The 102534-nt window shown below is 43.9% G+C and overlaps 3 protein-coding genes and 1 long non-coding RNA gene across 13 annotated transcripts in view; 3 read left to right on the forward strand and 1 right to left on the reverse strand.

The window, feature by feature from the left end:
- LOC309327770 overlaps nt 1–15457 on the forward strand; it is a 30720-nt gene extending 15263 nt beyond the window's left edge. The window contains exons 3-5 of the long non-coding RNA XR_014150644.1: nt 5843–6046; nt 7527–7601; nt 15185–15457. This is a non-coding gene — a long non-coding RNA (uncharacterized lncRNA). The remainder of the gene's footprint in view (nt 1–5842; nt 6047–7526; nt 7602–15184) is intronic.
- Nucleotides 15458–17182: 1725 nt separating this feature from the next.
- TRIP13 (thyroid hormone receptor interactor 13) lies at nt 17183–33973 on the reverse strand. 2 transcript variants are annotated; one of them, XM_081837232.1, is made up of 14 exons: nt 33876–33973; nt 32593–32695; nt 31699–31864; nt 30927–31056; nt 29796–29851; nt 25616–25706; nt 25142–25214; nt 24294–24357; nt 22366–22452; nt 21923–22029; nt 21243–21396; nt 19146–19258; nt 17887–17956; nt 17183–17580 (listed from the first exon to the last, which is right to left on the reverse strand). In XM_081837232.1, the coding sequence occupies exons 2-14, from the start codon at nt 32682–32684 to the stop codon at nt 17485–17487; spliced, it is 1299 nt and encodes a 432-aa protein (XP_081693358.1). In that variant the 5' UTR covers nt 32685–32695; nt 33876–33973; the 3' UTR covers nt 17183–17484. The 2 variants fall into 2 exon arrangements, with proteins under 2 accessions (XP_081693358.1, XP_081693357.1); XM_081837231.1 differs by having other exon boundaries at nt 32593–32699; nt 33876–33956.
- Nucleotides 33974–34221: 248 nt separating this feature from the next.
- Nucleotides 34222–56097, forward strand: BRD9 (bromodomain containing 9). Of its 3 annotated transcripts, none has more exons than XM_081835559.1 (17): nt 34222–34386; nt 35540–35760; nt 37051–37183; nt 37533–37593; nt 38142–38286; nt 39165–39275; nt 40507–40622; nt 43408–43540; nt 45869–45944; nt 46984–47079; nt 47722–47854; nt 48212–48323; nt 51021–51059; nt 51516–51587; nt 53924–54026; nt 54174–54341; nt 55258–56097. In XM_081835559.1, the coding sequence occupies exons 1-17, from the start codon at nt 34269–34271 to the stop codon at nt 55353–55355; spliced, it is 1935 nt and encodes a 644-aa protein (XP_081691685.1). In that variant the 5' UTR covers nt 34222–34268; the 3' UTR covers nt 55356–56097. The 3 variants fall into 3 exon arrangements, with proteins under 3 accessions (XP_081691685.1, XP_081691687.1, XP_081691686.1); XM_081835561.1 differs by having other exon boundaries at nt 40510–40622; XM_081835560.1 differs by having other exon boundaries at nt 37536–37593.
- A 1448-nt stretch (nt 56098–57545) lies between these two features.
- LOC309327760 (palmitoyltransferase ZDHHC11-like) lies at nt 57546–88597 on the forward strand. 7 transcript variants are annotated; one of them, XM_081837234.1, is made up of 11 exons: nt 63761–64932; nt 65505–65628; nt 67405–67514; nt 74288–74500; nt 77162–77340; nt 78581–78682; nt 82975–83099; nt 84186–84341; nt 84590–84711; nt 85531–85583; nt 87233–88597. In XM_081837234.1, exons 3-11 carry the CDS (start codon nt 67497–67499, stop codon nt 87246–87248), a joined length of 984 nt encoding a protein of 327 aa, XP_081693360.1. In that variant the 5' UTR covers nt 63761–64932; nt 65505–65628; nt 67405–67496; the 3' UTR covers nt 87249–88597. The 7 variants fall into 7 exon arrangements, with proteins under 7 accessions (XP_081693363.1, XP_081693365.1, XP_081693360.1 ...); XM_081837237.1 differs by lacking the exons at nt 63761–64932; nt 65505–65628 and adding an exon at nt 57546–57750; XM_081837239.1 differs by lacking the exons at nt 63761–64932; nt 65505–65628 and adding an exon at nt 63043–63133.
- The last annotated feature ends 13937 nt before the right edge of the window (nt 88598–102534 follow it).

Below are 102534 nucleotides of genomic sequence, written 5' to 3' on the forward strand. Positions count from 1 at the left end.
TGTCAACATTGTAGCAACAACAGCCCAGAGTTCCCGCCTAAAATAACTGACGTGGACCTGAGTGAAAACTATCGACAGACCTGAGTGAAAACTATATACAGTATCCCCCTGCTGGCCCAGGGTGAAACTTCACTACATAACACCCCTCCCCACCAAGATAAGGCGTTAGTTACAATCGTAATGGTTTCCTTATATACAGCACTATGCGTAATGGTTCAATTAGGCACAAAAGCATATCGGTTACATTTCCCATACTTAGACCAACAGTGATACCTGTCCAACAACATAGTCCTTTAAATAAGTTGGGCGCTTGGGAACTCTGCCAGACCGCCGGGGACTGGTAGCCAAGTCCGGAGGGCCACACAGTTCTTGCTGAGGCTGTGGTGCGACCCTAGGTGGCGTTGGAACCAACTCCCCTGGATCCGCTGCTGTGGGTGGAGCCTCCGCAAGTGGAGTGGTCTGAGTCTGTGGTAAGTCTGGCAGACCCTCTGAAGCGGCTTGGTTCGGCTCCACGCTGGCAGTTTGCGAGGGAGGTGTAGGTGGGGCCTCGCCATCTGTACGTGTCTCTTCTGGAGCCGCAAGCGCAGTTGGGGGCACCTCGGTAGTGTCCAAGTCCCCAACCCTGCGCCTAAGCTGGTCTATGTGCCGTCGCCACAAGCGTCCGTCTTCGAGTGCCACCTGGTACGAGCTAGGTCCAGTGACTCCCACTACTGTGGCTGGCACCCAAGGAATGTCCCCCACATAGTTCCGGGCAAAGACCTGGTTTCCTGGGACAAATGACCGTGGCGCGTTGGCACAGCCTGGGGGTTCAGCCACGGCAAAGTCCGGGTGTAGCCGGTCGAGCGGTGACCTGAGGCGGCGGCCCATAAGCAGTTCAGCAAGACTCCGCCCTGTGGCCGCATGAGGGGTGATGTGTTGCACGAACAAGTATTCGGCGACCCGCTCATGCCAGTCTCCCCAGTCCAGGCGTGCCAGTGCCTCTTTTGCCGAGCGCACCATTCTTTCCGCTTGCCCGTTGCTGGATGGATGAAAGGGTGCCGTTAGGGCATGGCGGATGCCCAGTCCCAAAAGATACCGCTCAAACGTGCCTGACGTGAACTGCGGTCCGTTGTCAGAGACAAGGACATCAGGACACCCATGCATTGCAAACAGGCCTCGCAGCACCCAGATGACAGCTTCGGTAGTGGTGGAGGGCATCAGGGCGACCTCCAGCCATTTGGAATAGGCATCCACCACTACCATAAAGGTCCGGCCGTGAAAGGGGCCAGCCAGATCGATGTGCACCCTCGACCAGGGTGTCTTTGGCGTCTCCCAGGTGTGTCCCTTAGCTGCCGGTGGTGCAGGCCTCGACTCTTGGCACGCTTGACAGGCGGACACCCAGGCAGTGATGGCATCGTCCATATTAGGCCACCAGACGTAACACCGAGCCAACGCCTTCATTTTGACAATTCCCGGGTGGCCAACGTGCAGAGCCTTCAGGACGCGCTGACGGAGTCCCTGGGGAATCACGACGCGGTCTCCCCACAGCAGACAGCCGCGATGAGCTGAGAGTTCATGTTGTCTGGTTGCGAAGGGCTGGAACTCTGATGCAAAAGGCCCTTGTGGCCACCCCCTCCACACCCAGTTGAGCACCCGGCTGATGGTGCGATCCTGGGCAGACGCGGAGGCCACAGTGGCAGCCGATACAGGCGCTGCCAGAAGATCCTCAATCAGAAGGAGCGATGAAGCTGGAGCCGGGTCTTCCACAAATGCTGGAAGAGGGCAACGGCTGAGGGCGTCGGCATGGCCCATCGATTTCCCCGGGCGATGGATGAGCTGGTAGTGGTAGGCAGCCAGGAAAACAGTCCATCGCAGCATGCGTGGCGAGAGGACCGGTGGAGTTGGACGATCACCGGCGAGGAGGCCCAGGAGTGGCTTGTGGTCAGTGATGAGGTCAAAAGTCCTGCCATAGAGATATTCATGGAACCTCTTCACTCCAGCCACAAGTGCCAGTGCCTCCTTGTCGAGCTGGCTGTAATTCCGTTCCGTCGGAGATAGCGTCCTGGAAAAGTAGGCGAGCGGTGCTTCTCTTCCGTCTGGAAAACGGTGACTAAGGACAGCACCGATGCCAAAAGGTGAGGCGTCGCAGGCAAGGACCAGCGGCCTGGATTCACTGTACTGTACCAGCACACTGTCTGATGAAAGGAGAGCCTTGACCGCGTTGAAGGCCGCCGTCTCCCGATGACCCCAGGCCCAAGGCGTCTTAGTGCTAAGGAGTCGGTGAAGAGGCTCAGCCACTGTGGCTTTGTGGGGCAGGAACATGTTATAAAAGTTCAGCAGCCCCAGGAACGCCTGCAACTCCGTCTTGTTCTTTGGGGTGGGGGCCTGCTGGATAGCGTGGATCTTGGATGTGGTCGGGTGAAGGCCGGAGGCATCGATAAGATAGCCCAGGAACTCTACCTGTGGAACCGCGATCTGGCACTTCTCCCTCTTTACCTTGAGCCCGGCCTCTTGGAACCTGGTCAGCACGGCACGGAGGCGCTCGAACAGCTGCTGGTGTGAGTCTGCAGACACCAAGACGTCATCAAAATATGGTACCACGCCCGGAAGCCCTTGCAGGAGACGCTCCATAAGGCTTTGGAAGATGCCAGGAGCCACACTCACCCCGAACTGCAATCGGCGGCAACGGAATGCCCCCCGGTGGGTGACGATCGTCTGGGCTTCAGCAGTGGCATCATCGACTGGCAGTTGTTGATAGGCTTGGGCAAGGTCCAGCTTAGCGAAGACCTTACCCTCACCCAGGGAATGCAGCAGGTGTTGGACAGCAGGAACCGGATAAGCGTGCTGCTGAAGTGCCTTGTTGATCGTGCACTTGTAGTCAGCGCAGATTCTCACCGACCCATCTGGCTTGACAGGTGTGACGATGGGGGTTTCCCACTTGGCGTGGTCAACCGGCTCCAAAACTCCTTGGGCGATCAGTTTGTCCAGTTGTTCGTCCACCTTAGCCTTGAGAGCAAAGGGAACCCGGCGTGGCTTTAGCTTGATGGGGGCGACTTGTGGATCAAGGCTAAAGGAGATGGGCGTACCTGTATATTGCCCCAAGGTGCCGTCAAAAACCTCGGCAAAGTCTTTGACCAGACCCTCAGTCTCTGCGTTAGAGATGCAGTTGATGCCGGTGACTTCCAGGCCGAGGGCATCAAACCAGTCTAGCCCTAGGAGGCTTGGCCGCTGACCTTCGACCACCACCAACCGGAGCAGGCCCGAAAAATCCTTGAAGGCGATCCGGAACCGGCCAACGCCTACCACGGGAATGTCGTTTCCCTGGTAGTCTCTCAGGTGTACGCGGTGAGAGTCGAGTTGCCTTTTGGACACTCTGGGTACCAGTCTTTTGATGGTGCTCCATGAGACGATGGACAGGGCAGACCCGGTGTCGATCTCCATGTCACATGGAGCTCCTTCAATGAGCACCGTGACGTTCAGCTTGCGTCACGTAGACGAGTCGGTTTGGCCAATCGTGGTTCCAGACGGGCAGCGGCAGTTGGTGAGAGCGAAACAACTTTCCTTGGCAGACTGGAGTGAAGACTTGGACTTGCGAGTCGATGAAGGGGGGGTGTCAGACGGAGCCGATCGGCAGACCTTAGCAATGTGGCCCCTTCTGGAACACTTCCTACAGATGGCGTCTCTGAATCGACACTTGGCACGGGAATGGTTGCCTCCGCAGCCGGCACATTCCGGTTGGCCCTTGGACTTCTGTTGGAACTTCCGGCGCTCCCGCTTTGTCTGGTGCACGTCATCGTCTTCACTGGAGGATGCCTCATCACTGCTGGCCTCTTCATGATGCACCGGAACTGGCTCCCTAGCAAGACGCGGGCTGCTGGACTTGCGGATCTCCTGGGCGGAGCGTTCAGCAGCTTCTGAGGCCACAGCCTCCTCAATGGCTTTCTGCAGCGTGAGGTCTGGCTTGGCAAGGAGACGCCGTTGCAGATGGATGTCCCAGACCCCGCAGACGATTCGATCCATCAGGGCATCGTCTAAGTCTCGGAACTCACAGTGCATTGCAGCCTGTCGCAGGGCGGTGGTGTAGTTGTTGATTGACTCCCCCTCTGCCTGGTTCCGGTGGTAGAACGCATGGCGGGCAGCAATCTTGGACGGCTTTGGTGCGTAGTGGTTGCGGAGCTTCTCTTGGATCGTGTCCCATGGTGTTGCCTGGACTGCTTCAGGCGCAACCAATGCTCGGGCCGTCTCAAACACCTCAGGCCCACAGAGGCTGAGGAATAGGCCCCGCTTCCGATCCTTTGATACTGCTGTCAGCTCGTTGGCTTGGAGGTAGCAGTCGAACCGAGCGAGGTAGGAGTCCCATGATTCAGAGGCTGGCGCAAACGGCGGTAGAGGCACAAGTGAAGCCATGATTCCGATGCCGGTGTGAAGGGCGATGGATGGAACACAGTGCTCTTAGCCAGAACAGTCAGCTCTGAATTGGTTCTGTCCAGTGATTTCGCTCAGTGATTTCGCTCTGTGATTCAGCTCAGTGATTCAGCTCAGTTCAGAGGCTGGCCGCATCTGGCTGTGCTCTGATGTCCATCGATCCCACCTTCGTCGCCAGTGTTAAGTTGTGGGTTGACATAGCAGACGACACAGCGATTTCTCCAAGTAGCACTTTATTTCGTAAGCTGGAATAGAACTGACTGCAAACAGCTCAGCCGGCCTGCTTTTATAGGCAGCCGGCTGTCAACATTGTAGCAACAACAGCCCAGAGTTCCCGCCTAAAATAACTGACGTGGACCTGAGTGAAAACTATCGACAGACCTGAGTGAAAACTATATACAGTATCCCCCTGCTGGCCCAGGGTGAAACTTCACTACATAACAAAGTTTGTGGGAGCCATGTGGCTAAGCTACAGCAACCAGTAGAGCTTCTTCAAACGCTGAGCTTCTCAGGTAGACTGAAAGGGAGCAAAGGTTTCATTACCTAGTCCCTCCCAAGGTGAGCTGATCCTCTGGTAACTTCTTCCACCTTCTGGGAGATGAAATTGGAGGATTCCCACAGGCATCTGGTTGACCACTGTGAGAACAGAAGCTAGATTGTATGGGCTTGATCCAGCAGGCTCTTCTTGTGTTTTTATGAAATAGCAGGGCAAGAACATAAGAACATAAGGAGCATAAGAACAGCCTGTTGGATCAGGCCAATGGCCCATCTGGTCCAGCATCCTGTTCTCACAGTGGCCAACTAGATGCCTGTGAGAAACCAGCGAGCAGAACATGAGCACAAAAACACTCTCACCTCCCATCGTTTCCCACAACTGGTTTTTACTGCCTCCAGCTGCAGGCATCGCTAGCCCTCTCCTCCTCTTTTAAAGCCTCTTTAATCCTCTTTTAAAGACATCCAAGTTGGTTACCATCATGGTGAAGAAGCACTTTTTAAAAATCTGTCTTGAATCTTCCAACATTCAGCTTCCTTGGCTGCCCATGAGTTCAAGTGTTGCAACAGAGTTCTTATATTCTAGACATGAATTTCTCCCCACCATGTTTCAGTTATGCCTCTTAAATCATGCTTGCCTTCTTGCATAAGTCAAGATATCATCTTCTTCCTGTTTATTTCCCATTCTCTGCACATTGGTGTAGAGACAGTGGGATTTACATCCTGACTTCTCCTTTATTGGTTTTTCCATGCATATTGTAATGTTAGGGTTGCCATATGACTTGCCTAAGATCCAGGACAAAGCGCCACCTTTCAAATGCTCTCCCCTGGACATAAATTCCGCCTTTGAAATCCTGGACAAATGGCAGCCATAGTAGTGCACTCTCATAGTTCTCCTGGCTTCACTCAGTGGCCCCTGTATATATGGTATCATTCTCTCTTCTAGGATTTAATGGGTCTCCCCCTGCAGGATTTAATTTAAAGTCCTCCCATCCAGGTGTGCAAAACACCTGCCAAGCATATTCCTCCTAGTCCTTGTGAGATGCATCCAATCTCTTGCTGGATGCCCTGCATCACAGCAGTGCAGAACTTGCTTCAAGACACATACCGGCATATTTTGGCGATGAGAAAACTTACCTGTTCAACTGAAGTAAGCAGAGGAAAAATTACTCCAGCTGATGTATTAATGATTTTGTCAGCTTTCCTGGAATATACTGAAGTTCCCAATATGCCAGGTTTGGCATGCTTCTGATCTGCATTTCTGTACATATATTTTTTATCATGTTATTTGAAAGGGAATGGTTATTGTGTTAAAGTATATGTTTGCCCTTTATAATATTTTATTACTGTGCAATATTGGGTGTTTGTTGTGAGATGAATTCTCCTCATGCAGGCATAGGTTTACTTGTTTTTGTAGCATCCACATGTGTTAAAAAAAACCTGTTGCCAACAGCCTGTTTGTGGCTTTTTAAAAAACCCTTTGCAATATTAAGCCCCATCTAGAAGCATCTTTATCAAATCCACACACCCAGACCCGAAAAGGCTAAATCCAGATTAAATTGGGGGGAGAGGGCGGAAGTAAGAGCTGGCATTTTGATGCCAACTTTGTTGTGTGGGCACCATGAGAAGCGTGCATGAGGAGCACACATCCCACAACAAATGGGTCTGGAAGCAGCCATTGTTATTTTGTATTTGAAAAATAAAAATAAAGTTTTAAAAATACACAACTGTTTCACAGAAGGAAAACGGATGCCTGGGTACCGGTAATTGCAGCAGTCTCTAACCTTTAATTTGAGCACTGACCACTTTGGGAAAGGCCACTCTCTGAAGCAACTAATTTAGAACCATTTAGAACCACCCTTTCCCTATCTATAAGCAAGAACTAGCTACTTACCATGCTGCCAGCTGAAAATTTCCCGACTGCTGGTTGCAAGAGATTTCTAAGAGCATTCAACCAAACACAGGTAGAATAGATAAACAAGAAATAAAGGGCAATATCCAATGTTAGATATACACAGATCCATTGACAGCAATGAACATGCTTCCATTAATCCCAATGGCTGTTGTTGTGTGTCATATCTGGAAAAAATGCTTTCCAAAAATAAACCTTTTGTTTAGGAAATGTCTGCAGGGTTCTTCAATTCCAAGAATATCATTACTAAAAATGCAAGTACAAATTAAAGAAGGAGGATTTGGTATTTAGAATTTGGAACTACATTACCAAGTTTATTTAATGTCACATGCTAAATATTTGAAACCAAAATCTGGGGCAAACTTTCTGACCTGGGCAATCAATATACATATATAGCTCCCCTCCTCTCCAGGGAAGAAAGGGTAGGTGAGGATCTACATAAGGAACAAAGGGGGGATAAAGATCTACACTGGGATCTGCTGCCCCTGTAGATTTTGCCACCAGAGGCAGTCCCTCACCTTTCCTCACGGGTGGGCTGGCCCTGTATGAATCGAACTTTTATTCAGCCGAGCTTATTCAACTGTTCACAGTGGAATGATTCCTAACTAAGGAGTGATTCTATGCCTGTAGCCACTGGCATGGGGGACTGTGGAAAACGGAGTGAATTGCTTTCATTTTTAAAATTAATGATTATTTTTTACTTCTTTTACTTTCACAGGTCAAATAGTGAGGAAATGTTTGCAGTTAGCGTCTTTCCTAAGTGAAAAATAAAACCAACAGCAAAATCACAGAGGTAATTAACAGGGTTTTAAAATGTTATAGAACAATTTTATCCATAATAATTTCGTTGTGTTAAAATTGATTTTATAACCCTATTTCATTTTATAGAATAACACATCTCCAGCTAATGTCCATATTTTATACCAAACTTAGGTTCCTCTGGCTGTAAGAAAACTCAAACAGCTGCATTAACTTCAAGCTCCCAAAAGTGAATTGTTTGTGCGTGTGAAAGCTTTGTTTAGTGAGTGTTAAATTTCAGAGGTATTAATGCATATCACACATAATTTGTGCATCTGCAAACAAAAACCCAGTAATAACTGGCAACGGGTTAAGGTTGCCAGCTGTCTTTTGGGGGCATGGCTGCTGCCGTGGTTCTCATGGGCACTAACCCAACATTTCAAAGTTTTGCATCCCTGAGAGAGCAGAGGGAGGCAGAACAAATGTTACCACTCCTACACAAAGCCCCTTGGAGTAATAAACATCATCCCTCTATTAAGTCGCTACCCCTCTTGCCAGGCTAGATTTCCTAACACTTTTTTTTTTCCCAAAAAGTGTTCTCATCATCAAAGAATTAACTCATATTCTTGTTCATCAGACCAATTAACTGGATACTTGCTGCTCACCGAAAAAACTTTTGGCATTTGAATTCCTAGATGTGGAATCAGAAATTGCTATCTCTACTCTCAAAGAATATGCTTGCAGCCACAACAGTAGCATTTTGGGGTGCCATTCTCATACCCTCCAACATATCTCTGATGGAAATGGGGGCATCCCATTCCACAATGATAATTTTACTATTTATACCCCACAGATCTGACTGGGTTGCCTCAGCCACTCTGGGCAGCTTCCAACATATAAAAAAACATAATAAAACACTGAACCTTTTTTTAAAAAAACCTTTCCTATACAGGATTGCCTTCAGATGGCTCAGGAATTGAATAACTCCATCCCCTCCAACATTTCTCCAATGAAAATAGGGACATCCTAAGGAAAAGTGGGACATTCCGGGATCAAATCAGAAACTATAGGGACACTTGCATTCCAAGAGTGTTCAGAAAGTGTTTCGTGCTCATCCTCTTAGTCGCCATAAGCAGGGCCCGGCTGGATCAGACTAAGGAACCTTCTTGCAAACCCTGACCAGACATTCAGAGGCATAATGCCCCAGGGTTCAAGGTCTGTTGGGCTGTTGTGGCTAATAGCTATTGAGAGATCTACTCTGTGAAGTTGTCTAATACATGAATGCATCTATGTTGGTGGGCAATTAGGACATCCTATAGCAGAGAATTTCCACAACCGCAGTTCAAAGAGGCTCCGTGGTGAATTTGCATTGACCCAGTTAGAGCTTCTTCATATTTTCAGTTCTGCAACGTTAGATGGAAATATTTACTTTTATAGTTTCCACTTCTTACAACTGAATCTTTTTTTTTTTAATGCAGTACAAATGTAAGAAGCAAACAGTACTCGCTTTGTACCCCTACCCAAAGAAGAAAAAAATCTGTTAACTGGAAAGAAGCATTTTAAAACTAGGGGTGTGAGCCAACCCCAAGAATTGGTTCAGACCCCTCTTCAGAATTTCAGAAAAGTGCAAGATTCAGTCTGAGTTCAGTTCAGGGTTCAAATCTACACCCTGTTTTGGAAAAATGAAGAGTGATTTCATTTCATTTCACCTCAGACAAGCCCACAATCTTTCAAAGTGACCCACATTGGGGGTTTTCATTCCAGGATTTGTCCAAATCTGTGACACACCCCTAATTAAAATGTTCAGCGTTGCTTTACTTATTCCCTTCATCCCCCTCTCAACCTCCAGAAAAAAAAATCGCATATACAAATCTAAACAAAAATGTAGTGAGGGGAGAAGAACTTTGCTGACTAGGAATGGAAGAATCATGACTACAATACACAGGGGAGAAGGTTTTCAGGAAGTCCAGGGTCAAAGGTCAGGAAAAGGCATTAAAAAAATTACAGATCCTGACATATCTTCAATGCAGAGAAAGAGCCAACTTAATTTTTTATTTTCCTGTTTCAAGCACTGAATATTTTTTTGGGACAAGAGAGTTGCCAAGTTGCAACCCAGAAAGAGTTTCTTCATGTTTAAATCCTCCTAGTGGAAAAGGGAAATTTTACATTAGACAATTCCTTTAAACACTGAGAGGCATTTGATACGCTTGACGGTTATTTAACAAAATGCATCTGTTTTTAATTTGCTATTTAACAGAATTAATCTGGAGGTCTGATCAGAGCTTGGGTTGTTTAGCCCTCCTTGAAATGCACATTCACACACAATTACTTATTGCCTTTATATATCACTTTTTCCTTGAAGGAGCTCAAGATGGCATGTACATGGTCCTCCCCCTCCTCATTTAATCCCCACAACAACCCTGTGAGGTAGGTCAGGCTGAGAACCAAATTCCTGAGTTTCAGGGGGTTGGACTAGATGACCCTCAGGGTCCCTTCCAACTCTTCAATTCCATGATTCAATGACTGGCCCAAGGTGACCCAGGGAGCTTCATGGCAGCTGAGTGGGGATTTGAACCCTGGTCTCCCAGGTCCTAATCCAGCACTTTTAACCACTACACCACAGCGGCTCTCAACACACAGAACATGGTCCCAAGCAAATCCTCCTATGGATCATGGCCCCAAAAGAGGGTTCCCACAGTAGCCTCTCTCTTGGGACAAATATCTATCTTGGCATGTAAGGTGTGCGTGGGTGAGAGGTGGGGTGGAGTCCTGGGCGAGGAGACTGCAAGGTGCTGAATGGGGAAGTGTGTCAGAAGAAGGGATTCATATTAGCATTGATGAATAACGTGCATGAATGGCTGTATTGTATTTCTGCTCACATTTGTTGTTTTACTTTGCTAAGCAACACTTAAAGAGATATTTCTTTATCTTAAGCAGTATAGAAATTGCCTAAATAACAAGAGGCAGGAAAGTAGCAGAGAGGGTCAGCTCAGTGGAACTGAATTTTAACACTGGAATAATTGTGCCACCCACAATGCTAACCCAAATCACCAATTTGAGCAGAGCAGAAGATGTCCGGATGACGTCAATTTCAGCTGTTCCCTTCGGTTTTTATGATTGTCCTGAGTTGATATAATCCAAAGCATTTCTCCCTCCCCTTATCCTGCAGAGGCTCAAACTTTGCATAGGCCGACATTAATCAATTATTTTGGCTCAAGCAGCTGGTGGAGTTCACTTTCCAAAATTTCACTGAATCCATAGTACTTGTTGAAGCAACAACCGACTGCAGCCTGCAGCCTGCTTCTTCACAGCCTGAAAAGGCAAAATGCTTCTCTTGTTATCATTCTGTCTATCCACTATAGTATTGAAAATGTGGGCGTATAAATCAACCTCAGCCAGCACAGACAATATTCAGGAACGGGGGCTGGGGGCTGGATCCCAACATCTGGAAGACAATGCACCTTCTGCATTGTGAGGGGGTTGGACTAGATGTCCCTCAGGGCCCTTTCCAAGTCTATGATTCTATGTTCTCCTAGGGTGCCACCCAGCAATATTGCTAGTGGGTTCAACATGAATTTCAAGGGGTATTGCCCTTGCTCTCACTCTCGGGCTTTTTCGGTGGGAATGCAGAGACTTCCGATGTTCTGCCTTGTCCCATCTTTTAAAGGAAATCCTTGCATTCTTAATGATTTGGGTGAACTTTGGTTTTTACTGCTTCTTGTGGCTTATCTTTCTGGGTTCTTCTTTTTCTAAGTAGTGATGTTTTAGTCTTGACTGTATCTTTATTGTGTTTTTATCCATCTTGCAGTTATAGCTTTTACTGATGCTTTTAGCTGCCTCCTATTAGAAAGCCAGGCTGGACACATTTTAATGAAATAAATATAGCTAGTTTTCAGCAAGTCAGCGGTATGAAGAAGGATAAGGTGTGTTTGTAAAAATGAGGCTTTGCATAACGAGGAGTGCTTTGCTTTTTAAAAGTGTGAAGCGGGTTTCTTGAACCCCTAATAATGAAACATTAAGTGCATCTTGGCCAGACAGACAGTGTTCAAAATGTCGAAGGAATGAGTGGTGCAGTGCAATAACTGAGTCACTTCACAGCAGACAGAAAAAAACAAAGCCTCAACATTCTCAGTTTCCAACAGACTTCACATTCTCTGGCAATTGTCTCTTATTCAGTGGGCAACTGCCACCTAGTGGCTACAAGCAGGAAAAAATATTTTTCCATAAGTGGAAAATAAGTGAGCAATGTGTTTGGGCTGCCAACGCTTCAGCCTCCCTTGCTGCATGGATGGAAAAAACAGGTTTAACTATTAATGTGCTGTGTACTCTTTGGTAGCAGAGGAATCTGGAAATTACCTAAGTATGTCTGAACATTTACAGCGGGCAGGGGACAGCTGCCTTGTACAACGGAAGGCTACAAATTGTGGCAATAAAAGGAGAATTCAAGAACTTTGGGTTTGTGTATATTAGGGTTATAACTTTTTGACTCTTTTTAAAAAAGATTTCCTGTATCATAAAGGGATGAACTTTTGCTTAGAAAAAGGGGACTAATACTTCTCAGTTGTGAAGAAAGGTCACTGCGAAATGAAAAGTTGGAATCACTGTATATGTAATGTTACTACTCATAAGTATTAGCACTTTTAAAAACTTTATGGGACTGTTTAGAACTTTTACAGCTGTCAGGAACTTCATAAAACTGTTTAGAATGTTCTAGAAGAATCCAAATATTGGTCTATAGAAAAAATGTGCAATCAAAGCGATGCGGGAACTTTATGGTGCTTGCAGCAGAAACAAAAGGCAAACTGCAACCTCAATTTATTCTAAGCAATAAGAAGTGATGGACAATGTAGAAAACATTATTCAAGTACTGCATTAGAAAATTTGCAATATCTATTTTTCTTATAATACATACTGTACTATGCATATTACATTATACAGTTACATATACAAAAATTGATTTATTGATTTTGGGGTGACTTTTTCGAAAGCTTTGGAAATGACAGTTCATTCCTTTGTTTTTAGGCAAAAGTTTGTCTAACTAAGCTACAGGAACATGTGGTTGAAAAGTTATAACCCTAGTGTATAGATCAAATTTCAGCACACACGAACTCAGTTACCACATTCTTCATAGACAAAATCAGCTCATTATTTAAAGTTTGTTGGATCTTTACCCAATAGTTGTCCTCTTAATCAGTGCTTTTTTCTAAAAAAATGTTTAGGGGTACTCTCATTCCATCTGAGACTCAGGAAACACCAGGATAGGAAATGTGGCCGCCATTGGGGGTAGCAACAGAACTGACGATTCACAGTGCTAGAGAAGAAACTAAACAAAAATTAAATTTTTAGTTTCTTGTCCCATTAGATTCACAAAATATTTAGGGGCATGCGTACCCCTGCGTCCTGTCCCCCCCAAAAAGCGCTGCTCTTAATGATATCATGACCATGGTTTTCAAAACTAGGTCACACACTCTTTTTGTGAGTTGTCTCTTGTGTCCCCCCCCCCTTGCTCTCTTGTATTTAAACTGTAATCATTTGGGTCCAGGTGGGCTGGTTGGGGTGGCACCTCAGATTACCCAAAAAACAACTGAGAGGTAAGGAGCCAAGCTGGCTGTTCTCAAGGGTACCACGCCAAATGACTGGAACATAGAATAACAGGCCAGGCTGCCCACCCTCCCCAATTTTGAAGGATAACTGTCAGGGGTTCAGGAGCAGAGACACAGGAGAAGGAGCAAATGGAGAGTGAGGAGGAGGAATCCGAGGGGGGTGTAGGCAGTGACAGTGGTCAGAGAGATTCCACGAGTCTCTCCAGCGAATCGGAAGATTCACAGAGAGGAGCGCCGATGGCCAGGGCAAGGGGGGTGCCAAGGGGGAAACCCCAGAAGGAAGGGGCCAGCGGGGACTCCCTGAGCAGCAGTTGGAAATCAGGACCAGCGTCCCCACCAGAGCGTAGTGGGGGGGAGGAATCCCAGGCATCGGGACCAGTCTTCTCACCACCAGAGGGAGGAGATGAGTCAGGATTGGCCACGCCTCCATCGGAGAGAGGGGAAACGGTCAAGAGGAAAGTCACCGGCTGGGCGCGCGCGCCAAGTTCAAATGTACAGGCGAGCGGCACAGCAGGTAGCCCAGATAGGGAGCCAGGTCCTAAAGCCCGCCGGAAGGAAGGGCAAGACTCAGGGGGGTCAGCGTCAGAAGAGTCCAGGAGGGAGGAAACCCCAGGGGGCAGAAGGACCCAGAGGAGGAAGGAACAGCGCAGGAGGTGGAGCCGGGCTAGGATCTTAAACTGGTGCGGAAGGGGTAGTGACTCAGAGGGGACTTCGCCGGTCTAGGGCCAAGACGTAGGGCTGCACGCTCTGGGGTTTGAAATGGAAACTAAACTTCAATAAAGACTCTTGTACATTACATCAACCGGGCGTTGGTCCTCTGTGAGCTGGGACCTAGAGGCAGCTCTGACAATAACTATCAAGAAGTTGTTGGAAAAGCAGCCATCTAGGAAAGGTTTGTTCTGGAGACATCTCTTTTTTAAAGGTTTTCCAGCGAGGCGGGGCTCTGAACTGCAGCACTCATGTTGCAGAGATGATAGTTAAGAGAAAGTGACTCATCTATAACAAATAGAGTTTATCACTTAGATTCCAATTTTGAAAGGGCAAGCTTTATATCACTGCAGGTCAGTGCTATTTTTCTAGAAATAGAGGTGCTGGAACTCACCACAAATACCTCCCTTGTTCTTATCATGGCAATGGAGCCCACCTGAGGTTTTTTCAGTTCCTGCTTTAAAAAAGCCCTGCTGCAGGTGAGGTTATGTTGCCCTCAGAAAACTCACAATCAGGAGCAAATGACTCAGATAACACTCGTCTCTTCAGCGCATTTGAAGTAAGTCCTTTGATAGACCTCCTTGAAGGAAACGTAATGTACTTTTGATTTGCTGGAATAAAAACGTATAGAGCTGACATCATGCCACAGACATTATCCACACACTTGTTGGCATCTGTCTGTCTCGAGAGACAATGGAGTGCACCTTCAGGGGTGAAGTCAAACTGCTGTGCTAATAGCACAGTACTGTCCTCCTTGGGGTGCAAGCCTGGCAGTGTGTGTGGAGGTCCCTGGGCTGCCCAGACATCAAGACCTCCCTCTCAGCCTCGCTAATGTGGTCCAAAGGAAAGCAGAGCAATACATTTGGCCCCAGCTTGGCTGTGGGAGTTGAGGGAAGGTGTACAAGGCGCCATCTCACCATCTTAGGGACTCTGCTGTTTTTGTGTCGGGTTTACTCCTGAGCCTTTTCTTCTCCCGAAGTTATCCCACAAGGCAAGGGAGGATGAGGGTGGTTTTCCTTTTCCTAGATGGGCTCCCGGTTGCAACATACCCTTCATAAACTTCCAGGATACATTGTCAAAGGCTTTCTCCGCATCCACTGCCATTAAAACAGCCGGCTTATCTATTCTTAAATCCAGGTATTCCAGCAGATTTATAATATTTCTTGTATTACTCTGAATATGTCTACTGGAGATGTAATATGACAATGTTTACGGATGTAATATAAGAATGTTAACAAATAAATAAAATGCAAATTCAAAAAAAATTAAATAGATGGGCTCCTTTCCCAGGTAGATGAACCTCACCTGCCCTTTATTCCCTCTACAGCACGTACAGAAACCGTCTTCTTTACCGTTGGACCCTGAATTAGTCTCTTCCACTCCATCCACTGGAGTTTGTCTTCGCATCCCGGGGAACTCACCTAACTCCACACACTATAGCGCATCTTATTCTACCTACTGGGTAGTTGTGATTGTTCCTGAATTACCTAAATGAGCACACTGCCTATTCTGATTCCTTAACACCACATAGTCACGACTCAGAAAGTGTGGATTGGGATAGAGGATCAGGCCTTGTGATGGAGTTTCTACTTGTGGAGCAATGTGACTATTACAAAGCTGTTGGGATGAGCTGTGCTTCTTCTGCCTCAATGCTAAGGAACTCATACAGGATTGGAAGCTGGGAGAAGGGACAAGCCCTAAGCCTAAGGCTAAAGGGTCTGTATCTGACAGGGTGGATGAAAGTCAGATTTAAATTGGATTTTTCTAAAAATAAATAAATTGGAATTTAATTTCTTTAAAAATGTAAATAGTAAGGTTTCCTGTAAACACCAACTAGATTGGCATTAATATTGTGTGAATACAAATACATGCTAGCCCTCCTGTTATTCTCTAAACCAAATCCCTGCCTGTACCAGATACACTGGGTTAAATATGTAAATGAAGAACCAACGTGATCATTTTTCCAATATGAACATTTACACTTGGCATTTCATTTTCACCTGATGAAACATAAAGTGCTCTGTGTCTGCCCAGTAATTATACTAGTGATCCTATGCACTTTTATATCAATCGTTGTTAAATTGTGGTAGACTGAATAGCACAGGGGAAGGGGGGGGGTGTTCCCTATATCCATTTCACAGGGCTTCTTTGTCTGCTCAGGGACAATTGTTGCTCAGCACCAGAGAGCGACTATTTGAGCCTAATATGGAAGCCTTAAGGGACGCGGGTGGCGCTGTGGGTTAAACCACAGAGCCTAGGGCTTGCCGATCAGAAGGTCGGTGGTTCGAATCCCCACGACGGGGTGAGCTCCCGTTGCTCGGTCCCTGCTACTGCCAAACTAGCAGTTTGAAAGCACGTCAAAGTGCAAGTAGATAAATAGGTACCGCTCCGGCGGGAAGGTAAACGGCGTTTCCGTGCGCTGCTCTGGTTCGCCAGAAGCGGCTTAGTCCTGCTGCCACATGACCCGGAAGCTGTATGCCGGCTCCCTTGGCCAGTAAAGCGAGATGAGCACCGCAACCCCAGAGTCAGTCACGACTGGACCTAATGGTCAGGGGTCCCCTTACCCTTTTTATGGAAGCCTTAGGGGTAGTGACATCCAATGACGCTTGGCCATTCGCACGTCACCCCCAGTTTCTCTTCTCCCCCCGCCTCCAGCCCCACCACACAGGCCCAGAATCTGCTCCAAGGTTCTTGTTTTTTTTGGGGGGGGGGCTGCAGCTGGGAGGAGAAGCCCCGTTGTGCAGGCAGATTCCCACTCATACTAAGCTGGATCAGTTGCCAATTATCATAGACTTTTACTAAGACTTAACGTGTTTTCGCTGAAATGTTGTGAGGTAGATTTGCTGGTGTCCCGTATTTCGCATGTGCTAATCAGGAAGCACAAAGCATGAAGAACATTCTCCTGTCCTGTAGACTACAGAAACAGGCCCAGCAACATCTGATTAATCCACTGATGGCAAATCTACCAAGTAAATCTGCCCAATTCTGTGCCAAGTTCCTACTAGACGATAAGATTCCCAGTGTGACTTTGGCTGTTGCCAAGTTTCTGTCTGAGGTGGTCAGGATCAGAGATCAATTTGTATTAGACAGAAGTCAGAAACATGCCTAGTCTTATGATCTGTCCTATTAGTCTCTGTGCTTTTAATGTACTTTACATGCACTGAATTTCATCTTGTGAGTCAAAAGAATTGACTGAAAGACTAAGCTGGATCTCACCCATAATCAGCACATCTGTTTCGGCAGTATTTTGTTTTTTTTAATTTTGTTGAAAATATTCTAGTTCAGAAAAATACCAGAAAATGATACAAATTACAGGTACACAAAGTGCAGAATTTCCAATACAGCTTTAAAAAATGTACATGAACAGTGACAAAAATAGTTATTTTTAGGAATTAATCAGGTTTACAGCTCAAATGAAATAAAGCTCTTCAATGTATATAAAGTTTCTATGCCTAAACTGCACTTGGAAACATATCATTGAAAAAACTATACATTTCCCTACTTCTTCTTATTCAGGTTTTTACAGGTTCCTTAATAAGTCCTAACAATCATGCAGAAAGACAATACAACAGAGTAACTAATGGAAGTGTTCTACTCAGTCAAGCACTGGAGGAGGAAGGAGAATTGTCAAATACAATCTGCAAGTTTTGCTCTTTCTTCAAATTGCTTGTCCACCACAAGTGACAAGGCTTGAAGGAAAGCTGTCGTTGTGACGTTAGGTGACTAGAATAAAAAAAAAAAGTAAAACCAGTGTCAAGGTAAGTGTATCCACCACATAAGAGAGGGAGGGACTGGCCCCATGGCATCAGCATTTTACAAGCAGAAGGTGAATTGCTAAATTCCATCAAAACTGGGGGAAAGCCCATGGGCAATAAATACATTAGAGCAAGTTCCAAAAGGCATATACAGAAGCCTGAAATGGGTCAACAAAGAGTAGGTGCTGTTGGCACCAAATACCTGGGTCAGAGGAAGCCAGCAAGCGACCACACCTCACCCCTGCAGTAACAAGAACAAGGAGCAGGGCCTTACCTGAATGTAAAGTGCATGTGCCAGAAAAGGAAGTTTCCTTAAAACACGGCCGCTAAGTCCTTCACTTTTCCTGTATTAATGCAGAAGCAGGAGAGGCATCAGGCTCACGTTCACATACACAAGCACATAAGGAAGTGCTAAGTGTGCTACAAATAGCAAAATTAGGATACGAGACTGGTAATTTCTACAACATCTCTTCTTGTTGGTAGTCAGCAGCTGTGGTGTTCAGAAGTGAGTCTCCCTTAGACCTAGTTCTCACAAAGAGCGGGTGAGGTAAGTAAGACTGTATTTGTTCAGACTGCAGGTGGGAACTCAGTTTTCCTACAGAAATTTCCCTGTATGCTGATATTTAGATGTTGGGAGTGGGGAGGAGTTCTAAGCCTTGTCCAGAACCAGGATGACTTCTTCCATGCTTTTTGTAGGTACATGCCTTGATATATTTGACATGAAAAGCTGGTTTACTTTTTAAAAAGAAAAAAGTCTTCCTTTTGTTATTCTTGCAATTTACTTTGTGACAAGGAAAGGCATTTTGCAGATAAAGCGCAGCAACTCTTGTTCACTACTGAATGTTTATTAATTATTTTAGAAAGTTATTCAAAGACCACAAAACAATTCTACATTCCCTGAGAAAGAGTGTGATGAAATATCAAGAAAAAGGACAGAACTAGCCTTAGATCACAGAAGCTACTAGACCAGGCTTCCTCAACCTCGGCCCTCCAGATGTTTTGAGACTACAATTCCCATCATCCCTGACCACTGGTCCTGCTAGCTAGGGATCATGGGAGTTGTAGGCCAAAAACATCTGGAGGGCCAAGGTTAAGGAAGCCTGTCCTAGACCATAAAATGCAGTGGCCCACATACCTATGTTGATCACGGATGGAAGAAGATGACCAGTTAATTTCCCTTTGGAAAGGCTTCCCCCTTCTGGGTCACCTGGACGCAATTCATACTTGCCATAAGCACTTGCATTTTCAGTGCTGCACTAAGTTATAATAGTTTTCCTCTAGCAAAAAGCTCATTAAAAATCAGGGAATTTTATTACCCTATTAGAAGCAACATTATTTGCTTAATTTACCCCCCACCAAAAGTACTAAATCTGCATAGATGCATCAAGAAACAGCAGAGGAGAATTTCTCACGGCCTGTATTCTGAAAACACAAGCATTTGATTTCATGGGAGAGTAAGTGAAGAACCACAACCTTCACTTTACATGTGAGGGTAAAATTAAAAGACAGATTAAATGAAACCAGGAATCCTACCTTGAAATTTCTCTCAATATGAGACTCAGTTTCGACACATCACTGTCTAAATAACCGATCACCTCCAGCTCACGGAGTGTCAGCAGCTGCTGTCGAGGATATATTATCTGGCACTTGGGAGGAAAAAGATCTTATCTGTAAGAATATGTATAAATCTCACAAGTGCATTACTACTCAAAACATAACAAAGGTTGGGGGGAACACACAGCATCACTCCCAACTGTCAAACTCCCTCCCAAGGGAGGTGAGACTGGCCTCACCTGGGTTCACCTTCAGGTGGGAAGTAAAAACAATGTCTATTCCACACAGCTCTTAATGATTTGCAGATTGTGGAGGTTATTCCACTCTTCAGAGTTTTGTTTACACACACACACACACACACACACACACACACACACACACAGTTCTTTTCTCAATCTGGTTTGTTTGAATGTTTTGTATACCACCCTTGGGGGCCCTGGTTACAACCCAAAAACAAATTATATTTTTTATTTTAAAAACTCCCCACATGCTGTCTACTAGTAGCTCACCAATATCTAGTGCAGGTAAGTAACATAATGAGCATTCAGAGGTAAATGACGGAACAACGCTAATCAAACATCTGTAAGCAGAAAAGCAACAACAGGAACAAACATACCCAAGGTATGCAAACACCAAGGTATGGAGAAACAGATTTTTTTAAACAAAACCCCAAAGGTTTTTAAAACCCTGAAAAGCGGGAGAAACGAACTGCTCATGCTTCCCTCCCTCTGCTGTGAAACAGATGCTCTGGGCTCCTGTGGGGTGGAGAGAAGAGAAGGAATGTGTTCCATTTCCTTTAAGGGTCAGGTTGCTCATTCAAAGGGAACAATGATTTCCCTATTCCAGGACTGAGAAAAAGGGAGAGAGTTGAGGTGCCCCATGGATTTTCCTCTTGGCTCTGCTGAGCTTCAGCAGCTGCCCAGTCCTTTTCTCCTCCTTTCCTCAGAAGGTGGCAGGTGACCACAAGATAGCCCTCCCTTTATAGCTGGATGGGAGGTGGAGAAAGCCTGGGCACCCAAGCGGACAGCTCAGCAAACCCCACCTTCTCTCACAGCCAGGGGGAAGAGGAGCCAGCCTGGCCACACTGTCACCTGCTAGAGGAGGCAGGCATCACCAACACCCCCCTCTGCACTGACTTGGGGCTGCCTCCTGCTTAAGCAAAGAGGGCTTTGAAGTCTCTGTTGGGATGCGTCCAGGGAGACGGGGGCATTTGGCAGGCCCCCAGCTGGCTCCAGCCACCGGCCAGCAGCCGGGCGAACTACGGTTCTCAGAACAGCATCTATCAGCGACTCGAGCCTCAAAAGCCTTCAGAGACTGAGAACGCTCTAATCACCAGAGTGAATAACTTTTCACAACGGAAGTGGCGGACAGAGGCATATGTAAGTATAAGTAAAGGTAAAGGGACCCCTGACCATTAGGTCCAGTTGTGGCCGACTCTGGGGTTGCGGCACTCATCTTGCTTTATTGGCTGAGGGAGCCGGCATACAGCTTCCGGGTCATGTGGCCAGCATGACTAAGCCGCTTCTGGCAAACCAGAGCAGCGCACAGAAATGCAATTTACCTTCCTGCCAGTGTGGTACCTATTTATCTACTTGCAATTCGAAGTGCTTTTGAACTGCTAGGTGGGCAGGAGCAGGGACCGAGCAACGGGAGCTCACCCCGTTGCGGGGATTCGAACTGCCGACCTTCTGATCGGTAAGTCCTATGCTCTGTGGTTTAACCCACAGCGCCACCCGTGTCCCATATGTAAGCATATTTACAGGCATTTATTCAGCATCAGGAACAAAGGAAAAACATGTCTGCTTCCCTTCGTGTCCAAGCAAACAACAGCATAGCAAAAGCAATATACAATGGAAGTTCCCAGCAGACTGTGCTGGAAGTAAACAGACGTGTGACATACAACAATCCACACATCTGTTCTAAAGGTGGACTGGAACTATATCCTAACAGTCTCACACATACACAGCGTTCTACTGTGAGGGCCCACGCTGTAAAATATTGTTGGGATTCTAGGATGCCAGTCGTGCCTCTAAGGATTTGATACAATGTGGATGATAAGAGCTTCTGAGAGTTTACCTTCATTAGTTCCTCCAAGCAAGAAAGATATATTTTGAACACTGCTTCAGCAGAAGGTGGGCCAATGTATTGCTTGATATCTGCTCTGTCCACAAAGGCCATATCAATTTTCTCCGTGATATTTGAAGTTGTCAAGATAACTACATTAGGATACCTTTAAGAAACACACAAAGATGTTGTAACACTCATTTCATAGGTTCAACACTTGAAAGTTTCCACTGTCAGTTACATTTGCATTGATAGCCTCCTGGGTACATGGCTGGTGACTGCACCTGAAGGATTTAATCTGCAATTTTTGCCATGCCACTCTGTGACTACAATAACTAAGAACGTACTTTGAATCTAAAAGGTGAAAGTTGAGATTTAGGGGATTCCAAAGGGCACTGGGACTGCACATCAGCGTTGTAGGGATACCTACTGCCTCAACAACTAAAGGGACCCACTCAGAACTGGACAAATGAATCTGGACGCTTTCCAATGAAACCTGGATGGGGCAATTATCCTGTAAGAATGGCAAATATCATCTGATCATATTTTATGCCAGATGGGAGGATATAAACATTGCCTTATTAGGACCTACTAATCAGATCTTGTAAAGTAGCTCCTTTGCTTTTGTGCCTTTCAGTTGTTCCTAGGCAATTTATTCCCTTCCAGAAAAAGTTATAAATGTAGCTTGTTACCTTTTGATCTGATCGATTTGTGTCAAGACTGCATTTACAACCCGGATGGCATCAGAAGGTTCTGTCCCTGCCCGAAAAGCACTACGTGCTGCTGTGAGACTTTCCACCTTAAACAAACAAACAAAAGTATCTCTCTCTCAGATTTTTAGGAACAGTAATCACAGTAGCACATGTATTTAATGTGTGTACAGCTACTCTGTCCTACATTCAGGAGCCATCCATGCAAAACAACTCAATCAGTCACATTTAGGACTTTCCTAAACTACAGCGACTCTCAAACACCATTATCATAAATGTAAAAAGGGACTAAAAATAAGTTACGTTAAAATATGATAATCTTCTTGCCAATCAAAATGGCCCCTTCTGTCATTTTATCTCCCACCATGACCCAGAAATGTAATGCAGCCAATGTTTTAACATTTAAAATGATGCTGTGGTCATACCTCATCGATCAGTACAAATACAAGGGCATCTTTGTCATCAATTAATTCTTGAATCTTCTGGAACATTTTGGTAACCAGTTTGCCACTCTGAGGGGGGGAAAAAAGGGTGTGTATAAAATAATGCATTCCTTTCTGCTCTCCCAGTCTTGCCATTTGGCACTTTCCCAATCACCTCTGGTGACCAAACATGGGCAACAGCTACACCGGCAGCAGAAACAGAACTGTTCTTGACCTGTGGGCTCGACCTCCCTTGGTGGGGATGATGGAGAACCTGAAAAGGGGTGTTAACATTCTAGCAGGGCGCAGGGCCATGTGGCAGGTGGGGCCTTCCTCCTCCAAGAAGCCTAGGCGGCAGAGGATACTCATGGAATTTGCAGGTGAGACTGTACACACAGTGTTCCCCATCTGGCTTAGAATGAACAAACATTTTTTTGCTAACAGGGAGCATCAAGCAGAGTTGCTGATTTGTTCCCATTGTAGTTCCTTCTCTGAGGTTTTAGGAAAAGGTAAGACAGGTGTCCTGCTTTGTTCCTCTTCTAGCACCACAATCCACTGTGTTCAGTTGGACTTATTCCCAGGTGAGCAAGTACAGAATTGCAGTCTTAGACAATATGCTAAATCAGGGATCAGCCATAAAACCTCTCTCTCACCAGATATTAGGTGGTGAAGGCTGTTAACTTTTTCTTCCGGGAAAAGAACATAGCACCAAAGGAAGCTGGAAGGCAAACACTCTTTCCCACTTCCTTTTTCAGCTCTATGTGCTTTTCAGGATTCAGAGTAGTTCTATTGGATCCAGGCTTTACGCAGATCCCTTGTATTTACGGAAATACCTTTGATTACAAGGCAGACAGTCCCCCTGACTAGCACTACTGAACTTGTAGAACCACAAAATGTTGCAAATTAGAACAACGAACTCATAATACATCTATTAACCACTGCAAGAACAATTATTGTCAGGACATGGAAATCGTTACAGTTGTTACTCATGGACCAGCAATTTGCCAAACAGTGTTACTGGAAAAAGTGTCGCAAAAATTAAAGAAGCAAGAGGTCAAAAGAAACGTGAGAATTTTTATGTAGCCCAATGTGTCTTTATTGATTACACAAATAATGAGGTATCTGGTAGAACAGAACCCAAGGCTTACAGCACAGTTGGCGTGCATGAAGTACACATTTTATTTTCTTCCTTCTTCTCTTCCTCACCCCCTTCCTAAAAATTCCTATAAATACTTATTGTTACTGATACAAAATACATTTTACTCATGGTCACCAATCTAAGCAATGCACAATCATTGCATATCTGTTATAACTAATAATTTTGCTTTATATACTTTGACACAACTTTGTCAATATATTTAGAAATGTGCTAGTTTTTAAAAAATGTTGTGTGTGCATGTTTTCTGTCTCTCAGAGAGGCCTGATCCAAGCGAGGGAAGGGGAAGAGCAGCGACTAGAGGGAGTAGTATCCATGGCACTTTCTCAGAAATCCAAATGTGGCCTAAACGGTTGTCAGTTGCTGCCATAGATCATGTACATGTTGCAGAGATATTCTGGTGGTGCAAGAAGCAGAAGGCTGGAGAAAGGACGGGGTTCCTGTGCTAAAAGGAGGGTTAGCCATTCACTCCACATTAAGCCTCTGCAATTTTTCTTACTGTGCGTTGTCGCATGAGGTAGCTCCCTTTTTGTACAATCTCCACAATCCACTTCATTTTGTCTAAAGGGCTGTACTGGAGAACATTATTTTCTCTGCATCAGGTTCATGGATACAGTATTTACTTTTACACCAAAAAGTAAAAAGAACCGTGTGCTAAAACACAGCATAAGAACCCTAGCTACTGGACAAATTCGACAGCATCTTTAAACCACTGCATAGGCAAGAAACATTCTCCAAATCACAAAACCGCTAAGAATGTTGCATAAATACTTACCTCAGAAAACCACTTGGAGAAGAGGCTATGGCTGTTTATCTCTATCAGCTGTCCATAGCGATATCTAAAATTTAAGTGAAAAATCACCTCAGTAAAAGCAGGAGAATCATTAATGCTGCTGGTGCTCATATAGCTCAAAGGGAAAAATCCAGGAGTGCAGTCATAACCCTGCAGAAAGTGAAATTAAGTCGAGGGCAAGAGCTGCAGCTTGATGCTCCACTTGCAAACGGTCCCTGGGTCAGTCCTCAGTGGCATCTGCAGGCAGAGCGGGGAGTCTGCAATGCTGGGGAGTCACTGTCAACAATGCTGAGTGAGGCGAACAAATGCTCTGACGGCATAGGACAACTTCTTATGTTTCCAACTTATCCATAAGGGCATTTCCCCAAGGATCCTGGTGAAATCTCAGTCCACACAGCATGATCCAGGCCGTTAACTTTCCCATTAAAGCTGCAAGCACCTAAGTATGTGCTAAGATCCCCACTGAAAACGTGCTCAACTTGGCATTATAAAAAGTGCTCAACCTATCATTATTTGTTAAATAATTTAGAATTTCAATAGCTAAGTTATTTCAATTACTTTGGGGCATAATATTTTATTTTCTCACTTTCTAATACAAAAGTATAGCATTGCTTTTAATTTCTTCCACCCAAGAGTTCATCTTGCCAGTGAGGAGGCACAAAACAGAAGGAAGATGTCCGAGGAACAATCTGCTGGAAAATTCTCTCCTGCAAGTCACAGGAAAATGGAAAGGAGCTGCATAGCACAGGAATAGTCTACTTTTGAAAAGCAGATCTCTTAGACTAGGTACTATTTTAATTTTTAAGATACCAAACAGTTATCTGAATTACCTATGAGAAAGTCTAATAGTCAGCTTCTGGGCCAGTGCTTTACATAGTGAAGTTTTACCAGTTCCTGGAGGACCTGCAATTAAAGTACGGAAAACTTAAGTATTGAACACATACCTAATTTTGTAAGTTGCTTTGAGTTACTTTCCCCCCCCCCCCCCCGCAAAAGCAGGGGCTAACAAGTTTAATCATCATCTCCAACTAAAGTGAGGTTTTGGCCTTTGCATGCTTCACATGTTTGATGAAACTGAAGCAATTTACTTCTGTCTAGTATTATAAGACTCATTTCGTACATTAAAATATACACTAACTTGTGGTTTGGTTCAACAACCACAAACCATGGTTAAAGTAAACCATGGCTATGTGTCACATACAAATGAGGCCAAGACATGTGAAGTACTTTCAACACTTTAAGGGTGCTATATAAAGGCTATAAGTACTTCAGTCCAGTATAAAACAGCAAAATTTAAACTTTACCATGCAGCAGAACAACTCTATTCCATGATATCAAGTTGCTGTTGACATTTCTGTCAGAGAACAGTAATGTTGTAGTCACATAATCTAATAGCTAATTGAGCAGAGAGAGAGAGAAAAGGGTGGGGGGAGAGAAATAAAATTCCACATTATAACTGAATTAGTCAGTTGTTTTTAAAAAATGAAGCACTCTCTTTTTCTCAATGATGGCAAAAAGGAGGTGTGAACAGTAACTACCACGTTGGAGCATCAGAACCCAGTATTGTATTTTTAGGCAAATAACACAAGACTTCCTGCTGACACAAGATGAGCAGGCAATAAAAACTAACACCTATAGCTGTGAAATTTGTCAGATATCCTGCTACCTCTGTAATTTCCAATATACTTACATAACGCTTGCACAAACATTCATTTCCACTATTTGTTTTGTTTTTTGTTTGCTGTTAATGTCTTGTGTCTTTTCTGGAAGACATTCCTAAAACAGTCTGTTGAAATATTAATGTAATATTGCATCCCTTTCGGAAAACAGAAGACTTTGTTCCTTGGAAGAGTCACAGGCAATTTCTCATTTACCATGATTAACTGTGTAAGGATCTTGAAAGACATTTTCCTGCACACCAGCAAACAAGTTGGACACTTTGAACCAATATACCTAATCAATTAACTTGTGCATAACAAAAATATTGTTCAATTGCTATGTTAATGCAGTGGGATCCATGCCCAGCTATTTAGGAGTCTAAACAGCGGGAAGGCTAGTAAGAAGAGAGAGATTCCATACTCAAGTCTCGTTTTCAAGCCAGTAAAAAGTTGCTAGCCTGCAAAATTTTCTACTAGTCAACTTATGGATAGCACAAAATTTAAAACAAAAGCATAACTTATTAAGTTGCTCAGCATCTCCAGTGCCACCTTGGACATCCTGCTTTTCACACTTCCCATCAATAGTGCAACTTTAAACTGTGATCCTATACCTGCATATATATAGAGAGCATTGCACTGTTAGCTACTCCAGTCCTCAAGATGAAAGATCAACATATGGAGACCAAGGGGCTATTTCCAAGTGGTACAGGAACACTGACTATTACAGCAGAGAAGGAGAGGGGACAGAACAGGACAGGTGAGGATCCTTTTGTAAACTCATTAAATGCAATCTACAGGTGTTTAAAACTAATGGGGACCCTAAAGGAAGCATAAATCCTCAACAAACAGCGAGAATGTTTAGGAATTATGCAAAACTACTTATATTTCTCATTTGCATAAACCTATGTGTACAGAAGCCATGCAAAATCCCAGAGCGATCTGTACATAAATAGCCCCACTACAAGCAGCTTGGAGAAATTTAAAATCCATAGAATCAGAAGGGAAAGAAACAAGGAGAGGAAATGCAACTAAATAACAAAACTGGTCCAGTAACAGAAGCAGTTTTTCCAGGAGCGGGGGGCCACTAGGGGGCGCATCGGAAGATGGCTGACAATAACATCTCTCCGACCCACACGAGGTAATTTGGGGGCTATGATGGGAGTAATTAGCCTCCCTAACCCCCCCAGGATGGGGGGGGACTGCCCTTGCCTGCTGTGCCCTTGCCTGATTCGCACCACTAGCTGCAAGAACTTAAAAAGAAACAATTTGGATGGAGCGAATGCACATATTTCAAAGAAGAAGGGGGAGTAAAGACTGCTGACAGAAGAGATCTCTGATAAAACAAGACAAGAATAAAACATGAGAAGATACGCCAAGACACGGTATGGCAAATGACTGGTGGGGGAGGGGGAAAAAACTTTCCTTTCTTTCCTTATATGATTAAACAAGAATGCCCTCCCCTCACGAGTCAGAAATGTCAGAAATGTCGTTTTAAGGACTTAAGCTGTGGATTTAAGGCTGTGTGGAGATAAACTTTTGAACCAAAGCATGTTTTAAGAAGAGTGTGGAATGTATAAGAGCTTTGGAATGACACAGTTAAAAATGCCGTCGCCATATTGGGAAGTTCTGTCGGAGGTCTTGAGTCTGGGAGGACAAAGAGAGAAATAGAGCTGTTTATATATTGTGGTTTAAACTCCTCAGAGGGGCTTAAGAGCGACAGTTTTGCAAGATTATGATGGAAAGAGCGATGTTATCTATGAAGGAGATGATATATGGAAACCATCTCGATTTGAGGATTGGAAGAACGGAAAATTCACACAGGATTATTATTATTATTGGTGTTTATCGGCTTAAGGAGACTATCAGAAGAGATCATAAAGAAAAAAAAGAAAATATATGAACAAGACGTGAAGTGGAAACAGCAAGATAAGATTGGATAGAATTATGAACTCTGTTTGGACTGATTTGGACATTAACGCAGCAGCAAGAAGATGATCAGAATCCCCCTTCGAATCTTGAAATATGGGTCCCCCCAACAAAATTTAAAATTCGGCTTTGTAATTTGGAATTTATGTGATGTGATTTAATTTGATGTGATTGGCTGGTTAATAATTTTTTTTTTTTAAAGCAGTTTTTCCAGGAGCAGCCCTTAAAGCTGTATTTTCCAATCACATTTTTTGTTTTTTAAATGGGTGGATTATCTGTCACATGCAGGTGTGATAAACTCATTTTCTATGGTGGTAGGGAAATTTCTGTCCTGGTTTGGACGAAATGACAAGCTGCAGTTAACCAAAAATGGCACTGAAAGCTGCAAAACTCCTTGTGGTCACTCCTTGCAGTCCAAACCAAACCAATCTAAACTGCTTCTGAACCACTCTGCCTTAATGGAGGCAGCCTCCATGACAGTGGGAGATTGTTGGCAAAGAGAAAAGAAGGATTATTGAGGGTAATAGTCCTTACAAATTCCCTCCAGGGAATAGGCTTCACTCGCAATTCATCTCGGTACCTGGCTCTCGCTCCGGCATTGGATGCCCAGTGCAAAAGCACTTTGCCTGCTGAAAACCCTCTGACACCTCCATTAAGAAGCAGAGGTTCTCCTATTAATTAGAGCTTAATTGAACTAAAGTACAGGGGCATGCTATAAGAGATGAGATCACAAACTGCACAAACCAACTGCAAGAACTTTAAGGTTTGAACTTGAGATAAGACCTCATTTGGTGCAAAAGGTGTGGGAGTGGAGCCTACGGTTTCTTTATTTAAAGTTTTATTCTCTACATTTATGATTAGGCAACGCTCCTCTGAATGTTAGTTCAGATTATATTTGTACAAGCAAGGATGGAAGAAATTGGATTATAAATATGTAATATAGCATCAAACGGAACTGTATGTGTAAGAAAAGGAAAAATGGAGGGAGCTGTATTTTGCAAAAGGTTTACGATGAAAACTTCAAGCTGACTCTTCCCCATCTTTTATTATTTATGGAGTGAACTGAGTAATGCTAAAAGGACTTGGAATTTAATTTAATTGGAAGTATAATTGCTCATATATCTTCAGTTGGAAGGAAGGATGAAAGGGGTCTGTGAACTGCAAAGGAACGGATAAGGTTCTTTACTGAGTCATCTATAGTTTGACAGACCGCTCTTCTTCGCAGGCTGAGAGGAAAAATGGTGAAAAACATTATCTACTGGGATAGAGTGACTTTTGCAGCTGTTAGAGTTGCAAAACAACGAAGCATGGGATGGAGCGATGGAGACATTTCTGGAACAACAATAGGATATCAGCACTGCCTAAGGCATGACGGATAACAGCAACAATCAGTGGAAAGAAAGATATAACATCTTACAAGGACACGAAGAAACACCACAGAAAGAATAATTGCCACACAGGAAGAACAAGGATATAGTTTGAGTTCCTAACTTGTAGTTTTATAAATCATTTAATGTGTCAACACAAATAGAAATTATGACTATTGCAGTTGTTGTCTAAGGGATTATTATTATGACCAGAATGTAACTGAAATTAATAAGATTTTGGAATGCAGAAATAAAGAAAATCATCAAATCTATCATGCAGGGGGACACTTTATCTAAATTATATAACTGGGTATTTGAACGATTGGTATCAATAATTGTATTATAAATTGGTACTGTTATAATGAGACTATTATTGGACTGTAATTGAAAACTAATAATTTTTTTATAAAAAACAAACTGCTTCTGAACTTGACACAAGCCTGAGTAAGAATGGACAACTCATCTAGTGCAGTGAAAGTTTACAATGAAGAACCGTTTATATCCCAGATAAAAACTTAATACTTTCAACTTACATCTGATTTTATCTCAGCATCATAAATAAGGCTCTCCCATAGACCATGGAATTCAACTGAAACATAGAACAATTATACATCATTTCCAATGTGTGGTTTTGCTAATCAAAATATCATTTTGAAACCCAACAACCCATTTGCTACTTAATGAATTACACCAACTTTGCTGGGAACTTAATAAAATAGTGCTGTATTCTTTGCACTGAACATAATGAACACATACATAGGATCACATAATATTTCTTATTCCAGTTAAGACAACATGATGCATTTCAACCTTGGTGTGGGACCTGTTCCCTTCCAAATGTTGCTGGACTCCAGCTCCCATCAGCCCCAGCCAGCATGACCAATGGGCAGTGATGACAGGAGTTGTGGTCCAGCAACATCCAGAGGGTCAAAGATTCCCCATCTGCAATCTAATCACGAGGTGATTTGGGTCAAGTCATGGAAAGAACTTTCTGAGCCCTCCACTTTGCTTATTGGGCTCTGGGAAGTTTGTGTGAGATCTAGGACTCCTCTCGCTCTTCATTTATTTTCATACATAGCTGCAATCGTAGAATCATAAAGTTGGAAGGGACCACTGGGTTAATCTAGTCCAGGGGTAGGCAACCTAAGGCCCATGGGCCACCAGCAGCCCAAGGGAGTCGTTTAACTGGACCACGAGCTGCCCCCGAACTGAGTCCCTGGCGCAGCATGGCACAGGGACTCATTTCCGCAGTGCTGGAAATTGTGTCTGCGCATGCGCAGATGCCAGAAATCGTGGGTGTGCATACTCACATGCGCCCGCAATCCGGCCCACGGAGGGATCTCCACTGGAGTGAACCAGCCCAGGCGAGGTAAACCTTGCCAACCCCTGATCTAGTCCAACCCCCATAATGCAGGAATCTTTTACCCAACATGGGGCTCAAACCCCCATTACAAGTAAGTGGCAGGACCAATGTACTCTAATTTAGTGTTCTATGCTGTTTTCAATGTCTTGCTTGCTCCCAACACAGTTTTGATCTAAATCTGTCCCTGCCCACATAAACAATCAAACCATCCTTCTACTTCCTCTTGACTAGTACATTCTAATCCTATGCTGTTCCAACCCCATCAGGACAATCTTAAAAACTATAAATAATTTTAAAATACCTGCTGGTAACACCCAGTGATTAGCTGCAACAATATTCTCATCCTCTGCCTCCAGATTTTCAGCACTGGGCCCTTCTTCACCGAGATGAAAAATGTGAATGGAAAGGCTGCACTTACTCAGATTTATTGCCTGTAATGAAGAGGAAAAACCACATGAGAACTCTCTGGCAAGCAACCTGGATACATCTTTTAAGATAACTTTTGTTAAAGCAAGGTAAAGTGTCCAGTTTCTCAAGTGGTGGTAAAAATTGTCTGAGGTGGTTTTCAAAGGAGTCTGGCCTAGTCTAACTAAACTTGCCATGAATTATAGCAAATAAGCCCTCATCTATACATGCAAGAGAATGAGGTTGGTAGCGTGAACTTCACCTCTTCAGACGTAGAAGAAAAATACAATTTTCAATGCTCCCTCTTGTGGGTAGGGGTATGTAGCGAACAATCTTCATATTTTAAAAAAAGTGGCACTTCTGGGAGAAATGCTGTTGTCCACTCATTCTCTGTCATGCCAGTTTTCTATCTGGCATTCTATTTTCACACAAGCATTCAAAACTGAAAACTTACACAATGCATGCATTCTCCAGTAGCAGTTGGAAAAGGGGAGCCAACAATACGGGGGAATTTGGATTGCAGAAAGCATTCATGGTCCAGACAAATGCACTTAACAGCAATTGTAATGGACGTTACTTCCACTTTCATGATCTTATTTAATAGTAACAAGCTGCAGCCTTCCGCCTCCCCCAATAAGTTTTGAATAAGGTAAGCCGTAAGGTAATACCTGTCTTTCCTTCAACTTTAGCTCTGTGTCCACAACTGCAATGGACTGCACATTATTTGTCAGGAAATAATCATCAAACTCAGTCCATTTGTAATCACCAAAGACAACAGGATGCCTTTCTAGTAGTTTTAAGACACCCAGTTTGATATCCTCTTTCTTTGCAGTGCTGGGTAAAAGAGAAAAACATCATAACTTCAGGCATAACCATTACAGCTAGAAAAGACCCGGTGCAAAGAAAAGACCCCACTCAGAGGCTGTGAAAAGTATGCCCAGCAGCGAACCCTCACACTCTTGATTATGGCATCCTACAAAGGGATTGAGCAAGCTGCTCTCAGCTGAAAGGCCTGCAGAAAGAGGAAAAAATAAAACAGAATCTACCTGCCTAAACCTCATGCACTAAGCTTCACTGTAACGGTACAGAGGAAAGGTCCCCTGCCATCAGCCAAATGGGCACAGGTGAAAATATGCTTTTTAGCCACAAGTATACAAAAGTAATAAAAGTTACCAATGTAACTGATTCTCCTCCTGAAAATATGATTTCCTTAATATTTAGAATGCGGGAGATAGCAAAGTTCTGTGGCAGATCATTTACATTGCATGAAGGTCCTGTGTGCAGTTTTTAGTATCTCTGAAAGTTTATCTTGAAGTGTTGGGGGATAGAGGGACCAATGATCTGTATAAGGCAACTCACAGAACTTGCAACAACTTCATAAAGAAATAAGGCTGTTTTTTCTAAACCTTTTATACAGTGTGGATGAGATCTACACATGGTTTTGAGCCCCACCATGTCTAGTCAGCTTCTGGGACTTATTGTTTGTCCCCCCTGTCCCCCCCGCGCTGCAGCACATGACATTCTGCTGCAAGTGAGGATGAAATGGAAATTTTTACACCAACCTGTTTGATTTTTGATGAACTTCTACATGTATCTGCAAGGATTCGCATCCATTGTGAAGATCCAGTTTTAAGTCACCTGCAGCTTTGTCCATTTCATAGAAACCTAACTGAAAAAAATAAATATACATTATACTATGTCTAAGATCTGGGAGATCCTCATTGTCAACTGTAAAAATATTGGTTTATTGTAGTGCTCATTTCCCCCTTCTACCCTAGTGTCAATTCTATCAAATTTATATCATTCACGTCAAAGCAACTGTGATAATAAATATGTAGAAAATGATGGTAGAATTGCAATGTTCAATCTGAGGAGTATGACTGAAAGGTAGAAAATAACTGATCACATAACAGAAATAGAAAAACTATATGGAGCTATCTCCCCCCTTCTGTTTCCTCTTGTAAGTGATTCATGAGATGTAATTTTTGCACGCAAAGGTACAACACCCCCCCCAAAAAATGTGATTGAGGAGTCGTCTAGAAGTAGCAAAGCAACCTGAATACCAATGGCATCGTTATGAAAAATTTAGGCTAGCCGAGTTCAGGCAATACACGTAATGTGACTTTCCCCACAATAATACAGATACTATCATCTATATTACCCAAATATCGCTTGTGTCAAGACAATAACGTTAAGCTTTCTGGGTTCATTTGTTAGACAAGTAATTTGAACTGCTTTGGGGGGGGGGAAATCCTCGCCTTCCTTGATGCTTTTTTTTATATATTCTGTGTTTTCATGTTGTGAGCCGCCCTGTGATCTTTCGGTGAAGGGAGGCATGCAAATTTAGTGATGACAGATAGATAGATAGATAAAACAAAGCTGCTGAATTAGATAAACTGACAGGAAAAATCAGATATCAAAAAGATCACAAGTTCACTCAGGACTGGAGAAAGTTTACGATTTATCTGGAAAATATTTGTGATGAACAGACAACGCTAGTTGGATTTAAAGAGGCTTTGTGAGGAGAAAGGGTATTGTAAGAGGGAAAAGAGCTGTAAAGATTTATAAACTGGCAATACAACTATAAAGGAAATGTGAACTAAATTTAAAATTATGAGGATTGCGGAGGGAGCGGGGGGAAGTCTAAAAGAATTTTGTATTATATTGGATATGAATGTGTTTATATAAATTTGTAAAGGAAAAATCTTTTTTACAAAATTAAAAAAAATAGATAAAACAAAGCAACCACCAGCTCCCGACAACAACGTTATATTATTATTATTATTATTATTATTATTACTGGGCACTTATTATTTATTTCCATTTATATGGTGGGGGGGCTCACCTCGACCGAGAGAGAGAGAGAGAGGCCGGGGCTTCTCTGGGCTTCTCTCGCCCCTTCCTTCCGCCTTCCAGCCTCCAAAGTCGAAATTCCCGCCCTTCTCCTCCCCGGCCGCGTCGCCTCCCAGTCCCGTCACTTCCGGCCCCGCCCCCTTCGCCCTGGGTCGAGAAGCGACGGCTTCCTAGGCGGGCGGGGAAAGCGCTTCCTCTTTCCTGGCCGGGGCCCTTCCGTCACTTCCGGCCCCGCCCCCTTCGCCCTGGGTCGAGAAGCGACGGCTTCCTAGGCGGGCGGGGAAAGTGCTTTCTCTTTCCTGGCCGGGGCCCTTCCGTCACTTCCGGCCACGCCCCCTTCCCCTCCGCCTCCTGCCTGGCCTCTCGCCCTCGAGGCGCGGCGATTATGGGGAAGAAGCACAAGAAGCACAAGGCGGAGAAGGCGGAGTGGAGGTCCGCGCCCGCCCCGGCCGTCGTCGCCGCCCCCGGAGGGGGAGGAAGCGGCGGCGGCGGCGCCTATGACGGTGGGTGGGAGGAGGGCGGAGGGCGGATTTCTTTATGTGTTTATTCATTGCCTTTCTCCCCCTCCCGCCCCAGTTCCTCAGTCCCCACAACACCCCTGTGAGGGAGGCCAGAAGCCGCCACGGAAGCTGCCCATTCCCTTCTCCCCCCCCCCCAATTATTTATGCATTTGTCGGGTTTTCAAATGGGGGAGGGGCTGTTGCTCTTGGTTTCTTGGCATCTTTATTTCATACATTAGGAGGAACTTCCTGACAGTCAGAGCTGTTCGACAGTGGAATTTGCTGCCCAGGAGTGTGGTGGAGTCTCCTTCTTTGGAGGTCTTGAAGCAGAGGCTTGACAACCATATGTCAGGAGTGCTCTGGTGGTGTTTCCTGCTTGGCAGGGGGTTGGACTCGATGGCCCTTGTGGTCTCTTCCAACTCTATGATTCTATGATTCTATATTTTGTTGTGTTTTATGTGGCAATCGCTCAACCTGGCTTTGCGTATTTTAATCTTCAATTTATTGTTTGTTATGCCGTAGTTACGTGTGTTTTTTTCTGAACTCCGTAAAGGCGGCGTACAAATAAATGACGGGGTGAGCTCCCGTTGCTCTGTCCCAGCTCCTGCCCATCTAGCAGTTCCAAAGCACGCTAGTGCAAGTAGATAAATAGGTACTGCTCCGGCGGGAAGGTAAACGGCGTTTCCGTGCGCTGCTCTGGTTCGCCAGAAGTCATGCAGGCCACATGACCCGGAAAAACTGTCTCCGGACAAACACTGGCTCTCTCAGCCTGTAAAGCGAGATGAGCGCACAACCCCAGAGTCGTCTGCAGCTGGACTTAACTGTCAGGGGTCCTTTACCTTTTACCTTTTTATGTATGTAACACAAAACCATATATGCTATAATAAATTAATAAACTTTATCTTGCTTTTAGCCACTTTGGCTAAAACAGTCACATACTGTTGTTTTTCTCTCGCACGCTTGTTGAAGGGGGGTAGGTGCCACCTTCTTCCTCACAGAGGATATCGGTGCACATTCTCTTCAGACCTGCTTTTAGCATCATAATCTGCTCTTAAGGCTTATGTGATCAGCATTCCTGCTGAACGTTTGGTGCACTAGTTTGATACTGTTTATTTATTTATTGCTTTTCACTTATTTGCTGTTGTCACCTTCTTAGATTATGTGGATAAGCCCTTGGAAAAGCCATTGAAGTTGGTTTTGAAAGTTGGTGGAAGTGAAGTGACAGAACTTTCAGGATCAGGCCACGATTCCAGTTATTATGATGATAGATCAGACCATGAGAGAGAGCGACATAAGGAGAAGAAAAAGAAGAAGAAGAAGAAATCTGACAAAGAGAAAGAAAAGCATCTTGATGATGAGGAGAGACGGAAAAGAAAGGTAATGAGTCATTGACTTATTTTCAGAGATACTGGTCAAAGCTTTAAAACATTACCTTGTGAAAACTCTATCAGTTTGAACAAATGCATTTTTTTTGTGTGACAACTCCAGAGCTTTTTAAGCTATTCCTTACAACTGTTGTGAAGCAATGGCAGAGGATGAGAATTTTTAAGAGTCCAGAATACAGAGTAAACTCCATTGTAACGCCTAATTACTTTTATAATTTAAATATTCCATCGCATCGCTGAGTTTTTATGCAAGCTCATCGAAATGCATTCACCTCATCTGTTTTGTTCAGAAGGTTTCAAAATCCCCTTCCAGAACAAATTCTGCTCTTGTAATAAGAAACCACCAGATATAATACAGCACACCCTTCGCAGAGATCACCTAGTGATACCCTTACATCTTAAAATATTAATATACAAAGAGTCTGTAATCTAATATTTGTTGAGGGATGATACTACTGAAATTACCAAGATTGTTTCAGGGTATTTAGACGAGATCTTTAAAGCTAGAGCTAAAGTTTCCTGATTTATTTAGTGGTGGCTATCTAGTCTTTTATATATTGTATGTGTTTGGATTAATGTATTTGGATGACTTTGGATGATTTTATTATTTTATTGTTTAAATTTATGCCAATAAAAGCCAATTGGATTATTGCAAGGTATGCTGTGAGACTGCTCTTTTAAGACAACTTGGCATATTCAAGTGGTCCAAATGCAGCAACCAGATTACTGCCTGGGGTTTCCTTTAGAATTCTTATAACCCCTGTTTCAAAACCATTGCATTGGTTACTAGGTTGTCTCTGGACCCAATTCAAGGTGCTCACATTAGCGTTTAAAGCCCTAAATGACTTAGTGCTACTACTTTATGTAGTTTGCTTGTTTCTTCAGCAGCTCTTCAAATTTTGAATAACCATTTTCCAACACACTCTTGAAAACCAACAACAAAACAAATAATAATTTTACTATTTATACCCCGCCCATCTGTCTGGGTTTTCCCCGGCCACTCTGGGCGGCTTGCAGTACATACAAAAACAGTAAGCTAAATAAAATAGCTAAATAAAAGCAGGATGACAAATGCAAATGACAATAACCCATGTACTTTTTTTAAAGATCCTGTTTTCCTAAGCATTTGGAATCTGTTTTCCCATTGCTAAGTATCCTGAATTTTTAATGTCACAAAAGACTACTTTCAGTGATGATTTTGCGTGAATATGTTATTCTTTCATTTGTACCTGAAGAAGTTATATTGACTGTCTTTTTTACATTTCTGTTTCTTTGGTATCAGGAAGAGAAGAAAAGAAAAAGGGAGAAAGAACAATGTGATACTGAGGGTGAAACAGATGACTTTGATCCTGGGAAGAAGGTAGAGGTTGAGCCGCCCTCTGATCGTCCAGTCCGAGCCTGTAGAACACAGCCAGGTGCGTTGTCAGTGACATCTGAAACTGATATAAAGATTTGTATAGCGTAGGAAAACACTTCTCGGATTCTTGCTTGCTCTCAGCCCCTTCTTTGGTTATGGATGCAGTTTATTCATGTGGATAGAAATTCATATGATTCTTGTGTTATCCTTAATATTCCTCTATCATTTTCAGAAAGGCCAACCACAGAATATAATGTGTGTTTTACTGTCTTGTGCCAAAAACCAGGATTAATAGTGGTTATATTATTTTGTAGCGATAGCATCTTTATCATTTTAGAGCTGTGATATGCAGGTGGCAGGAACTTTCAAAGGAGTGATCATTTGCTTTTCCTTACATTGAATTATAGCAGAAAGCGAGAGCACACCTATTCAGCAATTGTTGGAACATTTTCTTCGCCAGTTACAGAGGTAAGAATGATGCACAATGACCTGGAACGCAACCCCCACGCAAATGGGGAGTTGTATGTGTTTCAAAGCTTTCTGGAAAACCAACATCACTGCTTAATAATATCTAATTAGTTTAAGATTGGTACTCAATAATGTAAGATGTGTACATAGATGTGCTAAAGCGCTGGAGTGCTGCTAAAGCGCTGGAGTGTACGCCCCCTCACTTTTAGCACCAGCTCATGTTGGTATATACAGATGTTTCTATACAGCTTACCCTGGTGATTACTTGCTAATACAGAAAGTCCTGAAGTCACATGCATTTCAGATATCAAGCTGTATACAAATAGGCTGATTATTATTATTTTATTATGATTACGTTTCTATACTGCCCTTCATATTACATATTTTGCCAAATGCGGAAAAAACATAATGAAGCAAGACAGGTGGTGGCATTTGTTTTACATGGGTGCTTGGGGTGTGTATATACACACACTATATGTATACACATACATACATGATTTTATCCCCAAATATAACATTCCCTATATGTATGTGTTTCCCTTTTATAGGAAAGATCCTCACGGGTTTTTTGCTTTTCCAGTCACGGATGCCATTGCTCCTGGATATTCCATGATAATAAAGCATCCTATGGATTTTGGCACTATGAAAGAAAAAATTGCAGCAAATGAGTACAAGTCAGTAACAGAATTCAAGGTGAATTAATAGAGATTTGATAAAACTTTTCACAGTGTGAATTGCTAATTATTATATTTGGTCAATAGAGGTGGTAGATCGTGTAAATACCTTCAGAAATGGTTCTATCTAGCATTTCCCGTGAGTGGGCAGCAATCCTGTTATTCCAGTGTGAAAATCACATAATTTTTATGTGATACCCCCAGAGCAGGTTGTGCACAACAAAAGCAGGATTTACCAAGCACATGAAAGGCCATAAAACAATACTGGCTGTACTTGTTTTAGCAGATCACAGATTGTGTGACAGCTTGCCCTGTAATAGATTTGCAATTCTATGGTCTAGTCCTTGCAAGCAGCCAGTGAAGAGGGGAGCCTTTGTCTGTCTTACACTAAGTTACGTGTGGGCATTCATATGAACAAGCGCTATTCCATGTAAATGAATTTCTGGCCTATAGAAAATTCGTATGCATGCAACACGCTAGTTTTCTCTGTGGATGAATTCTACCTCCCCCTTGCAGCCTGAAGAGGAATATTCCTAATGCAGGCTTAAAATTTCATGTGAGAACCAGGTTTTAAAAGTCCTGAGAGAGAATATCAGTGAACCAGCCAGCTCCTTGTGTTAAACAGCAAAGCATTCTGCAAAGTTTGGCATAAATGTTAAAGCCCTGATCAGTTAAATCAGTTCAAAGTCCTAGAGCAGCAACATTGTGATCTAATCTTTTCTGGTTTCACTGTTCTCCCTAGGAAACCGAAAGGGACCAGGGCCCCTTACAAGTCACCTGAGAAATAGTTGGTTGATATTCACCAGCTGTACTGTTCATTTGAACATTCTGTTGAATTTGGCCTGGCATGGCTGTGACTGCACAACTGCAAAATATGGTAATGTTCATGTTTTTCAGGCAGATTTTAAGCTGATGTGTGACAACGCAATGACATACAACAGACCAGACACTGTGTACTACAAACTGGCCAAGAAGATCCTCCATACAGGCTTTAAGATGATGAGCAAAGTAAGACAGCTATGAAAGTGAACATGATGAGACCAAATGTGCACGTTAAACTAGTATAGTGGGTCAAAGTGAAGGATTATTTCATCTGTATAACGTGGCTGCTGTATTCTTATGCCCTGGGCTTAAAAAAAACCAAAAACAGTAAATCTGCACTTTTATACAAATAAAGCACTGTTAGGGGAAAATGCATAATATATTCTGCTTCTAGGTATGGAAAGAGAGAAGTTGCTGTGTAGGATATTGAAGCCCCACCCTGTCGCCACTAGATACCGCATGGGTTTCTAGGAATCTCCAGACATTGCCACACACTTTTGCATAAATGCTTACAACCACATTGCTCTTTTAAAAAAGAACGAAACGAAAAGCTGAAATTATGAGGAAGCTGAATTCTGTGCCCAGTACCACATTCTGCACTCCTACAGAAATATGACATTCCCATAGCATGTTATATAGAAGGACATTTCCATTTTAAATCGCTCACCTTTTAAGGTAGATAACCCTGGTAAGATTTGGATTCAGGTTGGAGACTTTGAACAGAAACTTCCAGCATGGAAGCAAATTTTTCCATTTTACCTTTTAAGTTCATTGGACTTGCTTAAGTTGTTTACAAGTGAGAAATACATAAATTCTGAAACTTCTTTTGGAAAGCCAAGCATGTTAAACATCAACGTGATGTATAGAAACATGCTTTCCTTTAAAACATTGTTGAAATGTTTTATGGTTATGAAATACAATTCATAAATCCTTAGTCCCCTTCTTAGCAGAAAACAGGCCCTCCCCTCACTCCTCACCTAAAATTTAAGAAAGAAGCACATTAAAAGGGAAATACTTAAGGTAGGAGATGGATTTATGTATACTTTACATTAAGGTGTACTAGTGCCATATTAAAAGCAGTCAAACAACTGATTTATCATATGAGCTACTGCTTCTAGCCTGTTCTGCAGGAAGATTGTGGTAAGTTCCACTTTTCAGGTAGGTGATGGTCTTTTTTTCCCTAGGTTGCAGATATTCTGGTGTCGTGCTGCCATGACTGAATCATGTTGCATCATCATTGAAGGTGTAGCTCTTAGGCACAAAGCCATGGCCATTCCCATCCCATCCCATCATCATAGCACCTTGGCTATGAGGGAAAGGTGTCAAGTCCCTGCTGCTCTGTCCTTTCTAATTCTAGGAACGGCTGTTAGCTTTGAAGCGCAGCATGTCGTTTATGCAGGACATGGATTTTTCTCAGCAGGCAGCTCTTTTGGGCGACGAAGACCCAGCTGTTGAGGAACCTGTGCCCGAAGTTGTTCCTGTTCACGTAGAGACTACCAAGAAATCCAAAAAGCCAAGTAAAGAAGTCATTAGGTAATGATACAGATGGAATGCTTTTCTCTTTTGTGTATCTTAATTACAAATTTGAATTGTGCTGATATGAAGCAGACTTGAGTTTCCTGAGATTTCAGCGTACTTAGGCAGTCACAGATTTTTTCCCCATTGCAGCCACACATTTTCCAAGGTATGTCAGGCAGCTGTTGAGGTATTTAGGTATCAAATTAGTTTTGGATAAACCAATTCCAAACTGTTGATGAATCTGTTTGAAAATCTCTTAGTTTGGCATTTTACTGTGACCCAAACAAGATGTGTTTTGATTTTCATTTGTAAGGCAACCGTACAAGTTGCAGTATAAGTTGCACTTCTTTAAGGATTGTAGAACAGTGCAAAAAGTACAATAAAGATAGTATATGTGCTCATTTTTTTTCTTTTGAGGCACTTAATAATTTCATTGTGCCCTGCCTCAGCCTTAACACAGCAGAGGCCATTTCTGTGATGTTGTCTTCTCAGATCCCAATACCCTCCAGTTGCCCCTCCAAGAGCACCATTAATTCCCATAATGTTTCTGAGTGCACAGTGATGCTGGCTACATTGCAGATTCTTCCCTGAGCTTGAACTTTCCCTCAGGCTGTCTTGTAGCTGCTGCTGCTGACCTGACTGCTGTTGGAGGGCAGTGGTACCATTTCCCCTGAAGCCAGCAGTGGCCTCCTCTTTACTGCACTCCCTGGGCTTATAAAAGGGTGTAAGATCCTGTTCTTTGTATTATGGGGGCTGATACAAAGCATATTTTGCGACCCACTGCTTTCCTTCTACAGCTCAAAGGGCATAAAGTTTTTTGGCCCATCAGAGCAATATTTTTAAATGACCATCTTCATGTTCTGGAACCATGCCCTTCCCACTCCCAGCACATGCCAAAGTTATGCATGCCTATGGTTTATATAGGAGAATAAAGCATGGACTTCACTCCCTTTCTCTCCTCCTCTCTGAAGCTATCAAGACTTTAAATTGCTGAACTTGTGTCCAGTAGTAGTAGTAAAATAATAGATACAATATTTGCCTATATAGGGAACAGAACAATAAATACGGCATCTATTGTACCATATATTTAATGCTTGCCTACATGGTTCTTTTACATAGAAAATCTTTATTTGAGTTGGTGTTTGATAAGATGGTCATGGATTCTGTTTTAAAAGCTGAAGTACTATATTCATTTAAGCATATTAACTTGTAACTTCCGGTGGAGTACAGGATCAGGTTTAAGGTGCTGGTTTTAACATTTAAATCCCTATATGGCCTAGGACCTACGGGCTGTACCTACGGGATAGCCTCTCCTGGTATGTCCCACAGAGGAACTTAAGGTCTTCAAATAAAAACATCCTGAAGGTCCCGGGCCAAAAGGAGGTTAGGCTGGCCTCAACTAGAGCCAGGGCTTTTTCGGCTGCGGCTCCAATCAGGTGGAACGCTCTGTCACAAGAGACAAGGGCCCTGCGGGACTTGACATCTTTCCACAGGGCCTGCAAGACAATAAGAGCTGTTCCACCAGGCTTTTGGTCAGGGCACAGCCTGACTCCCTCCTTTGGCAATCTCCACAGAATTTTAGCTTAATGGTTGCCAACAATTTGATTTTAATTCTTATAATGAAATGTTTTTAGAATATTGTACTATTTTATTGTTGTTAGCCGCCCTGAGCCCGGCTTCGGCTGGGGAGGGCGGGATATAAATAAAAATTTTTATTATTATTTGAAGTCAGATTACTTACACCTTAAACAAAATTATTTTTCTAACTGACGGCTGAAGAAAAATTGATTTTTGTAAACAACACAACTGATTTTTATTGACCTTGCAGTTGTGAGAAATGTGTATCTCCAATCACCCCTTAAGACAAAATCAGGGAAGGGGGGTGGCTGGGGAGTATACACAAGGTATCTGACAGAGTGGGCAGTTTATGCCACAGCAAATCTGCTAAATGAGACATAATTCTCATTAGGATAGAATGGGGTCCAGGCTCAAATTTGGCTCGTAAGCAAAAGTGAGACCTGCTTTTTAGAGAATTAGGAGTAGAATATGGACATCTCCTTCATCCTGTGCTTGTTTTCCCAGGGACATCAGGCTGGTCCTTGTTGGAAACTGAAAGTTAGACTAGTTGGAGCTTCTGGTTCAGCAATGCAATTCTTAGGTTCTTAAGCTGAAACAAAAAGCTGTGCACTGGCTAATGATGTACATTGTATAATCCCTTGCATGCCTATTAAAAACGTACATAAATGACATTGTACACACAGGTCTCACTATCAGCCTGCTTGCTATTTACAAATTCACGTATCGGAACACAGTTATGCCCAGACCTCACTACACATGCACAGCTGATTCAGGCATCTGAACAGCCAGAGTTTGCCCCCTTCTGTACTTGTTTGTGTACAGTGGCAGGCATTTGGGGGCAGAAACCATGGAGTGTGGGGGCGGGGGGAGAGATTGGACAAGTCAGTTTCTCCTTTATGTCTGTCTTGGTTGGCTGCAAAAGAAACCATGGAAGAAACCATTATGGGAGCAGGGAGAGAGATCATGAATTAGAATTTTTACCGTAGGAATCAGTGGAAACTGAACTTATTAAGCGAACCCTCACCTAACAAATGATTTCTTGGGAACACACTGTATTTGGTAAGCGGAGCCTGTGTCTAATACACATAATAATAAGAAAGTTCTGGTTAACCCTGGAGAATGCCCACAATTAGTTCACCGTCATAATTTGTTGCCTAGAAATTACTTGGAGAAAAGTAGACATGATTTCATATTTATTGCACAACTTGTAACTTGTTTGTAGCTGCATATTTGAACCAGAAGGCAATGCATGCAGCCTGACTGACAGCACTGCTGAAGAGCACGTTCTGGCTTTGGTGGAACATGCAGCAGATGAAGCTCGGGACCGGATCAGTCGATGTCTCCCAAACAGCAAGGTCGTGCCGCTTGATCCAAGTTTCCATTTTTTCGTTGCTTAACATTGCCAGAAACAATGTCCTCATCAGATTGAATAAGCATTTTTTGTGTGGCATCTGATACCTTAATTACAGTGGTGCCCCGCAAGACGAACGCCTCGCAAGACGGAAAACCCGCTAGACGAAAGGGTTTTCCGTTTTGGAGGCGCTTCGCAAGACGAATTTCCCTATGGGCTTGCTTCGCAAGACGACAGCCCATAGGGAAATCTCCGGGACAGTGGGGAAGCGCAGCTCGTCTTCCCCGCTGTCCTCGGACCTCCTCCGAAGCCTGGCGGCGGGGCGGGGACACCTCCTCCCGCCGCCGGGCTTCGGAAGGATGCCCCGATGCCGGGCGGCGAGGCGGGAACGCCTCCCCCCGCCGCCCGGCATCGGAACGATGTCCCGAAGCCGAGCGGCGGGGTGGGAAAGTCTCCCCCCGCCGCCCGGCATCGGAACGATCTCCCCAAGCCGGGCGGCGGGGCGGGAAAGTCTCCCCCCGCCGCCCGGCATCGGAACGATGTCCCGAAGCCGGGCGGCGGGGCGGGAAAGTCTCCCCCCGCCGCCCGGCATCGGAACGATGTCCCGAAGCCGGGCGGCGGGGCGGGAACGCCTCCCCCCGCCGCCCGGCTTCGGGGCGGGAAAGCCTCCCCCGCCGCCCGGCTTCGGGGCATCGTCCCGATGCCGGGCGGCGGGGCGAGAAAGCCTCCCGCCGCCGCCTGGCATCGGAACGATGTCCCGAAGCCGGGCGGCGGGGCCGCGAAGCCTGGGCGCGCTGGCAACTCTCCGCAAGGAGCGCTCCCGCTGCTTGCGGAGAGGTCCGCGAAGCCTGTCCTGGACCTCTTCTGAAGGCAGGCGGGGGGGCAAAAGTCTTTGTCCCCCCTGCTTGCCTTCCCAGGGGCTTTTAAATCGCCCGGACAGCGGAGAAGTCCTCCGCTGTCCCGGGCGATTTTAAAATGCCGCCCGCCAGAAGAGGTCGGGGGAAGGCGGTTTCCATAGGAACGCATTAATTGATTTTCAATGCATTCCTATGGAAAACCGTGCATCGCAAGACGAAAAACTCGCAAGACGAAGAGACTTGCGGAACGAATTAATTTCGTCTTGCGAGGCACCACTGTATATTTTAAGGACTGCCTCTTCCCATGTGAAGTGACCCAGACCTGGCACTCATCCTATGCCTGCCTCCTCCATGAGAGGTCTGGAGGGTGGCAACATGGGGACAGACCTTTTCTGCACTCAGTGGCTCCCCATATGTGGAAGGCTCACCTGGCTCCATCATTACATCTCTTTAGGCACCAAGTGAAAACATTCCTCTTCACCCAGGCCTTTGGCTGATTAAACCATCTCTGGCCTTTTAAACTGTGTTTTGGGTTTTTACACTGTGATCCTCGGATGAAGGGCAGTATATAAATTTAATAATTAAGTTTCACATGTGATTGCTTTATGGCTGTTAAATTTCCAGAGCACAGTTTCCAGACCCCACTTGCTCCTCAGTATCTACCTTGGTGAACCCCACCACCACCCCAAGCTTTTAATAAGTTAACAATGGTAATAAGTTAATAATATTAGTTATTTAAACTAATGGATCCAGAGTGCTGTCAGGATAGGACCTGGGGGGTGAGGGTTCAGAGCTTCATCAATGGGCCTATCACAATCTCTCATAATAGCCTACTTCATGAGATCATTGTGGAGATAAAATAAGTGAAGGGGAAGTATGCACCTTGAGCTTCTTGGAAGAAAAGGACAATATAAAAGTAATAATACACTAAATAGCTTCATGTAATACTCCAGATTGGGGCAACCAAAAGTTGATAAGGTTCTCCATTTTGGCACTATGGGAAGATAAAAATAAAAGATTGTAGCCTTCTGATGAATCAGATCTAGCCTATTAAACAATTCAGCACAAATGCTCTGAACACACTTATGAGAACAGGCTTAAGATGATGCAGTTTTTTCAAAGGTGCTTATACTGGATTATGTACCTGTAAACTCCCTTTCCAGGCACACATCCAGCATGTGAGTGTCGAGTGGCCCAGGGGGAGGCTGTACTCTGTCTTAAGCACCACGGCTGTGCATAGGCTCTGCACAGCAACCATAGGTGAATAAAGTAGAGAATAAAGGTGTTAAGGAAATAAGGTTCAGTTGTCACCAGAGCTCTGGAACATGCTATCAAAAGAGGCAGTGCTAATGTTGTAGATCTCAGTAGCGCAGACAAACTGTTAGGATCTGACGTTTTAAAATCTGGATAGGTGCTTGCTTTTGATTGGTGAATGTAAAAATAATTACTATTTCTGCCATATTTTTAAAGTACAGATAGGCTACCTGAAAAAGAATGGTGATGGGTCTTTGGTCTTCAGCGTACTCAATCCATCGGATCCAGAAGCAGAAGGTAATGGTTTTGCTAACTTTTGCAAGCTTTGTTTAAAGTTGAAGGTATGCTTTTATTGCTGCATGGCTAGGTTCTCTTTTTAAATTTGCTCTGAAGTGCTTTCATCTTAGATTGAACAACCCAAACAAATATGAAGCAGTAATGATATGCGTTGAAATGTTTGCAACAGTACAGTAAGATGTGTATTCTGAAATACATTTTGCAACTCATCCCAAGCTAAAATGGATGTTTAATACAGACACGGTTGAAGGTTTATGGCTAATACTACAAATAGCTTCAAAATGAAGCTTCATTTGTCAGTAGTGTCTTAAAAAAGACTAAGGAATCTTATTGTTGACTGGATACCTGTGATGTTCCTCTAAACTCTTATTTGAATTAGCATAAATGCATCTTCTGCTTTTTTGACCTGATCTTCATCTGCTTAATTAAAACATGAATTGCCAGTCTGTGATACAACAGTGTGGGCTGTAAGACATTCTTGGACAGAAGGAAAAAGACCCAATGGTCTGGGCAGTGGTGTTGAAAAAGATCTGTATTCCTCTTTGCCTCTCCCTGTTTGCTGGTGCCTGCTCCACAGCCAAATAAACTAGAGGCTGAAATTGCAATAAAGTCTAGAGGGCTGCATGTGATGCCATCTCACACCTTACTCAGTTGAAGAAAAAAATGCACATCAGTGAGGAAATTGACTTGTGTTTGTCTGCTTATACAGTGTATGGACTAAAATACATAATAACTGCTGAGTGTGATAAAAAAAATTCCATACTCAGGAATATTATCTATATGTGTTCCTCGTGTTGATTTTAGAGGTTTGTAAAATGTGTTGAAGGGACTTTAAGATCCATGCCAAATCAACCATGTAGTTCATGATGCCTTGGTCTTCGTGGCAACCATGGGCATGTCTCATATAATAAAATGGATTGTTATCTTAATTATAATTATTATTTTGTGTTTTTCATTGCCTTTTGAACATAGTGTCCAAAAAAGCAGGATAGAAATTAATTACATAAATAAATGTAATGCACATTTCCTTTTAATACAGAGGAAGAAACCCATCCAGTGGATCTGAGTTCTTTGTCAAGCAAGTTATTACCTGGTTTCACAGCCCTGGGCTTCAAAGATGAAAGAAGGCACAAAGGTAGTTAAGGCAACTAAATATCGTGTCTTCAGGATTAAACAATTTGTCCTCATATTAAACCATTCATTCAGAACCGAATAGTATTAAGAAGGTGATTTCAGTTAACTAGTTGTTTTCAGAAGTTGATTAGTTGACTGTATATCTAAACCAAACAAGTAAAAAACAAAAAATCATGTTGGGAGAAGTAATTGGCCATGTTTGGACACTCATACTTCGGTTTAACCAGAAGTCTCTAATTAATGTAGTTCCTTGTTTTCTCTGAACCAGAAGAATATTAAACCACTTTTTTTTTCTAAGATCTTGGCTTGTTCTGAAGCTGGAAACCATAGTTTTTCAGCTGAGGCTTAATAGAAAACCATGGTTAATTTAGAGGCTTCCTGGTTTGCCTCCTCACACTGCAAAGGGAAGAGTGAAGACAAACAAGTTTGTTTGTATCTCAATTTAATACGCCAATATATGATTGTCAAAGCTGGGTGATTATTACAATTCTGTTTGTGGTGTCTGACTTACGATAGCTGATTCACACGTGCATTATCAAGAGATGTACATGGATCTGTAAACAAATCCTAAGAAATGCAGTTGGGTTTGGAAGGGGACGAGGTTGAGAAAAGGATTTCAAACACATTTTCCTTATATTTCCAGTCACGTTCCTTTCAAGTGCTAATACAGCACTTTCGATGCAGCACCATTCTATCTTTCATGATCTGAAAGCAGATGAAATGGAACTGCTGTATTCAGCATATGGAGATGAAACTGGGATCCAGTGTGCCCTAAGGTAAAGAAGTTGTCGTGCACATTGAACTCTTACATAATTATATTAATTGCTTGTTTACTTTTGTCTGTCATTTATATCATACTCTCCTTCCATCTTGGTGCAACAGACAACTACATCAGCACAGAAGCTTAAGATTAGGATATACAAAGAAGAACAATAGTTCACACGGAAGCGAGAATAAATGGCATACAAAAATTTGTAGCTTAAAATTCCATCAGGGTGACAACTTTTTTGAAGAACCACGGAAGACAGCTTTTCAAAACCAAAATGTGTTTTGCTTTTTGCAGTGCTTATGTTTAATTTACAAATATATATGCAGCTGACTGAATTGCTGGTCTCATGTCACAAATCTTCTAGTTTGCAGGAATTTGTGAAGGATTCTGGAATCTACAGCAAAAAAATAGTGGATGACTTGTTGGATCAAATCACTGGTGGAGATCATTCCAAAATTATTTATCAGCTAAAGCAGGTAGGTCTGCATTATGCAGAGATGTAACCAGTTTTAACACAGTTAGTGTGGGATCAGTAGTTCCCCCTTCAAAGTATTTTTATTAAAATCTTCAAATTATGTACAGTAGAATTGGTCAGTGGCAGCACCTGAAACCCATAAAACTTTTTTTGGAAGTCATGAATATGGCTACACTGTTTGAACACCTTACACAAATCCTTGTCTTGACAAACAATCCCCTTCAGATCTAGCATACAGAGGCTCAGGGTGACAAAGCTGTGCAGAAGAGATTGTCTGCAGAGGGTGCTTCTTATGAGAAAAGCTGCACATGTATCTTTCAGTCAGAATTAAAGTTGCATAATATTACATGTTTGTAAAACTAATCCTTTGCGGGGGGAGAGAAGCATGCTTTCTCAATCAAGCTACTCAGAAGTACCATATTTTTTCGTGTATAAGATGAGGTTTTTTGCTTAAAGAAATAAGAAGTAAAAAATTGGGGGTCGTCTTGTACATGGAACATTGATGTCCAGGGGGATTTTAAAAATATTTAAGCATATGTCCGGGATTTGGGCTGAGGCGGTCCCTCCTGCTGTCTCCCCCTCCCCCCCCCCCGACTGCATGCTGGCGACTGGCTCACCTCCTGAAGCCTCTGCTGGTTCGACCACCGGAGCAAGAGCAGCTGCCGCCGCTGAGAACTGCCTCAGCTCCCTCTCCTTGCCCTTCTTTCCCTTTTTTCCCCCTCTTCCCCCTCAAACTCTCACCCTGCCTCCAGCCTGCTCACCACCTTCCTCAGCTCAGTTGGCTCGATGGCATGGCCCTTCGCAGAGTGGGCGCTGCCTTCCCCCCAGCTCCTGCTTGGGAGCCTGCTTCCCCACAGCAGCAGCAGCTGCCACCGAGGGGCTGCCCCAGTCGCTGCCTTTGCTTCTGCACCATGCTAGAAACTTCGAAGGCAATTGCCCAAATAATGATAAACCTGCCACTGCAGATCATCCATATTTTCACTTCTATTTTAGGGTATTGTTTCCTTAATTTTGGGTTCAAAAAAATAAGGTTGGTTTAAACATGGGGGTGTCTTATACATGGAAAAATACAGTAAATCTTAAATTCAGGCTTGTCTTCAACACTAGTCTGCTCATAGTAGACCTACTGAAGTTGATGGAGCTGACTAACTTAGACTTGGAAGGAAAGAGAGAAAAGACGACTATCTTATCATAAAACAGAGTTGCATTTAATGAAGCACATTTTTTCAGTTAGGTGGAAGACCTTTAATTGGTAAAAACATTGCAACCATATATATTGTCTACAAACTCCAGAGGTTCAGCAGGCCTCTCCCTGTTCAGAATGCCTTTCTTAATTCCTGGCTAACAGTGATACATACTTTTTCTACAATAACCAAGGCATTACAACCAAATGTGACTTGCATACTGGTTTTGTTGCTTAGCTTTAATAATGGGACAATCCTGTTTTTTCCGTTGGTGCTGGGCTTAGAGCAGTCCTTCACTCCCTTGGATTTGGTCTAGTTCTGACATGTCCATTCCAGTTTCCCCTTTTTTTCCTTTGTGTCTCTCTGTTTCTCAGAGGCTCATGGGATAATAGAAACCATATGGTGAACATCAGCAAAACGTGTTTGATATTATTTATTCAAAATTACTTCTTCACCTTGCTGACTTAGCCTACTGCATTCTTCTTGAGCTGAGGCAAGTTCCAGCACCTTAATTCAACAAGCTCATAACGGAGCAGAATGAGCCGCAGAGCAATCTAAACAATGAAACTCTGCCATTTTGTGCCAGGAGCAGTCCCCATCAGCATAACAAACTGTATCCAAACGCTGCTTGGCAGTGTATGAGAGGGGTTCTGGCTGGTTGAAAACTCCTGAGCCCAGCAGAGCCTTACAAGCACTGTCTCTGCCAGACAGTCCCAAAACACTTCCCACCATGGTTTGGGAACCCTCCAGAGCGGATTGGGGGGTTGGGAAGTAGCAGAAACAGAATTTCCCTTGCATATGCTGGCATGACACTGGATCTCACCAATAACTACTTCTTGACGGACACTGATCACTGGAAAGGAGGAGTATAAACACTTCAAATAAACTAAAGAACAATAACTCCGCTCTCTGTTTTGTTTGAAGATCCTCAAAGCTTGTGTTTTAAAAAAAGTTGGTCTGTATTAGTCCAGACTCTTCTTTCCTATCTTCTTTCTTCCCTATCCCATATTTCTGGTTTGAAAGTAAATCCAAATTATGATTGATTCAATAGAAACACTGTTTATTCTGCAGATGTCTCTCTCATTGGCCTGGTTTGCACATTGCATTAAACCACTGTTTACAGTGCTGGTGTACACAGTTCAGAAGTTCCCATGCCACTTCTTCCTTGCGTCTTCGACATCACAGACAAAACAAGCCAGAATCTGGTTTGTTAAGTTGACTAAACCCCAAGGCTCATGGTTTATTTCATGTGGAAAAACCCGCCAGCGGTAACCAAGGTTTGTTCTTCAGTTCTCGTGGTTGGTTTGAATAAACAAACCTTGCTGCAGGCAGCACAGCAAGGCAGACTCTGACTTGTTTTGTCCACAGTGTGGCAACAAGATTGGTGTAGAAGAGTCATGGGAACTTTTGAGCATCATGCACCAGCTCACTGCTTGTTCACATAAAACCATTAGTGTGCTTTACTCAAAAAAAGAAACAGGAAAAATGAACCATTTTAATGTTCTGGTTTTCAGAGGAGAAACATTCCAGTGAAGCCACCAGATGAAGTCAAAGTAAGTCCTAATGCATTTTATTTTTAACCAGCCTTCTTGTTCATATGTAATAGTGTGCTTTTTCTTGGAAACCACCCTGGGAATATGATTGAAATATGCTTTAGTTGATATTCCTGCGTTGCAGGGAATTAGACTGGATGCATTACTATTCTCCGATTCTACAGTAAATACAGGAATAGGAATTGCAATCAGTGTGTTCCATAAATCGTAGAATCACTATAATTTAGATATTTCGGAAACCTCAAGATTTGTTTAAATTGGGTTTTCTGTACTATTTTCTGTTTCCTTTCATTTTGGATTTATTTGTTTTTAAGTACCAAAGGAAAAAATAATCGATATTGAAAGCTGACATTTTCTTCTTGTTACTTCATTGGCGGTGTAAAATAAAAGATGTCAAATGGAAAATGAATATAGATTGTAAATTACCAACAATCTGAATGTGCTTTGATGTTTAAGGTTCCACCAGTCCTCATAAAAGAAGAACACAAATTGCGCAATACTTGCCCAGATGCCTCCAAGCAGAGTATGGTAAGATTTCTTGTTTAGCCTGTGCCTTGTAAATGGCCTAATGAACCACCAGACCACAGGCCTAATCCAGCCCCTGCCCCCCCCCCAAACCTTTTTTTATGGCTATACATCAGTGGTGGTGTCCCTGTCTGCTGCAACTTCTGCCTCTGTCCTGCTGCACCCTTGTTCCTTTGGGCAGATTAAGGTTTCATTGGAAAACTCTGGTAACACCGTAAGGGCTTGCGTTTGATCAAAGCCATACTTCTCCTGCCTCTCCCCTTATTGCTTCCTGTAAGTTAGCATGCAGCTGAACAGCCTGAAATGTTCACATCCAAATCTTGGAGAGCATTGTTAGATCTTTACATCAGTTTGTGGGTGATCTTTAAAAAGCCACTTGACGTGGCTGTTGCTGTCACGATTAAGTAATTGTTTATTTCAGTTTATCATGAGTATTACAAACCATGCAAAAAGGCATTAGTAAATCATGGTGGGAGAGGGTGCTCTGTTTATTAACTTATTTGATCTTTATCACAATATTAATTTTCATTCATTATGATGACTGCTAACTGGAGGATAGGGTTGGCAGGTAACATCCAAAATACACAGGTGCCTACTAAATTAAGCTAAGTGGCAAAAATATAACCTCACCTGCTTTTTGGGCTTGCACACTTTTGCATTTGAGTTTGTAATGAGGAAATGCAACCTTGAACTGAAGAATGTTGGCCATTATGAATTGTGCTTAGTTTTGCTCCATGGTAAGCCGAGGTTCATTCTTGGGTTTCCAATTATGTTTTGTTTGAGCAAAACAAAGCACAATCCCTCGTTCAAATCTAACGCTAAGCCCAGGGATCATAGTTGGTTTCCTCCTAGCCCTTGAAAGGTAAAGGTAAAGGGACCCCTGACCATTAGGTCCAGTCGTGGCCGACTCTGGGGTTGCGGCGCTCATCTCTCTTTACTGGCCAAGGGAGCCGGCGTACAGCTTCCGGGTCATGTGGCCAGCATGACTAAGCTGCTTCTGGCGAACCAGAGCAGCCATGGAAGAAGAAGAAGAAGAAGAAGAAGAGGAGGAGGAGTTTGGATTTGATATCCCGCCTTTCACTCCCCTTCAGGAGTCTCAAAGCGGCTAACATTCTCCTTTCCCTTCCTCCCCCACGACAAACACTCTGTGAGGTGAGTGGGGCTGAGAGACTTCAGAGAAGTGTGACTGTCCCAAGGTCACCCAGCAGCTGCATGTGGAGGAGCGGAGACGCGAACCCGGTTCCCCAGATTACGTGACTACCGCTCTTAACCACTACACCACACTGGCTCTGGAAATGCCGTTTACCTTCCCGCCGGAGTGGTACCTATTTATCTACTTGCACTTTGATGTGCTTTCAAACTGCTAGGTTGGCAGGAGCAGGGACCGAGCAACGGGAGCTCACCCCGGCGTGGGGATTTGAACCGCCGACCTTCTGATCGGCAATTCCTAGGCTCTGTGGTTTAACCCACAGCGCCACCCGCTTCCCTTGTAGGAAGGAGTAAAGCAGGTGCGGTTCAGAGAGTCACAGTGAATGGTTTCCTGTGATGGGAATGCAGCCTGCTGGATCAGGCCAAAGGCCCATCTTGTCCAGCGTCCTGTTCTCGCAGTGACCAACCAGATGCTTAGGGAAAGCTCACAAACAGGACTGAGCAGAACCACCACACTCTCCACCTGTGATTCCCAGCCATCAGCATTCAGAATTCAGCATTCTTTGCATCCTCTTGTCTAATCCTCTTTCAAAGCCATCCAAGATGGTGGCCATCACTACGTCTTGTGGGAGTAAACCCCATAGTTTAACTATGCGCTGTCTGAGCACTTTCTTTTGCCTGTCTTGAATCTTTCAGTATTCAGCTTCTTGGATGTTAACTCTAGTGTCGTGAGAGAGGAAGAAACACTTTTCTCTGCCCTCTTTCTCTAAACTAAAAAGCCCCCAATGTTATAACGGTTCATCATAGATGAGACGTTCCATCCCCTTCAGCATTTTAGTTGCCGTTTTCTGAACCTTTCCCAGTTCCACAACCTCCTTTTTGATGTGAGGATAATCCTAGGAGTTCCTTCTTAAACCAGTAAACAATGGTATTGGGTGATAGCAGTGAATCCTTTTTTGGAATGTTTCCAGGATTAGATGTAAAAAGTAAGATTTTCTCCTCCATGCCGTACACATTTTCAACATGGTCACCAGTGTTTGCCCATTTGACTTCCCCGTGAAAGTCATGAAGGGTGCACTTAGCCTTGCTTGATAATGTGCTTCTACTGGAGAGGGGTGTCATGTCTGTAGCAGCCATATGTAAACAGTTACTTACGTTGCATAGCTGTCATTTTTCTCTTCTTTTTTCAGGTTGGGGAAGCCATTGGAGACAATACTAGTTCCGTTTTGGATTTTTTGTCTATGAAGCCATATTCAGACGTGTCCCTTGATATATCCATGTTGAGTTCATTGGGTAAGCATGTTCTTAGAGTCGTTCAGTGTTGAAAGTATGATTCAGTAGTGTATTATATGTAGTTTGGTGGCCACAGATTGCCACCCTTTTGTTAAATCATTTCTTCAAAAGTCTAGCGTGCACTGAATGATGTGTTTTTTTTCTCAGGTAAAGTAAAGAAGGAGCTTGATCATGAGGACAATCATTTACACTTGGATGAAACCACCAAATTACTGCAGGACCTTCATGAGGCTCAGGCTGACAGAGTAGGATCCAGACCGTCCTCCAACCTCAGCTCCCTCTCCAATGCTTCTGAAAGGGATCAACACCACCTAGGTAAATCTGGTTGAACAACATGAGCTCCTGAGCCTTCACAGTCCCACTTAAAATTGAATACAGTGGTACCTCAGGTTAAGTACTTAATTCGTTCCGGAGGTCCGTTCTTAACCTGAAACTGTTCTTAACCTGAAGCACCACTTTAGCTAATGGGGCCTCCTGCTGCTGGCCGGAGCACAATTTCTGTTCTCATTCTGAAGCAAAGTTCTTAACCTGAAGCAGTATTTCTCGGTTAGTGGAGGCTGTAACCTGAAGTGTATGTAACCCGAGGTACCACTGTAGTTTGTGAGATGCCCAAGATACTGACTGCATTGACGTATTCACAATCACATAATTACAGTGGTGATAAGATGAGATTGCCCCAAAAGGTCCTTGGGAGGGCAGGATGCAAATACAAATAGGTTGCTAGATAGGACCATTACTGTGATTTATTTCTACTTAAAATTGCAATTTTAAAATCCTTTGTTTGAATATATTTGACCTTTCAATGACTGTTAGAAAACATGGCAAGAAATTAAACAGCCGTAAAAACTATTTGCAGTATAAAACAGTCCAAAAGCAATTTTACAAAGATTGATTTCATGTTATGAGAACATGACATTCACAAGTTTTCATTCCAAGTCTCAGGGCCACCGCAGGAAGTGTCTGCTCATACCCAACATCAATCACACTTCTGAGAGAAGGGACTAAGTAGATAGGCTGGGTGCGGGGTTTTGCCACAAATGTAATGAAAATTTGACATTTCTAAAATCATTGATGGAGAATATGATTAAAAACCACCAACTATAATCCTTTACCTATTTAACTGAACTCGGTTAACTTGCATAAAACTGCACTGTGAATATATTTCCTGAATGTATGGAGCTTTTCAAACTTGTTAATTTATCCTTTCTGGCCCTCTCCTTGTTTTCCACAGGAAGCCCTTCTCACTTAAGTGTAGGAGAACAACAAGATATGGTCCATGACCCCTATGAATTTCTTCAGTCTCCAGAACCTACAAATGCCAATAATTAACCTTGCATATATTGTATTTATTTTGTGCTTTTTATACTGTGTAAACAATTTATGTAGTTTTGTCGACTAGCATGCATTTCTATTTGCCCTTTTTATTTTGTATGAAGATTGCTAAATAATAATGCTCGTGCATATTTGTAAATATTACTTGGGTTTATATATCATGGTATTTGGACCATCTCATATGGTATTTTAGGTGTGTACAATAGATCTGAAGAAGCAATCTCAAATTACGTATTTAAGATACCTTATTTATATTTTAAAAAATGCTAACCAGCTGTTTATCATGCTGTCAATCGTTAAAAAGTTTTTTATTTAGTGTGCCTCTATGGCCGTATAGGAAGAGCATTTTTTCAGTGGTGATACAGTGTTACTCACAGAGACCTATTAATACCAAGGTGGCTCTGCTCTATGACTGACTTTAGACATCACCCAGACATTTCAGAACCGTGGCTGTCTTTCTATTTTCTCCTTCTCTTCCTCCAGTTGCTCACTGCAAAGATGGCCAGATTAAAAGTTATATACAGTCCAGGTCCTCAATAGTAATATTGAAGATTTACAGCTTAAAAAGTTCAGCCCTTGCCAAATTATCCAGATTTTTAACACGTCTTTAATTTTAAATGAAGAATTTGAAATTTGACACTAAATGACTTTTTTTAAACAATTTATATTATGGATAAACTAGAATCATTTTGTTGTTCATTAACAATATTGTAAATATGAATAAAACTCATCAATGCAATTGTGCTCTGGTGTTCTTGGTACTTAGTTCTCCAGTTCTTCATTAACTTGAAATTTGGTGTACCAGAAACAGACCTGCCTGAAGCTCTCTTTACACTTTACACATGGAAAATATAGTGTGGTGAAAGTGATCAACTAGAGTTGTGAACTTTGCGGGGGAGAAAGTCTCTCCACTGAAGTAGTTCTGTCCAGTACACCAACAGCAGCGAGAAAAGGAGCAGCAAAACTTTGGGATGGGGCTAAATATACAGCCCTGCAGTCCCTTTCACTGCTTGTCCTCTACACATGAGTAATGAGTGAAGAGAACTAAAGATTAAAAATTGCTTTAAAACTTTGACCATGTGAAGTCCTATAGCAAATCTGTTTTCTGCTTGTGGTGATCCCAATTTTCTAGGCTAATGCTGTGTCACAAAACGTTCCCAAACAATTACCTAGCTCAGGGGAGCACCAACAACAGAACTTTTAGTTTAGCATTTGACTAGAAGAAGAAGAAGAGTTTGGATTTGATATCCCGCCTTTCACTCCCTTTAAGGAGTCTCAAAGCGGCTAACATTCTCCTTTTCCTTCCTCCCCCACAACAAACACTCTGTGAGGTGAGTGGGGCTGAGAGACTTCAAAGAAGTGTGACTGGCCCAAGATCACCCAGCAGTTGCATGTGGAGGAGCGGAGACTCGAACCCGGTTCCCCAGATTACGAGACTACCGCTCTTAATCACTACACCACACGGGCTCTCACATCCAACAGCTCTATCTGAGAGCTAATCCAAGACTTCCTTTTGTGCTGTGTTTCTAGGCATAGGTCTGGGCTTTAAAGGTCTCTAAGCAAGTTTTCTGCAGATTGCTGTTTGTTCAAATTCAGAAGTCAAATGTGGGTTTTCTGGGAGAAAGTACTGGAACCAAAACAAAAACAAAACCCTGCTCAGAAACAGCTTTTAAAGCATGGACCTGTGCCTGGAAAACATGGTACAAAAGGAAGTCTGGATAAGGCCTGAGTGATGAAATTCCGGCTTGAGGGCAGGCTGAGGAAGAAGCTGTCAGAGAAAAGAACCAATGTGGTTAAAAGAGGCAGGGTAGCATTAAGGGTGAAGATAAGCAAAGGGAAAGGAAACGACTCCAGGAAATCTTGGTGCACAGGAAACAGAAATAAGAATGCAGGGGATGGGGAGGGTGGGATCAGAGTGTCAAGAGGACTTTGCTAGGACCTGAATTTCACATATTTATTTGAACTAACCTACTAGTAAGGAACTGTTACTTTTCTTTTGGTGGCACAACTACTCAGTGCAGAATTGGAAAGTGACACCTACACATCACACAATGGCAACACAATGCATGGACAATTGTTTCAGTTGAAAAGTTGACCAAGAGTGCACGCTTTGGACTGCACACGTGACATGGATGGTTTTATTGAAATATGATAACCTTTTACTATATATGATTTTCTTTTTTTAATGCATTTATTATTATTTTTATGAAAAGTAAAGGGGCTATAAGCCTGAACTTTATTACAAAACAAGGACTGTTGGCAACAGGGTTCCCACTCACATAACAAACAGGTGACGGAGGAGAACCCAGAACAAAAGAAGATTCTTACATTTATACCTTTTAATTTCCATACAGAACAATGAAAACGAGACGTCAGACGAGGGATTAAACAGGTAAGTGGTAAGTCAGAAGAGGCAAATCCCTGATAATCGTCGTTTGACGACATTTGGTTCATGTTATTGTTTGGCAGGCAGTGTACACCAAGGTGGAGTAAGCAGGGGCAGAGCAAGGTGGGCGCGGGCCGCCCCATGCGCCATCATGGGGGGGGGGTGACAAAGCACCTGGTGGGAAGCACAGCCCGTCCCCTGGAGGTCCCGCCCCCTCCCCAAAACAACACCCCCAATGCGGACCGGCGCTACAGGGCCCCCCTCCCTCTCCCCCCCAAGCAGCCCACCCTCGTTAACACTCCCCACTGCTGCCCCAAATCGCAGATGACTTCGTGTCAGCATCCCCAAGCCCTCACTCCCAGTGGCGTAGCGTGGGTTGTCAGCACCCGGGGCAAGGCAAGTAATTTGCGCCCCCTAACCCGTGGATTTGCGCCCCCTAACCCGTGGATTTGCCCTAACCCCAGATGTTGCGCCCGGTGCGGCCGGCCCCCCCTGCACCCCCCACGCTACGCCACTGCTCACTCCCAGTGGCGTAGTAAGGTCAGGTGGTACAACAGCAGGGAATGCAAGAGAATGGGCTGCTAGGGGGTGGGGGAGAGAAGCCCCACAGCGCCAACCCGCACCAAAGGTGCCACCCTGGGGAGGGGAGCGGTCAACCCCTCCCCCCCCAGCTCCGGCGCCCGCCTGCTTCGCCTTGCCCAGTCCATGGAGAGGCGGCCAGCTGCGAGCGCCCCTGGATCACTCCCAGCTCCGCCGGCTGGCACCCACTGTACCCACCATCCCTGTCCTGGGGGCACCCAGAGGGCTAGTGGCAGGGGAAGCAGAGGCGTTTCCTCATCCTCAAAGTGCCTCTGGATGCACGCAGCTGCTGTGTTGGCGAATCCTCAGCCGCATGCCGAACAGCCTCCTCTCTGCTTGCACCCCGCTGGTGCTGGGTTCTGGTGGTGGCACTTTTTTGAAGACCTTCCAGACGCAGGAGACGAGGGAATGGGGGCCAAGGCACAAGGGGGTCTTCTGAATATTCTTTTTCACACTGGCCTCATTCACTCTAGGCTCCAGGTCTTCTTTGTTGTCGCCAGACGGGGGCCACAGACCCTTTGCAGCATCTGCAAGTGAATTATTGTGGGGTGGCCTTTGGCTGCTATTATCTTCTGGGATGCCAGGCTGCTCTTGTGGAGACCCCATTTCCTCTTTCTTTTCCTGCAGCTGCTTCGCCTCCTGGGTCGTGGGGCAGAGAGCTCTGGTCTTGTTCATCTGCCCATTGAAGGTGTTTTTTTTCTCTTTTTTTGCACTTCCATGCTTGGAGGGCTGCAGGGGGGTACTTCTCCTGGCATCCCCAGCAGCCTCCATGCTGTCAGTGTCACAAACGTGGATGACCTTCTTCCCTCGGCTGGGCAGAGGGGGCTGGTTCTGGTTCTGCAGCTGGGACTTCAGCTCCCCTCCTGCGGCCGTCTCCTTCTCCAAGCCCCCTTGATTTCCCCTCTTTTGGGGGCCACTTCCGGCCCACGTTGGCTGCTGTGAGAGGCGACGGAGGCCTGTGGTGGGGTCCCTGCCCCTTTGTGGGGGGATCCTCTTCCTGCCTGGTTGGGGGTCCCCACTCTCTCTGTCCTCCGGGCACCCGGGGGGCTGGTAGCGGGGGAACTCCTCATCGGTCCCACTGCAGGGGCAGTAGCCCGTGGAAATGCCTGAGCCACTCAGGGGCGTTTCCTCATCATGGTCATCACCCAGGTAGTAAGCCTTGTGATCTGCTGCGTAGTGTCAGAAGGGAGGCCCTCATTCACTCTGGGCTCCGGGTGTTCTTCTTTGTTGTCGCCAGACGGGGGCCACAGCCCCTCCGCAGGTGAGTTATTGTGGGGCGGCCCTTGGCTGCTATTATCATCTGGGATGGTGCCAGGCTGCTCTTGACTCGCAGCGTAAAGTAAGAAGTGTAAGAATAAGAGCTTGAATGAGCTCACAACTGAGGCAGACTGAGAACACAGAGAGAAAATGGCTGCCACTTATAAGGAGAATGAGTCAGATGCCAGAGCGACTCCGCAGTTAGCAGTTAGCCTGAGTCACTTTAGTAGGCCCAAATGATTGTGCAGTCCTGCTTGGCTGCTTCGGCTGTCATGTGTCTTTGTCACATGACAGCTCTTGTAGAGACCCCTCTTCCTCTTCCTCTTCCTGCAGCCATTCAGGACTTAGTAGAGCTGTACAACGTGGTCTCCTTCTTGCTTTCCGCCTTCCTCCTCCGGAGGCTGCCTGTTGTTCCTCTCGCCATTTCCCCAGCCATTAATCTTCAGACTTTGCTGATTGTCACTCCCGCTTTCTCACTGTCTAATATGTCGTGATTTTAAAAATAAATTTAGGCACCAGTTTTTCTGATTCTGTCGCAGCTAAGCCACCCCAGGGCTCTTGAGCCAAGGCTGGGCCTCAAGTGCCCAGTGAGGTTGGGATTCTGAGCTGATGTCATAGACTGGTTCTGATCAGTCCATTTCCCGTTTCCCCTGAGGGTGACCACTGAACACACCACCCAAGAGAAAAAGGAGAAAAGCAGAGAAATCTTTTAGTTCTGTAGCAAGAAAGAATGAGTGCCAGGAGTTTTATTTCCCCTGCCCTCCTCCACTGCAACACCTTTTCTTTATTATTATTATTATTATTATTAAAGTTTTTTTCAAGTTACATTTTCCATAGGTCAGTTTCATTTGTTGAGACATTAGGGTTACATTAGGAAGAAAAGGGGGGAAAGAGGTGGAGGGGGCCAGGGGGGGTGGGGGTGGGAGGTGAGGTTTCAGTTTTGCTTAATGTACAGTGGTGCCTCGCAAGACGAAATTAATCCGTTCCGCGAGTCTCTTCGTCTTGCGGTTTTTTCGTCTTGCGAAGCACGGCTATTAGCGGCTTAGCGGCTTTAAGAAAAAGGAAACAAACTAGCAAGAACTCGCAAGACGTTTTCGTCTTGCGAAGCAAGCCCATAGGGAAATTCGTCTTGCGAAGCACCTCAAAAAACAGAAAACTCTTTCGTCTAGCAAGTTTTTCGTCTTGCGAGGCATTCGTCTGAGACTCAATACTTCACTGGGAAACCCTGGGGTTTTCCCCACAAAATTGGTGTAAGTGGAAGGATAAAGTAATAATAATAATAATAATAATAATAATAATAATAATAATAATAATTCATTATTTGTACCCCGCCCATCTGGCTGGGTTTTCCCAGCCACTCTGGGCGGCTTCCAACAAAGACCAAAAATACATTAAAATGTCACACATTAAAAGCTTTCCTAAACAGGGCTGCCTTCAGATGTCTTCTAAAAGTCTGGTAATAGTTGTTCTCTTTGACATCTGATGGGAGGGCGTTCCACGGGGCGGGTGCCACTACCGAGAAGGCCCTCTGCCTGGTTCCCTGTAGCTTTGCTTCTCGCAATGAGGGAACCTCCAGAAGGCCCTCGGCGCTGGAGTGGTGTACAGGTCAATAGTCCGTGAAACGACCGGGGTCTGTGTACGAAAGCCACAGGCGTGTTCTTGTCATTGTCTTGTTGGGCTGTGTATGTGATAAAGAGGAGCCATACAGGGGTGAAGGTATCTTCTTCTATTTGTCCCTGTGTCAGTTTCAGTTTATTGGTTAATTTTTCTAGTAGGGCTGTTTCCCATACTATTTGGTCCATTCTTACTCCTGACAGGTCTCTCCAGTATCTGACTATGATGTTTCTGGCTGCTGAGAATAGTGGGTTATGAGTTCTTTGTGATATGAGTGAGCATTATTCTCTTGGAATATGTTTAGTAGGGCCAGTTCTGGCGTGGTTTCTAATACTTGCTTAGTTATTTGACATATTGCTTGTAATAATAATAATAATAATAATAATAATAATAATAATAATAATAATATAAATTTATTATTTATACCCCGCCCATCTGGCTAGGCCTCCCCAGCCACTCTGGGAGACTTCCAAAAAAACATTAAAATACAGTAATCCATCAAACATTAAAAGCTTCCATAAACAAGGCTGCCTTCAGATGTCTTCTAAAAGTCCAGTAGTAGTTGTTCTCTTTGACATCGGTGGAAGGGTGTTCCACAGGGCGGGTGCCACTACCGAGAAGGCCCTCTGCCTGGTTCCCTGTAACTTGGCTTCTCACATGGCTGTTGTCCAGAATAGTTGGGTTTGGGGGCACTCCCACCACATGTGGAGGTATGTGCCTGTGGGGGTGCACCCTCTCCAGCATTTTGATGAGGTTCCTGGGCGTATTAGCACTAATTTCCTTGGTGTTAGTTACCACCTGTAGGTGAGTTTCAGAGTGAGTTCTCTCCTTCTCGTTGATATGGATTTAAAGGAGGGTTTAGACCACATTCTGGTCCACTGAGTGGAGTTAATCTCATAGCCTATGTCATCTTCCCATTTTTTTTTTATTATGTCTAGGGGGTTCGTGGGGTTTTGGAGTAATATTTTGTATATTGCGGATACCATCCCTTTGCCGTGTCCCTTTGTTGTTAGGAGGTTTTCAAAGGTTGTCAGGGGCCCAGTTGCTGTTGATTTTACTACTGGGTTGTTTAAGAGGGCATGTAATTGGTGGAGTGTTAACCAGGGCAATTGGGTGTCCTCTAGTTTGTCTTGTATTTCTTGTGTTGACAAGGGTTTGTTATTTTTATAGAAGTCTGTTAGGCAATATAGGCCTTTGGTTTGCCAGGTTTTTATTTGGAGGTTTTGTGTTGCGTGATGGAATAGTGGGTGGTGTGCCAGGGGAATTAGTGGGGATGGTGTTGGGGACAGTTTGCCTATTTCTGTTTTCCATGCTTTGAGCATGGTCTCTGTGTGTGTACCTGGTGAGTGTTGTTTGGAAGGAATGGGTATGCTGTGGTGCAGGTATTTTCCATTGTGTCCCTCTCTAGGTGTATCCATTATTTTGTCTCATCTTCTAGTATATAGGGGATTATGTGGCATATTTGGTTGGCAATGTAATATGCTTCTATGTTGGGGATTCCCCATCCTCCCTCTGAGGAGGGGAGGTGCAGATATTTGGGGCTTATTCTTGGCTTTTTGTGTGAGAAGATAAATAAGTGTAGTTTTTTCTGCCATTTTCAGAGTTGGGTTGGGGGATCCAGATTGGGAGGGTTTGGAATAGGTAGGCTAGTTTTGGGAGGGTGATCATTTTGATCATGGTTATTTTGTCTGAGAGAGTGAAGTTCGTGTTGTTCCATCTCCTTAGGTCTTTGTTAATTTGCCCCCACAAGGTGTTGCAGTTGTTCTCTAGAGCTTCCACTTTGGAGGTTAGATCGTTGATTAATATCTGCAGGGGAGCCGCTGTGGCCTTCAATATTTCCGCTAATCTCATTTCCATTTCCCTCAGATCTCGTTTCGTTGTTGGGTGGTCATCATCTTGAAGGGGTGCTGTGGTCTCAGCGCTGTTTGCCATCTCCCTGGTTGGTGTCATCTCGCTCTCCCATATGGTTTTGGTTTGGTGTCTGCTTGGCGTCCTTTTGGAGTGGGGTGTGTTACGGTTGGGAGTTGTGCTGATGATGGTTCCTGGGTGTTCTTGGGTTGCTGAGCTGGACAGGCATTGTTGACTGATGGCTTTTACAGAGTGTTGGAATTAGGCGGTCATTTTTCTTGCATCTGGGCTGTGTTTTAAGGGGTTTTCCTAGATGCCTCAGTGGCATTATTGAAGCAGGGAATAGACAAGTAGACAAGTGGACTAACATACAATCAGTTAATATAAAAGGGGTAACAGGCTGAGATGTAAGAGACCGGGGGTGGGGCCAGGGGCAAGATGAGGGGGTTATTTGTGGATATCCCTGTGATGTATATGATTTTCTCAAGGACTTTCTAATTATTAGCACCCGCCAAATTCACAAATGATAAACTGATCATCTGTTCCGGGAGGAAGGAAGAAGGGAAGGGGGAACAGGAGAAGTTATGTGCTATGTTTATAATTTGCTGAAAACCAATAAAACTTAACACACCGATACAGTATGGATGTGACCTGGTACTGTACATACCAACCTGTCTTCAGTACAGAATTGAATGAAGGATTATTAGATGTTGGGGGGGGGGGAGTCCTGGATCTGCAGTTGTTGACATGGGAATTATTTATTACTTTTTTGTAAATTATCTTTATTGAGTTTTCTTACACTTGGAAAATTGAACCCCGTCACACATTGAGTAGCTGTGCAAGCAATTATAAATCATAATAACTGATTCCACAATATAACCATAGGGCTGTGAGTTTGTAGAGGAGCCTACCTTTTAGCAACAGGCTGTGGAAAGTGAACCGTTTCTATTCCTGGAAAAGTGGACGGGCACATGTTTTAAGTGTTGCGCTGTTAAGGTTTGTGTAGTTTGCTGCCTTCCCAGCTGTGTGATGTCATTTAGCCCAAAGTCAAACATTATGAAGTCAGCAGTGAGGTCAGTGCACTCTCAGTGGGAGGTGACCCTTCCAGTGCCTTTGATTTCCATTTCATTTCTGTGGGACACAGCAAAGTAATTGCGATATTGGAGGGAAAAGGAAGAAGGGCACAACGGAGAGAAAAGCGACCCAAGAGAACATAGCAGAAGAGAATGATATAACCAAAGCTCCGATAGATATCTTAAAGTGGCATTTTGTGATTAACTTGTGGAGCTCAGTGAAAAATACCGCCTGTCTGTGTTTGAGGAAGGGAATCTCTCTAAATAAAAGTGAAGGAAATTAGTATTTCTAATTTCTAAATTCTATTAGTATGGCTGGGGATCAGAGGACTGGCGGTTCTCGTCTTTGCCATAAAGTGGTAAGAAGCACAGTTAAAAGTGCTACTTTTCCTGTAGGCCCTTTTTATTATGAAGGTAACTGTAGAGATTTTCAAAAGAGCAAGTGGTTTATAAAAGCTTGTAAGTAAAAACAAATATATTCCTCAATCTAATTTTGAAAGATCTTAGTTTTTATTAATGCAAAATAACTGCCATGCAGGTCAAGGTGCCCAAAGTGTCGCACTCCTTCATTTTGAAAAATACCAGTATTACCAAGTTACGAGGAAACAGCAAGGTTTGCAGGACTAGGTGGGGTGTAAAGATTGAGGAGGTTTTTTTAATAGGTCACAAAATGTCCTGACCCTAACACCTTAAGTTCTTCAGGTAAGTCCCTTGTCAGTTGGTTGCCATGACGACTGCTCCAGTTTTCACAGCTCCAACATTCCAAAAAGAGGCAGACACGGCCCTTCCGGACCAGATGGAGGTCTTCCAGCCACAGGTTGTTTTTATTCCACATTCAGTAAATTTTGGATACCTGGGGAGAGGAAGATTAGCTGTAGATGTAGTATATAGGAGTTGCCTGGTACTAATACAGCTGGTGGGAGGATGAATTATGTCTAGAGACTTTTTTGGATCATTATTTGACACCTGCATTTCTTTCAGTGCACTTAGAACATCATACATGTATAGAGGTTTATTATCATGTATCACTAACAGATGCCTCCAGTCCCAGAGTTAAAAGTACATAAAGTGTCAAAGAAAATAAAGGTTTTATTCATTCAGGAGGCACAAACTGTTACACGCTTCCAAATGCTCATTAAATTAAAATTCACTTAATGGAAGGCAAGGAATTAGTACCGAAGCCTTGCTATAGTCGCTGCAGATTCAGATATCCAAACAGGTGGACCTGCATATAGTAATTGTAAACAAATACAGTAAGCAGCCTTAAACCAGCCTTACTTGTTTTGTGCTTTGCTGGTCTGCCAGAAGCGATGGTGTCAGGGAGGGAAGGAGGGGAAAGAGATTGGACAAATAAGAGCATTTATTCCTTCCTTGGTTGCCTTTTGCAAGGTTTCAGAGGATTTTCCAAGGTCTGCTCACCAGACAAATTTCCAGTCCATGTGTTGTCACCAGATATTCCTGATATGTTACTGTGAAGCCAATATGATCGTCCTATAAACCTCGTTTTATTAAAGTGAACAGCTTTAAGAATCATTTTAGCTGAAAAGTAATACCCCAATATTGTTACGGGGCTGATCCTGGATGAAACCTGCAGGAATTGGGAGGGGTCATAGCTCAGTGGTGGAGCAAGTGCTTTCCATGCAGAAGGTTCCAGGTCCAAACCATAGCTGTCAATTTTTCCCTTTTCTTGCGAGGAATCCTATTCGGAATAAGGGAATTTCCCTTAAAAAAGGGGAAATGTTGACAGCTATGGTCCAACCCATAGTATCTCCAGGCAGAGGCTGGGAAAGATTCCTGCCTGAAATACTGCTGAGCTGCTGAGTAAGGTGATCCAAGGGTGTGGCTGGGTAGAAGACAGCTTCCTATGTCCCTGAACCTCTTTTGGGGCAGCTACCTGTTGACAGGATGTGAATCACAAATGTTTAAGTGGCCCTGTTAATACTGCAGTTCACAACCTGTGTACACCGAGGTAGTTCTATTAACTATAATACAACCACTCTAGAATACAGTGGTGCCTCGCAAGACGAAAAGAATCCGTTCCGCGAGTCTCTTCGTCTAGCGTTTTTTTCGTCTTGCGAAGCAACCCTATTAGCGGCTTAGGAAAAGGGGGGGGGAGTGAAAAAAAATCGCAAGACTCGCAAGACGTTTTCGTCTTGCAAAGCAAGCCCATAGGGAAATTCGTCTTGCGAAGCGCCTCAAAAACGGTAAACCCTTTCGTCTAGCGGGTTTTTCGTCTTGCAAGGCATTCGTCTTGCGGGGCACCACTGTAATATGAATTATGGGTTTCACCTGAAGATTCCAAACATTTCTCAGAGTTACTTAGGTTGGAACCCTAACTATGTAAGTCCTATTGAATTCAATGGGGCTCACTCATAAATAAGTGGGGTTGGAAAATTGAGATGGTCATAGTCCCTCAGCAGAATTAATAGGACTGAGGCTGTGATCCCATTCGCAATTACTGCGAAGCGCTGGACTGCAAATCATGCCATGGCACAAATCCTTAGCAAATACTTGCAGAAGTCAGCAATGTATATTATTTTAAAGAACGCCAAAACAAATATTTAAAATGGTTAAAGGCTTTAAGGCCCCACAGCTCACCTGTCGTTGCTTGAGTGGAAAACTGGTAAGGAAAACACAGTCAGACTTGCTTCTGTGCCTTTAACAAAAGCTTGATCTTGGGGGGAAATCAGGTAAAAGTCTTCACATATCTTCTAATATCTGCATAGCATGCTGTTGTTAAAGAAGTACAGCCTGGTAAAAACAAAAGAAAAAGCTAGCAGGTCTCCCTGCCTCCAGTCGTAGGTCTCCTGCTTGGAGAAGTTCATTCTGAAAATCTTGTGTCAACTAATGTTTGTCTGATTTCGTATCAGAGAAGCACTCAGTAACCACACCTTGGTGAGGTGGGTATTTTCTGCTGTTTTGTATTAGGCAGTTCATCTATGGTGGTGGCGGCTGGCTTTTGGTTGCTCAGAAATCTTATTAAAAGTTTGTTTTTCTGACCATTACCTCTAATAGGAAATTGGTGGGTTTCTGTCATAATCCTGACAAACCAAAGTTTTGCAGGTAGATGACAGCTGCTTGAACCACTTCCTCTGTAGGACCCAGGAGAACCACTGCCTTGCCAAGAAGTGGAGTGGAAACGGTTTCCATAGCTACAAAGGGAGTTGCTCTGTTAAAAAGAAACTAAGCAAGTCTTTCTAAAAGTTGTGAAAGGCCATGCTGACAGAGACAGATCCTTTAAATGCCCAACTTTCAGGTAATAAATACTACATGATATTTTGACCCACAGGGGGAAAGATCCCACCGGAGTTGCAGAGCTCATCCAAACCTCTTTCTGCACGGCCCTGGGAAGCGAGGGAGCAGCGGCCTGGCCAGGAGAACATGCTGAACATCGCAGACGTAAGTCAAAAAAAAGAAATTATCCTGAACTTTGGGCTTTTCACTGAATTACTGGCACTGTATACTGAGGGCTCTCTTAGGACAGAAGCAGAAGAATTAGCATTGTACCATTTCTGAAAGTAAGCAAGTGAGATGGAAGGCAGAAATTTGGGGAAATTCTGCTTTACTTCATCAACAAATATGTTTCACTCAGTAGCTGCTCACTTATAAGCTTTATAAACTGCTCACTTATAAACTTAGTTGCTCTGAAACATTACCATCTGTTTGTGGGCAGATACTGACATTTCCCAGCTTTTCCGTATATTTCAACCATCAAGGAATACTCTCACATCAACTTGCTTGCTAGGAAACAGAAGCTGCACATTTACAGAGGATTCTGGGAACAGATATACTAGGAGGGGTTAATATGCTGAAATAGCTGCCTTTTCAGTTACGTACATTTTGTTTTTAATTTGTGAGCTTCCATCACAAATATCTGAGGAGCACCTGCACTTTCCTTAATGGTTTACCATGCTAAACTGCAGATAACCTTTCTGCCATATCAAGTTACTAGCAAAGGTTATGCATCTGACGCCAGGATACTTTTAAAGGTAAGAAGGTGCCTATTGGTAAGATTCCACAAAGAACTAGAGAAAATTCTCCCAAAACTCCCAGGGTTTTCTTTTCCTTTCATTCTCTCAACAGTGAAAAAATCCCTTTTCTGGAAAATAACACCTTCCCTCCAGAAAGACGAGTTCCCAGGGCAGCTTACAGAGTCAGAATACAATAAGTATGCAACAAAACGTACAAAAAGTAGACTAGAAAAATAGCACAGAAAGCTTCAGAAAAGGTACAAACAAGCTAAGATACAAAGGGCTGTGGAAATAAAAGTGTGTTTGAAAAGCAAGTCGGTGTCAGGCAAACCTCCAGAACAGAGGTGCAGGATTACGTTTCAGTTTTTAAAAGCAATTAGTGAGTGTTGCAGTCGCTGTAGTTAAGAAACAAAAATGAAGTGCCTTGGAGAGCGGACTTCGTATTGAAACTGTCATTCAAGAGGACAAAACACTTCCTTGCATTTGGCTGTAGCAACAATCAATAACTTCCTCCATGCTCTTAAGAGAAAGACATAAGCTAAATGATCATCATATTTGACTACTTTTATGAGTTTGAAAGAGCTCTTAATTGGGGCAGAGCTGATGGCTTAATCTTCCCATAACTGAGGAATGTATGACTGACTCTTTCTAAGATTCTATAGTGTTCTCATCTCTTGTGATCATAATAACTCTGGATCTTTTTTTGGGGGGGGGGGATAAATCATGCATCATCAGCACTTGTGCAACTGCCTGCCAGATTCTTGTATACGGAAACTGAAATGGCATCTTGGGGTGGAAGTGGAGTTGCGTGTTGGACTCCCTAAAATGCCTGGTGCTTATTGCACACTAACAGTCATCTGCCAAGTTCCAGTTAAAACACTTTACTCAGAACTGGCCTGTTACCTGTTTCAGTGCTGACCACAGTCCAAGTATTTCACCTTTCCTGATGTTTAACCATGCTGTGAGGGCATTTTCCACCTCTGAACACTGCATGTTTGGGCACTGCTACGTGGTGTCAGTTAATGTGAGGCATCAAGACTACAGTGGTACCTCTGGTTAAGAACTTAATTCATTCCAGATGTCCGTTCTTAACCTGAAACTGTTCTCAACCTGAGGTACCACTTTAGCTAATGGGGCCTCCCGCTGTCACTGTGCTGCCGCCGCACGGTTTCTGTTCTCATCCTGAAGCAAAGTTCTTAACCTGAGGTACTATTTCTGGGTTTGTGGAGTCTGTAACCTGAAGCATCTGTAACCCGAGGTACCACTGTATTAAAAACTATTCTTTCTTTAAAATCTGATCCTGTGGTCGACATAATTTCATTTGCCAAGGATGAAGGGAAATTTCTGCCCCTTAAACAACTTATTAAAAATTGTTTTCAGATAGAGTCAAATGCCAGGTAGGGGTTTTTTTTTGTATTTCCTTTTTTTAACCAGACACCTTTTAAACCTATTGATAGGACAATAAGGTTCCTATTGGAAGACCAGACAAACGCTAGAACATTAGCAGTGGCAAAGTTTTTATTGGTGGTTGCAAGAACCAATGATCCCTATCTTTTGAACAAAATGCTTGTTTAACCTGGAGGTAGGCTGTCTGAATTGTGCATTGCTTTGTAACGATTTGTTGGGCCTCTGGACCGTAATAAAGATTGATTTGATTTGATAAATGCTAACCAGAGTGTGAGAGAAAGAGGTGAGAGGCAGGGGGCTTGTGAGATCAACACTTGTCCGTGTGTAGTGCTCAGTCATAGTTTAACATTGTGTGTGAACCAGCCCAGTGACTATTAGGGAGGTTTTCGGTATTTCACTTGGAGTGTTGAGACCCACAGTCTGGTTGGGGGAAGCTTTGATGACAATTAGAACTCTCTTCTGTCACAAGAGATGACAGAAACCATAGTGGTATTAAAGCATGCATTTTATGGAGAAGAAGTTTTAACTTCTGCATTTTCATCTCCGTGTAACACGTGATAACTGTCTTGTAAAAGTTCACGCAGCTCACCACTAGAAGTCACTAGCTCGCACAATTTACAGTTGTATGAATAGATCTCTTCTGCATTTTTGCAAGTGCTTTTCTGAAAGCTGGAACAATACCAGTATCACAGGGATTATTTAATATGAGAACAATCTATTATTTTTACATACTTGATTACCAAACTGGGTTGTACAAAAATTACTTTTCATTAAAGTTTTCTTTAACATTTTCACAATAAGATAAAAGACACACCAACCCACACAAAGAATATTGAAAAAGGAAAAGGAAGGAAGATACAAGATTCTCTCTCACAAGTATATTCCAACTTTTGTCCCATACAGAAAAAGATGTGTGTCCCCAGCTCTCACCTGGGAGCATCTGTTTCTTCTCCCACCCTAATTACAACAGATGTAATTAGCCATCTGAATATTCCTAGTAAATTACTGTGGTATAACACTATAATTAAGCATTCAATGGAACTCTTCTTTTCTAATATCATATATGTATATGGACTACAATACATCTGAGACATCAATCATAATCTATCACACATGACCTGAGATATAAGGGAATTTTGTTGGTAGGAAGTTACTTTATTTTATTTTCATTCCAGACCCTCCCAAGTGTCTCTATTTTCCAGGGATGTCCCAGATTTAGAGAAGCCATTTAGAAGTTTCTAATTTGATCCAGAATGTCCCACTTTTCCTTAAAGGTAAAGGTACCCCTGCCCGTACGGGCCAGTCGTGTCTGACTCTGGGGTTGGTGCGCCCATCTCACTTAAGAGGCCGGGGGCCAGCGCTGTCCGGAGACACTTCCGGGTCACGTGGCCAGCGTGACGAAGCTGCTCTGGCGAGCCAGCACCAGCGCAGCACACGGAAACGCCGTTTACCTTCCCGCTATAAAGCAGTACCTATTTATCTACTGGCACTTAGGGGTGCTTTCGAACTGCTAGGTGGGCAGGAGCTGGGACCGAAAGACGGGAGCTCACCCCGCCATGGGGATTCGAACCGCCGACCATGCGATCGGCAAGTCCTAGGCGCTGAGGTTTTACCCACAGCGCCACCCGCATCCCATATTTTTCCTTAGGATGTCCCTATTTTTATTGGAGAAATGTTGGAGGGAATGGAGTTCTCCAACCTCTGAGCTGTCTGAAGGCAATCCTGTATAGGGATTTTTAAAAAAATAATTAATGTTATTTTTTTTATATATATATATGTTGGAAGCTGCCCAGAGTGGCTGGGACAACCCAGTAAGATGTGTGGGGTATAAATAGTAAAATTATCATTATGAGATGGAATGTCCCTATGCTCATTAAAGAAATGTTGGATGTGCTTCTTGTTCTCTTCTTTGTATTAAAAAGGGGGCAATCAATCTATGAGAATAATAGCTGATAATCAGGTAATGTTGTGTATTGTAAACAAGAGGAAAGACAATGAATGTATGTTTGGGCAATGCTTTAAATAAGAGATTTTTTGAAAACCAAAAAGTAAAAGAGAAAACCCACCATACCACCAGGGGGACATTTGCTGCATTCTTGACTGCAGGTTCGTTATGGTGAGAGAAATCGGCTTTTGAAGACATAGTGCAGGATTCAATCAGCGTAGGGAGAGGAGTGTTGCAAATGCTTGTTCTTTATTGTGCAGTAATTGCATCGGAGACGCATCTCTTGTGCCGTGGGGAGACTTCCAGCAAATGGGAATAACGTCATGTCTTATTGAACACAGAACAATGTAGGTATAGGTTTTAAAAGCACTGATGAGTCCTTTGGTCACTTCCTTGCATTATGCACCCAAAAAAATCTTTGTTCCCTAGAGCTACCTAGGCATGCTTTCTCATAGATTGTCTAATGCCATTATGTAAACGGGAGAGAGCGACTCTCAAAGGCTTGCTGGTGTTCATTGATGAATGGTGGCAGGAAAATGTAGGACTAAGAACGAGGCTAAGAATCCTGCGCTGCTTGTTTAAAACAGGCTTGGGTTGCATGAGATGCAAGGCTCTTTACTACACTTCTCAAAAATGTTTGATCATGTTCTGAAAAAAGCATTTGGTTACCATTTTTGTAGTAGCATGCACAAGGAAAAATATATTTATTGCAGGAGAGCAGAGTTAGTCCGTGTGGTGCCTTCCAGAAATTGCAGGACTACATTGCCCATCATCCATGACTATGATTGGCCATGCAGGATGATGGGAGTTGTAGTCCACATCTGGAGGGCATACACTGGCTGTCCCTGCAGGAGATAATTCAATGATTTATGTAACGTTTCAAATATCTTGTGACGGTGAGTGAATTTCTTTGACAATTCTTGATGAAAAATGTGCTGCCTTTATGGAGTTAGCACAGGAGTGAGAGAGACTAGGGAGGAACAAAGCAGCTGCAGGTTCCCTTCTGGAAGCCTGTCCCCGTAAGTCCTAGTTCACCCTACCAAGACATGTGAACCAGGCCTCTAGGTCAACTTCCTGGGCCATCTCTAAATTCAATAACTTCACCAGGGTTAGCTGGAAAAGAGGCATCAGAAAACCATCCAGATTCATTAGCCTCTAGGGGTGGACCATCCTAACCAGAGACACCACCCTGCACCTAAGATTGTGGGGCCCTGGAGTGCGTTTCACTTGTGTGACGTTACGCACACACACCGTCATGTGCCCGATGTGCATGTGTGACATCATGCATGCGACGTCACATCATCGGGAGGAAGCCGATGGCAGAGCCCAGTCCTTTCTCATGCTTAAGAGGAGTCACCCACTGAATTGGGCCACCCTTGGCTCCATGCTTGGCCTTCTCCATGCCCTCAGCATTGAGGGGGCCCAGCCCCCTGCCAGCCGATATTGAGGGGGCCGAAAACACTTCCACCTCTAGCACGTGGCACACCTAATCCTAACTGAACTTCCACAGCCGGATATGACCTAAACCTAATCAGGAAGTAAATCTGATCAGGAGAAGGGCAGAGTTGACCTTCAATTAATGTGTGACTTGAGATGAGTAATGTGCAAACCACAATGAAACTTTTTATTCCGTAGTCTTGAATTTATATTCTTACACTCGTCTTGGGAAGGAGCACTGCTTAGCTCTATTTTGCCATCTGCTTTAGGAAAGCAGATTTTTTTTCCCTTTCTGGATTATCAAAACCACAAGGAAATAATTAACTTTTAATTGCCATATCTCAAAAGCTTTGCATTTACTAGAGATTTGAAAGCTTGACAAATGATGCGCCTTTTGCCCTAAGGGTACCTGCCACATCAATAAGAGCATTTTGTGTGTCTCTTGGTGCAAGTGATTTATTTCTTAAAATTTGTATACCACTTGGTTAGAATCATAGAATCATAGAGTTGGAAGAGACCACAAGGGCCATCGAGTCCAACCCCCTGCCAAGCAGGAAACACCATCAGAGCACTCCTGACATATGGTTGTCAAGCCTCTGCTTAAAGACCTCCAAAGAAGGAGACTCCACCACACTCCTTGGCAGCAAATTCCACTGTCAAACAGCTCTTACTGTCAGGAAGTTCTTCCTAATGTTTAGGTGGAATCTTTTTTCTTGTAGTTTGGAACCATTGCTCCGTGTCCGCTTCTCTGGAGCAGCAGAAAACAACCTTTCTCCCTCCTCTATGTGACATCCTTTTATAGCTTTGAACATGGCTATCATATCACCCCTTAACCTCCTCTTCTCCAGGCTAAACATGCCCAGCTCCCTTAGCCATTCTTCATAAGGCATCGTTTCCAGGCCTTTGACCATTTTGGTTGCCCTCCTCTGGACACGTTCCAGTTTGTCAGTGTCCTTCTTGAACTGTGGTGCCCAGAACTGGACACAGTACTCCAGGTGAGGTCTGACCAGAGCAGAATACAGTGGCACTATTACTTCCCTTGATCTAGATGCTATACTCCTATTGATGCAGCCCAGAATTGCATTGGCTTTTTTAGCTGCCGCGTCACACTGTTGGCTCATGTCAAGTTTGTGGTCAACCAAGACTCCTAGATCCTTTTCACATGTACTGCTCTCAAGCCAGGTGTTACCCATCTTGTATTTGTGTGGTTGTGTAGGGAAACCTCAAAGCAGTGGTGGGACGTGGGTGGGTGATGTAACATTCTTGCAGAATTGTGAACGAGCAAGATGCAGTGTCTGAGACCTGTTTCCCGTCCCACAGTGTGCCCTGTGTGTCGCTGTTGTTTCTTTCTTTCTCGGCCTAGAAAGCACACTGGCTATTTTTAACAGGTGGTTCTGGGTTCTGTCTTGCAGATGACCTGCTATGACAAGAAGCTGAGGCAGACAAGTCCTGAGCAGCTGAATGACCACATGGTGGTTCCACTGCACTCCAGAGTGAACGGCTGGTCTTTACCACTCCACTCGTTCCAGCTGATCACCCTGGTGCTTTATTCATACTTGGCCATAGTGGGCTTTGGTATCTACATTCCTCTTCTCCCAGATGAATGGAAATTGGTCGCCTATGCTGTATCCTTCCCCCTTCCGTTTAAAATCCTGTGGTAAAACTAACAGTGCACATGAACTGCATATGCCATGCGTGGCGAGAGGAATAACCAGTGATTTGCCTAGGCCGCAATTCTGGATCCAGTTACTTCTGAGTAAGCTCCATTTAACGCAAGGAGACTTAGGCTGCCATTCTCAGCAAGCTTACTCCAAAGTAACTCCCTCTGGAATCAGAGGCACTTACTGCCAGGTAAGTAGGGTTACAATTGCAGCCTGCATAGGATTGCACTCTCACTCTCTCATTGTATTCTGAAAACAGAGGCAAGTTGTGAGTTGTTTTGAAATGTGACTGATCTTTTTTGCTATCCAGACCACATGTTGGGGGCGAGCAGGGCTGTTCTGTTTTCACTCTCTTCTCCACCTCTACCTTTTCCACTTCCCCCTTCCTTCTCTCCTTCTGGGTTTCCCACCCTCATGAAATTAGGCCAAGCTCACGGGCCACGTTTTGCCCACCCTTTTCAAGCACAGAACCAGGACATAAATTAGGTGGTTTATGTCCTTAAGGGAAATATCAAAATGTTCATCTCTCAAGCTACTAAACATTTTCATGGGCAACTAATGTCGGCAAACCTGCAGTGAACAGCAACGTTCAGTAGTATTATTACAGCAATATTACAACCAATGGGCCTTTCCCCCAGTTAAGTGTGTGCACAGGATTGCAGCCTTATTTGAAACTTGTGGTTTTTTGTCTTTCAGAGGAGTAGGGTCTTGTATGGACTGAACTTTTGGGGGGACCAAAATGTATTATCCCTCTGTTTATACTTTTAAAATTTGATTGTGATCATTCAATAATATATTTTAAACCAACAGTCCTTTGTAGTGTGCTTAGTGTTGTGTAATGTGGCTCGGCTGCTTCATTTAGCTGCTCTTTTTAAAAGACTCAGTAAAGTTTTTCCCCTCTTCCTCTGTACAGGATGGGGAGTCCAGGGGTCAAGAAGGACACTAACATTGTGAATAGGAAACTCATAAATCCTGTAATTGATACACTGTTTGTGTGCCAAACACATGATTGTTGCTAGGAAGACTTAAGGGTGCCCTCAATTATTCTTGCACATGATGATCCAGTTTAAAGTGAGAATATAATTGTCAAGTTAGAACAAGTGTTCACGTATGGGTGCCAGATGCAGTTTTTGGCCCTTATGCTTCATTTGAGCATCAACTAGAAAAACAATTATTTTAGTAATAAAACTTTAAATCACAAATGAGAAATGAGAACCATTTCCCTGAACTTTAAATATCCTGTTCAAACAGATTTAAACATGACTGCCAGTTGATTTAATGGATTGATTAGTGAATTATAGAGCCATAAGATTGTAGCAATGGAAGGGATCCAAGGGTCATCTAGTCCAACTCCATGAAATGCAGGAATCTCAACTAAAGTACCCGTTACAGATGGCCATCCAGCCTCTGCTTAGAAACCTCCAAATTGCTTGAAGATGAAGTTGTTGTAATGCTTTCTTATAGATGATCTGCTTCTAGGATTGGCATCTTGTTGATTTTGTTTGATCAGGGTGCTCACCTGATGTTGGAATAAAACTTCCATCATCTCTGACTGTCAGCCAAGCTAGCTGGGGCTGATGGCCATATAGAAAGGAATTAAAACATTTGGTGATAGTTGGCTGTTATTGTATGAGTGGGAGCACTTTTAGATCTGTGGGTTCAAGAAGCTCAAAGATAATGGGTAGATTTTTTTTTCATATCATGCATGGCTATTGAAGGACCTTGTCTTTCCTTTGTAAAAATGTTCATATATGGAACTAGTAAACTTTTAAATAAAAACAACTATAGTACATAAACAGGAATTTTCCTGTTCTGGGGAGGGTAAGGAGGGAATCTGAGATTGTTCGGGATTGCCTTTCCTACAAGCAAGGGAGTCTCAAGACGTGTTGTCCAGGTGTGCTACCTTCTCAGAATAAATTATTGTACTGCTTTGATGTCTTCAAGACACTCAGTTCTATTTGTATAGAACTGTGGTGCATGGGAAATTCCTTTTCCTGACATCACTGGCAGAGGAAGAGGGGGGTGGGGGGGAGCGCATCGCCCCCGGCAGCGCGATCCTGGTGGGGTTCCATCGCGGCTGCGCCCCCCTGCCTGCGCTGGGCGCCCCACCCCAAAAATGCACACCCCACCCCCAGGACAGGCGCCAGCCCCGCCCCGCCTGCTTTCCGCCCCCAGTGCCGGAGCATGAAGCTCTGCCACTGCCTGACATGTCCTGGTTTTCAGGTGTAAAAATGGTGTCAAGGGGGAATTTTGCTGAATCTGCAAAATGTCAGGGAAATGTCAGGTCTCCCCAAAGAAAGCTCAACGGCTTTGTGGGTGTCAGGAATTTTACTTTTTGAAATATGGCAAAAATGGTGACGGTGCAATACTGAATCTATGACAATCAGACAGAAACTAGTATTTTGCTCTTCCGGAGTCTTGCAAACAAATCCACTAAAACCAGTAGCCTTTGTTTGTGGCATAAGAGAAAAGAATACCAGTGACAGAGCTTTCTACCTGGCCATTTGAATACTGAAGCACCTAAGCAAATCTGGTGACTTAATGTAACAAATGTAAAAAAAATAATAATCCAGACTCTTCTGTTCTCTTGTTTTTTGACTTTTCCTTAACCTCATTACAATGCAGGTGATTGGCTTAATTTTCGTGCATCACTTAATCACTCATCTTGTTGCAATCACTATCGATCCAGCAGATCAAAATATATTGAAGAAGAAAAATTACAAGAAACCAATGCCAATTTTTGACCGAAGCAAATGCAAGCATGTTATTCAGAACCAGTACTGCTATCTTTGTGAAGCTGATGTGTAAGTCACTCCCATTACAGCACAGCAAAGAAGAGACCTACTTATTTGCCCGCACTGGTTTTCCTTTGCTATTTGCCTCTTGCTGCTTAAACTGCTCCTTTGTACCAGTTTTTTGTCTCTGTGAAATTACGCATATGCGTTCTGGACCTTTGGAAGCTCACTCGATAAAATTTGCCACCTAGGCTAGTGTTTTGCACAACCATAAAGGGCCATGGCTGTCATTTTCCTGCTCATTTCACTTTCTGTTATCACAACAGTGCAAATCCATATCCTGATTTTCTGAAATATTTCCTCACAAGGCAAGCAAATGTACTGCATAAAACTAAATACGCAAGAACAATATAAATACATATAAATGTAACTTAAAACTTTGAAACACCCAATAATGCTAAAATGGCCAGGACATTTCCTGTTTAGAAATTGCTTTTGTTGTTTTATTGTACATCACCTTGAGATGATTGCATAGAAGGCTAATAATAATAATACATGAAAACCCAATATGCTTGTAAAAACATCACATAATTAAAAACAGCACCATCAATTTCAGCAGCCAAATTAAAAACATTTGAAAAAAAAATTAAATGGGATGGGATGTGGCCTGAGTTCAGATGGAGGCCCTCTGCCAAGAAAAGCCCTGCCCCTTGCCTGCCAGCTTAACTGATCCCACAGGTAGGTAGGCGTCAGTCAGGGCGATGGAAACAGATATCAAAGTGTGCAGCGAAGAGGGTGAGGGAAGGCAGGGAGGTGCTGCAGCTGCCTGGTTTCCATATATAGGAAGTGAGTCGCACCTCATTTCGGATCGGGTTGCACTCTTCCTAAAAGTTCAAGTACCTACTCTGGGCGAACTCTGGGAATTTTCTTTGTCTTTGAAGGTTCAAGGAGCCACAGTGGTTCAGAGAGCCTACAGCTTTCCCTGCTCCTGGATAAACTTCCTGGTTAGCTACTGTGATGAACTCTATGTGAGGCTATCCTTAAAGATGGTTCAGAGACTTGCTATTCATATCTGTATTTCTAATCCAGTGCCGTACTTCCACATTCCACATTAAAAAATAAATCTCTGACTTCCTGCATGGCTCTTCTGGTTGTGCATGGATGGCTCATCAGTTCCATGTCCATTTTGTAAATGCAATGTATAAATATTTAGACTTACCATAAACATGAGACAGTCTTTATTTATGTGGTCTATTTTAGTACCTGAATTCTATTGTATTCTATTTAATGTATCTCTTCTTCTCCCCAGAGGGCCAAAAACCAAACATTGTAGTACCTGCAATAAGTGTATTGCGGACTTTGACCATCACTGTAATTGGCTAAATAACTGTGTTGGAAGCCGAAACTACTGGTAAGCTAACAGCAGCTAGCTTTGGAAATATGACTGTAAAATAAAGGCCCTATTTAGGAAGGCAGAAGTGAAGAAGCCACCCCCATCTCTAGGAACACCTGTACTTTTAAACAATCTGTTTGTTTTGCATCCAAAGTATCAAAACTGAAGTGGTTTTATGCACTAAATAAGCATCCCAGAGGAACTAATCCAATTACCTAAAAGGCTAAATGTTTGCCCTGAGTAAATAACTTTGATTGCTTCCAAACTGGCACTTTTCAGAGGGAACATCATCCTTTGTTCGCACACTCTTTATGTAGCATCTAGACGACCTATTTGGCAGCTTCTGGCATTTCAATGTCTTCTGTGTTGTCCTCCTGTCTTCTCTGAGCCCTGGTTTGTATATAATTTTTTTAATGAAATGCAGTTGAAGTATAGACATGTAAGGCTCCTGTGCCTTTAATTAAATACTTACTGTTTGTTGCTTCACCACATTTTATTGCTTCTTGTTGAGCATGGCTGGGAGGGTGTGTGTGGAATTAGTGATGAATAGCCAATTAATTGCTCCTTGAATAGGCTCTCTCAATTTCTGTGCCTTTTGGTATCTGGATTCTTCTTATTCTGTTAAATAGCATATTAATGCTGTTTCTCAATAACAATGGAAGGCGGGGGTGGGGTGGAGAATTCAATTGGTCAGTAAGTCCAGGGGAACAGAAACTGAAATTAGAGTAATTAAGAAAGATTGTTTAGGGCAGGCTTCCTCAAACTCGGCCCTCCAGATTTTTATTTTTATTTTTGCCTACAACTCCCATGATCCCTAGCTAGCAGGACCAGTGGTCAGGGATGATGGGAATTGTAGTCTCAAAACACCTGGAGGGCCGAGTTAGAGGAAGCCTGGTTCAGGGGATAATTAACAAGCTTTTTATCACTCTATAGGAAAAGCAATGGAAGGAGCCGAAACTGCAAGAAATAAACTTTTAAATAGACAGATTTTTTTTTATTTTATTTTTTTTTTGCTGAATGGGACTTTTGAGTTAATATTATAAGAGGATGGCATGGGGAGGGTTATCAAGTTAAAAAAGGGACTGTATGTTTCATTTTTATTCCACTTCCAGCTCATTGTAGAAAAGCAGTGCCTGAGCAGCACTTAAGGGCTCTAGTGTGGAACTAACCCGTCCTATTTTTATGAGTTATACAAGAGTAGCCACAACAAATCCTCTCAAAAACACACTCCAAATGTGACTATATCTAAGAGCAGGCCACCTCTATTGAACTCTTTACTCCACGCCCTGAAATCTTGGCTAGTTCCCCAGCTAGAGGGAGCTACTGGGATCTGGGAGTGTTTTTGCTTTCTGCCTTCAAGGCATTGGGACATTTTTACTCCATGGCATAGAGGTGCATTAATTAGGTATTAAGAGAGCCAGCAAGATCTTAATCAACTGGACGGAACCTATTTTCAAATAAAGCCAAAGTATTGGTTTGCCTTATGAGAAATCAGTTTTAAATCTCCCCCAAGTTTTTATATGCTGGTGTTGTACTGCATTTATTATAAATGAGCTGGCTGAGGAAAAGCTCATGAAAGGCTATTCATCCCTTGTGACACAGCTCTGGGAGCTGTGTAAGTCACTAACTGCATGATAATTAATTTCTCCTCTTCTTATGCTAGCTTTCATTTTATTAATGCAAGTATTAATTGAAGGATTTTATGTTGATGAGGATAGCCCAAAGTGGTCTGATCCAAGGCCCTACACCGTGGCCACCTCCTTTGACAAGCTAAGCATTATTGCTCCAATTAATGCACACCACAGATGGAGAGCAATTGCCTCATGCTAGAAGACATTCAAAGCAGACTTTCATTCTTTGAAAGGTTGTTGCTCTCAGTTTCTTCATTTATTGGCTTTCAGGGTGTCTGGAACACAAAGTGGGGGGGGGGACTGTATAGAAGGAACAATTTCCTAGATGCCAAGATCCAAGTTTGGGATAAGTACTCCTTGGTGAAAGAAGTAAAGTAAAATATGGAAATATAGGTTGTTAGACCTTTAAAATATGCATTTTCAAATGAGTGCCAACGTTTCCTCCTTCCCCTAGCATAGAAAAAGGCGTTTGATAAGTTAAAAATGGTTTACTTACAAACTCTCCAAAAGTCAGATTAATCTGCTTTTCCATGCAGCAGCCAGAAAAAGTTGTATAGGCAGTAAAACTTAGCTTACTTGCACAGTGGTGAAGGCTCTTAAATTATTGGTATAGCAACTCAAGAGCAGCTTGTGAGAGCCATGCAGTCTGAGCTGGAGCAACCAACTAAATCTCTTGGGAACTACTCTCGGGAGGAGAACAATGGCTTGAAATCCTAGTTCCTCCCAAGGTGAGGGGGAGGGACCTAGGCTAAGCCTGGCAGCACAGTTTATTCTGTTATTAATCTCTTCATGCATTGGACAAGCATTTCAGTTATATGAGACTGGTTATCCCACAAATGCTAGGTGGTGTGAGGAGCACTGGTGGCAGCCCCTCTAGCTGTTTCTCCTGAACACCCTAACACTTCCCCTCTGTTGGCTGGCAAAGCTGTGTGTGCCCCCATGGCCTTCCCACCAGCCTCTAAGCTGGCCTGCTGCCACCAGGTGCACCAAAGGACACTGCCCTGTTGAAGTAAGAGTCTTTTCTACATGGAATGAGAGGTGCAATCTGCTACTGTGTCCAGGGTAGCAAAATAGTGTGGGCTGGCCCTCCTGTTCACAATCTGCCCTTCCAATTCCCTGTTCAGAATGATGTATGTCCAACACTGCTGGCTTTCCTCACTGATATTTGATTAAATCCTAATCTGCTCATTCCCTAGGAATCTGGGAATTTGAAAGGTGTCACAGCATCATACTTTCTCCATGGGGAGGGCCAACGGAGATGAGAAGGCAAATAGCTACTTCAGCATTTTGGGCAAACTGTGCTGCGGCAAAATTGAGGGCCAAGCTAAGATTCTTAGTGAGATCAGTCACACAGGCCAGCTGCAGAACCTTTTTCTGGAGAAGCATAGTTCTAGGGAGCAGCATCCTGAGCCAAAATAGGTGGTTTTGTATACTTCCAGCCGTGACAACTGGCCCTGTGTGCCTCCAGATAACCCTTTCTGCTTAGATATCTATCCCACAGAATCCAGGGCAGAGCATCCTGGAACATGTTCTCTTGGGAGTTGGACGTCCCTGTTCTAGGGCATTAATTTAGATGAAGCACCAGCCCAAGCTCTTGGGCCTAGCTGTTGCCCTGCTTGGACTGATAGTACAACATAAAACACACTTGCCACTTCCTGCAGCTGAATGTTTGTGGAAGAAGATTTGGTAGTCATGAGCAAGCTGTTTTTCAGGAGAGCTTGTTTTCTCATGGAGGAACCTCTGGTAGGTTTCTAAAGAATTGCAGAGTTCTCTGGAACACAGTATGAAAATCATTCCTGAGCATGGATGGGGAACCCCAGGCTTGCAGGCCTCATTAGGTCTCCCAGGGATCCTAATTTGGCCCACAAGGCTGTTTCCCCCCAGCCACAACCCTGGATGTCATGACATAAAGCTACAGCTGCAAAGGAACAAGCAGAAACCTTAGGATGGGCTCCTAGGTGTTCATCTACATGAGACCTGCATTCAGCAGCACCTCTTAAATCCATCAAGGGTTAAAATCTAATGGAGGATTCCACTTACAGATAGGTAGCCGTGTTCGTCTGCCATAGTCAAAACAAAATAAAAAAATTCCTTCCAGTAGCACCTTAAAGACCAACTAAGTTAGTTCTTGGTATGAGCTTTCGTGTGCATGCACACTTCTTCAGATACCTGGAGGATTCCACTGTTAAACTAGCCAGGCAAGTTTCTTGGTCAGTTAATGGCACTATCTTCTGTCATTAGTATAACAAGGGAGGTTGCTTTGACCTGAAGACAAATGGGTGGGCTCTCCTCCCTCACTTGGCTGGTGGTGAGAAAGATAAAAGCCAGAGTTGTGTGTGAAGCTGGCATAGAAGCAGAGAGACAGAACCATGCTTGACTTCTGTTGGAATCCAAGGCTGTGACTGGATGGGAGAAGCAGGACCTTCTCGGGTGCTAATGCTCCATTGTAGACTCAGGTTGTATATGTGTGCAAATGACCCAACTATCACAAAGTCTCTGTTGTTCCTCATTACAAGGAAACCAAACCCTGGATAAGCACTGAAACCCATGGAGTCTCACACCTCTCAGAGATTGGGGTGGCGTGAAAAAAATACAATTAAATTCATACATTCAATTTGTAATTGTACAGCCTTCCACAGATTATGGCTAACTGGAATCTTTCTGTTAACATGTTCATAGGTTTTTCTTCAATGCGATTGCTTCTGCTGCTCTTGGAATCCTTCTGCTGATTATGGTGATGATATATGTCTTCATCCAGTATTTCGTGGACCCAGAACGGCTCCGCACATCTCCCCAGTTTGAAAGTATTGTTCCACTGACTTAAAAAAACTTTTTACACCAATGTGACCTAGTAGTACTTTTTCAAGGTAGTGCCTATGGTTTCTTAAACAGAAAGGGGTGGTCATTAAGAGGGAAAACCAGCTCATGATTGGTATAGTACTGACTAGACAGGCATTTGAGCAATGTCCTTCTCTCAACCAAAATTTGTATATGCAAACGTTAGGGTTCATTTGTACAACTATTGTAATTTTGAGGGTGGCCACACAAAGTGGTATAAACATGTACTTGTTCTATAATAAAGTAAGACCCCAGTTGAGAGGACTTTCAGAAGACTAATTCACCATGTAGGAAGGAACATATCATTGAGGTGGGAAGGTTTTCATCTGTGAATTTGTCAAGTCCTATTTTAAAGCCATCTAGGTCGGTGGCCGTCACTGCCTGTTACCACCCTGTATGCAAGATTTCTTATTGCAGGCAACAGTGCCGAATGGTTCACATCAATGCGACATATCATAATGTTACTACTGTCTGAAATCTGGAAATATTTTATGAGAGATTCAACATGTACTTCCATTAGATTCCAGTTTTAATTTTATACATTTCTGAGTTTGTTGGAAATTTCCAATAACAAAGGATATAAGTTTGTAATTATGTTTTCATTAGTAAAACTGCCCAGAGTGGCTGGGGAAACCCAAGCAGATGGGCAGGGTAGAAATAATAAATAGTATAGTAAGTAAGAAGAGTAGTACTGTATAGTAAGAATGTGAAACAATTTCATGCAATATTATTTGCTGAATTTTATTGTGTTATTATCTTCCAGAGTGGGTCATGGAAACTGCTATTCTGAATGATGCTTTGTATAGGGCAGAGGGGATGAATTTATGGAACCAAGAGAGCGGTAGCCCAGAAAACCTTGGGAACCACTGCTTTAAAAGTGTCTTTTAGTCAATATTTCTTTATTCACTGATATCTGGCTGTTTGACCAGCATAGACCCTTAGGGAACAGTTTCGAAACTCCTGCCATAGTATTAGTACAAAAGGGAACATCATTCATTTCATAATTGAAACCAGAATAAAATTACTTCTCCCCATTATTTTTTCTCCAATAGGTGTCACTAGAAATGGCACCTGGCTGGTCTTTCTTCCCGTTGCTCCAGTAGAGACTACAGCAGCTGGCATCCTGAGTGTAGCAATACTAACTGTGGTTTTGGGATCTGCTTCTTTCTTGCTGCTTGGACATTTGTTGACGTTTCATCTTTACCTCTGTAAGTAAAACAATTCTGGAAAACACAGGGTAGGGGAGTGCAAATGAAGGGCTCAGTTTATGCAAAGTATAGGCTTTTATCCCCAATCTTAATGGTGCCCTGAGTGTACACTATTTTCTCACTAAAGGAAATGATGGTCAAAGATAATGTGAAAGCTCACTGAATTTGCTGACACCCATCTAAGCTGCAAAGCTTTGGGGATTTATAGTTTTTAAATCTTAAAAAAGCACAAACTTCCATGTACGTAGTGAATAAAAAGATGAACACATATGAATACATGACTCGACATCGACCCAGGCTGTCTACCATATCTCGAGAAACAAGCACAGAGGGAACATCAGATACAACACACACAGTGGACTCTTTACAGGTAAGATCTTCTGTCCTCCTTAGATTTCCGTAGCATACCTGCTTCTAGTATATATTCATCTGGAAGATCAAACGTGTAGCCCTATTCAGGTGTTTGCCTGAATATGTGTGGAGGAGGCAGATGTGTGCATGAAAGCCCCACCTCCAACATCTGCCATGCCAGTTCCATTTGAAACCTTCCCGCACTGAGAGTGATCTGAAAGAACACACTTAGAATCCTCCCCATGATCAGGAACCATATATTTTCAGGGTTCCCAAATCACAATGAGGATTTTGAGTTCACCTGAATGTGGTTAGAATCCCCCTTCAGCAAGGGCGCTGACTTGGGCCCCAGATTATGGGTGCCCAATGTTGCCCAAGACAGAACAAGACACCCTCTATGAGAAGCTTAGGTTCTCTTTAGGTGGAGGAGAGGGGGGTCCCAGTGCTGTGGCCTCCTCCCCATGCCGCTTAACTCGCTTGGCTGTTCCACTTGCCTTGACACTTTTGCCCGCTGGGGCTCATGGTAGGCCATGGAGCTGGTTCCTCTTGCTCAGTTTATAGGCGGGGAAAGGGTTAACCCCTCTTTTTCCAACGCCTTGATGCAAACTGCACCACCGCTGGGTATGTTCAATGCTTTGAAGCTATGAAACATTCATTTCATGGATATCCTGCCTGATTTCCAATTTGGCCTTTAATCTTTCAGCTTTTGCCGTGTGAATTCTAGACAACATTTAGGACATCTCCCCCTCTTTAACGCGCATTCAAACTTAAATCCTAAAAAGTAGTATCTATCCGGCACAGGAGCAACCCTCTTATAGGTTTGTGTTCACATTCTTAGGATGTAACTGAAGTAAGAAAACCAGATGAAGTAGCACCCTCCTCTATATCAGGGTAAGTTAACAGATACTTGGTTATCATTTTACTGAGCCCAGTGTCCAATGAGCAAGTGAAAATTATGGCAACCAGAAAGAAGAAATTGGGTTTATTTAGGAATTTGCCTTTCATCAAACACCAGGTAAAGAAAACCATAGTAATAACTGCTGCATATACCTGTTTTCCATAGAAAATATTCTGACTCAGTCCTGATTCATATGTAACACAAACCATGGACCTTGTTAAGTTGTGGGCGAACATATCAGACGACACAGCGATTCTTCAAACAGCTTTTGTTTATTCAGAGGCCAGAACAGAACTGAACTGAAGAGCTCAGTCAGCCTGCTTATATAGAGCTCCAGAACAACGTAACTGTAGCAACTTTCTAAAACTATCCAATCACTGAACATCACTTTCGATCCTTCATTTGCATACAAACTATCCAATCACTGAACGTCACTTTCGATCCTTCGTTTGCATAACTATCTACAGTATCCCCCTGCTGGCCCAGGGTGAGAACTTCAGTACATAACAGACCTGGGCTCAGACAAAATGCTAAGCAAACCCAGCTTCGCTTTGGAAAGAGTTAAGGCAGGAGGACTGAGGAGAAGAGAAGAGCTTTGATTTTTCCTTTGAGCACGAGAATGCCTGCTCATTCATTCTTAGCCATGGCTTGGCTTAGTGTTTTATGAGAACTGGCCAGTGGGTTATTTCTGTTCCAATTAAAATCCTCTCAAGCTTCAACTGCTTAGTAGAAAACACAGCCATTATATATGATTGACAGGTTGTGACCATAATGTAAGTAATCCATCTTGGAGTTCATTGCTCAAAACACAAATCAATTAGGGGCAGATGAGAGCCAATTTTTTTCTGGAAACAGAACAACAGAAATATCAATCTGATAGTCCTTCTACCATCATCATAAGGTTGGCATACTTTAGTTGGGAGACTATGCATTCCCAACAGGAATCAAAACAAGGCATAATGTGGACACACCACCAAAATGCCAAACAGCATGGTGTACCAACCATGTCCCCTCATTAACCACATATAGAAGAGGTCTACCCATGCCTGGCAATGGGCAAATACTTCCATGGTGAGGCAACTGCATCCCAGTCCATAGATATAATGATGCAACAACACCATCAACTTGTATGGATGCTTGAGTCTCCTTATCCTGCACATACAGTCTGCAAAGAACAAACCCTTAGACACCCACCCAGCCACAGCGCATTTCAAAGAAGCATGTATGGAAAATTCTAGGAGAAGTTTTAAGTCCTGCCGGAGATTCAGTGTCCCTGTGGGTGGGAGGAACTTTCCTCCCAGAAAAGGGAAGGCGCAGGTGAGACCATAATTATACTGCAGTAGGCGCAGGTGAGACCATAATTATACTGCAGTAGCTCAGAATTAAACAGTGCTGAGACAGGAAGCTGGAGGAAGGGGTTTTAGGTCACATCAGGGAGAAGATGTGGTAATTTTTAAAATATCCGTTTTTCACAAGTTTTGCATAGTTCTGGAAGTCTGCATGCAAACCAGCTGGGATAATTTCAGAAGGCTGCACACGGTCTATTGGCTTGGTTGCTGCATATGCTCATAAGATGCCATCTCTGCTCAAAACATGCCTGCAAGGGAATAACTTAAGTCTTTAATTTTGCTTTGCTCCCTAGAACTCATGCCAATTAACTGCACTTGATCAAGAACAGCATCAGGAACAGCTGGCTTCCTCAGAGATGGCATGTGTAGCATTTCCAGAAGATTACTGTGTTTCATCAATGCGAAATGACCATTGTATGCACTTGATTCAGCATAGCTAAAGGGAAAGGTGGAAAGCCAGTTCCTGCTCTCAGTTGGGTCAAAACTGGACACTGAAATCACAAGAGGAGATGTTCCCTTCCTTATCCAAACCAGCATGCTTCTTTTGTCTCTGAGAAGGTGCTATTATGTGGAAGGCTGTGGCCAGTCAAAAGACCACATGTAAAGAACATGGTGGACTTGGAGGTCATACTTCTAGACGAGGTCTGTGTATACAGAACTGATGAAATTTTGGTCTGGAGGTTCTCCATTCTATGATAATGAAGGGCTTGAAGTGTTTTTCATCAGCTGGCAATGCATTATATGAAGACCAGCTGATAACAGCTAAGGAGGAGAGGGTGAGGGTAGGCAGAGGGTGGCTGGATAGGATTGCAGTGACAGGAATCATTTTGAGGCCCATGCTGATGACCAATGTGTCTCCCAACTCTTGTCTCTATTTAATGGGAGCAGCATGTGTTTCCTGAAGTTGTACTTCAAGTGTGAATGATCTCAGCTGAAGAGCCAGCAGATATTCACAAGGCAAGAGTAGCCATTCACAGGTTCTTCCTTGCACAGAACCAGTAATAGCTACTGTTGTGAATGCATTTGAGTGTCTCTCCCTAGTAAATGGGAAGCTAGTAAATGGGTAGCAAAATATGTAGCAGATCACAGGATGTAGAGAAGATAGCTTGGAGGGTAATCATTTGACATTGCCAAAAAGAGTAGTAAGTCTTAGAGTCAAAAGTATCCTCCACGTGGCATTGGGAAGGCTCCAATAAATTAGACTGATTTCCCCAAAATGTATTTATATAAAGTGTCACCACAGAAAGTCCTGCTTATTAATGCCAGTTGGAAAATACTTTCCTTTTTGTCTCTACGCTGAAAACCAGTTTTTTTAAATAGAAAATGGATTGTGTATTTGATCCTTTTTTAAAATGCTATTTCTTATGAATAAATTATATGATTTTGTGGCATTACAGGAACATTTTAATAAACTACCCCCATAAAACAATGCAAGAGTCTGTCTATCCTAGTTACATATGTAAGATTGGGTTTACTTGACTAAAAATTACAGAGGTTGATTCTCATTTGCACTTTACATGGGGGAGCGATCCTTTAGATTGGAAAGTTTTCTAGGTTTTTAATGTGTGTATGATGAAAGGAAAATGTTATTGAATGAAATGTACTTGTTTTTTTAATCCTCATTCTTTTCATAAAAAGCAGTAAAGATAATAAAATTATTATTTTTAAATTGCCTTTCAAATATGGGGAGGAATATCATCTATGAAATATTGGTGGCATATAAGGCAATTGTGTCATAAAGAGCCTAACACTAGGCTGCTTCGTTCTGGAGGTAAAGGTTGGAAAGCACATTTCTGAAAAATGAAAGTCGCCCAAAGCTTATATTGAAAGAAACACAGGAAATTAATTGCACAAGTGCATGTAGAAGAATAATTAGCCAAGTGGCATTGATTCTGACCCTTTGGAGCTAGCAGCAACCAGTTCTACGTGGCTGCTCTCAGTCTCTGGGAGCTTGCGACCAAGAACATGCGATCAGGGCTTGTAAATGGGGTTTTGCGAGGGTGTTTAGTGAGCTGGTTTGAGGGGAAGCCTGGAGTGCTATGACACAAGAGACCTGGGCAGTGACCTGGAACACCTGTGCCATGTTTGTTTTCCTGCCTCAGGGTGTATGAAGTTACACCTGCAGCAAATGTAAGCTGGTTGCCTTGCTGGAAGAGAAGGTTCAGCAACTTGAGGCCCACCTCTCCAGGTGTAGAGTCATCAGAGGAAGATATTCTAGATGGAGCAAAGCAGACTGTCCTGGATTAGTGATACTGTGGGGGTGGGACGCCCCTAGAGAGGAGGAAGATCACTAAATGCAGGAAGCAAACCCCTGGAGGAATGTGGCAGGACTGTCAAGAAACGTGTTGTGTCTTTGGGGCGGTACAACTGATTCCAGGCCCTCCCCTTGGACCCTTAATTCTGGGCCAAAGGAACAAGGACAGAAGTTGCAGGTCTCAGAACATACACAGATGGCTGGAGAAGGAACAGTATATAGAAGGATTCCTGCCACTGCCCAGAGGAGGATGTGATGTGTTGTGGTGGCAGGTGACTCCTCTACTGATGAGACATAGGTTGCAGTTTGCAGGTGTAACAAGATGTCCCAGGAGGTGTGCTGTCTTCCAGTTGCAAAGATTCAAGATGTGACAGAGAAGTTACCAAGTCTTATAAAGCCCATTGTCCATTACACCTCCCTCCCTCCCTTGTACCCCATGTGGGTACAAATGATACCACCAGACACATATAGCAAGGGACTATGGGTAGGAAGCTGAAGGCACTTGAGGCACAGGTGGTTATTTCCTCACTCCTTCCTGTTGAGTGATGGCCCTCAACAGGATGGCCCAGGAAGAAAGAGGAAAATACTGGAAGTAAGACAGAAGTGCCTGGTGTGCTCTGGACCATGGGGTCACGAAGAGTCGGAAACGACTAAACAACAACAACAACAACTGGCTGTGAAGATGGTGTTGGAGAAATATTGGATTCTTTGACCATGGTTCTCACTTCCATGAAGAAAGACTTCTGGCAAGAGATGGGTTGCACCTCATAGAGGTTGGCAAGAATGTGAATTAAATTAGGATTAAATTTAGGTTTGTTTCATAATGCCCAGCTGAATGCTATTTTCTCCCATCAACTTGTTCTAATCAGATAGTTGAGGGGCAGAGTCCTTTGCCCCATTGTCAAGAACAGGAAGACTTTGCAGAGGGTAACTATGCAACTCAGTCATAACTTTTGATAACAGCAGCCTAGCAACTGGGATTTATAAACAGCAGCTGGAAAACACATTTCTTTCACCATTTTGCTGAATTATTTGTTTTTAAGGCAGGGAACCTGGCACTCATTTTACATGTTTGTTTTTAAAAACACGAATGTCTTTCTCAAAAGCTGATAATACAAATATTCAAATGTGAACGGGGAACTTAATCTTGGAGGTTTGCCCTGTGCAGATGTTGAGGGAAAACACAGAGCTTTATCTTCTCGGGATGAGGAATGATCTCAACGGTAGCTGTGTTTAACAAAGAGATCTATAATGACCAGTAAACATAATCCAAACAATTGAATAACTGAACAGGGAAACTTTTCAGGGGAGGAAAAGACATAGGCTTTCAAATCTGTTAATTTCCCCCTCCCTTCTTTGGAATCTAGTGGTTTGCCCAAAGACAAAACTGAATTTTGCAATTAGCAAAAGCAATCAGGGAAAAAAACTAGATAATAATTAGTATGGAAACATTTGTATCACCACAATGATGTTTATGTTTGCCAGTTCCCAGACTGAAAGTTGGAAATCTGTCAGGCTGAGTTGCCACACTGCCCACCCAGTGTTGCCTGCCTCAAGTTCTGAATTTTTTAAAACCAGAAGATTATGCAGCTGAAGTCTTCAGAGAACTAGAGAAGTCTGCTAGTGTTCCTGAGCAAAGTGACTATTCATAGAAAAGGAACATAAGCCCTTTTGCTAAATAAGTGTAAGAGCTGGTGTAGCATATTGGCTAGGAGGCCAAAGATGCAATAACCCCACTTATTCAAGAGTAATTCTCACTGAATTCAATATGGTTTACTTCTGAGTAGAAATGGTTAAGATTGGGCTATACATGCATAAATCAGAAAGTCCTTCATTCAAATATCTCTTTGGCCACACACTCACTCAGTTGCCTTAGGCCAGAGATGTTTGATTTTTTTAGTCCATGGCTTCCTTGACCAACTACATTGTTTCTGTGGCACCCCTATGGGGCTTAGGAGCCCAGTTATGTCACCCCTTGCCTGCAGAGCTTGCAGTCTCTCACCCTTTTTCAAACACCCTCGCTTGTGGAGTGCTCCCTCAGCCTCTCTCCTCTCCCCTCTCCTTGGGAGTCCTCTGGGCAGCTGCAACTGCCACCCCTGGTCTTTGAGCTGCCCCCTCTGCTCCAAAGAGAGGTGACTTCTCACACTGCCCCACAGGAGCCTGGGAAGCACTCCCTGGCCAGCCCCAGAGGCACCATTCCTCTGGGGGGCTTATAGCCAGAGCTGCTGCAACAAACAGCTGTGCAAGCCTTTGGGAGGCAGAGATGCAAGAAGGCATGTGGGGGGGGGAGAGAAAGAGGGACACAGGCCAGTGTTGCCATGGTACCCCTGACCATCCTTCAAGGGACTTGAGGGTGCCATGGCACACTGGTTGAAAACCACTGCTTTAGGCACGCTACTCTTCCTGTCTGCATTATGGGGCTAATGCTAATCAATCTGGCAGAGTTGTTGTAATGATTGATGCTACAAGGTAATGTATATTACATGCTTTGAACATTCAAAAGCGCTATACAAATGTTGTGCATTTTTGTACTGCTAATATTGTACACCAGTTCAAATGGAGCTAATCAAACCTTGAATGTGTCATTGCAAATGTAAAGTTGCCAATCAGAATGCTGGTGGTTCAAATCCCCACAATGGGGCGAGCTCCCATTGTTCAGTCTCAGCTCCTGCCAACCTAGCACTTCAAAAGCATGAAGTGCAAGTAGATAAATAGGTACCGCTCCGGCGGGAAGGTAAACAGTGTTTCCATGTGCTGCTTGCGTTCACCAGAAGTGGCTTAGTCATGCTGGCTACATTAACACGAGATGAGCGCCACAACCCCAGAGTCGTCCATGACGGGACCTAATGGTCAGGGATCCCTTTACCTTTACCTTTACTAGTCACTTCCACTGTGCTTCACAGTTCAGATACTGACTTTGTTCTGTTCAACCATGGGTTTAGTGTACACATGGGGACATATGTGTAGTGGTGTTCTCTGTTGTGACAAGTAGATTATGTCTTCTTTTAATCTTTTAATCAAAGATCTTCCTCCTGGAAACCTTTGAAGCTATATGGATACATTTGACTTCAAACTTTGTAATTTAGTGTGCACTTATGAAGGATAAAAGGTAAAGGGACCCCAAACCATTAAGTCCAGTTGCGGACTACTCTGGGGTTGCGGCGCTCATCTTGCTTTATTGGCCGAGGGAGTTGGCATACAGCTTCCGGGTCATGTAGCCAGCATGACTAAGCCGCTTCTGGCGAACCAGAGCAGTGCACGGAAATGCCGTTTTCCCTCCCGATAGAGCAGTACCTATTTATCTACTTGCACTTTGAGGTGCTTTTGAACTGCTAGGTTGGCAGGAGCAGGGACCGAGCAACGGGAGCTCACTCCATTGCAGGGATTTGAACCGCTGACCTTCTGATCAGCAAGTCCTAGGCTCTGTGGTTTAACCCACAGCGCCACCCGCGTCCCTTGCCATTGTAATCAGAGCAAAATGAAATACAATCCATCCTGCCTTTTCTTCCTCTTTTTGATTGGGTGATATTGTATGAGTGGAATTCCCTTCCTCTCCTCCTACCTGTAGCCTCTTGCCCTGCCTTCACCAGGGTTTCCCACCTTTACCTGCCACACAACTGGCATTTTACACATTATCCTACTTGTGTAGGGCAAGTGAATGTGGCCTGGGATGGATCCATGGAGCAAATTATGACTTTGGATAGGACTAATTCAGTCCACAGGGTGGCTTTGCCACACTGGTGCCTGGGATATGCCTTGGAAACTGTGTATCTGGATTAAGGAGGCAATAAAATGGGACACCATTTTTATAAACACCATGCTCGTGTGCATGCAGGAGCCACACTGAAGGCACATAAACTGTCACATGGAAGCACCCACAGATAGTTATCAAGTGTTAACTGGTTTAAATTGGCTCCTGATAAATGAAGTAAAGCTTTGGGCAGCAGCAAACAGGCCTCCATCACCCAGCAGGTGAGCCAGCTTAGAATGCAATGGGCCTTTTGCTGGTCCAGCTCTGCCCACTCCCCAACTTGTTTCAGTGGTTAATAATGGCACTTCTGTTCATGGGGATACCCCCAACAATAGCTTCCACCCACCATTCCAAAAACTGCAGCAAGGAGGGACAATTCTATCTCATCCAAACCTGTTCCAACATTTGCTCTACCCATTAAAAAAACTCATTAAAACTGTGCTTCTCTTTAGATGGGACAGAATCCTAGCTTCTTTTGGGGGGGGGAGGGTGTCCTGTGGTGACTGGACAGAAGCTTAAAGAGTGATAGTAATCATCATCATCATCATTTATTATTTATACCCCACCCATCTGGCTGGGTTTCCCCAGCCACTCTGGGCTGCTCCCAACAGATTAAAAGCACAATAGAACAGCAAACATTAAAAACTTCCCTAAACAGGGCTGCCTTCAGATGTCTTTTAAAAATAGGATAGCTGCTTATTTCCTTGACATCTGATGGAAGGGCGTTCCACAGGGTGGGTGGGCGCCACTGCCAAGAAGGCCCTCTGCCTGGTTCCCTGTAACTTTGCTTCTCACAATGATGGAACCGCCAGAAGGCCCTCGGCACTGGATCTCAGAGTCCGGGCTGAACGATGGGGGTGGAGACGCTCCTTCAGGTATACAGGACCGAGGCCGTTTAGGGCTTTGAAGGTCAGCACCAACACTTTGAATTGTGCTTGGAAACGTACTGGGAACCAATGCAGATCTCTCAGGACTGGTGTTATATGGTCTTGGCAGCCACACCCAGTCACCAGTCTAGCTGTCGCATTCTGATTTAATTGCAGTTTCCGGGTCACCTTCAAAGGTAGCCCCACATAGAGCGCATTGCAGGAGTCCAAGCGGGAGCATGATAGCACTTTTTTAATCAGTTGCCTCCCCCTTGTTGCTGAGGATTATATGGTAAACTGCCCCATGATCTTTGGATGAAGAGCAATATAGAAATTAAATAAGTAAATAAATAAAATAAGATTGCTCTTCAGTTCCATGTACAGGAGGGTCCCTGTTTTATACCTATGCAAAACTGTATCTGTCTTGATGTCTTCACAATAGCTAGTGCCAACAACTGGGCAAAAAGCATCCTGCTTTAGGATAACTCCCATGAATTTTTATGTATTTCAGAAGTGTTGGTAAGTGGTAAGCAGAGCATGCATTATGGATGAACTTCATTAATGTTTTCTAATCCCAATGGACCACAGTGGATTGCGCCATTAACAGATGAGTCACAGCAGGTATGGGAAACACTGATCCGATTTTTGTTTGTTTTGGTGTGTTTTAGCGTTCTCACTTTGTATTTTTATGTTGTGAACCACCTTTTGATCTTTGGGTGCAGGATGGTGTAACAAACAAGCAAACATATACTGTAGGTACAGGCAACGCCGTTTTTATGCCAAGCAGGGAAATTGGCATTACTTCAGGGAAAACTGAATACTGGCTTATAGAAAGTAGGCATCATGGCCTACCAGTGCCATGAATAAAATTATGTTTTACATTTTGCCCTGTTTCCAGGAGGAAAACACTAAATCATGTGAAGCCTGTTATTACAAGGATTCACAGAAGGAGGACACAGATTTTTATTTTTTGTAGAGAGGTCCCAACTGGTGGCTACTTACCCATTTCCTGCCTCCTTTCCCACGTGTGTTGATGGCAGATTAAAAACCATGTTCAATCGGTTTTACAAAGTCAATAAAAGTACACCATGTTGCATTGAACCTGTAGATCCCCCCCCCCCGCCCGCCCTCGCTCGGGACATTCGCTTTGTTTGTCTGGACAAATTAAGTGTTTTGCAATGTTGCATTCCTGCAACCTGAGAGATTTCCAATTTTTTGCTACCACTAACTCAGCTGCTGTTAGCAAGTGTAAGAGAAGATATTTCTTGCTTGAATCTCGACGCTGCCAAGTAAAGATAAGAGAGGCGGTTTTGGATCTGGGCTGTCTTGTCGTCAGGCTGGTTTTTGCGGGGTGGAACTTCCCTCCAAAGGGGATGGCCCAATGGTTGCCATCGGTTTGACTTGACTTAATTTTATAACACTGGTCAACAACAAATTTGTTGTCTGCGTTTTTTCAGTTGATTTAGGACGAGTCTGATGCGCTGAATCCAAAAATCACATTGGTTTTGCTCAAGCAGGTCAAGTTTTTGAGCTATGAGTGCATGTCTTTTTTAAATTTTTTGTTCACATGTACGCTTGTGTGAAGCATTTTAGAAGAGGTTGGTGGGGGTAAAATGCCATGTTGAATAATTATTTTGATTGGAAATGATTATTTTAATGACAAGAAGTATTCAGGTCATAAAACCTCGAAATCTTCCATAAATTGGTGCGGCTCCATAAATTGGTGGGATCAACAGAAAGAACTGGAGCAGCCTCAAGTATCCTGATCTTCAATCAGCACGTCGTCCTGTAGCTCATTGTGATGAAATTCCAGTGCCTATCTTCGGAGAACTTCCTGACATTAGTGACGAAGATGCCTCCAGTGTTGAAGGACATGAAGAAGAAGAAGTGGTTCTTGAAGATGATGCTCCACATCCATTTTCCCAAAAGGAGTTGAATTACCTAGTTCGCGACCTCAGCTTGTCAAAGGACTCTGCCGAACTGTTGGCATCCAGACTGAAGGGAAAAAAACCTCCTCTCTGACAGTGCTCGCATCAGCTTCTTCCGCAACAGGCATCAAGAGTACCTCCGTTTTTTCTCAGAAGAGGACTTGGTGTACTGTACAGATATTGCGTAGCTTCTGCTCAAGCTTGGAGTGCCACAGTATGAACCCAAAGATTGGAGACTGTTCACTGACAGCAGCAAGCGATCACTGAAATGTGTTCTGCTACACAACGGCAACCAGTTTGCCTCTATACCCCTGGCTCACTCGACTACGCTGAAGGAGAACTATGAAGCGGTGAAGTATGCGCTGGAGAAAATTGGTTATGATCAGCATAAGTGGTTTATTTGTGTTGACCTGAAGATGGTGAACTTTTTGTTGGGACAACAGTCTGGCTTCACCAAGTACCCATGTTTTCTGTGCATGTGGGATAGTAGGGACCGTGCTCAGCATTACACGAAGAAGGACTGGCCTGTGTGGGAGGAATTGGTGCCTTGCAAAGAAAGGAACGTCATCAACGACCCTCTGGTGGACAGAGACAGAATACTCTTCCCACTGTTGCACATCAAGTTCGGCTTAATCAAGCAGTTCACCAAGGCTGTGGACAAGGATGGTGACTGCTTCACTTACTTGTGCCAGGCTTTTCCAGGATTGACCATGGAGAAGTTGAAAGCTGGCATTTTTGACGGTCCTCAGATCCGTCAGCTCATCAGAGATCCAGAGTTTGGAAACTCAATGAATGAAGTGGAACTGGAAACGTGGAAGGCATTTGTTCTGGTAGTGAAGAATTTTCTTGGCAACAATAAGGCCAGAAACTACGCAGAACTTGTCAACAACATGCTGACTGCTTTCAGAAACCTGGGCTGCAACATGAGCGTCAAGATGCACTACCTATTTTCACATATGGACCGGTTTCCTGAGAACCTGGCTTCAATGAGTGACGAGGAGGGGGAGAGATTCCATCAGGACATGAAAGAGATGGAGACCAGGTATCAGGGTCGCTGGGATGCAATCATGATGGCTGACTACTGTTGGACTCTGAAGAGAGACCTCCCTGCCGCTGAGCATTCCAGGAGTTCCAAGAAACGGAAGTTCAAGCCCCGAAGTTTGAAAAATGGTGAAGCAACATGCAATATACGTGTACTTACCTTTATCAATGCCCACCATTCAGTTTACAGTAAACCTGACCTGATGGAGAGAAACGGATGCCATTTCCTGATTCAGCAGTGCAAAAATACCCTAAATCAGTTGTAGAAATCTAGACAACATTCAAAAAGTAAAAAATTGTTGCCCAGTGTAATGAATGATTTTAGAGTGTTGTACTGTTTTATTGTTGTTAGCCGCCCTGAGCCCGGCTTTGCCTGGGGAGGGCGGGATATAAATAAAAAATTATTATTATTATTATTATTATTATTATTATTATTATTATTATTAAATTCGGGGCTGCGCCACCACGCAGGAAGCCAAGACCCAGGTAGTGCGGTATGTAGGTATGTAGGTATATGTAGTCTACCGCCCTATACTCGTAGATCTCAGGGCGGTTCAGGACATAAAATTACAATATAAAAAGCACCACCTGCTGCGCGCGCGGGGAGAGCGCTCCGGGCCGAGCTCCCCTGCCCGGCGGGCCAGCGGGGGCCGCGGGAGGGCGCGGCGAGGGCCGGGGCCGGCGCCTGGCTGGGCGGAGTCCCGCGTCCGGCCCCTCGACGGCCCTTCGCCAATGCCGGGCGCGCAGGGCGGAGCCGGCCGGCCGCCTCAGAGCCGCGCTCGCCGCGCCTCGCTCAGCCGCCGCCGCCGCCGCCGCCGCTTCTTCTGCCGGGGGCTCCGCGCGCCCGCCCGAGTCCCGGGCCGAGAGGGGGCAGCGCGGACGGGCAGGAGCCCAGCGGAGCGCGGAGGTAAGCGGGGCGAGGAGCGGGACTGCGCGCCTCAGGCAGCTCCGCCTTCCCAGTGCCGGGTGCCCGGTGGCCTTTTTGGGGCGGCGGCGGCGGCGGCGCCCAGGCAGCCGGCCCCCCCCTCCGAGCTCCGCGCCCGGCCGCTGAAGGCTGCGGAGTCCGAGGGAGAGGCGCCGGCAGGCAGCCCCAGCGCGCGCGGGTGGCGCCTGTTGCTGCCTCTGGAGGAAGGCGCCGCTGGCTGGCCGCCTCCCGGGCTGCAAAGCGAAAGCGCCGAGGCGTGCCAGGGAGACGGCGCTGAACACTGCCGGGCTTGGCTCTTGCCCTCTGCGAAGCGAGATCCCGGCTGCCGGCTCGCCGCTGCTGCTGTCTTGGAGCGCAGGCTCGCGGAGCTCGCGGAGCGGTCGAAACAAGCCGGCGCCTGCACGCGAGGAGCGCCCAGAGAGATGGCATTCTTTGAAATTGCAGGAGCCTTCTTGCAATTTCCTTTTGGACCTCTTGCTCGAGATGTGCACCCTTCTGCTCGAATAGGATCTTGCTTTAAAAAACCCACTCCCTTTCTAGATCCTTTCTGCCCCTCAACCCCAGAGAAATCGGAAAGATTTTGCTGGCAAATAAGCAGCATCTTCCTGCAAACAGAAGCTGCACACGTACACGGGGGGGATGTGATGGGGGAATCTTTAGGTTCTTCCTGGTTATGGCTTCTAGATTTTTCTGGTGTTTTTCTAGGTGCTTCGGTGTTACGCAATAGATCTTGAAAACTGGAGTCTGTGTCAGTCTCGCTGAGGACCCCCTTCCCTTTCCGCTTCCATTGCAGTGTTTATCTTTCATTTTCTGGGGAAGAAGGTTCCTGAGGTTGTCAAGCAATAGCTGAGTGGCGGCAGCAGCAATTCAGGATCCTTATGCGTGTGTTTCACAAAGGAAAATAAATTATGCACCTTCCCTGGAGGTAGCAGGTGCAATGGAAATGATTCACACTGGATCCTTCGGTTCCACTTTCCGATTTCATTCCCGCCAGAGGGAGAGCAATATTTACTCATTTCCTCAGCATGTTGCTGTCTGTACACAGCACCTGATCTCAAAAGATTCCTGATCTCAAAAAGATTCCACCTAAACATTAGGAGGAACTTCCTGACAGTAAGAGCTGTTTGACAGTGGAATTGGCTGCCCAGGAGTGTGGTGGAGTCTCCTTCTTTGGAGGTCTTTAAGCAGAGGCTTGACAACCATATGTCAGGAGTGCTCTGATGGTGTTTCCTGCTTGGCAGGGGCTTGGACTCGATGGCCCTTGTGGTCTCTTCCAACTCTGATTCTATGATTCTATGATCTGGCCTGCAGTCCTCAGACCTGACCATTTCCGAGCAAGCCCCTTGCGCCAGGCAGGAAGATTGCAGAGAGAGGGAGCTGGAGGGCTGGGACAAACCCCCAAAGCACAGGGGCTCAGGTGGTCTTGTGTCCTCTGCAGGGGGGGGGGGAGGCAAGATCTGTCGGCACACAGTCCCTGAGGCCCCTTCCCTGAATTTTCCGCTTTCATTCTTTTACAGCCTTTTGATTTACACAAGTCAATAGAAGGGAAAGGCAGGCAGGCAGGATTCTTCCTTGTTATACAGTAACACGCCCCCCCCCCTTCTGCCTTCTAGTAGGCTGACCAGTGAAGACAAAAGCACTGGGGTGATTGGACTAAATGCTTAGGTGTTTGCTACTTGTATCTTATATTTGCAGGGTAACTGAACTATATCTTAGTAAATAACTGTGTATCTGAAGAAGTGTGCATGCACACGAAAGCTCATACCTAGAACTAACTTAGTTGGTCTTTAAGGTGCTACTGGAAGGAATTTTTTGTTTTGACTATGGCAGACCAACACGGCTACCTATCTGTAACTTAGTAAATAACTGTAAAGGGTAAATATATCTTGTGTTTTGATGTGTCATGCCCTATCTGGGTGTTCAGAACCACATCACAGGAAGTGTGTGAGGGGGGCTGCGCATGTCTGCACTGTGTCCCAGCAACCCCCTCCCCCCAAAGTGCTCTCTGTGTCTTCAGTGAGCAGCCATGTTGGGTCTGACCCTCTGACTTGGAGGATCTTTGTACAAGTAAAATAAACGATGGCTTGTTGCAGTGATCTGGGTGCTAAGGAGAGCCACTCTGCACAAGCTCAGAATCTTTTTATTATTATTTCAGGACAGTTGCAGCACTGGAAAACCTCTGGAGATTAGATTATTTTTATTCTGCCTGTTACAGTTTTGGCCTGGTTCTTGCTAAGGTGGCGAAACCTGTGCCTGAAGGGTACCATTTTATAGTGTAGGTGGAGGTTCGTTAGAAGGAATGCATTAACCTGCACATAGAAAACTGGTATATCAAGGAAAAGACTGGCCTAGAGCCCTTCTCTCATTGGCATGCTGGTTTTCTGTGTGCTATTAACCACCTGCTTGGTTTGTTCATAGGGAAAGAAGAGCAGTTTCTCAGAACTTTGTAAAATTAAAAACTTTGTAGTTGATGAATCTATTACAGTACTAGGGAGATCTAAATAACCAAAATTACATTCTTATGCCATTTCCATATGATCTTATTACAGATTAGTTTTTGTCTACAAGGACAAAGTGGTTCCTCCACTCTTTCAAATGACACTCAAGTGTGGTAGTTCTGAGTTCTATTGTCTATTGTGTTCCGAGACAATAGTTATTTCAGAGAGCTGAAGAGTGATCTAAGATAGGCATCATTGCCAATGGTGTGCATGCTCATCCCACTGTAATGTCTCTTCATAGGTTTGTAACTTTTTTGGGGGAGGTAATTCAGAAACCTGCAAACTCTTTTTAACCAGAGACAACACTGGGTGCTTCCATGCCTGCCTTTCATGTGAAATTGTCATATGTACAGTGCTAACTTTTAATGAAGTATCCCAGGAAGCCTTCATCCAATCATTGTCTTCCTACATTTCCCCCACGGTGCTTCCACCTTTTCCCAGGCAGAAGAAGGTCCTCCTTTCCCCAGAATGGAAGGGTTTGTGCTGTCTACACAGTTCTGCATGCCTTCCGTGTTACTCCTCCATACTTTTAGAAGGGGGGGGGGGTGACACATCCAAAAAGGGGGCCTATTGCAGCTCAGCACACATTCATAATAGGATTTCTGGCAGGTGCCATTTCATGACCTTATCTAACAAGGCCTAAATGCATGCCTCTCTGGTCTCTTTAAATGAATGAGAAAAACCATAATGCGGTAGTGCAGTTGTGTATGTGAGTTTATTGTGGGTTTGTTGCCACTCATGCTTGCAATTTAGTTTTGCAGCATCTCTATGATGTCCTGCTTATCAAAATGCCACCCCACATCTCCTCCCTTTAATTTGGATTTATCATTTCTGCAGGTTGTTTTTTTAAAATATGTTAGGTATTCCTCAGATTTCAATGGGGAAGAAAATGGGGTGCCATTTTGATGAGGGTGATACTGTGTGGACACTGCAAACAAACACGACTCCAGAGTATTGATGAATCAACAAGAAACTCACATAGCTGTATTCTTATTTTTATTTTAACCCACTTTGGCTGCTTTGAGCTTTATGGTGGTTACCTGGATCATTATTCTTTGCTTGCTAGGACAATGCAGACTACTATTTTGCTTTGAAGTGCTCGAAATTAGTTTTTGCAGGAGCCGAACAAGTGTTGCCTGGAACCAAACACAGGATGTTAGCTCTGTACTGAAGATATTTTGTGCTCTGTTATCTCAGCCTCAGAAAGGCACCCAGCTAGAGAGGATGGTTATGTAGGATGGGAGAAGTGATGCAGCATGTGAGCATGAGACATGTACAAACAAAATTGTTTAGAGAAAGCTGTCATGACGAGTTCTCCCGAGAGCAGGGAGCCACCTACCTGCCCCATCAGCTGATATAGAAATAACGTCTGATGACTTTCATGTCCTGCATGTGTCTTGCATAGTGCTCCATGAGACCCTCTGAAGAAGCCCCTTTCAAAGGATGGCAGAAGCACTCTGAAAGGGGCTTCCCAAACCCCACCCCTTAATTGTAGTCTCTTCCTAAGTCCCTTTTCATCTTGACCAGCACATTGAAAGGGACTTAAGCAAGACCTGACAATCAGCTAATCCTAGAGAACCCACTCTCCATTTCTCCCCCTTGTTTTGTGTCTCTGTGTGCATCTTTTTTCCTCATTGGTTATCTTGGTGCTGAGATTTGCTAGCATAGGTAGATGACTGAATATGTAATTAGGATTGGTGTCTTGAACTGCAAAACACGGCTTGCATATTCTGCATCCCACTGCAGCTCAGTGCACCATTTGATTCCTGTTTTCTATAAAGTCCTGAAACATTTAACACTATCCTATATTAGAATGCTAACAGTAGCAGTTTGGAGACTGAGGTCACATTTACCCCTGTGATATTGGTATCTATCACAGGATAGATGATCCATCTGTACAGTACTGTTGCTTGTCCTCAGGCTTGCAAATAACCACTAGCCTGCTTCCCTGCTGGAGTGAAAGAATATTTTCTAGCCAACCAGGTTGGAAAGCTTTTGCAAATGAGAGGGCAGTTTATTCTTCTTTTATTTCGGGCTGTCAAAAAGACCCAGCATAAGTGTGCATGAGCTGGTGTGCTAGGAAAGCTGCCTTGTGCCTTTGCATTTACTCCTGAGAAGAGATGCAGGCCTTTGCTATGTTTTGCTCTACCTTGGTCTAACCATTGGAGTTGTTTTATATGTCATTATCAGCACCATTTCTGTCCCTCCAAGCAGCTAAGAATATATGGTCAGGTCAGCTGATTTATTTAGGCAGTTTGAGCTTCTTTCCTCTTGCCTCAGAATAATTCCTGTGTGTTTTGGAAAGAGGCCAGTAAAGTCCATATAGCAAATT

This window comes from Podarcis erhardii (genome assembly GCF_964252035.2).
Source record: "Podarcis erhardii genome assembly, chromosome: 13".
Taxonomy (NCBI): Eukaryota; Metazoa; Chordata; class Lepidosauria; order Squamata; family Lacertidae; genus Podarcis; species Podarcis erhardii.

Excerpts from the sequence above, each read along its gene's own strand:
- TRIP13 (XM_081837232.1), bottom strand. The coding sequence starts at position 32,684 with ATGGACAAAGCTGCAGGTGACTTAAAACTGGATCTTCACAATGGATGC. Across the intron at positions 31,865-32,592 it reads GTTCATCAAAAATCAAACAG|CACTGCAAAGAAAGAGGATA; the intron begins GTTGGTGTAAAA and ends TCTTTTACCCAG. Across the intron at positions 19,259-21,242 it reads GCTTGGAGGAACTAATGAAG|TGCCAGATAATATATCCTCG; the intron begins GTAAACTCTCAG and ends TTTCCTCCCAAG.
- BRD9 (XM_081835559.1), top strand. The coding sequence starts at position 34,269 with ATGGGGAAGAAGCACAAGAAGCACAAGGCGGAGAAGGCGGAGTGGAGG. Across the intron at positions 37,594-38,141 it reads TTTCTTCGCCAGTTACAGAG|GAAAGATCCTCACGGGTTTT; the intron begins GTAAGAATGATG and ends TCCCTTTTATAG. Across the intron at positions 54,027-54,173 it reads ATCCATGTTGAGTTCATTGG|GTAAAGTAAAGAAGGAGCTT; the intron begins GTAAGCATGTTC and ends TTTTTTTCTCAG.
- LOC309327760 (XM_081837237.1), top strand. Across the intron at positions 78,683-82,974 it reads GTTGGAAGCCGAAACTACTG|GTTTTTCTTCAATGCGATTG; the intron begins GTAAGCTAACAG and ends ACATGTTCATAG. Across the intron at positions 83,100-84,185 it reads CACATCTCCCCAGTTTGAAA|GTGTCACTAGAAATGGCACC; the intron begins GTATTGTTCCAC and ends TTTCTCCAATAG.